The 121,896-nt window shown below is 40.6% G+C and overlaps 1 protein-coding gene across 10 annotated transcripts; it reads left to right on the plus strand.

The window, feature by feature from the left end:
• The first annotated feature begins 41,411 nt into the window (after window positions 1-41,411).
• On the plus strand, window positions 41,412-121,679 carry LOC135271965 (WASH complex subunit 2A-like). Of its 10 annotated transcripts, none has more exons than XM_064370089.1 (34): window positions 41,412-41,623; window positions 43,632-43,666; window positions 44,209-44,289; window positions 49,305-49,393; window positions 52,568-52,603; window positions 55,028-55,079; window positions 56,175-56,294; window positions 60,425-60,579; window positions 64,656-64,815; window positions 67,444-67,596; window positions 75,942-76,070; window positions 76,198-76,278; window positions 78,352-78,480; window positions 78,608-78,688; window positions 80,763-80,891; window positions 81,019-81,099; window positions 83,174-83,302; window positions 83,430-83,510; window positions 85,584-85,712; window positions 85,840-85,920; window positions 87,994-88,122; window positions 88,250-88,330; window positions 88,935-89,057; window positions 91,651-92,331; window positions 93,195-93,372; window positions 94,930-95,004; window positions 97,003-97,037; window positions 103,062-103,150; window positions 107,014-107,049; window positions 109,473-109,524; window positions 110,623-110,742; window positions 114,889-115,043; window positions 119,157-119,316; window positions 120,687-121,129. In XM_064370089.1, the coding sequence occupies exons 8-34, from the start codon at window positions 60,494-60,496 to the stop codon at window positions 120,795-120,797; spliced, it is 3,474 nt and encodes a 1,157-aa protein (XP_064226159.1). In that variant the 5' UTR covers window positions 41,412-41,623; window positions 43,632-43,666; window positions 44,209-44,289; window positions 49,305-49,393; window positions 52,568-52,603; window positions 55,028-55,079; window positions 56,175-56,294; window positions 60,425-60,493; the 3' UTR covers window positions 120,798-121,129. The 10 variants fall into 10 exon arrangements, with proteins under 10 accessions (XP_064226159.1, XP_064226161.1, XP_064226158.1 ...); XM_064370091.1 differs by having other exon boundaries at window positions 43,635-43,666; XM_064370088.1 differs by lacking the exon at window positions 44,209-44,289 and having other exon boundaries at window positions 41,413-41,623.
• Window positions 121,680-121,896: the final 217 nt, after the last annotated feature.

Genomic DNA, 121,896 nt, shown 5'->3' on the forward strand with positions numbered 1-121,896 from the left:
AGAAAGAAAGAAAAAAGAAAACCAGATTAGCATTTGGGGTGCCCCTTCCCCTCAGTCTTAGCAAGATCCTGTTTTGAAGCGGAAGGCAGGTGCGTGGTTCAGTCATGCCCAATGCTCAGACCACTCCTCACTTTTCACACCCTGGAGAAGGAGCTGTCAGGTTTGACCACGGTCAGGCAGCAAATGTAGTCCAGGGGACGGCTAGAGGTGAGGTCGTCCGCAAAACTGGCGTCACTGCGTGGGCCAAGCAAAAACCCGAGTCAGGAAGCAGCCAAGCAAGGTCAGTGGAGGGGGCGGGGCGGGGCCAGAGGTGGGCTGAGGCCGGATCATGCGGTGGGGGCAGGCGTCGTAGCTCCGTGAGGCTCGTGCCCGCGCACGGTCCCTCGGCGGGGCGGGGTTGCGCGCGCGCGTTTCACGGACCCTGGAGGGCGGAGTCCAGGCGGGCGCCGGCAGAGGAAGGGGACGCGGCGGCTTTGGAGTCTGGCGCTCCCTCGGGCCGCGGACGCGATGCTGGTTGCTGAGGCTCTTCCGTCCTCGGGCCCGCAGGTCGCTGGGCGGCCTGCTGCCGGGCCGCGGAAGAGGAGGCAGCGCGACCTCTACACGGTGAGAGTGGGGCTCAGGGGGCAGCCCGGGACTAGGCGCGCAGTCCGGGGCGGGGCAGGTGGTGACGCCCTCCTGTCCTCCAGCCTCCAGGGTGAGCCTCTCTAGCTCCCCGCGGACGCGGGGCGGGCGTGGACCCGGGAGGCTGGAGGGCGCCCTCCCTGCGGCTATGACAGCGTGGGGCCTCCGGCCGCGGGCGCCGCCGCCTTTCAGGGGAAATCAGGGCGAGGCTGAGGGTTTCAGAGCCTAGTAATCCTTGTGAGAGTGGATGAGGAAAGTACCGGGGCGCCCCGAAGGAGTGGGATTTTTTTTTTTAAATTTCGGGGCTAAAAGACACACCCCAACACACATCCTGAGGTGAAACTTTGGCGGGGCACACCGTTGCCGCAGGTTCAGATCTTCTCTCTTCTCTTTACATGTATTTTCATGCATTTCATTTTTAACGCACCTACTTTCTTGCGAAAGTAAAAGGAGGAATGAAAGGACTCCTTTGTGGTGGCCCTTGGTGGCGAAGCTTAAGTTTTCATTTCAATAATTGCATATTCATCTGTGTGGGCTCCCCGGCCAATGAGGCTGGCTGCTCCCAGACTAGGCCTTAGCGGGGTGGAAATGACTGATGCAAGGACTCTGTGGTCTCAGGTTAGAGTGTTGGTTGCTCACTCCTATAGGCGAGAACTTGAGCTTTAAGCTTTTCAAAATGGCCATATGAAAGGCATTCCTTTTTTCCTGAGCGTTAAAATGTGACAGAGCCTATTAATTTGGCCAGTGTTTTTAGAGTATCCTCTTTTAGACTAGAGACTTTAGCTTGAGATGTGGTAACATAATCACTGTAGCTCTGCGTCATTTAATATGTTTCATAAGCACAAGCTGTTTAGTACTGAATAATTATTTTCTGAACCCAGGCATAGTTGTAGAAGAGCTCTTTAGTCTCTTGAAATTTTTTTTTGGTTTGTTAATAGTAGATCTTAGATAGGATTTGTCTTATTTGTGCCGTCAAAGAAAAGTTCAAATTTGCAGTTATTTTCTACTTGAAAACCTAAGATTCCCTTATTCTATTTTTTTTTTTTATTTTTTAAGATGGGGTTTCACCATGATGGCCAGGCTGGTCTTGAACTCCTGACCTCAGGTGATCCACCCACCTCGGCCTCCCAAAGTGCTAGGATTACAGGCGTGAGCCACCGCGCCCGGCCGAGATTCCCATATTCTAAATGATTTTGCACATATTTCAAAATAACTGAATTTATATTTTGTGAATATTTTACAAAAGCATTAGAAAGGGTTTTTTAAAATTAGTTTTGCTGTTGCTTTTTTTTTTTTCTTTTTTAATGTTATCTTTTGAATACATGTTGCTTTATTGTTGATCTTTATTTACTTTCTGATGAATTTAGGGGTTTATGAGACTGGCAGTAGATTGTCACCTGGACATTACCTTGGAAAATCTATTTGGGTACTCTGTATTGTAGCATTTTGAAGTTGATAGTCGGATTTGTGTATCATTTTGGTTTATGTTATTCTGCCCAGGGGATTTTCCCTAGGGAAGGTGGGAAAGAACGGAAAAATTCTTTGGAGAGAATTCCCATGGTGAACAAGTAGCATTTTGAGTCAAGGGAGTAGTGTACACTTCGGTAAGGAATCCTGAAAGAGCATCTTATGGTTACAGATCCTTAGGTGGTTTGGTGTGATTGGAAGGCAGGGTTTGTTGGTTAGTGGTGAGAGGGAGCAGCTGTAAAGGAATACCATAGACACAATTTGAAGGCTTGGGTAATTTTAGCTGCACTCGCTCACTAGCTGTGTGTCTATATATGATTTCCCTAAGTTTCAATTTCCTTAAATGTGCAAAATGAGAATAATAAAAATATCTACACTATAGGATTGTTGTGAGATTTAAATTAGGTAACACTGGTACCTGGCACGCAAGTACCTAATAAATATCAGCTGCCATGTTTAGGTATTTGAAATTTAGAGAATTACTGAAGGATTTTAAATTGAAGAGTGACATGATCAGACTCAGAATTTTAAATATTAACCTCAGGAAAATTGTGAAAAATTGATTGAAGGGGAAGAAATGGAAGGCAGAAAATTAAGTAGGCCTGTGCTAGCATACTGCCTAGTACAATTCTAGCTTAAGAAATGAGAGGAGAAGACAGGATGGGTTTGAGAACTATTGCAAATTATCACGTGCATTGTGTTTCATGGGTTGGGGAGATCTAAAGGGAAATAGGAGAATTGGCAGCAAGAATATGGACAGAATACCTAGCTGAGTAAGAAACACTGTGTTTTCCTTCTCCTAATACAGCTCATAAACATACTTTAAAAGCATTTGGTATTTTGACATTTGGTATTGGGACATTTTGAAGTGTTACCATATAATCATCTGGGATAAAGATACATACCTACTTACACAGTTTTGTTTTCGCAGTACTTTATGTACATTCTCATTGAATGGTATTCTCTTTGGCAAGTTCCGTTGTAGCATTGAACAACTGCCCTTTCCACAGTAAAATGATTAGACTTTAATTTGTTTATTCAGTTGAATGTTCTTGCCTTACATAGTTTTACTTAGTTTCTTTGATAATACAGAACAAAGTTCTATCTAGACTATGATGTGTTTTCTTGTTACTGAAGTGTTCCTTGTATTGACCAATTGTACTGTGGATTAAATATAATGTACTTTGGGCCGGGCGCGGTGGCTCAAGCCTGTAATCCCAGCACTTTGGGAGGCCGAGGCAGATGGATCACGAGGTCAAGAGATCGAGACCATCCTGGTCAACATGGTGAAACCCCGTCTCTACTAAAAATACAAAAAAAATTAGCTGGGCATGGTGGTGCGTGCCTGTAATCCCAGCTACTCAGGAGGCTGAGGCAGGAGAATTGCCTGAACCCAGGAGGTAGAGGTTGCGGTGAGCCAAGATCGCGCCATTGCACTCCAGCCTGGGTAACAAGAGCAAAACTTCGTCTCAAAAAAAAAAAAGTCATTGTTACCAGAGGCTTAAATAGCACAAACCTTTTTTTAACCTCTATCAACACCTTGTATACAAACATTTAATCTAGAGAGAGTATCTTCATCTCATTAGATAAAGGAGGCTCAGAAAAGGTAACAGTTTTGAGACCTTTGTCTTACTAGGACTTTTAAGGCAAACATGATTGACGTGCAAATGAACACGGTGTCCAGGAGATAGCAGCAGTGAACCACTTAGTGTCCAATAGTTTTTAGAGGCTAACAATCTTGAGTTTATTGTTTAATCACAAAATAGCTTTCTCTAAAAGAGTTCAGAATGTATCTGGATTGACTGTTAGTCCTTAAGATCCATGAGTTTCCTCCTCGTTCAGTAGGTTTATGTGTATGATATGGGAAACAACAAAAACATTCATTCTGTGCTTTGGAACAAGACGGTGTTTCTGATCTAAAGAGAAGACAAAGTCTGAGAAAGGACAGAGAATTGATGGCAAAAGTTGAGAACAGTGTGTTGAATTCTCCTGCAGTGATATTGGAGTTACCATTTTTGCTTTGAAGTTCTGTGAGTTTTTTGTTTTGTATAAATTTTAGGCTTATTTTGTTAGGTGTGTACCTGTTCAGAATTTTTCTTTTTTTTGGGTGAATTGGACTTTCCATCATTATTTAGTGATCTTCTCTATCTCTAATTATGTTTTTTGTTTTCAGACTTCTTTTTTCCCAAATATGAATATACCTTACCGGTTTTATTTATGTTTTTTCCCTTCTTTTACTATCAACCTTTTTGATACATAGCAGTTTATTTTAACATTTTCAATTTGTCTTTTTCTTTTGACTAGTGAGTTTAAGTTTTTAATTTTGCATTTATTGATATCCCTGGACTTTATTCTGTCATCTTATTATTTTTATTTAAATTGTCCTCCCCCCCCCTCCCCGTAAAGTAGTTTAAAATAGTATCTCTAACTTAACCCAAAGACCTTTAGCATATTCTTACTTTTCTTGGTCTCTTACAACACTGCTTCTTCCAGTCCAGGTCAAGATAAGGAGCTTTCACTAGAATGTGCATCAACTGTGTCGCTTTCTGACACAGTTTAGTTCCGTCCACTATTTATTTCTGCTGACATTGTTTTTATAGTAAGTCTTCCTTTTTGAAAGAAACAGTGCCTTCCTGTTCCTTTCAGTCATCCTCTTACTCTGCAAGGACTTTATATAAATGAAACCATAAACATGTACTAGTTTATGTCTGGCTTCTTTTCATTAATATTATGTATTTGTGAGTTGTAGTTTCTTTATTCTTATTGTATCATATTCCTTTGTGTGAAAATAACTACACCTTATCTTATTGTTCATGGGCATTTAGGTTGGTTCCAGTTTCTGGCTATTAGAGTATGCACTATTGTGAAGATTTTGATGTATGTTTTTACCGGTGAACATTTATTCATTTTTGTTGAGAAAATGTGTAGGAAAGAGATTCCTGGGTTATAGGCTATGCTGATGTATAAAGAGGCTGTGAGTTTTTCAAAGTGATTGTGCCTGTTTACACTCTTCATTGGCAGTAAATGAACATTCCAGAAATTTCACCTTCTTCTCTATACTTGGTGCTTTCTGCCTTTTTGCATTTTTGATATTCTGGAGTGGGTATAGTAGTATTGCATTGATATTTTGTCTTATATTTTTTGATAACTACTCACAGAGCAACTTCACATATGTTTATTGGGCCATGTGTCTTCTGTTGGGTTATTTGTATTTTTTCTTAATGATTTGTAAAAATTCTTGATGTTTTTGGATATAAATCTTTTATTTTGTGTCAATATGTAGATGTTTGTATGTATGTGTGTATTTACATATTATATATGTAGATTATGTTATCTACTGAGAGTTGCTTTAGAAATCTCCTAAGAGTGTTTATTGATGATATAACTTACCTATTTTGATATTGTCCAACTATATAGGTTTTCCTTTTATTGATACCAATTTTTTAAACTGTTTGTTTGAGTATTTCGTTACAAACGCAGTGAACAATTCAGTTGTATCTACATTCAGTTAGCAAATAAAAGTTGTTCAACTTGGTTGCTAATGGGAGCCACTCTACTAACTGAGACTTTGTATAGAACTCATAGGGTAAGATGGCTTCCAGTAATGAACCACCCTGTGCTTTTCTTAGGACTAAAAAGCTCAGGAAACTGGTGATGAATGAAAACCTTAGTCCCACTGGCACTGCATGAGGAGCCAGGAGAGCAGCAGCATCATAAACCACAGGGTGGGGCAGCCCAGGCAGCGGGGGAGGGGCGGAATCCAGGGTGGGGCATTGTGAGTTATGGGGCGGGGCATTCTGAGGCCAGTGGGCCAGTGGGCTTCAGTCTGTAGGTGACTGCAGAAGGAGGAGGAGCTCCTTTTGTACTGTCTTGAGGCAGTTGTTGTGTCTCCCAACGCTCGTTGGGTTGACAACCTATTAAATAAGTCGGCTGTTCTTCACTCTCCCAAGCAAGTCAACTCAAGGGAGGCGGCAGGGTGCGGGCCTTGGCCCGAGCCCCGGCTGGGGCTGGGGCTGGGGCTGGGGCTGAGCTGTGGGGTGGGCAGGCGAGCAGCGGCGATACCATCTCTGCCAAGTGCAGCATAACCTCGGCCTAGGGCAGCGGGAGTGCGTGGCCAACACTGTGAGCAGAGGCACAGGTGGCGGCAGACAGTCCAATGGGGTGCATACTGACCTGTTGCGTGTGCCCCAAGGTCAGCCCTGAGTTGGAACAGCATGAGGGGTCAGGGTGTCCCTCTCAATCTGAGGTCTGTGAGGCATCAGCTGAGGACACAATAGCAGCAGCGCCCATGGCTGCTGTTGAAGAGCCTGCTAAATTGATTGTTGAAGCTGATGAGGGCCTTCAGGTCCACCACATCCGTGACCAAGAGATGCCTGAAGGTAAGGAGGTGACGGTGCCATCTGCCCTGGCCACACCTCTGGCTGCTGCTGTCCCCAAAGTTCCCTGGGGGACATCCCAACCTCAGGCTCCTTTTTGCCTGTAACCAGCTTTCCCAGGGCTGGCCAGGAGCAAAGGCTGGCTCTGTCTTGCATTCCCATTCCCACTGCTTAGTCTTTCTCCACGGAGTCCAGTTAATTTCTTTTCTCCTCCCCTCCCAAACACCCAGTTCATTCTCATCTCATTCTCTCAGGCTGGCATAGGACCTTTTATTTATGGCTCGTCTTGTCTGTAGCTCTATTTATTATTCTGTGGGACTTTGTTGAAGCTTCTTTGGAATATTCTCTTCCCTTTTTCAATAAAAGATCGAGACCATCCTGGTCAACATGGTGAAACCCCATCTCTACTAATACAAAAAATTTAGCTGGGCATGGTGGCGCATGCCTGTAATCCCAGCTACTCAGGAGGCTGAGGCAGGAGAATTGCCTGAACCCAGGAGGCGGAGGCTGCGGTGAGCCGAGATCGCGCCATTGCACTCCAGCCTGGGTAACAAGAGCGAAACTCCGTCTCAATAAATAAATAAATAAATAAATAAATAGAATGTACTTTAATTTTGAGGTGTGGTTGAGACTCAGGCCTAAGATATTTTACTTTTTATTAATCATATTTTATAAAATTATAATAATAATTATTGAAGTAAACAAGATTTTGGGATTATGTATCAGGTTATAGGCAATTTCATTTGTTTATCAGCAACCCCTAGAAGTTATGTCTCCTTCACTACTGAATTAGAGTACGACTCTTGCTACATACTGCTATATCCAAGGGCAAAAATAGTAACATTTAGTAGAGCTGCAATCATAAGAAAGATTTTTCAATGTGATCTTCATTTCTTCACTCAGTAGCTGTTATTAAGTGTTTTTTTATGTATTAGATTAGTCTCTAGGAATTAAAAAAAAAAACTAAGTATTTCATGCTGCTTGTCTTCAGGGAGCTCTCAGTCTACTGGAGAAAATAGAACACAGGAAAACATGATTTTTTTTTTTTTTTTTTTTTTTTTTTTTTTTGAGACGGAGTCTCGCTCTTGTTACCCAGGCTGGAGTGCAATGGCGCGATCTCGGCTCACCGCAACCTCCGCCTCCTGGGTTCAGGCAATTCTCCTGCCTCAGCCTCCTGAGTAGCTGGGATTACAGGCACGCGCCACCGTGCCCAGCTAATTTTTTTGTATTAGTAGAGACGGGGTTTCACAATGTTGACCAGGATGGTCTCGATCTCTCGACCTCGTGATCCACCCGCCTCGGCCTCCCAAAGTGCTGGGATTACAGGCTTGAGCCACCGCGCCCGGCCGAAAACATGATTTTAAAAATAAAATAGTGTAATAATTGCTGTACCCAGGGATACCCAGCTAAACCATGGACATTTGTAGGAGGAACATCTAATCTGCAGATATCACATGATCATGCTAATTTGATAGATTTATTGCTGTATATTACATGAGAAGAGTAGATCTAGAACTGAAAGGAGTCCATAATCCAGCCGTCTGTTATAGGTAAGGACATAGTGCATTTCAGAGAGCACAGTTAAGGACATGCTCCTTCATGGGAGATGGCAGATTGCAAGAAACCTCTTACAGTCCTCAATTCTTATGCCATTTCTTTATAGAGTATGTTGTGTATGTTCCTTGTCTCCCTGATGGGGACACTACTCTGGGTAATGGATAAGACATGATAGAGTGGTTTGAGGAGGGAAATACTATGAGTTTAAAGGAATTCGAATTATTTGGCGTGAATAAGGTAAATCTGGGACTGTCTTAAAAAAGTTTTATATATTTTTTTTATTTTGTTAATTTATACTCAGAGAAATGTTGCAAGACCAAGAATAGTACAAAGAATATCTAAATACTCTTTATCCAGGTTTACTTGTTGTTAATATATTGTGCCATTTTCTTATTGTTTGCTCTCTTTCATATATATGTATATATGAATGTGTGTGTGTGTGTGTATATATTTACATGCATATCATGGCAACTTACTTCCTAACTACTTCAACATGTATTTCCTAAGCATAGGGATTTAAAAAAAATTGTACAGTATGAACCTCACTAAATTTTAACATTGACGCAATAATCTACCGTTTGTATTCCAGTTTTTTTTTTTTCAATTGGCCCAGTCACCTTTATAGTATTTCCCCTTCCACAGACTGCTTTTTAAAGAGCAAAGAATGAATCATGAGCAAGTTTTAGTAGAAACTTTCTATTAAGGGTAGAAAGACAATCATGGAGACTTAAAGTTGGATTCATGTTTTGATTCACATCCATGCCTCCCCTAAACTTTCTTATCTCAGAAAATGACAGTACAATCCCATTAGTTGTTCAAGCCAGAAATCTGAAGCTTATTTGAGTTCTCTTTTAACTTTATCCTTTGAGTTTAACCCATCACTGAGTCCTGTAGTGTCTGTCTCCCCTATATAGCTTGAAACCTTTCTGTTGGCTGGGTTGAAGTGGTTCATGACTGTAATTCCAGCACTTGGGGAGGCAGGAGGATCACTTGAGCTCAGGAGTTCAAGACCAGGCTGGGCAACACAGGGAGACCCCCTGTGTACAAAAATTGAAAAGTTAGCCAGGTGTAGTGGCATGTACCTGTGGTCCTAGCTCCTAGTGAGGCTGAGATGAGAGGATTGTTTGAGCCAAGGAGGTTGAGGCTGCAGTGAACTGTGATCACCCCACTGTACTCCAGTCTGGATGACAGAGAGAGACCTTGTTTCAACAAAAAGAAAGAAATTTGGTACACCTTTTTATCCATCGACTTCAACCAGCCTAGTCCATCATTGTTTCTCATCTGGACTCCTACCTAGTTTCCTACCTGATTTTCCTGCTTCTGCATTTTTTTCTTTCCTATTCATTCTCCATATAACAGCCAGAGTGATCTTTTAGAAATGTAAATCAGATTGTGTCACTCCCCAGCTTATGTATTAAGTGGCTTTCCACTGCTCCAGGGCACTCTCTGCATAGCTTAACTCTTCTTTAGTCCACAACTTTAAATATTCTCCCTCTGAGAGGCCTTCCTTGATGCTCAGTTTGTAATTTTTACTGTAGCATTTCACCATTTTCCTTTACAGCACTTGTGATTTGTAATTTTTTTTTTTTTATTGCATTTTAGGTTTTGGGGTACATGTGAAAAACATGCAAGATTGTTGCATAGGTGGCAGTGTGATTTGTAATTATTACTTTTTCTTTTTCTCTATTTCCTACACTAGGCTGTAAGTGGAAAAAGCATCGGGACCCTGTTTGTTTTGTGCACTTTTGTATACCTAGCACATCGCTAGGATTATAGCAGATGATTAATAAATATTTGAATATTTGAGTGAAAGGGGACCTAAGAAGTTGTCTAGTACTGCCTCCTACCTGTTGTAAGAGTCTGCACTATCTCTGGCAAGTGCTTATCTAGCTTATTTTTTTAATGCTTTCACATATGGACAGCTTAGTGTTTTTTATGTAGTTTACTTTCTTGAATAATTTTGATAGTTTGAAAAGTTTTCCTTATTTTGGGCTGAAAACTGCCCTTTTCTTATTTCTGTTCATTGATCTAGTTCTGCCCGTTTATCACAACTTAAACTATTTTGACTCTCTGTATAGTATCTTAAACTATTTGACAGCAGCAGTTAATGTATGCTCTTGGCTTTGTTAGGCTAAACCATTTATAAGTGCTTCAGTTTTTCATCATGTGATAATGTTTCTTTACTCTTACCTCCTCTGTATTCATTTTGCCAGGGTAGTTTTAAAAGTGGTACTTTGAAAGATAAAGATATTTATAATCTTTGGTCCAGTCATCTGTGGTTAAATGATTTATAGCACATTAATTCAATGTAATATATTGTAGCCCTTAAAATAACAAATATAACTGTAGAACTGTGGGATATATTTATAAAACAATGATATTTTAAAAGTAGTACATTAAAATGTATCTAGAGAGTTAATATAACTGACTGTGTTGTATAGATGAAACTTAGAAGGGTACATGAGTACCTTCTAAAGGTACATACCCAATACATATATCTGCCCTGTCAGTACAGTAACCAGTACCCAAATGTAGAAGGATACGTGAGAGAATAGTTGTATAGTTGTGTTAGGGTGATAGAATTATAGGGAGAATTTTTTTTTTCTTTGAGACAGAGTCTTACTCTGTTTCCCTGGCTGGAGTACAGTGGTGTGAGCTCAGATCACTGCTTCCCAGGTTCAAGCGATTCTTGTGCCTCAGTGTCCTGAGTAGCTGGGATTACAGGCATCTGCAACTATGCCTGGCTAATTTTTGTATTTTTGGTAGAGATGGGGTTTCACCCTATTGACGAGGCTGTTCTCGAACTCCTGGCCTCAAGTGAACCACCCGCCTGGGCCTCCCAAAGTCCCAAAGTGCTGGGATTACAGGTGTGAGCCACTGTGCCTGGCTCTTTTTCTGACACCGGGTCTCAGTATATTACCCAGCCTGGACTCGAACTCCTGGGCTTAAGTGATCCCCCTACTGCAGCCTCCCAAGTAGCTTGAACTATAGGCATGAGCCACCATGCCTGGCCCAGAAATGTTAAAATATAGAGTATTTTATACTTAGTTTAATAAGAAAGGAGAAAATTCTAGCTAGAATTAAGTGAGAGTTCACTGGTCTGCATTAAGACTATATTTCTTTAATGTAGTTTGCGAATGCTTGTTCCACATTTGGCTAGTGGCTACTATATTGACAGGGCAGATATATGTATTGGGTAAGGACAGATAGGGAACATTTCTTGTGGCACCATGTTCTATGGATAGTGCTGGAATAAGAGATTGTGTGGGATGGATCACTCATGAGAGCAAGATAGGCACAATGGTGACTTGTGTGCATCCAATCTTTTTGAGGCCTAATGTTGAAGGTAGAGGAGCCAAGGTGAGGTGTGGAAACAGGGCCACAAGACATAGTTCATTGCACTTGCCATTAGGTGGCGGTATCTCCTTAGGCCTGCTAGTTATTGGAGAAGCACCCTGGGAGTAGGAATAATGAGGATAGCAGTCCTCTAGGTGAGTGGGAGCTAGTGTGCAAGGTTTCTGTGTATGTAAAAGTTCATTGGTAGGGTCTTTATGTTTCAAAGAGTGCCTATACAGGAAAAAAATTCTCAGATATTTACATAAAAAATATTTTTGCCCATATGTATTTTTACTCTTGTAATGTTCAAGGGAATTTAAAGAGGCATATTTGAAAAAGATCTTTTTGTGGAACAGCGATTAGTCTTTAATAGTCGATTGTCAACTACTTCTGTTTTGCCCTAAAGAAGTTAACCAAGTGACTCTGTAGAGAGTGGTGTCTCTGTAACAGGGCAGCGGAGCTGCCTTGGGCTGGTTCAGTCCAACAAAGTCTTAGCTGCCATACTTGTCAAAGCTTCACCTGATGCTTTATGAAGTGCTCTAGTGCCAGTTCCTAACCTGGAAAGTCAGGGGCTCTTTGCTCACTTCTTGTGGGAAAGACGCCCACATTTCATAGTGTAGTGTAGTGTTTATCAAGCTTTTTCTGACTGTGACTCAATAGAAATGTATTTTACATGGTACACATGTATCCAGAGATAGAACTGAAACTGAGTGTCAAAAACAATCTCACTATATATGATGTTTTCTGATATTGTCTATTGTATTTTTATTGTTGGGGGAAGGATAACTTACCCATTATTAAGAGGGAAAAAACTGCTTTACGATATGCCAAATTAATTTTAAGAAAGCAACTGAATGTTTAAAAAGCCACAGAAGCTGTAACCATCTTAGGTTCTATGTTGGCTTTCCTGATATGAGATACTTATTAAAGCAAAAATATGTATATAAAATAAGTGAATTTTACTGTACTTGTCTTAGTCTATTAGGGCTGCTCTAACAAAATACCTTAGATTGGGCAACTTACAAACAACAGAAATTCTTTGCTCACATTTCTGGAGGCTGGGAAGTCCAAGGTATTAGCAGATTTGATGTCTGCTGAGGGCCTTCTTCCTTGTACATTGTGCCTTATATTAATAGCTGTGTTGTCACATGGTGGAAGGGGAAAATAAGCCTTTTGTAAGGGCACTGATCCCATTTATGAGGACTGGCTTTAGGAAGCTGAGTCAGTGTAATACTGGTTACTATTTTATAGTCTAATCTTTCACTGGCTGGCTTGTTTACAGAATTTGTGTTTGTTTCTTAACTTCCTTTTAATTATCAAGCTGACTGGCTTTCAGTTCAATATGTCTCCCTTTACTTAAGATTTCTTTCTCCACTTGCTTTTCAAAACTTCTCCCTGCACCACCCAGGTGTACTTCCGTTGGTTTTACGTCATTGTCTTGTTTAGAACATTGCTTTTCACTTTTCTCTGTAGATTTCTCAGCCACCTTTAGTTTCTTGAGGTGGTGAGAAGTATTTTCTTTGCTTAATGTTTAAGAGTCTTTTAATTCTTTGTTTGTGGTAGTTGTGTGATTTTCTTTCAGTGCTACATTTTCTTGGCATTAGCTATGTTTGTGCAAAAAGTTATTTTAAGATACAGTTCTTGTCTATCTTATAGTTCATTGTTAAAAAAATTTTTTTTTTACTGTGATATTCTTGTTAAAACTGCAATTTGTATATTTGTTTTCAGTTCTTCAGGAGGCTCTGGTGGCACCATGTTTCCCCCCTCTGTTTTTGCATGCTTGTGTTTGGTGACTAAATTTTTTTAGCTTATTAAAGTTAAATTGAGCATTTTCTTTAACTTTCTGCTTCTCCTTCCCCCCCCCACCTTTTTTCCTCATATTCGAAAAGCTTTCCTAAAGTATTATTTCTTAAGAAAATTGATTGTTCTTTTGATTTTTTCATTGAAACTAACTCTGCAGTTGCTTTGAGTAATTCTTAAATATTTTTTCTGTTCTGTGTAACTTTTGCACTTACAGAAGAAATAGGTTTTCTTTTTTCTTTTTTTTTTTTTTGAGACAGAGCTTCGCTCTTGTTACCCAGGCTGGAGTGCAATGGCGCAATCTCGGCTCACCGCAGCCTCCGCCTCCTGGGTTCAGGCAGTTCTCCTGCCTCAGCCTCCTGAGTAGCTGGGATTACAGGCACGCGCCACCATGCCCAGCTAATTTTTTTGTATTTTTAGTAGAGATGGGGTTTCACGATGTTGACCAGGATGGTCTCGATCTCTTGACTTCATGATCCACCCGCCTCGGCCTCCCAAAGTGCTGGGATTACAGGCGTGAGCCACCGCGCCCGGCTAGAAATAGGTTTTCTGATTTGTGCTCCATAAATACGTTCTTAAATATTTTACACTGTTAAATTTGATTATTCCCCCCCATCCACCCATTTCAAAACTAAATGCAACCATTACCTAAGCTTGTCCTATAGTTTGTCACCTCCAGTATCTCACTCACCTTGTCCAGCACTAGTCAAGGTACTGGGAAAGGAATGAGATAGTTCATTCTATTCTACTCTTTGTATTTACCAACAAAATCTGCTTGTCATAAACCAAGAAATTCATGTCGTGATCTGCAGTTTGGGAGACACAAATACATTGAGTGTTACCTTAAGAAAAATAATTGGAGAACAGCTCTATAGGTTAATGGTTAAATTTGAATCCTGGCCCCACACTTACTAGTTGTGTGACCCTGTTTCTTCATTTGTAAAATAAAGATTATGTTTACTTCATTAATTTGTGAGGATTAGATGAATTAACATATGTGAATTCCTTAGAATATTGCATAGTACATAGTAAGAGCTATAAAAGTGTTAGCTTCTGCTGCTATGCTATCGCCGCCACCAGCTTCTCCTACCGTATTAAGTGCCACTGAACCTGATCCCTTACTCTCTGTGTGAACTTGGACAAATTACTTAACTTTTCTAAAGCTATTTCTTCATCTGTGAAATGGGAATATACTTTTCTAGTAGTTGTTAGTTGTTAAGGTAAGAAGTTAAAATTTGATAATTCTGTTTTTTTTGTTTTTTTTTTTTTTTGGAGACAGAGTCTCTGTCACCCAGGCTGGATTGCAGTGATATAATCTTGGCTTGCTTCAACCTCCGCCTTTCAGATTCAATTGACTCTCGTGCCTCAGCCTCCCAAGTAGCTGGGATTACAGGCGTGCTCCCCTACATCTGGCTAATTTTGTATTTTTAGTAGTGACAGGGTTTTACCATGTTGGCCAGGGTGATATCGACCTCCTGACCTCAGGTGATTCACCTACCTTGGCCTCCCAAGTGCTGGGACTACAGGTGTGAGCCACTGCACTCAGCCTAAGATATGATAATTCTTATAAGTGAGTAACACAGTGCTACACATACACCTACTTGGTAAAAATGAGTTATCATTAAGGGCCCTTATAGTCATGTTCTCCTCTTTTGTTTTCAGCAGGGACAGTTAAGCCTTTCCACCCTCTGGTTGCATAGAAAGGACAATTTCATGCCTGAGTCATGGAGACCCTATGTAGCCTGTCTTCCACAGGTGTTCCTGCCTCTTGAGATAGTAGCCTGAGCCAGCCCCAGGACGTTATTGATTTGTATGTACTAACATCTGTTTTGTTTTTTGTTTTTTTTTTTTGAGACTCAGTTTCGCTCTTGTTACGCAGGCTGGAGTGCAATGGTGCGATCTCGGCTCACCGAAACCTCTGCCTCCTGGGTTCAAGCAATTCTCCTGCCTCAGCCTCCTGAGTAGCTGGGACTACAGGCGTGCGCCACCATGCCCAGCTAATTTTTGTATTTTTTAGTAGAGACGGGGTTTCACCTTGTTGACCAGGATGGTCTTGATCTCTTGACCTTGTGATCCACCCGCCTCGGCCTCCCAAAGTGCTAGGATTATAGGCATGAGCGACCGCGCCCGGCCCACTAACATCTGTTATGTACCAGGCTCTGTGCTAGACACTGAGTATTAAAAAAAAATGAGTCTTTAATTAGGCTATTGAGTGTATGTCATAGATATTTTCACTATGCTTATGTTTTTGAAATTACTGTATTGCTCAAGTTCTGTATGTTTTTGTTGGTTGAGTTTGCTCATAACATTTAGTAAGACCTAGTCCTTACTTCCTCCAACCCTATTCAGCTGCAGGCATGATTGCCACACCTTTCAGGTTTAGCCAATCCTGACTTAGGTAGGTGAGTGGGGCCTGCAATTATTATGGCTACCATAGGCACAATGTTCAGCATTCCCATCAAGCTGCCACCTTCTTCTGGACTCAGCTGTAAATCAGAATTTCTGCCTTGTTTTCACAGTTAGCATTTTCAGTCTCCTAATGGGACTGGAAGCCCACCTTTATCTCATCGTGGGATCTTGTTGCAAATATTGTCCACACTATTTTCTTACCTTCTTTTTGAGCTCTTTTCCTGCAGAAAAGAGGGTACAAAATGAAAACAAAACAAAAAAACCCAGGCCAGGCGTGGTGGCTCATGACTGTAATCCCAACCCTTTGGGAGGCTGAGGCAGGTGGATTCCTTGAACTCTGGAATTCAAGACCAGCTGGGACAACAGGGCGGAAACCGTTTCTTTACAAAACAAAATGCAAAAATTAGCCAGGTGTGGTGATAACACCTGTAATCCCAGCCTCTGGGGAGGCTGAGGCAGGAGAGTTGCTTGAGCCCAGGAGATCGAGGCTGCAGTGAGCTGCGTTTGCTGCAGTGAGCTGTGTTTGCACCACTTCACTCCTGCCTGGGTGCGTGACAGAGGGAGACCCTATCTCAAACGAAAAACAAAACAAAACAAAAAGAATAGGGTGTGTTTCCTGTTTATCTCTTTATTCTTGAACCTGCTGTAGTCAGGTTTCTGTACCTCATCTTGTCTTCTAAAACTGTTCTGTGCAGGTGAGCACATTTGTAAACTACCATGCCCAATTATTCTTTGTAGTTTTTAGTTTACTTGTATGTGGAATTTGACACTACTGCTTGTTATCTTCAAATTTTCTTTCGAATTACTTTTAAAATTCTCTTCTTTACTCTTGGATTATATGTTCTCTGCGCCAACCCCCCTCTTTTTTTCCCATCCATTTTTTAAGTGTTGGTGATACCAGTACAGTGCCCCTAGCCTTTCTCTCCCTGTTGTACATCTTTTCCAGGTGACCTCACTTGTTTTTGGTGGAAAATTTGATCATCATTCCAGTACTGACAATTCCCAAATCATCATCTCTCTTTCAGACTTTGCCTTTGCATTTCATACTCCTTTGAACAGTAAACACCCTTGCCTATGCTCTCTAGATGCACCTCAAAGTTAACTTGATGTGCTAAGTTTATGATCTTTTCCCCCAGACATAATGTTTCTCCTCAGTGAAAGGCAAATATTATGTCTGGGGGAAAAAGATAATGTCCAGTCAGATAAGCCTAGAATTTTGAGCTGTTTCCTCTCATCTCCACATCTAATCAATTATTCATCTGTTTATTTGCTAAATACTGTGCTATCATTTTGTGCCCATTATTGTGACAAAATTCTTTGGATTTAATATTGCTGATATCTTTTATATTTGTACCTTTTTGCTACAATGTTTGTTTTCTTTCTCACTTTGTAACCTCTTAAACCCATCTCCCCTTCTTAACGCATCTCCTCCATACTGAAATCAAAGTGATTTTCCAAAATTCAGGTAAGATTTTTTTTTTTATGGTTTTCTAGTTGCCCATAGTAAAATCCAAGCTTCTTAGTATGGCACATAAGCCACTCTGTAGGCTGTATTGTCGCCACTATTCTTTTTTCTTAGGCATTTCTGAAACTCTGTTCGCTACCATTGTTCAGCTAGTAACAGTTACCTGAATGTGTCATGCTGGTTCTATACTTTTTTTTTTTTTAATTTATTGTACTTTAAGTTCTGGGGTACATGTGCAGATCTTGCAGGATTGTTGCATAGGTACACACATGCCATAGTGGTTTGCTGTCTCCATCCCCCCATCACCTACGTCAGGCATTTCTCCCAATGTCATCCCTCCCTAACCTCCCCATTCCCCACTGTCCCTCCTCTAGCCCCCCACCCCTCAACAGACCCCAGTGTGTGACGTTCCCCTCCCTCTGCCCATGTGTTCTCGTTGTTCAGCACCCGCCTATGAGTGAGAACATGCGGTGTTTGGTTTTCTGTTCTTGTCAGTCTGCTGAGGATGGTGGTTTCCAGCTTCATCCATGTCCCTACAAAGGGCACGAACTCATCCTTTTTTATGGCTGCATAGTATTCCATGGTGCATATATGCCACATTTTCTTTGTCCAGTCTGTCATTGATGGGCATTTGGATTGGTTCTAGGTCTTTGCTATTGTAAACAGTGCAGCAGTGAACATACATGTGCATGTATCTTTATCATAGACTGATTTATAATCCTTTGGGTATATTCCCAGTAATGGGATTGCTGGGTCAAATAGATTTTCTATTTCTAGATCCTTGAGGAATCGCCACACTGTCTTCCACAATGGTTGAACTAATTTACACTCCAACCAACAGTGTAAAAGTGTTCCTATTTCTTCACATCCTCTCCAGGATCTGTCTCCAGATATTTTAATGATCACTATTGTAACTGGCATGATTTGCATTTCTCCAATAACCAGTGATGATGAGCATTTTTTCATATGTTTCTTGGCCTCATAAATGTCCTCTTTTAAAAAGTGTCTGTTCATATCTTTTGCCCACTTTTGAATGGGTTTTTTTTTTTCTTGTAAATGTGCTTTAGTTCTTTATAGATTCTGGATATTAGCCCTTTGTCTGATGGGTAGATTGCAAAATTTTTTTCTCATTCTGTTGGTTGCCGGTTCACTCTGATGATTGTTTATTTTGCTGTGCAGAAACTCTTAAGTTTAATTAGATCCCATTTGTCCATTTTGGCTTTTGTTGCCATTGGTTTTGGTGTTTTAGTCATGAAGTCCTTGCCTATGCCTATGCCTATGTCCTGAATGGTTTTGCCTAGGTTTTCTTTAAGGGTTTTTATGGTGTTAGGTCTTATGTTTAAGTCTTTAATCCATCTGGAGTTAATTATAGTGTAAGTTGTCAGAAAGGGGTCCAGTTTCACCTTTCTGCACGTGGCTAGCCAGTTTTCCCAACATCATTTATTAAACAGGGAATCCTTTCCCCATTGCTTGTTTTTGTGAGGTTTGTCAAAGATCAGATGGTTGTAGATGTGTGACGTTACTTCTGAGGCCTCTGTTCTGTTCCATTGGTCTATATCTCTCTGTTTTGATTACTGTAGCCTTGTAGTATAGTTTGAAGTCAGGTACTGTGATGCCTTCAGCTTTGTTCTTTTTGCTTAGGATTGTCTTGGCTATGTGGGCTCTCTTTTGGTTCCATATGAAGTTTAAAGTGGTTTCCTCCAGTTCTGTGAAGAAGGTCAATAGTAGCTTGATGGGGATAGTGTTGAATCTATAAATTATTTTGGGCAGTATAGCCATTTTCACGTTACTGATTCTTCGTAACCAGGAGCATGGGATGTTTTTCCGTTTGTGTCCTTTCTTATTTCCTTGAGCAGTTGTTTGTAGTTCTCCCTGAAGAGGTCCTTCACTTCCTTTGTTGTATTTGTAGGGATTTTATTCTCTTTGTAGCAATCGTGAATGGGAGTTCACTCATGATTTGGCTGTTAGTCTGTTATTGGTGTATAGGAATGCTTGTGATTTCTGCACATTGTTTTTTTTATCCTGAAACTTTGTTGAAGTTGCTTGTCAGCTTAAGAATATTTTGGGCTGGGACAGTGGGGTCTTCTAAATATACAATCTTGTCGTCTACAAATAGAGATAATTTGACTTCCTCTTTTCCTAATCGAATACCCTTTATTTCTTTTTCTTGCCTGATTGCTCTGGCTAGAACTTCCAATACTATATTGAATAGGAATGGTTAGAGACGGCATCCTTGTCTAGTGCCAGTTTTCAAAGGGAATGCTTCCAGTTTTTGCCCATTCAGTATGATATTGGCTGTGGATTTGTCATAAATAGCTTGTATTATTTTGAGATATGTTCCATTGATACCCAGTTTATTGAGAGTTTTTAGCATAAAGGGCTGTTGAATTTTGTTGAAGGCCTTCTCTGCATCTATTGAGATGATCATGTGGTTTTTGTCTTTGGTTCTGCTTATGTGATGGATTGCATTTATAGATTTGTGTGTGTTGAACCAGCCTTGCATCCCCGGATGAAGCCTACTTGATTGTGATGGATAAGCTTTTTGATGTGCTGTTGCAGTCAGTTTGCCAGTATTTTACTGAAGATTTTTGCATTGATGTTCATCATGGATATTGGCCTGAAGTTTTCTTTATTAGCTGTGTGTCTGCCAGGTTTTGGTATCAGGATGATGCTGGTCTCATAAAATTAGTTAGGGAGGATTCCCTCTTTTTGTTTTGTTTGGAATAGTTTCAGAGGGAACGGTACCAGCTCCTCTTTTGACGTCTGGTAGAATTTGGCTCTAAACTCGTCTGGACCTGGACATTTTTTGATTGGTAGGCTATTAATTAGTGCCTCAACTTCAGACCTTGTTATTGGTCTGTTCAGGGATTCAACTTCTTCCTGGTTTAGTCTTGGGAGGGTGCAAGTGGCCTTTATCCATTTCTTCCAGGTTTAGTGGTTTTGTGCATAGAGTTGTGTGTAGTAACCTCTGATGGTAGTTTGTATTTCTGTGGACTTGGTGGTGATATCCTCTTTATCGTTCTTTATTGCATATATTTGATTCTTCTTTCTTTTCATTTTCATTAGTCTGGCTAGCGGTCTGTTTTGTTGATTTTTTTCAAAAAAGCAGCTCCCGGATTGATTGGTTTTTTTTTTTTAAGGTTTTTTTTGTGTCTTTATCTCCTTCAGTTCTGCTCTTATCTTAGTTATTTCTTGTCTTCTGCTAGCTTTTGAATTTTTTTGATCTTGCTCCTCTAGCTCTTCCAATTTTGGTGATAGGGTGTCGATTTTAGATCTTTCCTCACTTCTCGTATGGGCATTTATTGCTATAAATTTCCCTCTAGACACTGCTTTAAATGTGTCCCAGAGATTCTGGTAAGTTGTGTCTTCATTCTGGTTGGTTTTAAAGAACATCTTTATTTCTGGCTTCATTTCATTGTTTATTCAGTCATTATTCATGAGCAAGTTGTTCAGTTTCCATGTAGTTGTGTGGTTTTGTGCGAGTTTCTTAATCCTGAGTTCTGATTTGATTGCACTGTGGTGTGAGAGACAATTTATTATGATTTCTGTTCTTTTGCATTTGCTGAGGAGTGATTTACTTCCAATTATGTGGTAAATTTTAGAGTAAGTGTGATGTGGTGCTGAGAAGCATGTATATTCTGTGGATTTGGGGTGGAGAGTTCTGCAGATATCTATTAGGTCTGCTTGGTCCAGATCTGAGTTCAAGTTATGTATGTCCTTGTTGATTTTCTCTCTCGTTGATCTGTCTGATATTGACAGTGGAATGTTAAAGTCTCCCACTATTATTGTGTGTGAGTCTAAGTCTCTTTGTTGGTCATTAAGAATTTGCTTTCTGTATCTAAGTGCTCCTGTATTGGGTGCATGTATATTTAGGATAGTTAGCTCTTCTTGTTGCATTGATTCTTTTACCATTATATAATGCCCTTCTTTGTGTCTTTTGATCTTGTTGGTTTAAAGTCTGTTTTATCAGAGACTAGGATTGCAACGCCTGCTTTTTTTTTTTTTTTTTTTGCTCTCCATTTGCTTGGTAAATCTTCTTCTTCATTTTGAGTCTATGTGTGTCTTTGCACATGAGATGGAGTGCCTTTATACAGCACACGAATGGGTCTTTACTCTTTATCCAGTTTGCCAGTCTGTGTCTTTTGATTGGGCCATTTAGGCCATTTACATTTAAAGTTAATATTGTTATATGTGAATTTGATCCTGCTAGTTTTGTTACTGGCTGGTTGTTTTGCCCGTTAGTTGACTTCATTGCGTCTTTGGTCTTTCCATTTGGTACATTTAGGCAGTGGCTGGTGCTGGCTGTTCCTTTCCATGTTTAGTGTTTCCTTCAGAAGCTCTTGTAAGGCAGGTCTGGTGGTGATGAAATCTCTCAGCAATTGCTTGTCCATAAAGGATTTTATTTCTCCTTCACTTATGAAGGTTAGTTTGGCTGGATATAAAATTCTGAGTTGAAAGTTCTTTTCTTTAAGGATATTAAATATTGGCCCCCATTCTCTTCTGGCCTGTAGGGTTTCTGCCAAGAGATCTGCTGTGAGTCTTACGGGCTTCCCTTTGTGGGTAACCCGACCTTTCTCTCTGGTGGCCGTTAGCATTTTTTCCTCCATTTCAACCCTGGTGAATCGTATGATTATGTGCCTTGGGGTTGCTCTTCTTGAGGAATATCTTCGTGGTGTTCTCTGTGTTTCCTGTATTTGAATGTTGGCCTGCCTTGCTAGGTTGGGGAAGTTCTCCTGGATAATATCCTAAAGAGTGTTTTCCAGCTTGGATTCATTCTCCCCGTCACATTCAGGTAGACTGTTCAAGCATAGATTAGGGTTTTTTTTCCCCGCATAATCCCATATTTCTTGGAGGCGTGGTTCATTTCTTTTCACTGTTTTTTCTCTAATCTTGCCTTCTTGTTTTATTTCCTTGAGTTGATCTTCGATCTCTGATATACTTTATTCTGCCTGATCGATTTGGCTACTGAAACTTGTATAAGCTTCATGAAGTTCTCATGCTTTGTTTTTTAGCTCCATCAGGTCTTTATGTTCTTCTCCAAGCTGGTTATTCTAGTTAGCATTTCGTCTAACCTTTTTTCAAGGTTTGTAGTTTCTTTGCTTTGGGTTAGAACATGTTCCTTTAGCTCAGAGAAGTTTGTTATCACCCACCTTCTGAAGCCTGCTTCTGTCAGTGCGTCAGACTCATTCTCTGTCCTGTTTTGTTCCCTTGCAGTTAGGTGTTGTGATCCTTTTGAGGAGGAGAGGTGTTCTGGTCTTTGATAATTGCATCCTTTTTGTGCTGGTTTCTTCCCATCTTTGTGGATTTATCTACCTTTGATCTTTGCAGTTAGTGATTTCAGATGAGGTCTCCAAGTGGACCTCCTTTCTGTTGATGTTGAAGCTCTTTCTTTGTGTTCTTTAGTTTTCCTTCTAACAGTCAGACCCCTCTGCTGTAGGACTGCTGAAGGTCCACTCCAGACCATGCTTGCCTGGGAATCACCCGTGGGGGCTGCAGAACAGCAAGGATTGCTACCCGATCTTTCTTCTGGTAGCTTCGTCCTAGAAGGGTAACCGCTAGGTGTCAGACAGAGGTCTCATGTATAAGGCATCTTTTTGGTTGTACAGGGGTCAGGGAGCCACTTGAGGAGTCAGTCTGTCCCTTGTCTACTTGCAGAGGCACTGCTGGGTTGTCACCGACTTAGTCCAGCTCCTGTGTAAGCTTCCTCTTGTTTACACAGGTAGGTTTAGACCCACCTCAGCAATGGAAGACACCCTTCTCCCCACTGAGCTCCATTGTCCTGGGTTGAGCTCAAACTGATGCGCTGGCTGCAAAACTCTCAAACAAGAGGGCTTCAGTTTGCTGGGTTTTGTTGGAGTGGAAACCACCCAGCTGTAACACCTGTCTCCCTGCCTTCAGCTCCCCCTCTTTCTGGGGAGTGGGTAGCTCTGTCCCAGAGGTACTCTCGGTGCTAGTCAAGATGTCCACCCAGATCTGTGCTGACAACCCACGGCAGTGTCTGGAGCTGCCGCTTAGATCTATGCTGTTAACTCGTGGTGCTTTTCAGACCTGTGGGGATCTCCTGGTCTGTGGGTTCCAGAGGCCATGGGAGAAGTGCGGTATCTGAACCGGAGTGCAGGGTAGGGGTAGGGGGGAAGTCCCCAATCCTCCGGTCAGTTGCACTTCCCTGGGGAAGCAGCACCCCACCCTGCCTCAGTTTGCCCTTCTTGGGCTACACCCACTGTCCAACCAGTCTCATTGAAATCAACCTGGTACCTCGGTTGGAAATGCAGAGATCACTTGCCCTCTACGTCTCTCTCTCTCTCTCTGGGAACTGCGCTGTGGAGCTGTTCCTATTCAGCCATCTTGGCGGAATCTGGGTTTTATACTTTTCTTTATGCTCTCAGGCTATATTGTTTTTCACGTTCAGTGTCTTTATTTCTATTTACTGTTTATCTTTTGAGGCTCAGCTCAAGCATTGCCTCCTCTACGAAACCATTTGTGTTATCCCTGAGATACAGACAGCTGGAATTACCGGGACCCACTACCACGCCCAGCTAATTTTTGCTTTTTTTAGTAGAAATGGGGTTTCACCATGTTTGCCAGGCTTGTCCGGAACTCCTGACCTCAAGTGGTCACCTGTCTCAGCTACCTAAAGTGCTGGGATTACAGGTGTGAGCCACCGTGCCCAGGCAGAGTTTACTTTTTTAAATGGAAATATATGAATGCTTTCGAACATAATGAGTAGAGAAAACAGCATAATTACCCCCTAGTGTTATTTACCACTCAGCTTTTAATAGTTTCAGTTTTAACTGTCATACTCCCTTTTTTGAGAGCTGTTTTGGTATTTAATGGAGTGTTTCAGATTTTCTTACTTTGTGATTCCATCATTTTTTCTGTACTTACTAGTTGTGGTTCTTCTATAAAGATTTTCTGTCAAATCTTTTGATTGCTTTGAAGTACAAGAAGAGCAGGATACATGCTTAATTCCTTTATTTGTAGAATAAGTTGTCAGCAGTAAGGCTCATTTTTACTATTTATAGTATTAGAAGCAGTTTGAAGTCTTTTAATTTTTTTTTTTTTTTAATTAAGACAGGGTTTCACCATGTTGGTCAGGCTGGTCTTGAACTCCTGACCTCAGGTGATCCGCCCGCCCTGGCCTCCGAAGTGCTTGGATTACAGGTGTGAGCCACCGCGCCCGGCCGTCTTTTAATTTTTTAAGGGAAACTTAAGAAAATGAGGTATAACTTACATACAATAAAATGCATACATCTTAAATGATGTACTCTTGGTGAATTTTACACCATCCAGATCAAGTTGCCAACTTCTCAGTCAACACCTTTTCAGTTAGCCACCTCCTGCAGAGTTAATCTCTATCCCAGGGATTTTCAACATATGAACTCCAGATTGGCAGAATCAACATCACCTGGACACTTGTTAAAAATACATTTTCCTAAGGCCTTACCTTAGATTCGTTGGTTCAGAAACTCTGGGAGTGGAGTTCAGAGATCTTGTTTTAATGAAGTCTTCCGGGTGATTCTGATACACACAGCACTGTGGAACCACTGCTCTATTCTAACACATATTATCTTAATTAGTTTAATCAGTTCATGACCTTACTCTCACATAAATGGATCATCTGAACATTTCTCACATTCCATTGTTTCCCCCAGATGTAGTGGATTTTTTTCATTTAGCCCTGGGTGAGAAGTCTTGCTGCTGCTTCCCCAGTAGTATAAGGCTTTTGCTTCAGAGGGCAGAAGGAGGCAGGAAAGTGAGAGGCTTTTTGTTTGTCCCAGTGCAGCCTTTGATCACCTCCTGCATGTGTGTGCCATTAAGAGGGGGCTTTCCCATATTTTTTCTCTTGAACCCTAGGTTGAGGCCCATGTGGAAGAGCTTGCTGTTGTGCTAGTCCACATTTGGCTTTTAAGCCAACATTAAAATGTTAGCTTATTACTTCTTGTTATGGTGGTCATTTCTGTCTCTTATGCTCGGCCAAAAGTGAAACTGTAAATGTCCCATCTTTCCTTGGAGGGGCTTGTCTCCCTTTGGAATTTGGTCAACTTGGTTGCCTTATAATAGCAGCTTTCTGATGGGCTTATGAAAGGTTATGATTTTGAAGATTATCTGGCTTTTCCAGGTTTTTAGGTAAGAGTGATATTTATTGCAGCTTTTTACATTGAAAATGGAAGTCTGACCTTCGTATAAATGCAACCACACCATTTTTACTTTCAAGTCTCTGGATTCTGTTTATAGGATCCTTCATATAAATGGAACCACACCATTTTACTCTTAAGTCTCTGGATCCTGTTAAAAGGAAAACATGGCAGGAGGACTCTAGAGTAAGAAAGGATCCTATTAGTTTTATCTGTATTGTTACATATAACAATAATTAGGTGTTCATTACCGTGTTGTATTCTATTATGTAAAAACTACCGCTTATATTTTTCTATGAAACTATAATTCTAATGCATATAGATCTTTATAAAATGTTTCATGTTTAGGTATTTACTGTTTATCATGTACTGAGCAAGCTTGAGGTTGAGTAATGTATTCTGGTGAATCAAACCCAGTATGTGCCATTAGTGAATTTATGGCCTAGTAGTCTTCCATCCATGTTAATGTTACTCCTGTTACTCTTCTCCGTGATGCTGAAGCTCCTATGGCCCTGTCCTTACTGCCCATTTAATTTAATTGAGGGAGCTTTGCTCAAGCAGATCTTATATAGACTAAAATGTTAAATGCTTACTTGTTGTGATTTGACCCAGTGTTTGTAAAATGTCTGTACTTAATTGTTATACCTGTCTACTATTTTAAAAGGCAATATATGGCTTAGTATTCATGTAGTTTGGCACATGTCATCTTTTCGTAACCCTCTGCACATTAATGACATTTGCACGCCCTACAGGTATTTGAGTTTGTGTTCCTGTACCAACTGGTAAAATTTGGAGGGACAAATTTTTGTGGTTTGGCCAGGGGAACTTCTGGTTTCTCTTTATTTCTTAGTATTTTTGTTTTTTAAATTTAAATTTCAGGAAGTAATATACATTGGATCTGTATAATAACCTTATTTAATGTTGTTAAACCACAAATTCCTTTTGAGCCTAACTTTTACAAGTTACTTTGAACTCCATTTAAGTGAGTGAAAATGAAGTTGTAGCTGGAGAACAGAAAGGTCAAATTGATATAAAAATGAGGCTTTGTGTTGAGCATGACATGTCCTCTTTAAAGCCTTGAAGAATCTGGAAGTAAGTGCACTGTTTAAACCTTTGCTTTGGCTAAAGTTGTCAATTTTGCTTATTTAGTTGCTATAATCAAGCCTTTGAATCAACTTATGCCACAGATGACAGCCAGGAAAAATGTGAAAGTGGATAGGAAAGAAGTAATTGAGTAACATAAGGTTTTTTTTGTTTTGTTTTGTTTTGTTTGAGACAGAGTTTTTGCTCTTGTTACCCAGGCTGGAGTGCAATGGCGCGATCTCGGCTCAACGCAACCTCCGCCTCCTGGGTTCAAGCAATTCTCCTGCCTCAGCCTCCTGAGTAGCTGAGATTACAGGCAGACACCACCATGCCCAGCTAATTTTTTGCATTTTTAGTAGAGACGGGGTTTCACCATGTTAACCAGGATGGTCTCGATCTCTTGACCTCGTGATCCACCCGCCTCGACCTCCCAAAGTGCTGGGATTACAGGCGTGAGCCACCGCACCCGGCGAGTAACATAAGGTTTAAAAAAAATCACTTTAAATTCTGACCTAGTTATCTGAATGTGAAAGCAGATTTCAGAAGTAACTGCTTATACATGTGTAGTCATCAGTATTGTTGTTCAGTTAATTGCTCTTGTACTTAATAGTGAATTTATATCTGTTTAAATCCCTAAAATGCAGGCAATTTATACTTTCTAAAAAATTATATAAAAAACTAAAAAAAGAAAAGTGAGTGGGTGGTTCCTCAGGTGATGAGGTAATGGATATGAGAGGAGTTTGAAAAGTAACGGCTCTTACTGTTCTGCAAAATGTCTGTAATTAATATCTAGGCCCTTTGCAGTCTTTATGCTTCTCCTCTGACACTAGCTGTTCAGTCCCTTCCTTCATTCTTGTCCCTTGCTGTCAGTAAGCTTCTCAGAATACAGGCATGCATTGCTTAATGGAGGGAATCTGTTCTGAGAAATGCCTCCTTAGGCCATTGTCGTTCTACGAACAGCATAGAGTATACTTACACAGACCCAGATGGTATAGCCTACTACACACCTAGGCTATATAATATACTCTCTTGCTCATAGGCTGCAGACCTATACAGTATGTTACTGTACTGAATACTACAGGCACTTGTAACACAATGGTACGGAATTGTTCATCTAAATGTAGAAAAGTTACAATAAAAATAGTATATAAAAGAGAAAAAAAATGGTATACTTGTATAGGGCACTTGAATGTAGTTTGCAGAACTGAAAGTTGCTCTGGGTGAGTCAGTGAGTGAGTGGTGAGTGAATGTGAAGGCCTAAGACATCATTGCACACTAGTGTAGACTTTATAAACACTGTACACACAGGATACACTAAATATGTAAAAAATAAAGTAATTGTATTACAGTATTACAATGGCTACCATGTCACTAGGTTACAGGAATTTTTCAGCTCCACTATAATCTCATGGGATCATTGTTGTAAATGTAGTCTGTCATTGACTGTAACATCATTATGTGGCTCATTGACTGTATTTCATTCCTTTGTCATGAAGGCAGTTTTCATTGGCCCTGGAATCAGGTAAACTTGAACCTGAATCCTCTTTGACAGTTTATGAATTTGTGACTTCAGACAAGTATATTAGGCTCTCTGAATCTTGGTTTTAGCTATTTAATATGGGATGAAATCTACCTTATAATGTTACGAAGATTAAACAATAAGGATGAAGTGGTAAGCATGGTACCTATCATGTAAGTGCTTAATAATATTTACTTCTGCTTTTCCCTTATCCAGTTGTAGATTCCTTTTAAAAGCAAGAAACCTGATTTACAGTTTTTAAAAAAGGCATTTATAAGTAGTTTTGAATTTTTTTTTTTTTTTTTTGAAATGGAGTCTTGCTCTTTTGTCCAGGGTGGAGTGCAGTGGTGTGATCTCGGCTCACTGCAACCTCTGCCTCCCATGTTCAAGCGATTCTTGTGCGTCAGCCTCCCAAGTAGCTGGGATTACAGGTGTGCACCACCATGCCTGGCTAATTTTTGTATTTTTAGTAGAGATGGGGTTTCACCATATTGGCCATGCTGGTCTCGAACTCCTGACCTCAGGTGATCTGCCTGCCTTGGCCTCCCAGAGTGTTGGGATTACAGGCGTGAGCCACCTTGCCTGGCCTGAAAAAAAATTTTAAAATACGAAATACCAATATTATAAATGTGCTATACTTTGAAAAAATTATTTTTATAGAAACTAAAAAGACTCAGACATTTCCAAGTACTGTACCAAATATTAGTCTTAGTTCACCATTAAATTAAAGCTCACACATGGTATTAAAGTGTCTTATAGAAGATTATGTCATTAGATGATGTAGGCAACATGTTTTTTCAAATTGTTAATGAATGCATTTTTTAGACACTTAACAGATTATGAATTAGGTAAAGTGCATGAAAGACAGCATGGCTACCAAAATAAGGCAGACTTACAATGTTTATTTTACTTCAAAAGTATAAGCAAATGTAAGGGAAAGTTTCAGGAACATTTGAAGACAGTAGGTAGCTCATCAAAGGAAGTGATAATATTCATAATGTAAACTTTATAGTGGAGCTGTCAGACTAGTTTATCTTAAGACCAAAGTTCAAGATGATTGATATCATTTGTGTTGAAATTGTTTGTACATTTGGAATTCAATAAGTATTCTTCATAGAGAATAGCACATTCAGGTTGTAACGTTATTCTTTTCCCCTACAAAGTGGTACAGCCACAAACACTAGTAACAGTATATCTGTTTTTTGGGCTCATCTTGTGCCTCTAAGTTATTAAGACTTAAGATGCTCTTGGGAGATAACATGTATTACCCTCATCTTAGACAGGAAAATAAGAGGTATAGAGAAGGGAAAGAATAGAATTTTCTTTCCATGGTCTACTTGTGACAGGCAGGGAAATGTTAAAGCCTTTCTGAGTCACACAGGCTCTTTAATCTTTAACATGTACTATTTATTGATTTGCAAAATGACTCTAATATGTAATGTCATTACCAGTTTTCTTATGTTTATACTGAAAGTGGTTATGGGTATGGGGGTATGTTTTATAGAAAAGACCATTATCAAAAATGAAGAAGACAGTTGTGTGGCATGGATATTGCCACTGTCCCTTGCTCTGCTCCTGGCAAACATTGCTGCTCGATCATGTGACATGTGACTACTTCAGAAGCTAGATTTGACCTCAGAATCCTTTTTGTTTTTTTTTTAATTTTAGTGTTAATTTTTTAAATATTATTATTATTATTATTATTTTTTTGAGATGAAGTCTTGCTCTGTTGCCCAGGCTGGAATGCAGTGGCACGATGAGGTCTTACTATGTTGCTCAGTCTGATCTTCAGCTCCTGAGGTCCAGCGATCCTCTCACCTCAGGTTCCCAAAGTGCTGGGATTACAGGCGTGAGCCACTGTGCCCGGCCTCAGAATCCTTTTCAACATATTGCTCAAGGGAGCTATTACCAGTCAATCACAGGTCCACAAAACAAAGTTCTTTTTTAGTCTTTCCTTACTTAAATTACTTACTTAAATAATGTGCATTAAGAGATTATGAATTTACTTAAAAGTTGAGGATCTATTAAGTTTGTAGTCCTGTAGCTGGCCTCAAAGTACCATATATAGGACTCAGTTTATGTTTTCAGCAGGTTTACTTTCCTGTGGGTCAAATAGACAGGCACATAATTAGAAGACAGACTCTGCTATATTATTGCTGGGAAGAGAATTAGAGAATGATGTAAGATTAATTTTAACTGACCTTGGTGGATGTGGTGATTTTGGACTTTGAGGATAGAATCTTTAAAGTGGTCTTTAGCAAAGGCATAGAAGATAGAAAGTGTAGGATGGATTTTGGGGAGTGACAAATAATGTATCTTGGCTTAAGTACAAAACAAAGATAAGGTAGAAGCAAATAGAGTAGCTTGCTCCCTGTACAATGGGTTTTGGGTTTTATTTTGTTGTTCCTAGTCTCACACATGGTTTTTAATCAATAGAATGATGTGATCCAGATCTGTGCTTTAAGAAGATAACTCTTGAGTTTGAACAGAAGTAAGATTGGAATCTTGGCATAAATGTAGGAATCCTTGGTAGTAGTATAGGAAAAAATGAGCATAAGAACTAAAATTCTGGAATGGAAATGGTGAATTTAGAATAAATTTTAAAGGTAAAATTAATGTGATTTCTATAGGGTTAAGTTATCCCTAGAGTCCCCAGCATTTCTTTGGGAGGATATCTAGTAATTTCCTTTGTATATTCCAAGTTAAAAAAATTTTTAAGGTGATTTTTTTTTGTCTCCTTGTATTCTGGAGAATTATTTCTTTATTCTTGGTATTTCATTAACTAGGATATATATTTCCATCTGTGATTTGATATATTTTTTCTTTCCTTGTATAGATTTTTTTTGCCTTTATTTTTGGGATATTTTCTATTATATCTTTCTGCCTTTTCTCTTCCATTTAATTAATTGTTCTACTTGAGGGATACTAATTATCTTTCTGTTCAGCCTTTGTCCTAGATTTTTTTTCTATTGACTTCTTTGTTGTTTTTCTCTTCAATATTTTTTTTACCTTTCTTTTTCTTTTCTTTTCTTTTCTTTCTTTCTTTCTTTTTTTTTTTTTTTTTGATACAGGGTCTCGCTCTGTCACCCAGGCTGCAGCGTAGCAGTGGTGTGATCACGGCTCACTGCAGCCTTGACCTTGTGGGCTCAATCTATCTTCCCACTTTAGCCTCCTGGGTAGCTGGAACAACAGGTGTGCGCCACCATGCCTGGCCAATTCTTGTATTCTTTTGTAGTGTTGAGGTTTTGCCAAGTTGTCCAGGCTGGTCTTGTACTCCTGAACTCAAGTGATCCACCATCTTGGCCTCCTCAATACTCCTGTTATCTTGAGATTTTTCTCTTTGCCATTTGTTTAAGTCTTTAGTTCTTTTCCTTGCTTCCCCCGCCACCCACCCAATTCATTATTATTCTTAATGCTTTCCTTAATGCCAAAACCTTTCTTTTTAATTTACTTGTTTTGTCTTTTCATCTTTGGACTTTTCTTCCATTAGATGCATGTTCTTATTAGGTTGCTCTGTGTTACAAGAAACTCTTTATGTGGTTGTATGGCCATTTCTCTTTGTCTTACTCAGGCTTAATTTGAGTACCTAGGTCAAGACTTTGCTTTTGCCCTTCTGTGGCCCTGCACTTTCCCATCTCCTTAGATTGTGTTAAATGTCGTATACCAGTCTCAGTTCATACTGCTGAGGGTATAGTATGTTTCTATGTGCTTCAGATCCTTCCTTCAACTCAGTATAGGGCCTTAGAAGTTGGCAGATCCTGGTGATGCCTCTGCCTAGGTTTTGAAGCCTCTGTGCTCAAGATATTTTCCTCAACTTCTCTAGGGCATGATGAATCAAATTTTTCTATCCAAACGAGGTATTTCTTAAAATTTTCAAGTTTTTTAGTTCACCTTTCTTTCTCACTGCTGCTTGCAGGCAGTAATCAAGCTAATGGTCATACTGTATCATACAGATTTTTTTCCTGTCTACTTCTTTTTAAAGTTTGTAGGTTCTTAGCTTAAATAGCTTTTTATATTATTATATGTAGCTGTTGGGTTTCTGGTAAAAAAAAAAAATCCACATACACATATGTCTATGCATTTATATCATATTAGTGGGTAACAGGACATTCTTTAGTCCTTTTTCACTCTACTATCTTTACTTGAACATTTGTGTGATTTTCTAAATATTTACTTTTGACATAATTAATAACACTTATATATTATAGGAATTCTACTTCTTAGGCCAGGGTTAAACAGCCATTAGATTGAATCGGCAACCAACAGAATGGGAAAATATTTTTGCAATCCACCCATCTGACAAAAGGCTAATAGCCAGAATCTACAAAGAACTAAAACAGATTTACAAGAAAAAAACAAGCCCATTCAAATGTGGGCGAAGGATATGAACAGACACTTTACAAAAGAAGACGTATATGAGGCCAACAAACATATGAAAAAATGCTCATCATCACTGGTCATTAGAGAAATGCAAATCTAAACTACATTGGGATACCATCTCATGCCAATTAGAATGGCGATCATTAAAAAATCTGGAGATAACAGATGCTGGAGAGGATGTGGAGAAATAGGAACACTATTACACTGTTGGTGGAAGTGTAAATTAGTTCAACTATTGTGGAAGACACTGTGGCAATTCCTCAAGGACCTAGAAATAGAAATTCCATTTGACCCAACAATCCCATTACTGGGTATATATCCAAAGGATTATAAATCGTTCTGTTATAAGGACACATGCACACGAATGTTCATTGTGGCACTGTTTACAATAGCAAAGACTTGGAACCAATCCAAATGCCCATCAATGATAGACTGGATAGGGAAAATGTGGCACATATGCACCATGGAATACTATGCAGTCATAAAAAACGATGAGTTTGTGTCCTTTGTAGGGACATGGATGAACCCGGAAACCATCATTCTCAGCAAACTGACACAAGAACAGAAAATCAAACACCACATGTTCTCACTCATAGGTGGATGTAGAACAATGAGAACACATGGACACAGGGAGAGGAGCATCACACACTGGGGTCAGTGGTGGGGGATATAGGGGAGGGACAGTGGTGGGTGGGGAGTTGGGGAGAGATAACATGGGGAGAAATGCCAGATATAGGTGATGGGGAGGAAGGCAGCAAACCACACTGCCATGTGTGTACCTATGCAACAGTCTTACATGATTTTTACATGTACCCCAAATCCTAAAATGCAATTAAAGAAAAAAAGAAAAAAGAAATTCTTTTAAGAAGTGAAATAGAAAAAAAAAAAAAATTGGCTGGTTGTGGTGGCTTACTCCTGTAATGTCAACACTCTGTGAAGCTGAGGTGGGTGGATCACCTGAGGTCAGGAGTTCAAGACCACCCTGGCCAACATGGTGAAACCCTGTCTTTACTCAAAAATATAAAACATTAGCAGGGCGTGGTGGTGGGCACCTGTAATCCCAGCTACTCAGGAGGCTGAGTCAGGAGAATCACTTGAACCCGCTAGATGGAGGTTGCAGTGAGCTGAGGTCACGCCACCGCACTCCAGCCTAGGCGACAGAGTGAGACTCCATCTCAACAACAATAACAACAAAATTTTAAAAATTTAGCTCAGTGCAGTGGCTCGTGCCTGCAATCCCAACACTTTGAGAAGCCAAAGTGGGAGGATTGCTTGAACCCAGGAATCCGAGACCAGCCTGGACAATATAATAAGGCCCCCACCTCTATAAAAAGTAAAAATAAATCCGCTGGCCGTGGTGGTATGCGTCTGTAGTCAGTCCTAGCTACTCAGAAGGCTGTGATAGGAAAATCACTTGAGTCCAGGAGTTTGAGACTGCAGTGATCTGTGATTGCACCACTATATTCTAGGTGGGTGAGAGAGCAAGACCATTCCTCTTAAAAAAAAAAAAAAAAATTAAAGACAATGTCATACGCTACATTAAAAACATCAGTGACTCTAAGGCATTTTAAAATTTCGATTTTTCCTTTGTGTTTTTACAGAATTCTTCTATAATTACAGTGAGCATATAGTGACCATATATTTTTGTTAATGTTAGGACAAACATTTTAATATTTCTACCTCATCTTTATAATCTTATCACGATAGGTCATACTTCATTAAAAAGTTACTCAAGTAGAGGACACTAGTGATTTCTAGTTTATGCTGTTTGTGCATCAAACCTTTTTGTTTTTGTACTTTTGTATTATATTTAAAATAAATACAAGTTGTGCGCGGTGGCTCACGCCTCTAATCCCAGCACTTTGGGAGGCCAAGGCGGGAGAATTGCTTGAGGTTAGGAGTGCAAGACAAGCCTAAATAATATAGTGAAACTCTGTCTCTACAAAAAAAATTTTTTTTTAAATTAGCTGGATGTGATACTGTGTGCCTTTAGTCCCAGCTACCCGGGAGATCGAGACCATCCTGGTCAACATGGTGAAACCCCGTCTCTACTAAAAATACAAAAAAAATTAGCTGGGCATGGTGGCGCGTGCCTGTAATCCCAGCTACTCAGGAGGCTGAGGCAGGAGAATTGCCTGAACCCAGGAGGTAGAGGTTGCGGTGAGCCGAGATCTCGCCATTGCACTCCAGCCTGGGTAACAAGAGCGAAACTTCGTCTCAAAAAAAAAAAAAAGTCATTGTTACCAGAGGCTTAAATAGCACAAACCTTTTTTTAACCTCTATCAACACCTTGTATACAAACATTTAATCTAGAGAGAGTATCTTCATCTCATTAGATAAAGGAGGCTCAGAAAAGGTAACAGTTTTGAGACCTTTGTCTTACTAGGACTTTTAAGGCAAACATGATTGACGTGCAAATGAACACGGTGTCCAGCAGATGGCAGCAGTGAACCAGTTAGTGTCCGATAGTTTTTAGAGGCTAACAATCTTGAGTTTATTGTTTAATCACAAAATAGCTTTCTCTAAAAGAGTTCAGAATGTATCTGGATTGACTGTTAGTCCTTAAGATCCATGAGTTTCCTCCTCGTTCAGTAGGTTTATGTGTATGATATGGGAAACAACAAAAACATTCATTCTGTGCTTTGGAACAAGACGGTGTTTCTGATCTAAGGAGAAGACAAAGTCTGAGAAAGGACAGAGAATTGATGGCAAAAGTTGAGAACAGTGTGTTGAATTCTCCTGCAGTGATATTGGAGTTACCATTTTTGCTTTGAAGTTCTGTGAGTTTTTTGTTTTGTATAAATTTTAGGCTTATTTCGTTAGGTGTGTACCTGTTCAGAATTTTTCTTTTTTTTGGGTGAATTGGACTTTCCATCATTATTTAGTGATCTTCTCTATCTCTAATTATGTTTTTTGTTTTCAGACTTCTTTTTTCCCAAATATGAATATACATTACCGGTTTTATTTATATTTTTTCCCTTCTTTTACTATCAACCTTTTTGATACATAGCAGTTTATTTTAACATTTTCAATTTGTCTTTTTCTTTTGACTAGTGAGTTTAAGTTTTTAATTTTGCATTTATTGATATCCCTGGACTTTATTCTGTCATCTTATTATTTTTATTTAAATTGTCCTCCCCCCCCCTCCCCGTAAAGTAGTTTAAAATAGTATCTCTAACTTAACCCAAAGACCTTTAGCATATTCTTACTTTTCTTGGTCTCTTACAACACTGCTTCTTCCAGTCCAGGTCAAGATAAGGAGCTTTCACTAGAATGTGCATCAACTGTGTCACTTTCTGACACAGTTTAGTTCCGTCCACTATTTATTTCTGCTGACATTGTTTTTATAGTAAGTCTTCCTTTTTGAAAGAAACAGTGCCTTCCTGTTCCTTTCAGTCATCCTCTTACTCTGCAAGGACTTTATATAAATGAAACCATAAACATGTACTAGTTTATGTCTGGCTTCTTTTCATTAATATTATGTATTTGTGAGTTGTAGTTTCTTTATTCTTATTGTATCATATTCCTTTGTGTGAAAATAACTACACCTTATCTTATTGTTCATGGGCATTTAGGTTGGTTCCAGTTTCTGGCTATTAGAGTATGCACTATTGTGAAGATTTTGATGTATGTTTTTACCGGTGAACATTTATTCATTTTTGTTGAGAAAATGTGTAGGAAAGAGATTCCTGGGTTATAGGCTATGCTGATGTATAAAGAGGCTGTGAGTTTTTCAAAGTGATTGTGCCTGTTTACACTCTTCATTGGCAGTAAATGAACATTCCAGAAATTTCACCTTCTTCTCTATACTTGGTGCTTTCTGCCTTTTTGCATTTTTGATATTCTGGAGTGGGTATAGTAGTATTGCATTGATATTTTGTCTTATATTTTTTGCTAACTACTCACAGAGCAACTTCACATATGTTTATTGGGCCATGTGTCTTCTGTTGGGTTATTTGTATTTTTTCTTAATGATTTGTAAAAATTCCTGATGTTTTTGGATATAAATCTTTTATTTTGTGTCAATATGTAGATGTTTGTATGTATGTGTGTATTTACATATTATATATGTAGATTATGTTATCTACTGAGAGTTGCTTTAGAAATCTCCTAAGAGTGTTTATTGATGATATAACTTACCTATTTTGATATTGTCCAACTATATAGGTTTTCCTTTTATTGATACCAATTTTTTAAACTGTTTGTGAAGCCTTTTCACACCTTAATATCATGAATATATGTTTCAGTGTTTTACTCTAAAAGTGTAAAAGCTAGGTGCTGCTGTTACAGAAATGAAATCAGACATCATCTCCTTTCCAATGACTCACGAAAGCAGCCGTTCCTGATTCAAAGGCCGGTTTCTTGACTCCGAGTGCTCACTTTTGCAGGCTTTACTTAATGTCGTGTAAATCCCCCTATTCTCCAGGTCTTCTTTCTTTCTAGTTCTCCTTAGTATACACAACCTGTCAAGGCAATCACTTCCACGCCCATGGCTTCAGTTGCTTTCTCTATTCTCTCAGGACAATAGAATTTTAAATTTAAAATGTTAGCTTTATTTTATGTAAGATCCCTCATTTGCTGTAACCATAGATTGAAAGTTACTCCATGAAAGTAATAAATGGAAAATGGTGATATTCTTAGCATGTAAATTGTAGGACCTTTTCCCAGTTACTCTGAATGGTTTGATTTAGTATGTATGTTATTTTTGAAAGCATAGGTAGGGATGTCACAAATGGTCTTAGCCTACAGAGATTATATTCAACTTTGACCAGAGAGTTCCATTTTAATGTGACACTGAGAGTAAAAAATGATCTTTTCCTCTTTACCTATTTCTCTTCCTACATTCTCTGCTAGGAGAAAGGTACACTTCTGTACCCAGTCTTCCCCAGCAGAGCCCGAGCAGCTCTGTTTTTCCCATCTCATGACCAAGTGCTTCCTATTCTGTCTCCCCAATAATCACAAAATTTTTCCTCCACTTTTGTCACTGCCACTGCCTTTAGCATCAGTCTTCCTTTAGATAGTCTCTTAATTGGTCTGTTGCTTCCTTCGGTCCTTCCTTATTATACAGACCACTACACACACATCTGACAGAGACTCCTCACCTTTGTATGGTTCTATGACTCGAATTTTCAGAATAAAATTAAAACCACCCCAGCGTCAAATTCGGGGTCAGATAGAGGTGGGCTTGTATCTCAGGTTCATACACTGTCCAGTAGTGTGATCTCGGAAAACTGAACTTCTTAAGCCTTGGTGTATCTGCCTACTCTCATTGAGATTTGAGACTGTTTAATACATACGGTGTCTGGCATGTAGAAGGGACTTCATCGGTGTTGAATGAAGAAGTGGCATTTTAAAATTCACATTAAAAAAAAGTTTTTTAAAAAAAATATGCCAATCTATAATGTCACTTCCCCTCCAAGCTTGACTTCTACCTGTACTTTCTGATATGGTTTGGTCATGTCCCCACCTGAGTCTCATCTTGAATTGTAATCCCCATAATCCCCACATGTTGAGGGAGAGACTCAGTGGGTGGTAATTGGATCATGGGGTCAGTTTCCTCCATGCTATTCTTGTGATAGTCAGTTCTCCTGAGATCTGATGGTTTTATATGTGTTTGACAGTTGCTCCTTTTTACACACTGTGGCCTGCTGCCATGTAAGAAGTGACGGCTTCCCCTTCTGCTATGATTGTAGGTTTCCTGAGGCCTCCACAGCCATGTGGAATGTGTCAATTAAACTTCTTTCCTTTATAAATTACCCAACCTCAGGTATTTCTTTATAGCAGTGTCAACATGAAACAATCCACTTTCTGATAATCACACTTGAGGAATTGGGGAATTCATACTACCTAGGGTTAAATAATGGCCCCAGCCTGAGAGTCATGTAACATTGGGGAGATAACTAACTTACCTTCTCCATCTCAATGTCTTCTCTAAAATCTGTGAGATTGTTTCTGAGGGCTAAATGAGCATAGCCCGCTTGGAACACTGTCAGGCACATAACTGCTTGCCAGATGTTGAGTATTCATCTTTATTGAGTTAGGACTGTGGTACCCCACTTTATGGCTCTTGATTTTGTATAACAAAATCATACTTAGAGCTTTGTTAGTAAAAGAAAATCTGAAAGTCCCTACGTGGAAGGAAGAAACGGGGGGGTGGGGGCGGGAAAAAAGGGAGTTGGTAAGTTTCAGCATTTCAGAAGGTTTCTATTTTATGGAGAAGGAGGTGGAGGCAGGATAGGTCCCAAGGTGTCATTCAAGACACACAGCCATAACTCTTTAGTGAGAGTAGAGCTAGGGCCCCAGGTATTGCTGTGATCAAGTTGCAGACAAAAACTACCACTCTTTGGAAGACAGGAGAGGAGTATTTCGTTATAGACGCAGTAAACAATTCAGTTGTATCTACATTCAGTTAGCAAATAAAAGTTGTTCAACTTGGTTGCTAATGGGAGCCACTCTACTAACTGAGACTTTGTATAGAACTCATAGGGTAAGATGGCTTCCAGTAATGAACCACCCTGTGCTTTTCTTAGGACTAAAAAGCTCAGGAAACTGGTGATGAATGAAAACCTTAGTCCCACTGGCACTGCATGAGGAGCCAGGAGAGCAGCAGCATCATAAACCACAGGGTGGGGCAGCCCAGGCAGCGGGGGAGGGGCAGAATCCAGGGTGGGGCATTGTGAGGTATGGGGCGGGGCATTCTGAGGCCAGTGGGCCAGTGGGCTTCAGTCTGTAGGTGACTGCAGAAGGAGGAGGAGCTCCTTTTGTACTGTCTTGAGGCAGTTGTTGTGTCTCCCAGTGCTCGTTGGGTTGACAACCTATTAAATAAGTCGGCTGTTCTTCACTCTCCCAAGCAAGTCAACTCAAGGGAGGCGGCAGGGTGCGGGCCTTGGCCCGAGCCCCGGCTGGGGCTGGGGCTGGGGCTGGGGCTGAGCTGTGGGGTGGGCAGGCGAGCAGGGAGTGCGTGGCCAACACTGTGAGCAGAGGCACAGGTGGCGGCAGACAGTCCAATGGGGTGCATACTCACCTGTTGCGTGTGCCCCAAGGCCAGCCCTGAGTTGGAACAGCATGAGGGGTCAGGGTGTCCCTCTCAATCTGAGGTCTGTGAGGCATCAGCTGAGGACACAATAGCAGCAGCGCCCATGGCTGCTGTTGAAGAGCCTGCTGAATTGATTGTTGAAGCTGATGAGGGCCTTCAGGTCCACCACATCCGTGACCAAGAGATGCCTGAAGGTAAGGAGGTGACGGTGCCATCTGCCCTGGCCACACCTCTGGCTGCTGCTGTCCCCAAAGTTCCCTGGGGGACATCCCAACCTCAGGCTCCTTTTTGCCTGTAACCAGCTTTCCCAGGGCTGGCCAGGAGCAAAGGCTGGCTCTGTCTTGCATTCCCATTCCCACTGCTTAGTCTTTCTCCACGGAGTCCAGTTAATTTCTTTTCTCCTCCCCTCCCAAACACCCAGTTCATTCTCATCTCATTCTCTCAGGCTGGCATAGGACCTTTTATTTATGGCTCGTCTTGTCTGTAGCTCTATTTATTATTCTGTGGGACTTTGTTGAAGCTTCTTTGGAATATTCTCTTCCCTTTTTCAGTAAAAACTCAAATATTCCAACTTGCCAGTATCCATCCCATTCTTTCCTTGTACCTATCCAGATGGTACCTAAGTGAAGGAACCAGCTAAATCTCAGGACAATTCATACTGAAATATTTGGGGATTTCTTATTTAAAATCAGAATGAAGGTTGCCATGGGAGAGATGATAGGGTATTCTCAATGGGTTGCTTTAAGTCACCTTAATAGGCACTGTTTCTTCTAACTGTAATTTGAACACAAAATGAAAGAAAATGGAAGGTGCTTAAAATAATTGTGAAAGGTATGAAATGTCATGGCCAGGGTTACAGAAAAATGGGTATTTTCCCCCCCAAAGTACTTTACCCATGAACCTCTGATTACTTTAAAATTCTTACTTTAACACAAAATGTGTCTCTATATTTATTCTGGTGACTTAACAGACTTTATTGACCTTGTTGTTCTAAAAGAGAGGTAGGGGATGGTTCGTGGTCAAAACTTTCAAAAGACATGAAATGTAAAGGTAGACTTTTAATGTGTAAGATAAAGATTGAAGGTTAAAATGCCATGGCTTCCCCTTTGTCCTTCCCTCTCCTGACAATAGCATATTGTTGAAAGATAAGAAACCAAAGCTTAAGAAGCTGGAAGCCATCATCCTCAGCAAACTAACACAGGAACAAAAAGCAAACACCACATGTTCTCTCTCATAAGTAGGAGTTGAACAATGAGATCACATGGACACAGGGAGGGGAACATCACACACTGGGGCCCTTCAGGGGCCAGGGGGTAAGGGGACAGAGAGCATTAGGACAAATACCTAATGCATGTGGGATTTAAAATCTCGATGATGCATTTATAGTTGCAGCAAACCACCATGGCACATGTGTAGGTATGTAACAGACCTGCACGTTCTGCACATGTTTCTCAGAACTTAAAGTTAAAAAACAAAAAAAACAAAAAAATTTTAGTTGGGCTCTTAGTTTTTTTCGGAGGTAGGATAATTAAGACTCATGATGAGTGTGACTTTGTAACTTGGAGTACTATACTCACTTTTCAAGATGTTTAAGAATTTAGAATAAACAGATATGTGAGTTGATTATATTTTTATACACAAAATATGTCAGTACTTGTGTAAACTTATACCCTGGTTGCTGGTGTAAGGAAAGCCTGTGAGTGATTTTACACACCAGTTCATAGACTGGTAGTGTTGGATGAGAGCCCAAAAAAGGCTCTTTATTGTCATTCTTTAGGATTACAACACAGTTTATGTATGTCTCATTTGTCCCTTTCCAATCCAAAGGCCTGTGTATGTTCTCCCTATATATTGCTAATGAAGAAATGAAGACTTAGAGATCTTACACGACTGTGGAAGATAGCTACTCAATGGAACTAAGGTTCTGTGTCCTCAGAGTGACATGGAAGTGACAGATATGCTAAATTTACTTTTTTTTAAATGTTTGAGCTCCAGAATAAATAATATATTTTGCCTATAAAAGAGACCTGTCTTTAAACTGTACTGCCGTCTTGTTTTTTCTATGTAGTTGATTTTACACAACTCAAAGGAAACATTTACCTCTTTATTTATTTATTTATTTAGGAGGGTCTCACTATGTTATTCACGCTGGCCTCAAATCCCTGACCTAGCCTTAAGGGATTTTCCCATCTCAGCCCTACAGACATGGGCCATTGTGCCTGGCTCCATCTTATGTCTACACATTCATTTCAGTGGATAAGAGTAAAGGTAGAGGTAGTGAAATGGCCTAAATACAGCAGTCGAAGAAATGAGTTGATAAACTGTTAAAAGTGATCACATCTTTTTTCTTTTCTCCCTCTATAGGTAGGGCTTTGGAGTCCACCCCTTCTGACAATCCAGAGACAAGCACAATATTCCTGAGAAAATCTCGAACAGATGGTGAGACACCATGTTTTTTCCACCAAGAAAAAGAGTGAAAACTCTTCTTATTTGATCAAATGTATTGTAGAAAGTATTTAGAAAAACTCATATTGGTTTAAATTTTTCAATTTTTCACATATTCACTTGTCTTGTCTTATTTTAACATGTGATATACTTTAATTGTTATTGTGTTAGTGAAAACATGTAAACTTTTTATTTGTACAGTTTACCATCTTTTGATCAACACAATTTGTCATGTGATGGAGGAGTTGTAGATTTATCTTTATTTAATAATTCTTTGTCCCTTTTCCCTTACTCCAGAGAGTACATTTTAAAGTTGACTGATAGAACTTAGGCTTCACCTTGGTTTCCATTTAAACAAATTAAAAAAAGAAAAATAGTTGTTCATCAACAAGGATTGAATCTGTGATTCTGGCCTCCTCTTCCACAGTCCTCCGACCACATGCATTTATCACATCCAAGTTTATGCTAATCAAAACTTCTATTAACCTTTTAATTTGATGTAATGTAAATTTAAACATGCCCTACTCCTGCTTATTTTCCTCAGTGTTACATTAAATCCTTGTTTGTTTGCTAAAAAGCCATACACAGCCAGGTTTTCCTGTTGATTGAAGCAGCAAGAATACAAGTCAGGATCTATAATCATATGTGAAGTGATGCAGCACAGTAAAATATGGGAATTTGTAACCTTTGTTTCTTGTAGTTTGAGTAGACTTTGCCTGTCTTGAGTCAGTTATTTCTGTCTAGAATTTGTGTTCCTTTATGCATTACTATAAAGAGATACCTAAGGCTGAGTCTTTTATAACAAAAAGAGGTTTAATTGGCTCATAGATCTTCAGGCTGTACAAGCATGGCTTCAGCATTTGCTTCTGGTAGGGGCCTCCGCAAGCTTACCATCATGATGGAAGGCAAAGGGGAAGCAGGTGGTTCCACACTGTGAGAGGGTGGGGCGGGGGTAGGGGGAAGGTGCCACGCTCTTTTAAACAACCAGAATGAGAATTTGCTTATTACCATGGGGATGGCACCAAGCCATTCATAAGGAATCCACCATGACCCAAATGCCTCCCACTAGGCCTTGTCTCCAACATTCAGGATCATGTTTTAACATGAGATTTGGAGGGGGAAATATCCAAACCATATCAGAATTGTTTTCCCAGTTCCTTCCAGGGCCATGGGCTTCTCACACGTAGAGAGCATGGAAGGAGTTAAAAAAAAAAAAAAAAAAGCCACTCTGTGTCCCTCACTGTTCAGTGATAGCAATGTTTGCCTGCAAGGCCCTTTTAACTTTAAAAGTGGAGGCAGTGTAGGAAACAAAGCATGGCCTAGGTCACTCTTGGAGCTTTTGTTATTCTGACCTTTTTTTAGGAAAAATAAAAAGACTTTTTGTGCTGCGGACACCATGTTCAATGAGGTTTATATACTCATTTTAAAATCTAAACTTAAAAAGGTTACTTTCCTGTTGTGTAAAGACTCTTTTTTTGGTTTGTTTTGTTTTTAGTGACATATTAGTAGGTGACCACTAAGTGTGGTTCGAAATGCTTACTGGGATTCTGGTGCATCTAGAGATAGGTGCCTGGCCAGGAAGTAGTTCTTAGAGCTGTTAGCTCTGAAATTCTGGTAAAAAAGTAAGCTATGTGTAAATGCAGAATGAGAAAATGCTAATGGATCATGGCTCATATATGCAACAGTTAAACTTTTTTATTAGCTAATTTTTTCATCTGGCCTCATTTTTTTGCCCTTTCCTTTTGTATACAAGGTTTCTTTCATTTGTATATAATAGAAACAAAAAGTAAAGTAGTCCAAAAAGTGAAACAAAGTTTTTATATTTTGCTTTATGAGATGTATCATGCCAGCTAATTTAAATATAAATTGTTGAAATAATTTTTTAAAATTGAATTTGTTCCCATTTTATTTAGGAGTAATCAGTAAGACGTTAACAACTAGTTTTATTTTATGGTATTTGTATTAGAAGTGACCAGTTTGTTTGTTCTTTTTTCTTTCTTAGTAGAAGAAATAAGAAAAGGCAACTATACAAACCATGTAAGTAAACAGTCAAAAAGTTAAAAAACTGATAGTTTGACATAAAAGTATGTCTCTCTTAATTACTTTAAATTATAATGAGGACCCTATGCTGATAGCATGGACTTCTTTTTGTGGCTTTTCTAAATCTGTTACATTTTCCTAAGTATCAAATGTATTCAGAAAAGTCTTGAGCTTAGTGTGTCCACCTTTTAAGAATGTCTGACATTGAAGTTAAATTTCAATAGTCTGATTGTGGTATAAAGATCTGCCTTAAATATTGAGTCATATTTTTAATTTAGCTAAGTTAATTGTCAGCACTGTCTTTTAGTTAATTGTAAGCACTGTGTATTGACTTTCTGCCATAGCAGGTGCAAGCATAGCTTCCTCACTACACCATGACCTTATTTTTCTCCCTCTGTTTCTTCCAATTGTAGCACACTTTTTCATTAAATCTAATATTTACATGATTATGACTATGCAAATATTATTCAGTGCTAAGTCATACGGTGTTTTCATTGTGCCTCTGCATTACATATTCCTTCATTTTTTCTCTGAAACAGTTCTGAAATCTGAGCACTTCTGCACTTCTTCTGGATCATGTCTTTCTTCCTAGCCTGTGTTACTTTACCCAGCCAAATGCAGTAAGTAGCCCCTGGCTGGTCTGTTTGCTTTCAAAACCATTATTTTTTGGCATGAAACTAATTTTCTGACTATTCGTTTGCCTGTTTTCTAACAGCCATTTCCCCCATCAAGTGTTGTAGCATCTATCATGTGCCTTTCCAACTATTTTCCATCTGCTAAAACGTATCTCTTCCATTTTTCTTTGTTGTGGGGGTGGGGTGACAACTTACTTTGGCCTTTTGTCATCCTAATTCAATATAGAGTGACTTTCCCTAGATATGCTCGATGTTTGCTTTTCTGATTCTTTCTGTGCTATCTCCTTAAAGTCTTTTGGGATCCTCCCATAACTGCTGTCTTGTGTGGGATCACCTGTGTCCTAGATTCTGTGTTTCCTTCTGTCCTGTTATCCTGGGTGGAGATGTTTAGAGATCTGCCCAGACTTAAAATCCCTCTTTTTTGATAGAGAGTAAACCTCTAGGTTGAATCTAAATTTTATGATTCTGAAGATATTCTACAATGTGCTCGCTTTACAATGTTGTTCTTACAGTGTTGCCATCATGTGATACATTGTTTGTAATTGGCTTTTATATATCTGTAGAAACTTTTTTAGGAGCTTCTGTCTCTCTGAGATTCTGAAACTTTGTAACAACAGCTTAGTGGGACTCTTTACATTTTATTGAGGCTACTAAGTCTGCAGACTATCTGTGCTTGATAATTTGTTTCACTTTCTCTGTTACTTTATTTCTGATAGTCTTGTTATTCATACACTAGGCTGCTTAGACCAGCATACCTGCATTGGTTTTTAATTTTTCCCCTTCTATTTTTCAGTTTCCCTTATTATTATAGATGGAGTTTTTTTCATGAATGCCCAAAGTCTTAGAAATATTTAAGTTAGTTAAGATTTATTTATTTTTAGCCTGGTCAACATAGCAAGACCTCATCTCTACAAAAAGGTGAAATAACAAATTAGCCAGGTATGGTGGCATGTGCCTTCAGTTTTGCCTACTCAGGAGGCTAAGGTAGAGGATTGCTCCAGCTCAGGAGATTCAGGCTGCAGTTAACTATCATTGCACCACTGCCCTCCAGCCTGGGCAACAAAGTGAGACCCTGACTCAGAAAAAGGAAAAATGTTATTCTTAAAAAACATATCTAAAATTTGTCCCGCCAAAAAGGAGAGAGAAAAACATAAACTTTAGTTTTCATTTTATTTTATGTTTACTGGCAAAAATGCTGTCGTTGATTTATTTACATATTTTTATTCTATAGGTTTTGGGGGGAACAGGTGGTTATATGAATAAATTCTTTAGTGGTGATTTGTGACATTTTGATGTACCCATCACTTGAGCAGCATCCACTGAAGCCAATTTGTAGTCTTTTATCCCTCATTCCACTGCCATTCTTTCCACTGTGTCCCCAGAGTCCATTGTATCATTCTTATGCCTTTGCATCTTCATAGCTTAGCTCCCAGGTATGAATGAAAACATACAATGTTTAGTTTCCCATTCCTGAGTTGCTTCACTTAGAATAATGTCTCCAATTCCATCCAGGTTGGTGGGAATGCCCCTAATTTATTCCTTATTATAGCTGAGTGGTGTTCTATGATATATACATATATATGTGTGTGTGTATATATATATACACACACATTATACATAGACATATGACAGTTTCTTTATCCACTCATTGATTGATGGGCATTTGGGCTGCTTCCATATTTTTATAATTGCAAATTGTATTGCTGCAAACATACATGTGCAAGTATTGTTTTTGTATAATGCCTTTTTTTCCTCTGGGTAGATATCCAGTAGCAGGATTGCGGGATTGCATGGTGTTTCTACTTTTAATTGTTTAAGGAATCTCCACACTGCTTTCCATCGTGGTTGTACTAGTTTCCATTGTTACCAGCAGTGTAGAGAAGTGTTTTCTTTTCACTGCATCCACACCAACATCTATTATTTTTGTATTTTTTGATTATGGCCATTCTTGCAGGAGTAAGGTAGTATGGCATTGTGGTTTTGATTTTCATTTTCCTGATCATTCATGATGTTGAGCATGTTTTCATATGTTGGTTGGCCATTGGTATATCTTCTTTTGAGAATTGTCTATTTATGTCCTTCGCCTACTTTTTGATGGGATTTTTTTTTCTCTTGTCCATTTGTTTGATTTTTTTGTAGATTCTGTGTATTAGTCCTTCATCAGATGTAGAGATTGTGAAGATTTTCTCCCATTCTGTGGTTGTCTGTTTGCTCTGCTGATTGTTCCTTTTCCTGTACAGAAGCTTTTTCGTTAAGTCTCACCTGCTTAATCTTTGTTTTTGTTGCATTTGCTGTTGGGTTCTTGGCTATGAAGTCTTTGCCTGAGCCAGTGTCTAGAAGGGTTTATCAAATGGTATCTTCTAGAATTTTTATGGTTTCTGGTTGTAGATTTATATCCTTGATCCATCTTGAGTTGATCTTTGTATAGGTGAGCGTTGAGGATCCAGTTTCATTTTCCTGCATGTAGCTTGCCAATTATTCCAGGCATTAAATCGTATATGGTTTAATTTCTTCACATTATGTTTTAGTTGGCTTTGCTGAAGATCAGTTGGCTGTAGGTATTTGGGTTTATTTCTGGGTTCTCTATTCTGTTCCATTGGTGTATTTGCCTATTTTTATACCAGTACCATGCTGTTTTGGTGACTGTGGCCTTATAGTATAGTTTGAAGTCAGGTAAAGTGATGGCTCTACATTTGTTGGCTTTGCTTAGTATTGTTTTGACTAAGTAGGGTCTTGGTTTGTTCCATATGAATTTTAGGGTTCTTTTTTTTTTTTTTAGTTCTGTGAAAAATGATAATGGCATATTGTTAGGAATTACATTGAATTTATAGATTGCTTTTGGCAGTGTGGTCATTTTTACAATATTTATTTAAGCCATTCATGAGTGTGGGATGTCTTTCTATTTTTTTGTGTTATCTATGTTTTATAGTTCCCATTGGTATATCAAAAAGATAATCCACCATGTTTAAGTAGGTTTCAGAACAAGGATACAGGGATGGTTTAACATATGGAAGTCAATAAATATGATATATCACAGAAAGAGAATTGAAAGCAAAAATCACATGATCATCTCAATAGACGAAGAAAAAGCATTTGACAAAATCCTTTTATGATTAAAACCCTCAGCAAAACTGACATACAAGGGACATACCTCAATGTAATAAAAGTCATTTATGACAGACCCACAGCCAACATAATACTGAATGGCGAAAAGTTGAAATCATTACCCCTGAAAACTGGAAGAAGGCAAGGATGCCCCAGTCTCACTACTTTTATTCAGCATAGTAGTGGAAGACCTAGCCAGAGTAATCACACAAGAGAAAGAAATAAAGGGCATCCAGATCAGTAAATAGGAAGTCAGACTGTCACTGTTTGCTGATAATATGAACGTATACCTAGAAAACCCTAAAGACTCCTCCAGAAAGCTCCTAGAACTGATAAATGAATTCAGCAAAGTTTCAAGATACAAAATTAATGTACACAGATCAGTAGGTCTGTTACACCCCAACAGCTACCAAGCTGAGAATCAAACTAAGAACCTCAACCCCTTTTACAATAGCTGAAAAATAAAGTAAAATACTTAAAAGTACACCTAACCAAGGAGGTGAAAGATCTCTACAAGGAAAACAATTTTAGTGTTTTTAATGGGTTAAAATGAGAGGCAGCAGGTACAATGGAAGAAGTCAGTGGGTGGGCACTGGTATCCAAGGGGCACTGGACCTTTGATGGTAAGGCTTTAGTTTTGACTTGTTAAATTACTAGGTATGATTATTTTCTAGTTTTTGTTATTATACCTTAAAACCACTAAGTAAGCCCTTCCATTTCTTGTTCAAGATCATAGCATTTCATACTCTGATTTATGCTGACTGAAGTTAGATGATTTGTTTCTATTTTGTGACACCTTAAATAATACCTATAAAGAGTGATCTGTTAGTAGTGTTTTTGTTTTAATTAAATGTAGTAAGATGTTTAGTCCAAATGATGACTCAGTTAGTTTGTCAAACACTTGTTGAAGTTTTTGATTTATTCAGAATTCTATGCTCAGCAGCTGGATGTAGGAACAGTTAGGGCCCGCTGTTACTTTTATGGAGAGGCATACTTTCTCATGAGAATACTTAGTCTCTTGTAACCAGTGGTGAATCTGACTCATTAGTGTACCAAAGAAACATGTTTTGGTGTGGCTGCTGGCAAACAGATCCAAGAGGGTAGATGTAGTCAAAGTTGCTGAAACAAGGAAAGAGAAAAGTGGTATTCTATGCAGAGAGTAGGGTATAGCAGGAAAATGCCTAGGGTGCAGCTCAAATGATTTATGGAATGAAATTAAGTTTTGAAATTAATGGCAAGTATTGTCGAAGAGTCTCATTTGAGTCATGTCATGGCTGTCTTATTTAAACTTGAAGGGAAAGTTAAATTTTTTAAGTTGTCATCTGTTTTCAGGGTGTGAGAGAATATTAAATTGTTACTAATTTTATCCTCCACGTAAGAAAACAGGACTAGAGAAAACTATGGCTTCCTCACTTGTTGGTGGTCTAGCAACACTGGCACACAGAGTCTCTGAATCTGAAACTTGTTTTGTCACCTGAAATAATACATTTAGGATTAGTAATTTAGTAAATGTATTAGTCTCTTATTCACTGCAATAAAATGTTCTTCTACGATATTATTTAATACATTTTACTGTAGTAAATAAATAATAGAAATAGAAATTCTCAGATCTTATTTTAAACTTTTCTCATTATTTATAAAGGGAATTCATAAAATCCTTGTTGGGTTTGATGACAGGTACCTTATTTAGGGCAGCATTTTATAACCTGTATCTCAAACATCATCTCTGGAAGTTAAGAGCCTCCAATGAGATCTCTATAGAGTGCACAAGATGCCACACTCAGGCAGTTCGCAGAGTGTAAGAAATATCCTAGTGCTTTGTCATTTGACATTTTAACCGATAAAAAAATACACCTTGATAAGTTTAACTTACACTTTCTTTCCTTCCCCTTCAGGTATCTACTGGGCTGTATAGTTCACGTTCGACAGTTTTCCTTGACGACAGCACAGCCAGTCAATGTCATCTTAAAACGACACTAAAGCTGTGAGTACAACCATAGTGTCAAGGGACAGATTCCTTTATTCTAAAATTAATTATTTCAGCCATTTGGTTGTCCTCTTCAGCAGTCATTTAAGAAAGTGAAGTCAACTATATATTGATATACAGATTCTAAATATTAAGTATCAATTTCTCTTTTAAAAAATCTTAGATGTCATGGTAGAAGGAAAAATCAGTTAGCAAATAAGCCATCCCAGAAAAGTATAGCTATTTTTTTGGTGCCTTTATGCCTTAAGACAATGTTGACTGCAATGAAAAGGACCCTTTATTGGATTTTTTGTGTGTGAAAAATTAGTTTTTCAATGCATTGCAATGTGTACTACTTTGGACATTAGTCTTGGAAGAAGGAGCAGCTTTTTTTCTTCTGGCATCACAGTGTATCAGCAAATGCAAAAGAATGAAAATCATAGCAGTCTCTCAGTCTGTTCTTTTGCATTTGCTGAGGAGTGTTTTACTTCCAATTATGTGGTCCATTTTAGAATAAGTCCTATGTGAAAAAATAGAAAAAAAGAAACTCAAAACCGTACAACTACACAGAAACTGAATTACCTGGTTCCTGAATGACTGCTTGGTAAATAACGAAATTAAGGCGGAAATAAGTAAGTTCTTTGAAACCAATGAAAACAAAGACATAATGTACCAGAATCTCTGAGACACAGCTAAAGCAGTGTTTAGAGGGAAAGTTGTAGCACTAAATGCCCAGATCAGAAAGTGGGAAAGATCTAAAATCGACACCCTTAGATTACCATTAAAACAACTAGAGATGCAAGAGCAAACAAATTCAAAAGCTAGCAGAAGGCAAGAAACAAATAAGATCGGAGCAGAACTGAAAGAGGTGGAGACACGAAAATCCTTCAAAAAATCAGTGAATCCAGGAACTAGTTTTTGGAAAAGATTAACAAAATAGACCACTAGCCAGACTGATAAAGGAGAAACAAGAGAAGAATCAAATAGACACACTAAAATATGCTAAAGGGGATGTCGCCCCTGATCCCACAGAAATGCAGACTATGATCAGAGAATACTATAAACACCTCTACGCAAATAAACTTGAAAATCTAGCAGAAATGGATAGATTTTTAGACACATACATTCTCCTAAAAATAAACCAGGAAAAAGTCGAATCCCTGAATAGACCAGTAACAAGTTCTGAAATTGAGGCAGTAATTAATAGTCACCAAAAAAGCCCAGGAACAGATGGATTCACAGCTGAAAAATAGGGATGGCTGTGAGGCTTCTTTATGTGAAGAAAAGCATCCCAGAAGATTCTGATTTTCACCCCAACTCCATTATTCCAAACTTTGCTGCACATTGAAATTACCTGGGAAACTTAACAACAACTTTGATGCCCAAAGTCATCCCCAATGCTAATTTAAATTAAAATGTTTTATGTAGAAAATGAGGCAGTTATTAAAGCTCCTCAGGTGACTTTAATGTGCAGCAAAGTCTGAGAGCCGCTGCTTAATTTGAGTTTAGGACAAGAAACTGCTCCTATTTGGTAGGACCCTGGGCAAGTCAGTTTTAAGGTTTGTTTTCCTGATCTGTAAAATGAGTATTGGATTAAATGTGATTACACAGTCCCATATTTCTTGGTCCTTTCCAGCCTATAACTTCAAATTCTGTGATTTTAAAATGATTTCAGAGATGAAAACTACTTGAAGGACTATAGACATATCCATCTTAAGTGCTAATGTTACAGGCGTTTTAAAAAGTGCTAATATTGTATAGGCCTATTACTAAAATTGAGATTTGCCTTCCCTCAGTGATTTTGAGCCTCATTCTAGATGCTGAGGGCAAATGAAAGCACATAACTTACATAAGAGAACCTCTTGCTTTCTGTAGAACCTCTTGTTTTCTGATACACAGCATCAGTGGGTAACTTAGGAATACAGTTACATATATCTGAAGAGCTGTATCTGTTCATAAGTATTTCAGTTAAACTAATTGAAGGTACCTGCCATTCATATTACACTGTGTCATGTTACGCTGCCTTGTTAGCACTGCTTATTTTAGGATCACTGTACTTATCATTGATTTCCTGTGTGCTAATATTTACTAATATATCTTTTAATAATTATGCAAAAGTGATTTCAAATAATTTTATTTGTTACAAATCACTTTCATTATATATTTTTAGGGAAATAATACAAATTGGGTGGGTAGGAGATAGTAAACTAAACTAAAATGCAGGGCCTAACATCTTTTTTTTCAAACAGAGTCTCACCCAGGCTGGATTGCAGTGTCATGATCTCAGCTCACTGCAACCTCCACCTCCTGGGTTCAAGCAATTCTCCTGCCTCAGCCTCCTGAGTAGCTGATATTACAGGCACCCACCACCATGCCCGGCTAATTTTTTTTTATTTTTAGTAGAGACAGTTTCACTTGTTGGCCAGGCTGGTCTCGAACTCGTGACCTCATGACCTGCCCACCTTGGCCTCGCAAAGTGCTAGGATTACAGGCATGAGCCACCTCACCCATCCTGGGCCTAACATCTTAAAAAAGAAACCACTACTGTATGGGTTAAATTTAAACATATGGGCATATAGACATAAATTGCACGAGGCTGAATGCGGTGGCTCACGCCTGTAATCCCAGCACTTTGGGACGCTGAGGCAGGTGGATCACTTGAGGCCAGTAGTTTGAGACCAACCTGACCATCATGGCAAAATCCCTTCCCTACTAAAAATACAAAAATTAGCTGGGCATAGTGGTGCAAACCTGTAGTTCCAGCTACTTGGGAGGCTGAGGCATGAGAATTGCCTGTACCCCGGAGGGGGAGGTTGTGGTGAGCCAAGATTGCGCCACTGCGCTCCAGTCTGGGCAACAGAGAAAGACTCTGAGTCAAAAAATAAATAAATACATAAAATAAAGTGCATGGGACAAAAGGTTTTGTAGGTAGAAGGGCATATAACAGGGAAATATGTTGTTATTTATATATTATAATCATCAACAGAAACATGTCTTCTAAGAGCATACTGCCTTGCATTTTGCTAAAAGCTAAGAAACGAAAGCAAGAAAGTGCCCTTATGGTACTGTTCTGAACTAGAAGATTTTAATTTCAGGGCCACTAGGAGAGTTTCCTCTGTACCCTTTTTAAAAAATGTCTTCAGGCCTAACAAATGATAACATCTATTGTTACGAATTTTTTTTCTTCCACAGTGTGACCTTAGCGATACATTATCATATCAAGCGAAGGTGAGCTTTTAAAAATCCTGTCTTGTTATTCTGGCTAATTACTTTGCAAGCTGTCAAGCTCAGCGTTAGGTCACAGCTCTAGATATCATAAGCTATATTGTGCCTACTAAAATATTGAAGCAAATTGTTTGTGTTTCTTTGACCCTTAAGCCTCTTTTGATTCTGAAATGACTGAGAGTCCTGAGTATGTTTTTATATTGATTATATTGGTATTCGCTGTGACAGAAATATAAAATTGAGATTTTTTTCAAAATCTGTTCTTAGTTTAGATTTCATAGCTTTACCACTGTTGATATCATGAGCTAGATAATGCTTTGTCCTGAGGACCGTCCTGTGCATTGCAGAAAGTTTAGTAGCATTGATGACCTTTACCAGTAGTAATCCATGACCCAGCTTGTGACAGCAAAAAATATTCCTGAGAACAATACTGTTAACATAAATCTTTTAATGAAGCAGTAACTCTTCTACAACAAAATCTTCAGTAAAAGTGTGTCATGTATTTATATTATTGAAAATCTCTACTGTTGGGCTTAACAGAAGATAGCTGGATTTTCTAGCTCACTTTTTTGCAAATTGCTTTAAAAAAGCAATAAGATAACCTAGTCTTATGCAAATATGTAGTTGGTAAAAGGTGTATTTTTAAAGCTTTCAGACAGCTGTGGGTATTCTTTAATACACAATCAAAACTTCACAAGTGCTAGTTTCTTAAATTACAGTGGCATTTTACACATTAATTTATTCCATCAGCACTCATCGATCTTTCTTAAACAGTAAATGGATCTTTCCACCCATACTTGCATTTATAATATTATGCATTAATTATTTGGAAAATACTGGTTTATGTTTTATTGTATCAAAAAATCACTTTTTTAGTTTAACCACCAATCTTATTTTAAAACATTTTAAAATATTGAGAGGCTGTCAATACTTTATATTATAGTAGAAGGAACAAGTTTTTCAAAGTCCTCAGGAAAGCTTAAATTTTATCACTGGGAACAAATACTTTCCTTGTGACATGAGTGACACATTTCCTCGTGAATGAGAGCACCCTCACTTCATTTATTTTTGAGAATGATAGTTGTACTTTTTTTTAGACCTAGTGTCACTCTGTCACTCGGCTGGAATGGATTGGCATGATCTCAGCTCAAGGAGTCCTCTCACCTCAGGCTCCTGAGTAGCTGGGACCACAGGTGTGTGGCACCACACCTGGCTATTTTTTGTGTGTGTGTGACTTTGGTAGAGACAGGGTTTTGCCATGTTGCCCAGGCTGGTCTTGAACTCCTGAAGGAGTTTAGCTGCAGTGCTAACCTCCCAAAGTGCTGGGATTTTACAGGCATGAGCCACTGCGCTGACCCAGTTGTACTTTCAAATAAAACTGATGTTCTATGAAAAAAGTGATTGTTCAGTTCACAATTAAATCTTTTTTTTTTTAACACAACCATACTGCAGCCAACAGAAGTGCTTCTTGTTAACTTTCCACTTATTCAGAATACTAAAGAGAAATGTCAAGATTTAATAACACCATTTTTACTGCTTCATTAAAGACATTCTTAAGTAATTCAGGCTATCTTTTTTAAATGTAAGGGACAGTAAAGAATAGAATGCCTACTGGTGTAATTTTGTACGACTGCCTTGATTTATGCTGAGAAACCAACAGTTTTGCCCAATTTTGCTTTTATACAATTATGGCAAGTGTCTATGAAAAAGCAGGCAATATCTTTACAATTTTAAAAAATGTTTTCATTTTTCTTTTATCAGCTTTCTCAGGTTGAATTAGTATGGTTATCAGAACAGTGTTGACCTCTTAGGCCTTCTGGAAAAGGGTTCTTGGGGATCCCCGGAGGTCCATGGAGCATATTTGGTGAACCACTGGTTTATCACACAGGCACAATGTATTAAGTTTTACGAAGTTTAAAGTTCATCAAAGACTGGATTCCTTTAAAATAAAAAGGAAGCTGAGTTTTTAATTCAAACTACTGAAAATAAATAAATACATCATGAGAGTGTACTAAAGAGAACTAAAGAGAAAGGAAGCTAGCAATCTGAATCACATTTACATTTATTAAAGTTCTAAGGAGTTTATTGCCACCACCACTGCTTTGTAAAATGTTCTCGTGTTTCAGTGTGTGGTTAGAAGAGTGAAAATATGTTTGGTTTATTGCCATTGCCTGTTAGGGAGGGTCCGTTCTTATAGGCAGTTCTGACTGGTTATCATATAAAAGACTTTCCAGTACAGGACATGATGTGCTGAGTAAGAAGAGGTCAGGAAAACCTCTGCAGGTCAGGATCCAGGAGATTAATTTGTAAAGACTGTTTGCTTTGGTGCAGTAAACACCAAAGCACATAGGAGGCATTCTTTTACAAAACAGATATTATACTAAGATACTAACAATTTTTGAAGTAACGCACATTCTTATTTTATAGAGATGCCGATAGATCTTTGGACATATTTGATGAAGCGTTACATCCATTTAAAGTAAGTGTCACCTTTTTTTTTTTTTTTTTTTTTTTGGGACGGAGTTTTGCTCTTGTCTAGGCTGGAGTGCAATGGTGCCATCTTGGCTTACTGCAGCCTCCGCCGCCCAGGTTCAAGCAATTCTCCTGCGTCAGACTCCCAAGTAGCTGGGATTACAGGTGCCGGCCACCATGCCTGGCTAATTTTGTATTTTGGGTACAGATGGGGTTTCACCATGTTGGACAGGGTGGTTTCAAATTCCTGACCTTGGCCTCCCAAAGTGCTGGGATTACAGGCATGAGCCACTGTGCCTGGCCCAGCAAGTGTCACTTTTGTTGAGGTTGTATTTTCATCAGAGACTTTTATCGGTTTCATGCCAAAGTCAAAGGCATCTTTCTTTAAGTCTCGATCCCCATTTCATGTTACATCTAGGCATCTTATTTCAAAAGTGTTATAAAAAGAACATGCTGGAATAAGATCTGATCTGCAGCTCTGTTTAATTAGTGGGCTAGTGTGAGTAAATATACTGTCCAAGTAACACAAAATCTATCTTTTGGAAAGATAATTGTCAATAGCATCAAGCAATATAAGAATATGTAAATACTTTTAACAGAAGCATTTTTATGAAGAGAGTTAAAAAAATTAAGTTTTAATCAATTTTACATGGTGTAAAAATTTAAAAATGCACTTCCTCAGGTACATAATAGCCACATGTGGCTAGTGATTATTGTATTTAACAGCACAGGCTTAGAGTCTCATGGTTACAGGCAACTGTTTTCTCAAAATTTTATTGCAGAGCAGAATGGCAGATGGTCAGTAAGACATTAAAACCTAAGAGTAGCTTACATTTGGATAGAATCGTGGGGGAAACAGCCAAAAAGAACAAACGTTTTCTGAGCTTAATAAGCTCATGCTATTTTTAAGTGAATGTTGGTGAGTATTAAATCATTACGGTATTTTAAGATCCTACTGCTCATATTATAAAAACTGAAAGACATCTCACCAGTCAAAATTATTGTAAGTGATACATGGGCACCAATGTGAACACTGCTGTCTTAAGAGCACTTCAGATTTTTTTTTCAATGGATACTTACATTGCATCCTTTCTTCTTTCAGCAAGAACAGCTTCCGGAGGACTACTTGAAGTATGATCCTGAATACAAAGTGATTTTCGGATTTGTTAGAGCTCTGTCTAAAGCTCTAAGGCTAACAGCTGAATTGGCAATCGTGAGTCTGGTAAGATATTTTCTTTTTATAAAGCATCGTTAGCAATTTGTCTTGTAAACAGGGTGGTATGGTCATGTTTTTAAATAACAGTAAGTTTCTGAAATTATCTCAGAATGTTAAGAGAAACTTACGAAAGCAAATATACACATTGAGTTGAATCATCGTTTTGGCTTAGAATGTCTCAATTGCTTTTCTAATTGCAGAACAATTGCTATTAAAGACAGCAGGACGGATTTCTGATTTCTCCCCCCACACTTCAGTGCACGCATGCATACACAGTGCACACACATCCAGGGCATGTGGAGGACTTGGAATGGGGAGTGGTAACAAAACCATCCAGTTGATGGGCAGGAATAGATGCCAGTATAGGTCTAAGCTGAGTCCCAGGCTATATCCCCAGGCAGTTCTGTTGCTTGCTGTGATTGCGAGCTGCTGCCCTAAATTCATTGTTCCTTGGATGATGAGTGTTAATCCACCCCTGCTGATCACCTGTGCCTGCTCATGAAGTTGCCCAGGAATGTGATTCCAGTAGCACTTGGACACAGGCTTTGCCAGTTGGTCTACCAAGTCATAGCTGTGTCATTACATTGACATCATCCCTACAGAATTTTTTTGATGAAACTTGTTTTAAATAATAAATTCTGTTCAAATTGTTAAAATTAGTCTTATTCCTCCCCACAGCAAACCTACGGAGTAAAGTCAACTTCATGGCCAGGAAGGAAAAAATACTTCGATCAGTACTTCTTTAGCATCTAGTTAGAGTCTAGGGGAGAAGGCTCCTGCTGTACACTTGAATCAAAGGCAATGGGCACTGGACCAAATACAGGCCTTCTAGAGGAGCTGCAAATCATTTGGAACTCTTGGCATGTGCTGGAGGGAAGCAGGAGTGGTGCTTCCAGATACAGGGAGATAGGTGATGTAGGAAGGAAAGCTGGATTGTAAAAGGGAGAGTTTTGTACATGGGATAAGCTCAGTGTGCCTTTGAGAGAGCAGAGTGGCAGAGTCTAGTCATCATTTGGATATACAGGGCTAGAGCATGAATCTGATGTAGAGCTACAGAATGAAGAGCAACAGTGGCTGTTTAAATACCAAGAAAGTGTGTAGAATGAAACTGGACAAGCCAGGCCTGGTGGTTTCATGCCTTTAGTCCTAGCTATTTGGGAGGCTAAGGTGAGGGAATTACTTTAGCCCAGCAGTTTAAGTCCAGCCTTGGCCAAAGGATGAGACCCTGTATTTTAAGAGAAGAAAAAGTAAGGCCAGGTACAGTATCTCATGCCTATAATCCCAGCATTTTGGGAGGCCAAGTTGAAAGAATTGCTCGACTGTGGGAGTTCAAGACCAGACTGGGCAGTAAAGTGAGACCCATTCCTACCAAAAAAAAAAAAAATCAAGAAATTAGCTGGACATGGTAGCACATGCCTGTGGCCTCAGGTCCATGGTAGGCTGAAGCAGGAAGATCACTTGAGCCCAGGAGGTGGAGGCTGCAGTGACCTGTATTTATGCCACTGTACTCCAGCCTGGGCAACAGAGTGAGACCCTGTCTCAAAAACAGATAAAGCGGACAGCAGATGGGTCAGTAAGGTCTGTTATGATTTAAGGGACAAGCCCCCAGAAGAATGGCTACTAGAGTGGGAGGAGGAAAAGCAGAAGAGGATAATAAAAGGAGAAAGAATTCAAGATAGGAGAGGCTGTGGTCACAGTGCTGAATGCTGCCAAGCGGTGACTTAATTCGTGAACACTCACTGGATGCTGACTCTGTGCTGCTCTTCTAAGTGCTGGGGTAGAGGAGAGGACAGGTGGAACACAGTTCTTGTTTTTATGAGCTTATGTTCTAGGTGGATTGAACTTAAGTATCTTTTTAGGTAGTATGAAACAGCAGAAAGAGAAAGCAGGATAAAGGGACACAGTGATTGGGGGCTATTTGAGGTAGAATGGTAAGAAGAGCCTCTCTAGAGAGCTGACTCCAACTAGATGTATGACGAGAAAGAGTGCTGACATTACAGGAAGCAGGATGACTGCCAAGACAGACAGAAACATGTTTCGTGTGTGTTTGAGGAACAAACAGCAAGGTGACCACCATGGTCAGAGTTAAGAATGAGGGAAACAGTAGAGATGAGGTACCACGGGCAGTGCCATAGCTCACGGGGCCTTTTGGCTTGCAGGCCATAGGAAGAAGTTAAGGTTTTGCTCCAGTTTGATGGGAAACTTGTAGATTTTAGGCAGGGGAGTGCCACGCTCTAAATGAAGAGGCTATGCTGGCTGCTTTGGGGACAGTAGGCCATAGCTGGGAGGCAGACTGGAGGCAGAGAAGAGCGTTAAGAAATCTCTAGGGTAGTACAGGTGAGCATTGACAGACTGTGGTTCACCATGAAACGAGGCAGACTACCAGTGAAGGTAGACGTAACAGGCATTGCACACGGATTGGAGCAGGGGAAGTGAAATGCAGGTGTTTGGCCCCAGCATCTAGGCAAATGGAAATGTATGAGGAGCTCCAGTTTGTCAGTGTGAAGGCACCAGAAATAAGAACCTATTGGCAAAACGAACCTTGGGAGAGTCATGTCAGGGCAGGCAGCGTAGGTGAAGGAGAGTTGGAAGATGAACTGGCATGAGGTTATGGTGTTGTGCGCACCAGTGAGAGGACATAGTTGGAGAGGAGTGAGGCGTGGAATGGGGACAAAGGAAACACCATTTGGGAGAAGTCTCTGGTAGAGAGGAAGAAAATCTTCAGAAAGAGGTGACTGTGGGAAGAGTATTCTGCAAAAGTGAGATGGGGTCAACTGCGCTGAGGGAAGAGTTGACATCAGTGGGAATAAAGAGTTTTTCTCAAACTCACCTAGAAGGGCTTGTGGCATGGATGAGTGTCAGCAGCTCAGCAGCTCAGCAGGAAAGGGGATGGGAAGTTGAAGCCTTGCCATGTTTCAGTGCTCTCTGAATCCTATGCAGTTGAACCCAGGGAGGGAGATTCATTCTTGAAATACTTGAGAGCGCAGTTTGGGAGAAAGGGAGCAGAATCTTTGAAACGTGTCATGTTCAATAGCCATTTGTTTTTGAAAACATACTTGAGTTTGGCAGCTCAGATCTGGCAGTGTTTTCCAATTGGATAACCTGCATACAAGAAATAAACTCACCTGTTTTTAAAAAATAAATAAATAAAGTTTCATCCATTTGTTAAGATGTAAAGAGTTCAAGTAGCTCACAGACATACTGTTCCGCAGAGCACCCTCTGAGGTAACAACACCTCACAGCTCACCTTTAATCTTTACTCAGCTGTTCACTTTGCCCAATTCTTTGTGGGACCGATGTTTGATAGATGTAAAGTAATTCATGAAATTGTCTCACAAACTGCTGGGCAGCAGGTTTAGAGGAATCCCAGGGATACTGAGATTGGCAGCTTTTTCCACTTTAAAACCAACAGACTTGTTTAAGTTGCACATGATGTAAGACATAATAAATTTGTATGAAGTGATCATGAAGATGTGAAAAATAGGGGCTGTGGGAAGGACTCTCCTTTGTACATGTGTGTTTCTTATCAAGTGAGCAATTGCATATGTGGAAAGTTTTACAACCCCACAGACTTGCGTCCGCCATGCTGCTCTGCACAGCAGCCACTGGGAGGCTCTCTTGACCAGCAGTTTTTCAAGCTAGTGCCCCAGAAGGGTGAGTTTTTGTGATAAGGAGGTTAATATTTGCTATCACATAGGTTTTACATATTCAAGTTTGACATACTTGTAAAATTCCCATCTGCCTACTAGCTAGATGTGAGATATTATATGTGATAGGCACTTGAGGATATATTGAACAACTTTATTCCACACTGAGCATGTGTGTGTGTGCTCTCTCTTATGAGTGTGAAGGTGACAACACTGCCTCTTTCTATGATGCCCTTGGCTGAGACGTACAGTCATTCTTGTGACCAAAATTGGGCTGTAAATTTCTATGGGCAGAGTAAGTAGCAGAAGTATCTGACCTATGATTGCGATATGGCCGCTTGCCTGGCCTGATCAAGTCTCTGTAGAACGTAAGAATAAAAGGCACTTACTTTCTGGTCAAGACCACAAGGAATCTGTCATTCATAAGAGTTCTTATCACAGCACTTAAACGGAGCTAAATCAAAGGCCAGTGTTTGCTATGTTTTGCAGATTTACATCGAAAGACTACTGAGTTACGTTTGTATCGACATTTGTCCAACCAACTGGAGGAGGATTGTCATGGGAGCCGTTCTTATTGCCGCCAAGGCTTGGAATGATGAAGCTGTGTGGAATGAGAACTTTGACAGTGTTGCAGTTGAAGAAATGTGAGTTTGTATGGTTTTTGTGAACTTTCTTTCCTTTCTTTCTTTCTTTTTTTTTTTTTTTTTAAGATGGAGTTTCATTGTTGTTGTCCAGGCTGTGGTGCAATGGCATGATCTCGGCTCACTGCAACCTCCGCCTCCCAGATTCAAGCGGTTCAACCTCCCGAGTAGCTGGGATTACAGGCATCCACCACCACATCCAGCTAATTTTTTGTATTTCTAGTAGAGACGGGGTCTCACCATGTTGGCCAGGCTGGTCTCAAACTCCTGGCCTCAGGTGATCCACCTGCCTTGCTTGGCCTCCCAACGTGCTGGGATTACAGGCATGAGCAACTGTGCCCAGCTGTCTTTGTGAACTTTCTAATCATTTCTCAATACTTTTTGGTCCCGTAAACTTAACACTTTAAGAACTATTTTTAAAGTTTACATTGTACTGATAATGGAAATGGGCATAAACATCACATTTTAGAACAACTGTTCATATTTTCATTGCTCATTGGTAGGTCTTGGTAAATTGTTATTGTAATAATCTGCTCATAAATTGAAAAATATTTTTCTGTGGATATTTTTGGCAAACATTTTACCAGTGTACTACCAGAAAATAATAGTACAGTAAATATCCTTATGGCTTTTTACAAGCTGTCTGCAAGTTCCAGTCTCTCTGTAAGGAGCACATGTCTGGCCTTTGAAATAATTGTTTGGCCATTGACAGGTCTGGGGCCTGTGGACTGGGGAAAATGTGTAGCTTCACCCTTTTGCTGGTGTTCTCCCTGCTTTTATCTGAAGATCTGTTTTATAGAAACCGTGAGATACAGAATAGCCACAGATCCCTGTGCCCCTGTCCGCTTCCTCTTCAGAGTGTCGCATCATTGGGCTGATGAGTTAGAAGTTCCAGTGTTCCCCTCAGGCAGTCTGAGAAACATTGCTGGAGCATCACCCAATGCTCGCCACACTCAGGAGGTTCCCAGGGCACTCGTGCAACCACAGCAGCATTTGCGGGGGTGGGGGGGGCAAGTTATCCATGAGAGTGCAAGAAATCTTGCTGAGTTATGGGGTTGGCACCAACATGACACTGAAAGAAGAGCTTCATGGGTCTTTCTTCCACTCTGGCCTCCTGAGTGCTGTAAAGGGAAGGGCCTTGGAGCTAGTTGGCAGGGTGAGCCAGGGAGGCATTTCCAGCAGAGGCTCTCACAGTGTCCACTAGACAGAGAGAATGGCTTTGTGGGTGACACTTAGAAAAATCTGAAAAAAACACCTCTTGATGACATTCAGCAGCATATGAAGATCAAGATTATGACAGGCACCGGCAAGAGGTTTTGGCTTTTTGGTTTTCTTTTTTTTCACATTTGCCTATTACTCCAGATAAGACTGTCATTCAGAATGTCTGCAGTCACAGAGGTGGAGCCTGATGGCTGAATAGAAATCTGTGCCAATTGTGCTCCCCATAGGAATAACAAATTTAGCAGCTGTCTAAATAAAAAAGCACCTTCATAAGAACTAGAAATCAGGTAAGTGATCGTAGTACTTGGGTTTAACTTCATATCACTGAAAGAGGCACTGAACAGTGTAGAAAAGACAGTCTTGTATTGCTGATGCCACCCTGTGAACCTGTGGCAAGGAGAGAGGCTACATGCTTGGGGCAGGGAGAGCACAGCAGCTGTGGGACTTTTCCTGAACTCAGTGCTCCCTTGTCATAGCAGAAAGCACAACAAGGCTGAACTCACCCAATGCCCACCCACCGAAAAAAAAAAACATTTAGACTAGCCCCAGCCATAGGGGAGTTGTTCATCCCAGTGGATGGAACTTGAGTTGTGAAAGCCTGGCTGCTGTGGGATAAAATACTCTGGGGTCCTTAATAAACCTGAAAGCCTGTCTAGGTCACAAGGACTGCAACTCTTAGGCAAGTTCAAGTGCCGTGCTGCGCTTGGAACCAGTGTGTCAGGAGGGGCATGTGACCCTGGGAGACAGCAGCTGGGGCAGCTAGGGAGTGTTTGCTCACCCCTCCTTCAACCCTTGACAGTGCAGCTCACAGCTCTGACAAAGACTTCTTTTGTCGGCTTGAGGGGAGGAAAGAGGACTTTGTCTTGCAACTCGGATACTAGCTCAGCCACAGTGGGAGAGGGCACTGGTCAGAGTCACGAAACCCCCATTTGAGGTCCCAGCTTTGGGATAGCATCTCTAGACAAACTCTGGGCCAGAAGGGAACCTGCTAGGACTCAGTAATGGCAGGATTCATCTCTTTCTGATGAAAGAGCCCTTGGGCCCTGAAGCATCATCAGTGATGACCAGGTAGTACATGCCATGGGCCTGGAGTGAGACAGAGATGTGCTGGGTCAGCTGCGGTGGCTCCAAGGAGAGACTCCCTCTGCTTGATAAATGCTGAGGGAAGAGTAAAGAGGAGTTTCCTTGAGCTTAGATACCAGCTCAGCTGCAGTCAGCGGAGCACCAGGTGAGCTGTAGGAGTCCACGATTCAGGCCTTGGCTCTTGGATGGCATCTCTGGACCTACCCTGGTCCAGAGGGGAGCCCACAGCCCTGAAGAATGAGTTCCAGGGAAGGCTGCACTCACAAGCTGATTAATACCTTGGGGTATTATTAAGTGAACATCCGTGGGGTATTATTAAGTGAACATCTGTGGTGACCTGGCACTAAGCTCCATGGGACTGCAATGCTGTGCGTGGGGACTGGCTACTCTGCCTAGGGAAAAAGGAAGGAAGAGCGGGAAGGGATTTGCCTGGTGGATTCAGTGCCAGCTCAGCCATGGTAGAACAGAACACCAGGTAGATGTCTAAGGTTTACGACTCCAGCCTAGGCTCCCAGGCAGCACCTTTGAACCCATCCAGGTGTTATACCCAAGTGAGTCAAGGAATGAGCCACACTCTGAGGTTGAATTATGAGTCCTTTCTTTTAGCCAGTGACCAAGAGGTGGCTAACACCCAAAATTCTCTCGGCCCTCAAGAAAGAGTTAAGGGGTTTCTTATACCCTAGTTTGAAAAGGGAGGGGGGAACCTAGCTGAAGCAATTTTTTCACAGAAGCAGAGTAAGCAAAAAAGTTAAAAGATAAACTGGTACATGAGAAATAAAACAGTACCAGGTGCGAGGGCTAGAGCTGTCATAAAAAGACATCCAATTTATACATATGGGGGCTCTGGGTACTCAACAGCAACTGCATTCCCAGGCTCTGCTGGAACTGCTTAACTCAGGCCCTTATCAGCAGATGCACTCCGGGATGTGCCCAGTGTCATCCTGCCCCAGCTACATACTGCATTTACTTACTTAATGAGGGGAATAAGTAAAATGAAGACACGAAGGTGGAGTCTGTCTGGCTCAAGAAGCTAACATGAAGCCTGAACAGCTCTCAGCTAAGAAAGAGAGAGTCGGTTTAAGCCAACGACAAGCAGGTTATCACATAGGGACCAGGGCAACTTACTGCACTTAAGGGAAGGACAGAAGCCTGGCTAGCTTCACTACCTGCTAATTGTAGAGCCCCGGGGCCTTGAGTGACATAAGTGGCAGCAGGTAGATGTTACAGTGGGCCTTGTGCAGTCACAATGCTGTGCTGACTTCAGACCTAGTGCCGTCTGGACAGACCTAGTGCTGTTCCAGAGGTCGTGGCCACAGGGGTGCTTGTATCGCTCCTCTCCCAGCTCCAGGCAGCCTAGCACAGAGAGACAGACTTCATTTGTGGGAAAGTAAGGGAAGAAGGGAGCCTGTCTGCTAATACAGAGAATTCCTCCAGGTCTTATCCGAGACCACCAACGTGGTACCTCCACAAGTCTGCAAAAACAATGACATTCTTCACAGAAATAGAAAATCAAGTGTATTAACACACTTTTTATATCCATGTTTTTTTCCAATACAAGTTTTTTCTATTTTCAAAGAGAGCTGGGAAAGTTGCATGCTTTCTTGTATTTCTTCGATCGAAAGCGTTCTGTCCAGTGTGAGTTCTTTCATGCGTTCTAATAAACTAGAGCACGGGATGGCTTTACCACATTTCTTACATGAGAATAATGTTTTTGAAGCTGGCCCGGTGAACTAACGTGGTCCTGTGTTGGTTTTGTTGTGTTTCTCCTTCCCCAGGAATGAGTTGGAAAGGCAGTTCTTGAAGCTAATTGATTATAATATCCAAGTTCCTGGCAGCATTTACAGCAAATACTACTTTGATCTTTGCACTTTGGCACAGGACCACGCGGATTTGCCTCTTCAGCTCCTTGACAGAGAAAGAACACGGAAGCCGGAGGTAAGACAATGAAGTTACTAAGTGGATTTGCAGTCAGCAGTGCCAACATCTGTGACTGCCGATTAAAAAAGGAAAAAAATGGAAAGTTTCAAAATTAACTGATTGGTTTTTCTTTGTAAATTATAAATAACCTATACTGGAGGGGTAAATGAGCATTAAATTTTGCAGGCTCTGGAGCTGTAAAACTTCTTTCAACCTGTGGTAATTTTGATTATTAAATAAAACGAGGTCAAGACACACAAGTTAAGTAGCTGAATAGTCTGCACATTTTTGATTATTTGTGAAACATAATCATCTTAGACAACAGTAAATAAAAGATTTTTTTTAGAGATATTTTAGTGTAAGTTAAGTGTGACTTAGTTATAATCCTATGTTGACCAAAAGATTAAACAAGAAGCAGGAGAACTTAAAGAAATGTAATATGAGTTTTGTTCTGAGCCAAGTTTGTGATCTGCTAGCCCAGGAATGAGATCTGCACAAACTAAGAACGTGTCCCAGAGTGGGCCACACGAGACACAGCATGTGTACATTTCTGTTACATAGAAAATGGAAGAAGGGGCAGTGAAACAAAGGTGACATCCTCAGCAGTTCTGATTGGTGCTCAGTGACACTGTATATAAGATAAAGTAAATATGTGGTTAACGTATTTTACTCATTAGCCTTTTACCCTAATGAGTACTTAGGGGGACTCAGGATCAGGAGAGGGATGGTTGATTCTGTGCTGCCTTTGTGTTTCATCCTATAGGCAGGTTGTAATCGGTACATGTCAGGGAGGTATTTGACAGGCTCTGGCCTTGCAGGTGAGGTTCAGCTTTCATTCATAGGCCCAGTTTCTGTTATCCATATGGCGAAGATGCAGCCATTTTAGACCATTACATTTTTTTTTCTTCATACTTTCCTTATTTTCTGATACCTATCAAGAAAGTAAATTTGGTCAGGCATGGTGGCTCACGCCTGTAATCCCAGGACTTTCTGAGGCTGAGGCAGATGGATCACCTGAGGTCAGGAATGTGAGATCAGACTGCTCAGCATAGTGATACTCCATCTCTACTAAAAATACAAAAATTAGCTGGTTGTGTTGATGCACGCCTGTAATCCCACCAACAGGGAGGCTGAGGCAGCAGAATTGCTTGAACCTGGGAGATGGAGGGTGCAATGAGCCGAGATTGTGCCACTGCACTCCAGCCTGTGGAACAGGGCGAGACTCCGTCTGAAAAAAAAAGAAAAACAAAATAAACTTCATGACAAGGATGAGGAGTTAGCTCGTTTTCAAGAAAATTAAAACTGGTATTTTGGGTAGCATTTTCTGTGGTTTAGGACCTTAGTTATATAAGAAGGAAGAATATGATTTGCCGTACTTGTCTCTTTTTGTCTCCCTTATCAACTAGTTGTATTGAATTTTTATGTAGTTTTCAGTGAGTGCAGCGTGTTCCACAAAAGCCTTTTCCTTTAATCACTTCCGTGTTGCCTCATCTCTTCTGAAATTCTTCATTAGCTTCCAGTTCAAATGGTTTTGCACTTGAATGATCTCTTCCTGACAATAACTGAAAATCCCCTTGCTCTGTTCATTCTTCCTTCATCACATTTTAAAATCATGATCAGCAATGCCCTTCCTTAGTTTCCCAAATCTGCCTTCCTAACTTGATTTAGGCATTACCTCAAAGCACACTTTCTCGTGTCATATGGTAAGATTTGTATCTATACTATACTATAGTAGAGCTTTAGTTTTTTTCTCAAGAACTTGTTGATAAGTCACTTGCCCCAAAGATGCCGTGAATTCCAGGTCAGTCATGAACCTCAGTTTCCTAGTCCCTCAAATTCCTGCCTCCCTGATAAGATGAGATGAGAAATGGGCTCAAGTGCTTGCAGACTTGTATTGAGCGCTCAGTTGGTGTAAAACGCTGAAACTGGCCACGGAAATACAGTGTGTAGTCCTTTCAGATGAACGGATAAACAGATGTGTGCTAGCAGTTAGTTAGGAAGAAATTCAAGGAAGGGTCAGGTGGAGAGATAAATACTATGCTTATTCAACAAAGCAACTGATGGGAACAGAAAGACCATGGGTGACATCTGAGCAGGGCTTGAAGGATGAGGAAGATTTGCCCCTACAGACATCGAGGGCAGTGTGGTATGGAAGTTTGAAAGTTTGCAGTGACTTTAAGGAATAGCAAGCACATGAGTAGAGGGAAGAATGGGGTGTCTGCTGAGTGTCATTTGCTTCAAGGAGTGCAGGTTTCGGGTGGGAGAGGACATGATCTAGGTGTTTTGTTTTATCAAGACAACACTGGATGATGTCTTCTAGTTGAAATATCACAGGAGTGAGACAGAGAGAGAGAGACTCATATTCATCTGATGGCAGAGATAACGATCTGAGTGAGGGAGGCGTAGGGGTTGACAGACACAAGTAGACCGATGCAGGTGATGCATGAAGTACCCTGTCCATAAGTCCCGGGTGGTGATATTTGTTGCTTCTCCCTTTTGGTGCCATCTTCACTATCCTGTCTTCTCTTCCACCACCACATTTAGCTGAAGCCCTAAGAGGATGGTTTGGGCTTGTTCTGAATATGGCCATGCTGGTCAGACACACTTTTTTATTGTTGTGGATGTTGTGTGCTCTTCTTTTGGTAGAAAAAAGAGATCGTCTCTGAGGCACCACCTTTGCTGTTTAGCAATGAAGAAGAGAAGGAGGCACCACTTGGAGGGAAGCCTGTGGAAAAGAAGGTTGAGAGTGCCAAGGAATCATCAGAATTTGGGAGAACTGATGTGGCCGAGTCTGAAAAGGTGGACCTTTTTCTCTCGTATACTTGAATACATTTGTCTCTCATGTGTTGTTTTAAACACACACAATCCCTTAAGTTTTTTGACCACAGAAAATAAATGGCACATTTGTAGACAGATTTGAAAACACAGACAAGGACATTTGAAAACACAGACACTGTGTCCCCACAGTGCAGGAAGCCTCTGCAGGGCCTTTCCTCCTGGTCCTTCTACAGGACACATGTACACTGCGGTGTGCCTACCACTGTCTCTGCAGTTACTGTCATGTCATGGCATCATTGCCTTTCTAACTTGTTCTCTTCTGTGCAGCGTTCCTGTTACCCTTGGTTCTCCTTTGGTCCCCAACTGTACTTGAATTTAAATGTCAGTTTTAGGCTGGGCACGGTGGCTCACGCCTGTAATCCCAGCACTATGGGAGGCTGAGGCAGGCAGATCATGAGGTCAGGATATTGAGACCATGCTGGCCATGGTGAAACCCCATCTGTACTGAAATACAAAAAATTAGCCAGGTGTGGTGGCGCACAGCTGTAGTCGCAGCTACTCAGGAGGCTGAGGCAGGAGAATCGCTTGAATCTCGGAGACGGAAGTTGCAGTGAGCCAAGATCATGCCAATGCACTCCGGCCTGGCAAAAGAGCAAGACTCTGTCTCAAAAAAAAAAAACAGTTTTAAGGAGATGCTAGTTAGCATCGTTTTACTTTTTTTTTTTTTTTGAGACGAAGTCTCACTCTGTCACTAGGCTGGAGTGCAGTGATGAGATCTAGGCTCACTGCAAACTCTACCTCCCGGGTTTGAGATTCTCCTGTCTCAGCCTGCTGAGTAGCTGGGACTACAGGTGTGCGCCACCATGACGGGCTAATTTTCATGTTTTTAGTAGAGATGGGGTTTCACCATGTTGGCCAGGATGGTCTTGATCTCTTGACCTTGTGATCCACCTACCTCCGCCTCCCAGAATGCTGGGATTGCAGGTGTGAGCCACCATGCCTGGCCCAGCATCCTTTTACTTTTAGATGGTGTTGGCAAGGAATTGCAGAGTAGAGTAAAATTTGTCCTCTTTCATGTCCTGGACAGTCTGCCATCTTTTGCAGGAAGCCTGTGGGTAATGCTGCTGTCCATGCTTGGCCATTCAGCCGTGTGGTTTCCTGCAGTCTCTATAGGCCTCCTCTCTTTCTCTAACTTTTCTTATATGCTGTGTGTCCATCTCCTTAGGTCTAATATCTCCCAGAGCCTGTGTGAAGAGCGTTGCATTTGCATTTCCTGCTGAGGCTCCTTGGAGCTACAGTGATACGAGCATTTTATTTGTACTTGTGTTCCTGCGTGACACTCACTTCCCAGTGGCTGTGTGAGGACCCCAGTCCTATTCCAATTGTGGTCCACACTTGACTGACTGGTTGCTGTGCTGCCTTCTCCCTCACTGAGTGTAAGCCCCTTGCAGATTGGGCCAGGTTTGTTTTGCTCACCATTTTATCTGTAGTACTTGGCATATTACCTTGCACATGGTACGCACTATGTTATAAATTATGTATTTCTTCCAAGGAGCATTTTTTGAATAGTTTGGGTACTCTGAAATCGGGATGTACCTCATAATCAATTGTTTCTTACCTGAAATGTGCTACTTGTTGAATGAATGAATGTTGCCTTTTAGAATTATTTTAGAGATTCTTCTTGAATTGAATATACAGTGTAAAGCCTTCTGCGATTCAAGGGTCTGATTTTGCCCTTTATATTTCCTCCTTGGAGCTTATGTATTAAATGCTAGGAATTCATGGTCCACTCTCAAAGATTGCCATTTGTGTTATCTTTGCCACTTAGAAGTTCTTCCTAGCTCATGAGCAACCGATGTGCATCAGGATTATAGCTGTCCTGTCACTTGGTAGGAGAGAGGGACCCATGGTCTTAAACTGCTTGGAAAAATGATCTTTGGCTATGGATGATTGTATAAAACTGTCTCTTGGAGCAGCCAGTCAAGAACTGACCTCAGTGTTTTGTTACTTGGGAGTAAATGTTATTCACTGTACCTTGAATCATGCAAATGTGGCGGTTACTGAATTAATGAGAAGCTTGGCAGGCTCCATGTAGGATTTGTATTTCCAAGTGTTACTTATTTTCTTTCCCTTTTTTTTTTTTTTTTTTTTTTTTTGAGACAGAGTTTTGCTCTTGTTACCCAGGCTGGAGTGCAATGGCGCGATCTCGGCTCACCGCAACCTCTGCCTCCTGGGTTCAGGCAATTCTCCTGCCTCAGCCTCCTGAGTAGCTGGGATTACAGGCACACGACACCGTGCCCAGCTAATTTTTTGTATTTTTAGTAGAGACGGGGTTTCACCATGTTGACCAGGATGGTCTTGATCTCTTGACCTCGTGATCCACCCGCCTCGGCCTCCCAAAGTGCTGGGATTACAGGCTTGAGCCACCGTGCCCGGCCTCCCTTATTATTTTTATTTTCAGGTAGGACTTTTGACTAGATCTGCTCAGGAAGCAGTCAAGCATTCTGATTTATTTTCTTCATCATCCCCATTGGACAAAGGAACCAAGGCTAGAACCAAAACTGTTCTTAGCTTGTTTGATGAGGAAGATGATAAAATGGAAAATCAAAACACTATCCAAGCTCCACAGAAAGAAGTAGGAAAGGTGAACGAAAGGCAGTAGTGGTTCAAATCTCTAGACAAGATAAAAGACTCTCATCTCATGGTGATCATTCTGTCATGTGAGTTACTAAAGGAATCTTATCCTTCAGTGCAGCATGTTAATGATTCTCTGTAATCATCTATATATTTGGGAATCTTAATCAAGAACTCTTACCTCAAGTAGCAATGTTAGGATAGGGGATTAGAATTTTACCCACCTCTTCTGGAATTTATAGACCTTGTTGTTCCTTCTAGCAAAGCTTTGTCCCTTGGCCAGTTATGGGATATAAGCAACAGGAAAAAGAAGTTAGGCTGAATCTGTACAGTTAAGTATTTCTAACATTCACTTTAAGAAATATGTGTTGTAGATGAACCTTTCATATTGATCGGATGTCAACAAACTCTTTCTGTAAAGGGTCTCATAATGACTATTTTAGCTTTTGTAGATCCTATGGGCTCTCTCATAACTGCCTACCTCTGCCATTGATAGCATGAAAGCAGCGCTAGGAAAGATGAAGACGGTTGGGCATGACTGTGTTCCAATAAATTTTATTAATAAAAATAGGTGATGGTCATTCTGTGAGATGAGTATGACCCTGATATTAAAACTAGGCAGAGACATTACCAGAAAACTACAGATACCCTTTATTAATGTAGATGCCGAAATCCTCAACAACATACTACTAAACCCAATCCAGCAAAAATCTAAAAAGGATTGCACACCATGAGAAGTGACATCTAAAAATCAATTAATGTTATATCAATACAATTGATATAATACACTGTATCAATAAAATACAGAATTAAAATGTACATGATCATCTCAACAGATGCAGAAAAAGCATTTAATAAAATCCAAACCTTTTCATGATAAAAAGCACTCAGTAAATTAGGCATACGAGGGAACTTAATGAACTTGATAAAGGGCATCTGTGAAATCGCACAGCTGATATCATACTTAATGATGAAAGAGTGCATGCTTTTCAATCCTAAGATCATGAATTACACAATGATGTCCACTCTTGGCAATTCTAATCAACCTCGTACTGGGGATTCTAAGCAGGGCACTTAGGTGAGAAAATGAAGAAAAGGCATTCAGATTGGAAAGAAGAAGTGAAGTAAAGCAATCTATCTGCAGATGGTATGATCTTTTATATAGAACATCTTAAGGAATCTACAAAAAGACTATTGGAACTAACTAAATTCATTAAGATTGCAGGATGTAAGATCAGTATGTGAAAATCAATTGTAGTTCTGTAAGCTAGTAATTAACAGTTAACTAGCTTATGAAAGTTACTAGTAGTACCATTTTTTTTCTTGAGACAGAGTTTCGCTCATGTCGCTCAGGCTGGAGTACAATGGCGCGATCTCAGCTGACTGCAACTTAGGCCTCCCAGGTTCAAGTGATTATCCTGCCTCAGCCTCCCAAGTAGCTGGGATTACAGGCACCCGCCACCATGCCTAGCTAATTTTTTTTTTTTTTTTTTTGAGACGGAGTTTTGCTCTTGTTACCCAGGCTGGAGTGCAATGGCGCAATCTTGGCTCACCGCAACCTCCACCTCCTGGGTTCAGGCAATTCTCCTGCCTCAGCCTCCTGAGTAGCTGGGATTACAGGCACATGCCACCATGCCCAGCTAATTTTTTATACTTTTAGTAGAGACAGGATTTCACCATGTTGGCTGGGCTGATCTCAAACACTTGACCTCAGCTCATCCGCCTGCCTTGGCTTCCCAAAGTGCTGAGATTACAGGTATGATCCACCATGCCCAGCCTGCTAGTAGTGACTTTCACAAGCAATTACTAGCTTATGAATGAAATTAAGAAATCTGTTTTTTTAAAACAGTGATATGAAGAATGGTATAGGTTAAATTTATACTTAGGAATAAATTTAACAAAAGTACAATAAAACCTACAAAAAAATGAAAGAAATTAAAGACCTAAATTAGATGGAAAGACATCTTGTGTTTAGGGACCAGAAGCCTTAATATTGGTAAGGTGGCAATACTTCCTTCCCAAATTGTTATGTAATGTAATCTCTATCAAAATTCCAGCTTGGTTTTTGCAGAAATGGACAAGCTGATCCTAAAATTTTTATGGAAGTGCAAGAGATCTATAGTCTTGAAAAGGAAGAACCAAGGTAGAAGACCCCCACTTCCTGATTTCAAAACTTAACTTTAAGACAGGGTGGTATTGGCATAAGGTTAAAATATATAGATCAGTGAGGTAGAAATTGAGAGTCTAGAAATAAACCCTCACAGTTACAGTCAGTTGCTTAAGGTGCCAAGATATTTCAATGGGAACAGAATAGTGTTTTCAGCAGATGTGCCAGGATGCTGATTATCTACATTCAAAAGAATGGAGTTGGACCATTAATAAATAAACTCAGATCCAATGTAAGATCCAAATATAAGACCTAAAACTATACAACTTTTAGAATCTAAAGAATATATGAGTAAATCATCATGACCTTGGATTAGGCAAAGCCTTCTTAGATAAGACACCAAAAGCACAAGTGACAAAAATAGCCAAATTGGACTTTATTAAAATGAAAAACATTGTGCTTCAAAGGGCACCATCTGGAAAATCAAATGACCACTCACAAAATGAGAGAAAAGATTTGCAAATCATGTATTTGATAAAGGACTTACATCCAGAATATGTAAAAGACTTATAAGTCAATAATAACAAGACAAGTAGCCCAGATGAAAGAAGGGATAGGCCAGGCATTATGGCTCATGCCTGTAACACCAGCACTTTGGGAGACCAAGGCAAGAGGACTGCTTTAGGCCAAGAGTTTGAGACCAGCCTGGGCAACATAGCAAGACCGTGTCTCTTAAGAAAAATTTATAAAATTAGCCAGGCATGGGGATATGCTCCTATAGTTGTGTCTGCTTGGGAAGTTGAGGTGGAAGAGTCCTTTGAGCCTAGGAGTTCAAGGCTATAGTGTGCTGTGATCATATCACTATACTTTAGGCTGAGTGATGGAATGAGACCCTGTTTTAAAAAAATAGGACAGAGGTCTGAATAGAGATTTTACCAAAGAGGATATACAAATGGCCTAAAAGCATATGAAAAAATGCTCAGCATCAGGGAAGTCAAAACCACAATGACATACCACTTCATAGCCAGGAAGAGGAATATAATAAACAAAAAAGGAAAATAATGAGTGTTGGTAAGGATGTGGAAAAATGGAAATCCTCATTCCTTGCTGCTGCAGATGTGGAATGGCACAACCACTTTGAAAACAGTTTGCTGTTCTTCAAATTCTTATAACATAGAGTTACCACATATCCAGGAATTTTATTCCTAGGTATATATCCAAGAGAAATAAAAACATATGTTCACACAAAACCTGAATATGATTGTTCCCAGCAGCATTATTCATGATAGCCAAAAGATAGAAACAATGTTGAAACATAATACAGTATTTCCATACAATGGAATATTATTTGGTAATAAAAAAGGCTAAGTACTGATGCATGCTGCAACATGGATGAACCTTGAAAACCTTCTAAGTGAAATAAGCCAGTCATGAAGGACCCACAGGTGTGATTCCATTTCTATGAAATGTCCGGATTACACATATCCATGAAGACAGAGTAGATTAGTCGGTGCTGGGGTCTGGGAGTGGCGGTGAGCAGGAATGGATAATTACTGCTAAAGGTTTGGGGTTTCTTTTAGGAATGATGAGAATGTTCTAACTTACATTGTGGTAGTGGTTGCATAAATCTGAATATACTAAAAAATCATTGAATTTTACATGGTAAATGGGTATATTTTCTGGTGTATGAATTTGATCTCAATGGCGATGTTAAACCAGGTTGACAGGTCATAGATTGCCAATCCGTTTTACAGATCAAACTGAAGAAATAGTCTGTTTCTTTCTACAAAAAGTGTTTTATGAATTTTTTTCTTATACTAATACTGTAACCCTATTTATAAATGAGAGCTGCACATAGTGAATATGATTAATTTGATATATTTTCTCCCAGTCTCTTACTGTATATGGTTTTGTAATGTTTTTCCATAGTTGTGAAACATTTAACCTTACTTACTGTGTTGAAGTCATTTTTGTTTGTTTTTTGAGACAGAGTGTTGCTCTGTTGCGAGGCGCCAGGCTGGAGTGCTGTGGCACAATCTCAGCTCACTGCAAACTCCGCCTCCCGGGTTCAAACAGTTCTCCTGCCTCAGCCTCCCAAGTAACTGGGACTACAGGCGCGTGCCACCATGCCCAGCTAATTTTTGTATTGGCCAGGATGGTCTCCATCTCTTGACCTCGTGATCTGCCCGCCTCGGCCTCCCAAATTGCTGGGATTACAGGCGTGAGCCACCACGCCCTGCCTAAACTCATTTTTATATATAACAATAATATTTAGTGTTAATGTGATTTATTTTGTCCGAAGTCAGTTTTCGGGTAGTTTTTTTTTTTTTATTCTTTTGAGATGGAGTCTTATTCTCTTGCTGGGGCTGGAGTGTAATAATATGATCTCGGCTCACTGGAGCCTCTGGATTCTCCTGCCTAAGCCTCCTGAGTATCTGGGACCACAGGTACATGCCACATGCCCAGCTAATTCTTGTATTTTTAGTAGAGATGGGGTTTCACCATGTTCACCAGGCTGGTCTTGAACTCCTGGCCTAGGGTGATCTGCCCACCTCAGCCTCCCAAAGTGCTGAGATTACAGGCATGAACCACCAAGCCTGGCCTTTTTGTTAAGTTTTAGTCTGTGGCTGTGATACTAAAGAAATAGGGATGAATTTTAGATTATCAGGTCTGGAGCATTATATTATCAGACCAATAATGTTGATTTTAAATGTTAGAGATCTAGTAAACAAAAAGGGACTCACTTGGAGTCTGAAAGTAGGACAGAAGTGATGGATAGGCATGGGAAGGCTTGTGGTCACACCATGCCAGGTCTTTGGCTTACAGTGCTTACAGGTGAGGGATACGTATTTGACCACTTATGTAGTCTGTGGTTGAGTCAGCTGCTGTCTCTTCTTCCCTTTGGGAATGAGATAGAGCGAACTCATTCAATTGTGTATTTTTTAATCTCCAAAATGTTTCTCATTATGGAACTAACGGATTGTTTTTCTTTCTTTTTTTTTTTTTTTTTTCTGAGACGGAGTCTTGCTCTGTCCCCAGGCTGGAGTGCAGTGGCGCAGTCTCAGCTCACTGCAACTTCCGCCTCCTGGGTTCAAGCGATTCTTCTGCCTCAGCCTCCCGAGTAGCTGGGACCACAGGCACGTGCCACCACGCCTGGCTAATTTTTGTATTTTAAGTAGAGATGCGGTCTCACCATGTTGGCCAGGATGGTCTCGATCTCTTGACCTCATTATCTGCCCACCTCAGCCTCCCAGAGTGCTGGGATTACAGTCATGAACCACCGTGCCCGGCCTGGATCGTTTTTCTAAGAAAAATTTTAGATACTATACAAGGTTTATATAATATATATAATCTGGAAAGATTATCGCTAAACCTTGTGTATACAAACATATATATATGACTTTGTATTTATAAATATATTTTCTGTTATTTTTGGTAGCTCCATAGTGTTCCATTTTGTTAGTGTTTCATTCCCTTACAGAGTGCTCTTTAGGCTGTGGCCAGCCTTCTGCTCACATAATACAGCTGTAGGGACATCTTTGTCGTGTCCATCTTTACATGTGTAACTTCCTTGAGATGAGCTCTTAGAAATCTAATCACACGTGACCTTCCCTCCTATTCCCAGGGCCATGATCCTGATGCCCGCCCCAAGAGCACAGGTGTCTTCCAGGATGGAGAGCTCCTTTTCAGCCACAAGCTCCAAAAGGACAATGACCCAGATGTTGACCTTTGTGCCGGCACTAAAACAACCAAGGTCAGTTCCAAAGGGTTCTCCACATTATGGCTTTGTTACTGTATTGGCTACTGTCTCAACTGCTCACCTAGTTCTCTTTGTAAATTGTTTTCTTTTGGATATTGAACCCGAGTCTTGTTTCTTCTAGTTGTTAGAGCCAAGTGTTGGGAGCCTGTTTGGGGACGATGATGATGATGATCTTTTCAGCTCTGCCAAGTCCCAGCCTTTGGTATCAGCCTTTCGTTCTCAGTACTGGGTTGTGTGGGAAAGATTATGGGAAAGGAAACTAATGTGCAGTGAGGTGATTAAGGAAAATCTTCAGAGAGTCGTGGTGCTTCCCAGTAAATGAATGGCAGATAACATGCCGAGGGGAGCGTGGGTGGAGGATGCAATGCTTAGTTTGTGCTGTTCCCTATCTTATGTTCCCTAAACTAACATTAAAACATTAACAGTCCAGTTTCTCTGACTGCACTACTGAGAGCTGCACATAGTGAATATGATTAATTTGATATATTTTCTCCCAGTCTCTTACTGTGTGTGGTTTAGTAATGTTTTTCCATGGTTGTGAAACATTTAACCTTACTTACTGTGTTGAAGTCATTTTTTTTTGTTTTTTGAGACAGAGTGTTGCTCTGTTGCCAGGCGCCAGGCTGGAGTGCTGTGGCACAATCTCAGCTCACTGCAACCTCCGCCTCCCGGGTTCGAGCAGTTCTCCTGCCTCAGCCTCCCGAGTAACTGGGACTACAGGCGCGCGCCACCATGCCCAGCTAATTTTTGTATTTTTAGTAGAGATGGGGTCTCACCATGTTGGCCAGGATGGTCTCCATCTCTTGACCTCGTGATCCGCCCGCCTCGGCCTCCCAAAGTGCTGGGATTACAGGCGTGAGCCACCGCGCCCTGCCTAAACTCATTTTTATATATAACAATAATATTTAGTGTTAATGTGATTTATTTTGTCCGCAGTCAGTTTTCGGGTAGTTTTTTTTTTATTCTTTTGAGATGGAGTCTCATTCTCTTGCCCAGGCTGGAGTGCAATAATGTGATCTCGGCTCACTGGAGCCTCTGTCTCCCAGGTTCTAGGGTTCTCCTGCCTCAGCCTCCTGAGTATCTGGGACCACAGGGGCACGCCACATGCCCAGCTAATTTTTGTATATTTAGTAGAGATGGGGTTTCACCATGTTCACCAGGCTGGTCTTGAACTCCTGGCCTAGGGTGATCTGCCCACCTCAGCCTCCCAAAGTGCTGAGATTACAGGCATGAACCACCAAGCCTGGCCTTTTTGTTAAGTTTTAGTCTGTGGCTGTGATACTAAAGAAATAGGGATGAATTTTAGATTATCAGGTCTGGAGCATTATATTATCAGACCAATAATGTTGATTTTAAATGTTAGAGATCTAGTAAACAAAAAGGGACTCACTTGGAGTCTGAAAGTAGGACAGAAGTGATGGATAGGCATGGGAAGGCTTGTGGTCACACCATGCCAGGTCTTTGGCTTACAGTGCTTACAGGTGAGGGATACGTATTTGACCACTTATGTAGTCTGTGGTTGAGTCAGCTGCTGTCTCTTCTTCCCTTTTGGGAATGAGATAGAGCGAACTCATTCAATTGTGTATTTTTTAATCTCCAAAATGTTTCTCATTATGGAACTAACGGATTGTTTTTCTTTCTTTCTTTCTTTCTTTTTTTTTTCTGAGACGGAGTCTTGCTCTGTCCCCAGGCTGGAGTGCAGTGGCGCAGTCTCAGCTCACTGCAACTTCCGCCTCCTGGGTTCAAGCGATTCTTCTGCCTCAGCCTCCCGAGTAGCTGGGACCACAGGCACGTGCCACCACGCCTGGCTAATTTTTGTATTTTAAGTAGAGATGCGGTCTCACCATGTTGGCCAGGATGGTCTCGATCTCTTGACCTCATTATCCGCCCACCTCGGCCTCCCAGAGTGCTGGGATTACAGTCATGAACCACCGTGCCCGGCCTGGATCGTTTTTCTAAGAAAAATTTTAGATACTATGCAAGGTTTATATAATATATATAATCCGGAAAGATTATCGCTAAACCTTGTGTATACAAACATATATATATGACTTTGTATTTATAAATATATTTTCTGTTTTTTTGATAGCTCCATAGTGTTCCATTTTGTTAGTGCTTCATTGCCTTCCAGAGTGCTCTTTAGGCTGTGGCCAGCCTTCTGCTCACATAATACAGCTGTAGGGACATCTTTGTCGTGTCCATCTTTACATGTGTAACTTCCTTGAGATGAGCTCTTAGAACTCTAATCACACGTGACCTTCCCTCCTATTCCCAGGGCCATGATCCTGATGCCCGCCCCAAGAGCACAGGTGTCTTCCAGGATGAAGAGCTCCTTTTCAGCCACAAGCTCCAAAAGGACAGTGACCCAGATGTTGACCTTTTTGCCGGCGCTAAAACAACCAAGGTCAGTTCCAAAGGGTTCTCCACATTATGGCTTTGTTACTGTATTGGCTACTGTCTCAACTGCTCACCTAGTTCTCTTTGTAAATTGTTTTCTTTTGGATATTGAACCCGAGTCTTGTTTCTTCTAGTTGTTAGAGCCAAGTGTTGGGAGCCTGTTTGGGGACGATGAAGATGATGATCTTTTCAGCTCTGCCAAGTCCCAGCCTTTGGTATCAGCCTTTCGTTCTCAGTACTGGGTTGTGTGGGAAAGATTATGGGAAAGGAAACTAATGTGCAGTGAGGTGATTAAGGAAAATCTTCAGAGAGTCGTGGTGCTTCCCAGTAAATGAATGGCAGATAACATGCCGAGGGGAGCGTGGGTGGAGGATGCAATGCTTAGTTTGTGCTGTTCCCTATCTTATGTTCCCTAAACTAACATTAAAACATTAACAGTCCAGTTTCTCTGACTGCACTACTGAGAGCTGCACATAGTGAATATGATTAATTTGATATATTTTCTCCCAGTCTCTTACTGTGTGTGGTTTAGTAATGTTTTTCCATGGTTGTGAAACATTTAACCTTACTTACTGTGTTGAAGTCATTTTTTTTTGTTTTTTGAGACAGAGTGTTGCTCTGTTGCCAGGCGCCAGGCTGGAGTGCTGTGGCACAATCTCAGCTCACTGCAACCTCCGCCTCCCGGGTTCGAGCAGTTCTCCTGCCTCAGCCTCCCGAGTAACTGGGACTACAGGCGCGCGCCACCATGCCCAGCTAATTTTTGTATTTTTAGTAGAGATGGGGTCTCACCATGTTGGCCAGGATGGTCTCCATCTCTTGACCTCGTGATCCGCCCGCCTCGGCCTCCCAAAGTGCTGGGATTACAGGCGTGAGCCACCGCGCCCTGCCTAAACTCATTTTTATATATAACAATAATATTTAGTGTTAATGTGATTTATTTTGTCCGCAGTCAGTTTTCGGGTAGTTTTTTTTTTTATTCTTTTGAGATGGAGTCTCATTCTCTTGCCCAGGCTGGAGTGCAATAATGTGATCTCGGCTCACTGGAGCCTCTGTCTCCCAGGTTCTAGGGTTCTCCTGCCTCAGCCTCCTGAGTATCTGGGACCACAGGGGCACGCCACATGCCCAGCTAATTTTTGTATATTTAGTAGAGATGGGGTTTCACCATGTTCACCAGGCTGGTCTTGAACTCCTGGCCTAGGGTGATCTGCCCACCTCAGCCTCCCAAAGTGCTGAGATTACAGGCATGAACCACCAAGCCTGGCCTTTTTGTTAAGTTTTAGTCTGTGGCTGTGATACTAAAGAAATAGGGATGAATTTTAGATTATCAGGTCTGGAGCATTATATTATCAGACCAATAATGTTGATTTTAAATGTTAGAGATCTAGTAAACAAAAAGGGACTCACTTGGAGTCTGAAAGTAGGACAGAAGTGATGGATAGGCATGGGAAGGCTTGTGGTCACACCATGCCAGGTCTTTGGCTTACAGTGCTTACAGGTGAGGGATACGTATTTGACCACTTATGTAGTCTGTGGTTGAGTCAGCTGCTGTCTCTTCTTCCCTTTTGGGAATGAGATAGAGCGAACTCATTCAATTGTGTATTTTTTAATCTCCAAAATGTTTCTCATTATGGAACTAACGGATTGTTTTTCTTTCTTTCTTTCTTTCTTTTTTTTTTCTGAGACGGAGTCTTGCTCTGTCCCCAGGCTGGAGTGCAGTGGCGCAGTCTCAGCTCACTGCAACTTCCGCCTCCTGGGTTCAAGCGATTCTTCTGCCTCAGCCTCCCGAGTAGCTGGGACCACAGGCACGTGCCACCACGCCTGGCTAATTTTTGTATTTTAAGTAGAGATGCGGTCTCACCATGTTGGCCAGGATGGTCTCGATCTCTTGACCTCATTATCCGCCCACCTCGGCCTCCCAGAGTGCTGGGATTACAGTCATGAACCACCGTGCCCGGCCTGGATCGTTTTTCTAAGAAAAATTTTAGATACTATGCAAGGTTTATATAATATATATAATCCGGAAAGATTATCGCTAAACCTTGTGTATACAAACATATATATATGACTTTGTATTTATAAATATATTTTCTGTTTTTTTGATAGCTCCATAGTGTTCCATTTTGTTAGTGCTTCATTGCCTTCCAGAGTGCTCTTTAGGCTGTGGCCAGCCTTCTGCTCACATAATACAGCTGTAGGGACATCTTTGTCGTGTCCATCTTTACATGTGTAACTTCCTTGAGATGAGCTCTTAGAACTCTAATCACACGTGACCTTCCCTCCTATTCCCAGGGCCATGATCCTGATGCCCGCCCCAAGAGCACAGGTGTCTTCCAGGATGAAGAGCTCCTTTTCAGCCACAAGCTCCAAAAGGACAGTGACCCAGATGTTGACCTTTTTGCCGGCGCTAAAACAACCAAGGTCAGTTCCAAAGGGTTCTCCACATTATGGCTTTGTTACTGTATTGGCTACTGTCTCAACTGCTCACCTAGTTCTCTTTGTAAATTGTTTTCTTTTGGATATTGAACCCGAGTCTTGTTTCTTCTAGTTGTTAGAGCCAAGTGTTGGGAGCCTGTTTGGGGACGATGAAGATGATGATCTTTTCAGCTCTGCCAAGTCCCAGCCTTTGGTATCAGCCTTTCGTTCTCAGTACTGGGTTGTGTGGGAAAGATTATGGGAAAGGAAACTAATGTGCAGTGAGGTGATTAAGGAAAATCTTCAGAGAGTCGTGGTGCTTCCCAGTAAATGAATGGCAGATAACATGCCGAGGGGAGCGTGGGTGGAGGATGCAATGCTTAGTTTGTGCTGTTCCCTATCTTATGTTCCCTAAACTAACATTAAAACATTAACAGTCCAGTTTCTCTGACTGCACTACTGAGAGCTGCACATAGTGAATATGATTAATTTGATATATTTTCTCCCAGTCTCTTACTGTGTGTGGTTTAGTAATGTTTTTCCATGGTTGTGAAACATTTAACCTTACTTACTGTGTTGAAGTCATTTTTTTTTGTTTTTTGAGACAGAGTGTTGCTCTGTTGCCAGGCGCCAGGCTGGAGTGCTGTGGCACAATCTCAGCTCACTGCAACCTCCGCCTCCCGGGTTCGAGCAGTTCTCCTGCCTCAGCCTCCCGAGTAACTGGGACTACAGGCGCGCGCCACCATGCCCAGCTAATTTTTGTATTTTTAGTAGAGATGGGGTCTCACCATGTTGGCCAGGATGGTCTCCATCTCTTGACCTCGTGATCCGCCCGCCTCGGCCTCCCAAAGTGCTGGGATTACAGGCGTGAGCCACCGCGCCCTGCCTAAACTCATTTTTATATATAACAATAATATTTAGTGTTAATGTGATTTATTTTGTCCGCAGTCAGTTTTCGGGTAGTTTTTTTTTTTATTCTTTTGAGATGGAGTCTCATTCTCTTGCCCAGGCTGGAGTGCAATAATGTGATCTCGGCTCACTGGAGCCTCTGTCTCCCAGGTTCTAGGGTTCTCCTGCCTCAGCCTCCTGAGTATCTGGGACCACAGGGGCACGCCACATGCCCAGCTAATTTTTGTATATTTAGTAGAGATGGGGTTTCACCATGTTCACCAGGCTGGTCTTGAACTCCTGGCCTAGGGTGATCTGCCCACCTCAGCCTCCCAAAGTGCTGAGATTACAGGCATGAACCACCAAGCCTGGCCTTTTTGTTAAGTTTTAGTCTGTGGCTGTGATACTAAAGAAATAGGGATGAATTTTAGATTATCAGGTCTGGAGCATTATATTATCAGACCAATAATGTTGATTTTAAATGTTAGAGATCTAGTAAACAAAAAGGGACTCACTTGGAGTCTGAAAGTAGGACAGAAGTGATGGATAGGCATGGGAAGGCTTGTGGTCACACCATGCCAGGTCTTTGGCTTACAGTGCTTACAGGTGAGGGATACGTATTTGACCACTTATGTAGTCTGTGGTTGAGTCAGCTGCTGTCTCTTCTTCCCTTTTGGGAATGAGATAGAGCGAACTCATTCAATTGTGTATTTTTTAATCTCCAAAATGTTTCTCATTATGGAACTAACGGATTGTTTTTCTTTCTTTCTTTCTTTCTTTTTTTTTTCTGAGACGGAGTCTTGCTCTGTCCCCAGGCTGGAGTGCAGTGGCGCAGTCTCAGCTCACTGCAACTTCCGCCTCCTGGGTTCAAGCGATTCTTCTGCCTCAGCCTCCCGAGTAGCTGGGACCACAGGCACGTGCCACCACGCCTGGCTAATTTTTGTATTTTAAGTAGAGATGCGGTCTCACCATGTTGGCCAGGATGGTCTCGATCTCTTGACCTCATTATCTGCCCACCTCGGCCTCCCAGAGTGCTGGGATTACAGTCATGAACCACCGTGCCCGGCCTGGATCGTTTTTCTAAGAAAAATTTTAGATACTATGCAAGGTTTATATAATATATATAATCCGGAAAGATTATCGCTAAACCTTGTGTATACAAACATATATATATGACTTTGTATTTATAAATATATTTTCTGTTTTTTTGATAGCTCCATAGTGTTCCATTTTGTTAGTGCTTCATTGCCTTCCAGAGTGCTCTTTAGGCTGTGGCCAGCCTTCTGCTCACATAATACAGCTGTAGGGACATCTTTGTCGTGTCCATCTTTACATGTGTAACTTCCTTGAGATGAGCTCTTAGAACTCTAATCACACGTGACCTTCCCTCCTATTCCCAGGGCCATGATCCTGATGCCCGCCCCAAGAGCACAGGTGTCTTCCAGGATGAAGAGCTCCTTTTCAGCCACAAGCTCCAAAAGGACAGTGACCCAGATGTTGACCTTTTTGCCGGCGCTAAAACAACCAAGGTCAGTTCCAAAGGGTTCTCCACATTATGGCTTTGTTACTGTATTGGCTACTGTCTCAACTGCTCACCTAGTTCTCTTTGTAAATTGTTTTCTTTTGGATATTGAACCCGAGTCTTGTTTCTTCTAGTTGTTAGAGCCAAGTGTTGGGAGCCTGTTTGGGGACGATGAAGATGATGATCTTTTCAGCTCTGCCAAGTCCCAGCCTTTGGTATCAGCCTTTCGTTCTCAGTACTGGGTTGTGTGGGAAAGATTATGGGAAAGGAAACTAATGTGCAGTGAGGTGATTAAGGAAAATCTTCAGAGAGTCGTGGTGCTTCCCAGTAAATGAATGGCAGATAACATGCCGAGGGGAGCGTGGGTGGAGGATGCAATGCTTAGTTTGTGCTGTTCCCTATCTTATGTTCCCTAAACTAACATTAAAACATTAACAGTCCAGTTTCTCTGACTGCACTACTGAGAGCTGCACATAGTGAATATGATTAATTTGATATATTTTCTCCCAGTCTCTTACTGTGTGTGGTTTAGTAATGTTTTTCCATGGTTGTGAAACATTTAACCTTACTTACTGTGTTGAAGTCATTTTTTTTTGTTTTTTGAGACAGAGTGTTGCTCTGTTGCCAGGCGCCAGGCTGGAGTGCTGTGGCACAATCTCAGCTCACTGCAACCTCCGCCTCCCGGGTTCGAGCAGTTCTCCTGCCTCAGCCTCCCGAGTAACTGGGACTACAGGCGCGCGCCACCATGCCCAGCTAATTTTTGTATTTTTAGTAGAGATGGGGTCTCACCATGTTGGCCAGGATGGTCTCCATCTCTTGACCTCGTGATCCGCCCGCCTCGGCCTCCCAAAGTGCTGGGATTACAGGCGTGAGCCACCGCGCCCTGCCTAAACTCATTTTTATATATAACAATAATATTTAGTGTTAATGTGATTTATTTTGTCCGCAGTCAGTTTTCGGGTAGTTTTTTTTTTATTCTTTTGAGATGGAGTCTCATTCTCTTGCCCAGGCTGGAGTGCAATAATGTGATCTCGGCTCACTGGAGCCTCTGTCTCCCAGGTTCTAGGGTTCTCCTGCCTCAGCCTCCTGAGTATCTGGGACCACAGGGGCACGCCACATGCCCAGCTAATTTTTGTATATTTAGTAGAGATGGGGTTTCACCATGTTCACCAGGCTGGTCTTGAACTCCTGGCCTAGGGTGATCTGCCCACCTCAGCCTCCCAAAGTGCTGAGATTACAGGCATGAACCACCAAGCCTGGCCTTTTTGTTAAGTTTTAGTCTGTGGCTGTGATACTAAAGAAATAGGGATGAATTTTAGATTATCAGGTCTGGAGCATTATATTATCAGACCAGTAATGTTGATTTTAAATGTTAGAGATCTAGTAAACAAAAAGGGACTCACTTGGAGTCTGAAAGTAGGACAGAAGTGATGGATAGGCATGGGAAGGCTTGTGGTCACACCATGCCAGGTCTTTGGCTTACAGTGCTTACAGGTGAGGGATACGTATTTGACCACTTATGTAGTCTGTGGTTGAGTCAGCTGCTGTCTCTTCTTCCCTTTTGGGAATGAGATAGAGCGAACTCATTCAATTGTGTATTTTTTAATCTCCAAAATGTTTCTCATTATGGAACTAACGGATTGTTTTTCTTTCTTTCTTTCTTTCTTTTTTTTTTCTGAGACGGAGTCTTGCTCTGTCCCCAGGCTGGAGTGCAGTGGCGCAGTCTCAGCTCACTGCAACTTCCGCCTCCTGGGTTCAAGCGATTCTTCTGCCTCAGCCTCCCGAGTAGCTGGGACCACAGGCACGTGCCACCACGCCTGGCTAATTTTTGTATTTTAAGTAGAGATGCGGTCTCACCATGTTGGCCAGGATGGTCTCGATCTCTTGACCTCATTATCCGCCCACCTCGGCCTCCCAGAGTGCTGGGATTACAGTCATGAACCACCGTGCCCGGCCTGGATCGTTTTTCTAAGAAAAATTTTAGATACTATGCAAGGTTTATATAATATATATAATCCGGAAAGATTATCGCTAAACCTTGTGTATACAAACATATATATATGACTTTGTATTTATAAATATATTTTCTGTTTTTTTGATAGCTCCATAGTGTTCCATTTTGTTAGTGCTTCATTGCCTTCCAGAGTGCTCTTTAGGCTGTGGCCAGCCTTCTGCTCACATAATACAGCTGTAGGGACATCTTTGTCGTGTCCATCTTTACATGTGTAACTTCCTTGAGATGAGCTCTTAGAACTCTAATCACACGTGACCTTCCCTCCTATTCCCAGGGCCATGATCCTGATGCCCGCCCCAAGAGCACAGGTGTCTTCCAGGATGAAGAGCTCCTTTTCAGCCACAAGCTCCAAAAGGACAGTGACCCAGATGTTGACCTTTTTGCCGGCGCTAAAACAACCAAGGTCAGTTCCAAAGGGTTCTCCACATTATGGCTTTGTTACTGTATTGGCTACTGTCTCAACTGCTCACCTAGTTCTCTTTGTAAATTGTTTTCTTTTGGATATTGAACCCGAGTCTTGTTTCTTCTAGTTGTTAGAGCCAAGTGTTGGGAGCCTGTTTGGGGACGATGAAGATGATGATCTTTTCAGCTCTGCCAAGTCCCAGCCTTTGGTATCAGCCTTTCGTTCTCAGTACTGGGTTGTGTGGGAAAGATTATGGGAAAGGAAACTAATGTGCAGTGAGGTGATTAAGGAAAATCTTCAGAGAGTCGTGGTGCTTCCCAGTAAATGAATGGCAGATAACATGCCGAGGGGAGCGTGGGTGGAGGATGCAATGCTTAGTTTGTGCTGTTCCCTATCTTATGTTCCCTAAACTAACATTAAAACATTAACAGTCCAGTTTCTCTGACTGCACTACTGAGAGCTGCACATAGTGAATATGATTAATTTGATATATTTTCTCCCAGTCTCTTACTGTGTGTGGTTTAGTAATGTTTTTCCATGGTTGTGAAACATTTAACCTTACTTACTGTGTTGAAGTCATTTTTTTTTGTTTTTTGAGACAGAGTGTTGCTCTGTTGCCAGGCGCCAGGCTGGAGTGCTGTGGCACAATCTCAGCTCACTGCAACCTCCGCCTCCCGGGTTCGAGCAGTTCTCCTGCCTCAGCCTCCCGAGTAACTGGGACTACAGGCGCGCGCCACCATGCCCAGCTAATTTTTGTATTTTTAGTAGAGATGGGGTCTCACCATGTTGGCCAGGATGGTCTCCATCTCTTGACCTCGTGATCCACCCGCCTCGGCCTCCCAAAGTGCTGGGATTACAGGCGTGAGCCACCGCGCCCTGCCTAAACTCATTTTTATATATAACAATAATATTTAGTGTTAATGTGATTTATTTTGTCCGCAGTCAGTTTTCGGGTAGTTTTTTTTTTATTCTTTTGAGATGGAGTCTCATTCTCTTGCCCAGGCTGGAGTGCAATAATGTGATCTCGGCTCACTGGAGCCTCTGTCTCCCAGGTTCTAGGGTTCTCCTGCCTCAGCCTCCTGAGTATCTGGGACCACAGGGGCACGCCACATGCCCAGCTAATTTTTGTATATTTAGTAGAGATGGGGTTTCACCATGTTCACCAGGCTGGTCTTGAACTCCTGGCCTAGGGTGATCTGCCCACCTCAGCCTCCCAAAGTGCTGAGATTACAGGCATGAACCACCAAGCCTGGCCTTTTTGTTAAGTTTTAGTCTGTGGCTGTGATACTAAAGAAATAGGGATGAATTTTAGATTATCAGGTCTGGAGCATTATATTATCAGACCAGTAATGTTGATTTTAAATGTTAGAGATCTAGTAAACAAAAAGGGACTCACTTGGAGTCTGAAAGTAGGACAGAAGTGATGGATAGGCATGGGAAGGCTTGTGGTCACACCATGCCAGGTCTTTGGCTTACAGTGCTTACAGGTGAGGGATACGTATTTGACCACTTATGTAGTCTGTGGTTGAGTCAGCTGCTGTCTCTTCTTCCCTTTTGGGAATGAGATAGAGCGAACTCATTCAATTGTGTATTTTTTAATCTCCAAAATGTTTCTCATTATGGAACTAACGGATTGTTTTTCTTTCTTTCTTTCTTTCTTTTTTTTTTCTGAGACGGAGTCTTGCTCTGTCCCCAGGCTGGAGTGCAGTGGCGCAGTCTCAGCTCACTGCAACTTCCGCCTCCTGGGTTCAAGCGATTCTTCTGCCTCAGCCTCCCGAGTAGCTGGGACCACAGGCACGTGCCACCACGCCTGGCTAATTTTTGTATTTTAAGTAGAGATGCGGTCTCACCATGTTGGCCAGGATGGTCTCGATCTCTTGACCTCATTATCCGCCCACCTCGGCCTCCCAGAGTGCTGGGATTACAGTCATGAACCACCGTGCCCGGCCTGGATCGTTTTTCTAAGAAAAATTTTAGATACTATGCAAGGTTTATATAATATATATAATCCGGAAAGATTATCGCTAAACCTTGTGTATACAAACATATATATATGACTTTGTATTTATAAATATATTTTCTGTTTTTTTGATAGCTCCATAGTGTTCCATTTTGTTAGTGCTTCATTGCCTTCCAGAGTGCTCTTTAGGCTGTGGCCAGCCTTCTGCTCACATAATACAGCTGTAGGGACATCTTTGTCGTGTCCATCTTTACATGTGTAACTTCCTTGAGATGAGCTCTTAGAACTCTAATCACACGTGACCTTCCCTCCTATTCCCAGGGCCATGATCCTGATGCCCGCCCCAAGAGCACAGGTGTCTTCCAGGATGAAGAGCTCCTTTTCAGCCACAAGCTCCAAAAGGACAGTGACCCAGATGTTGACCTTTTTGCCGGCGCTAAAACAACCAAGGTCAGTTCCAAAGGGTTCTCCACATTATGGCTTTGTTACTGTATTGGCTACTGTCTCAACTGCTCACCTAGTTCTCTTTATAAATTGTTTTCTTTTGGATATTGAACCCGAGTCTTGTTTCTTCTAGTTGTTAGAGCCAAGTGTTGGGAGCCTGTTTGGGGACGATGAAGATGATGATCTTTTCAGCTCTGCCAAGTCCCAGCCTTTGGTATCAGCCTTTCGTTCTCAGTACTGGGTTGTGTGGGAAAGATTATGGGAAAGGAAACTAATGTGCAGTGAGGTGATTAAGGAAAATCTTCAGAGAGTCGTGGTGCTTCCCAGTAAATGAATGGCAGATAACATGCCGAGGGGAGCGTGGGTGGAGGATGCAATGCTTAGTTTGTGCTGTTCCCTATCTTATGTTCCCTAAACTAACATTAAAACATTAACAGTCCAGTTTCTCTGACTGCACTACAGATTTGTTTGTTTAAATGGTTGACTGAAAGACCATTGCATACACTGTGGTGACTAAATATTTGTGCCTTTCAGGTGCAAAGCTTTGAGTCTGAGTTTTAGCCTCTGTATGTCATTTTCTCCCTCAACCCCAGTAGGTTTTTGTAAGAACTCTGTTTTCTTTTTATCATAGAGAGGATTCTTGTGACAGTCACAGTCTTCAGAATGCTGTTTCTGAAATGCTTCCTTTGAGTTGCTTCAGCCCTCATTTGAGAAAGTATTTTTAAAACTCAGAAGCCAGGATTGTTTTCTGCATTATGATTTTTCCTTAAAATTGCTAAGATATTTGATGGATATTTGGTATTTCTTTTCTTTTGAAGGTACAAGAGAAAAAGAGAGTAGTGAAAAAAGACCACTATGTTTTCTCTTTCGAAAACCAGAAACATCCTGAATCTAATCAAGGTAGCAAGGAGAAAGGCATATGGAAGCCGGAAACACCTCAGGTTAGAAATCCTCTTTAAGGATTTTCAGCTCTTGTTTGTATCCCAGTACAGTGAAATTCCATTATGCCGATCCACAGTTATTCAGATTTCTCTTCATTAAAGACGAAAGAGCAATCACTGCACTCCCTCTGCCCTGAGTCATCTCCCTTCTCCTCGCTCCAAACTCCAGAGTGTCGTGAATCTATACGTAACAGTGTTTTTTGATGCCATGCCAGATTTGATTCTAAAGTGGGGTTAAAGTAGGACGAAGAATATTCTTCCCACTAAAGCATCTATTTCTCCCTCTGTATTCCCTTGGAATGGAATCAGAATAGAATTAAATATAAATTACATCTGATTTCTTGGCTGCCGTCAGTGTTGCCTTTCCTGAGGTCATTGGCATTGGGCCCTACTCTGCAGCAGTCTTCTCAGAACGCTGTGCAGCTCCTCTAGGCTAGGACTGGAGAGCAAGTGCCAGTTGCATGGGCAGGTATCCCAGGGTATCTCACTGAAGCCTTAGTGTCCTGAGCTGTGAACATGAAGCTCTTGGACCAGCACATCACTACTGACCCTTCCTAGGGCTCAGATTCTTTTGCTTTTAGAACCAGTGCATTTGGCTATGGGTGAATTTCTGTGTGCTCCTTGAAATTTCTGTTGGATAACAAACATGGTAATTTTGCCTGCTGGTCAGTTTTGGGTGCTCTGATAAACTGTGACTCTTGGGAATCTTACTCATCTTGTCTTCTTTGACTCTATATCTGATCTGACAGCTTTCCACTTACATGACAGAGGAGGAGGCATATGTGAAGTAGTGTTAGTAAACGTCAGTCCCCAGGAGAGATTGGAATGCCTTTCCCATTAAACAGCTACAGAAAGTGACAGTTTTGCTCCATCACAGGTTTATTTACAGGCATAAGAGACACTTCTCTTTGTGTTTCCCCGATGGATTTTTAACGGATGTAATTTCACACAGGACTCTTCAGGTCTCGCTCCATTTAAAACCAAAGAACCATCCACTCGGATCGGAAAAATAAGAACACGTGTATGCCTCTTTCCAATTTGTCAATTACATACACAGCAGTCTGACTTTGACTCTACTTGAAAGAGCTGCCTCATCCTTCAGCTGCTCCCTGTTTCTTATCCACCACACCCCCCTGATCCTGCACTTGCTTTTCCATGGCATGCATTCAGTACATTTGCATTCTACTCAGTAGCCACAGCAAAGTCTGACCACTTTGGCTGGTGTCTGACACCTCCAGGTTTTCAACACTGCCACCTGGGGGTCTTCTAACCACAGAGCAGATCATGCCCCTCCTGCTGGCTCTTTCTCACTGCTCCAAGAAGAGCATTTGGGCTCCTGTGTTTGGTATGAAACCCCTTTACAATCGGTGCCAGCCCATGTGTGCAGCTTTCTCACTAGTAGCTGCACACTTCACAGCCTGACTCCAGGCACACCAGGTGCCACTCCGTGAACACACATGGTCTGTCCTGCTATTGCCTAAGGCTCCCGCTGCCTCTTCACCAGGAATGTTCCTCTCCATCCACAGCTGTGCATCCTCATCCCCACTTCTGTGTCACTGTGCCCTGCACTTCCCCCTCCCAGATCCCATGGCAGCGACACTGTTTCACGGGATCTCCTCAATGGACTGTGAACCCTTTGAAGTTTTCGTTTCATTTTAGTTGGTTTTCTTGTTTCTATCCCGTCTCCCTTCTCTAGAAATCCTTAGCTGATCTCCAAGTAAGTGACAGGACAGAATGACCTAGCCCTGGCAAACAGATTCATTTCACATGTTTCCAGATCTGTTTCCTTGTACAAAATAAAACATCCTTCCTTTTATTACATTTTTCATTGGCTTTTTTTTTTTGGTCAAGTTTCAATTGGCAAATAAAATTATGAAATTCCCCTGAAGTTGGCAAACATAATCATACTTTGCTCAAAGTGGATCGTAGCTTCTCAAAATTCTACTTGTTTGCGTATTTTGGAAAATGTCATAAACTATCGCTGCATCATTGCTACTAAGTGATTCATGTTTTGAGACTATATTAAAAGTTCTGATTTCTAAGCCATATTTCTTATGTGGAATATTTAACATTTGAATTTAATGGCTTGAAGAAAACAGCACCTTAGATTACCTGTTTTTATTGTCTTACATTTCTCCCTGTTCCTGGAGGCTGAATTTAGACTAGCCCCCCAACAAAAGTTAGCCCCAGAATTCCCCCTGATTCTTTCTTCTTTTTAAAGATACCCAGGTTTATATTGAGGGCAGAGTAGGCGCCAAGGGAGGGATTGTGAGACACAGAGCAGCAACATGCCTACTCTCCAGGTTTCCAGCAACTGATGAAGCTTTTTGTGTGAAACTGAACTGAAACTGCCCTGGAAAGATTAAAAAATGGAGAACGCTAAAGGATTAAGAATGACTTAGTCTTAGAGTACTAGGAGCTATTAAACTCATTCCTTGGGAATCATTAAGAAATAACCTCTTGTGTATTCTTAGATAGTATCTTGATTGAAGTAGGCCAGATAACCTTACAATATTTTGAGTCACTGATTCTTTGCCATGGTAGGTTTGAACACTGTATCACCAGATCAGTGTGTGTTTTTTTGCCATTGCAGGGCCGTGTCAAGACGAGAAGGAGGCGTAGACGGCGGAGGCGTAGACGGCAGAGGCGTAGACGTCGGAGGCGTAGACGGTGGAGGCGTAGACGGCGGACTCGTGCGGCTAGGCGGCTGGCTGCCCATGAGTCAAGCGAGGCTGAGGCCACGATTGTCCCCAGAGGACCCATTTCACAGTGGGCTGATGGTACCATTTCCCCAAATGGCCATCGGCCACAGCTCAGAGCAGCCAGTGGAGAAGACAGCACCGAGGAGGCCCTGGAAACTGCCAGTGCACCCTGGGAAGGTGGTCCTGTGCCTGGAGTGGACAGAAGCCCCTTTGCGAAGTCTCTGGGTCATTCCAGAGGGGAGGCTGACCTTTTTGTCTCCAGGAAAATCTTTTCCACGGGCACTGGATCTCAATCCATGGAGAGAACAAAGCCCAAGGCAAAGATAGCAGAGAATCCTGCCAACCCTCCAGGGGGAGGTAAAGAAAAGAGCCCCATGTTTCCTACTCTAAGGGAGGCCAGCAGTGATGATGTTCTCTTTCAGTCTGCTAAACCAAAACCAGCAAAGAAAACAAATCCCTTTCCTCTCCTGGAAGAGGAGGAGGATCTCTTTACAGATCAAAAAGTCAGGAAGAATGAGTCAAAATCCAATAGTCAGCAGGATGTCGTATCAACAACACAAGATATTTTTGAGGTAACGGGACTTAACATGTTTTTGTGTTGAGGTTAAGGAAGGTATCTGATTGGCTCATTTGAGCCATAGATTATGTTTAGCTTTTTGCGTGCATGTCCCATAGCTTAGTAATTATAATTAGGCTCTTTTATTGATAAGTTTAACATTGACTCAGAAGTGTGTTTTTGTTTTGTAAAGGGTATTTTGTAAAGGTTTTTGTCACGTAGGGGGTATTTCTCGGCTGACCATAATCATTGATACAGCTCTAGTTTTTGTAGTTTTGGTTTTTTTATAGAATTTTGTAATTAGCTTCTCAGGCATGCCACACAGTGACGTGCATACAGCAATACTGGTCCAGGTTGGGAATTTAACCTCTGGTTCTGGGCACATAGGCCTTGGCTGGAGCTGACAATTTAATGCAGGCAATAAGCCTTTCAGTGGCATTTGCTCAGCATATGTTTATTGAGCACCTGGGTACTTCAGGCAGAAGGTGAACTCAGAGAAGTGCTAGGCTCCTCAGAGCTCTCTGGGAAGATAATGAAATACAAATAATAGGGCAATGTATAATTAAGATGTTTTCAAGTAGTACTAAGTGCCATGAGGAAAATAACCCGGGGCAGAGTGGTGGGTAGGGGTAGGAGGTGCTCCTTTAGGCAGGACTGGTAGAGAAGGCGTCACTATGATGCCGGTGCTTGAGCTGGGGTGAGATGGGTGGGCCGGGCTGTGCAGAGATCTGGGGTAGTGCGTCCCAGGCAGAGGGGACAGTCTCAAGGCTGTTCCACAACATCCTGGCCATTTGCATTTCCACAGCTTGTTGAAGTGTTTAAAGTTTAAAAAGAAAAATTGATTTAACATTGTTTTGTTTACATTTTTGGCATAACAAGGATGATATATTTGCTACAGAAGCAATTGAACCCTGTCAAAAAACCAGAGAGAAGGAGAAAACATTGGAATCCAATTTATTTGATGATAACATTGATATCTTTGCTGCCTTAACTGTAAAACCAAAAGAAAAGTCCAAAAAGAAAGTGGAAGCCAAGTCTATATTTGATGATGACATGGGTAAGTTTGGTTACATCTTGACCTAGAGAATCCTTACCTTTCCATCACTTGGTATTTTTCCTGCTACCTTTTCTTGGACCTTTTCTGGAAAATGCACCCCTAGCAGGTTTCCTTCAGTGTAATCCTGAGTTAAGCTGTAGATTTATTTACCTTGTTGTTCTAAAAGAGAAGTAAGGGATGGTTCGTGGTCAAAACTTTCAAAAGACATGAAATGTAAAGGTAGACTTTTAATGTGTAAGATAAAGATTGAAGATTAAAATGCCAGACCTTGCCTGTGTAAGAATGTCTGTTGCCATGGCTTCCCCTTTGTCCTTCCCTCTCCTGACAATATCATATTGTTCAAAGATAAGAAACTAAAGCTTAAGAAGCTGGAAGCCATCATCCTCAGCAAACTAACACAGGAACAAAAAGCAAACACCGCATGTTCTCTCTCATAAGTAGGAGTTGAACAATGAGATCACATGGACACAGGGAGGGGAACATCACACATTGGGACCCTTCAGGGGCCAGGGGGTAAGGGGACAGAGAGCATTAGGACAAATACCTAATGCATGTGGGATTTAAAATCTCGATGATGTGTTTATAGGTGCAGCAAACCACCATGGCACATGTGTAGGTATGTAACAGACCTGCACATTCTGCACATGTTTCTCAGAACATAAAAAACAAAAAAACAAAAAAAATTTAGTTGGGCTCTTAATTTTTTTCGGAGGTAGGATAATTAAGACTCATGATGAGTGTGACTTTGTAACTTGGAGTACTATACTCAGTTTTCAAGATGTTTAAGAATTTAGAATAAACAGATATGTGAGTTGATTATATTTTTATACACAAAATATGTCAGTACTTGTGTAAACTTATACTCTGGTTGCTGGTGTAAGGAAAGCCTGTGAGTGATTTTACACACCAGTTCACAGACTGTTAGTGTTGGATGAGAGCCCAAAAAAGACTCTTTATTGTCGTTCTTTAGGATTACAACACAGTTTATGTATGTCTCATTTGTCCCTTTCCAATCCAAAGGCCTGTGTATGTTCTCCCTATATATTGCTAATGAAGAAATGAAGACTTAGAGATCTTACACGACTGTGGAAGATAGCTACTCAATGGAACTAAGGTTCTGTGTCCTCAGAGTGACATGGAAGTGACAGATATGCTAAATTTACTTTTTTTTAAATGTTTGAGCTCCAGAATAAATAATATATTTTGCCTATAAAAGAGACCTGTCTTTAAACTGTACTGCCATCTTGTTTTTTCTATGTAGTTGATTTTACACAACTCAAAGGAAACATTTACCTCTTTATTTATTTATTTATTTAGGAGGGTCTCACTATGTTACTCACGCTGGCCTCAAATCCCTGACCTAGGCCTAAGGGATTTTCCCATCTCAGCCCTACAGACATGGGCCATCGTGCCTGGCTCCATCTTATGTCTACACATTCATTTCAGTGGATAAGAGTAAAGGTAGAGGTAGTGAAATGGCCTAAATACAGCAGTCGAAGAAATGAGTTGATAAACTGTTAAAAGTGATCACATCTTTTTTTTTTTCTCCCTCTATAGGTAAGGATTTGGAGTCCAACCCTTCTGACAATCCAGAGACAAGCACAATATTCCTGAGAAAATCTCGAACAGATGGTGAGACACCATGTTTTTTCCACCAAGAAAAAGAGTGAAAACTCTTCTTATTTGGTCAAATGTATTGTAGAAAGTATTTAGAAAAACTCATATTGGTTTAATTTTTTCAATTTTTCACATATTCACTTGTCTTATTTTAACATGTGATATACTTTAATTGTTATTGTGTTAGTGAAAACATGTAAACTTTTTATTTGTACAGTTTACCATCTTTTGATCAACACAATTTGTCATGTGATGGAGGAGTTGTAGATTTATTTTTATTTAATAATTCTTTGTCCCTTTTCCCTTGCTCCAGAGAGTACATTTTAAAGTTGACTGATAGAACTTAGGCTTCACCTTGGTTTCCATTTAAACAAATTAAAAAAAGAAAAATAGTTGTTCATCAACAAGGATTGAATCTGTGATTCTGGCCTCCTCTTCCACAGTCCTCCGACCACATGCATTTATCACATCCAAGTTTATGCTAATCAAAACCTTTACTAACCTTTTGATTTGATGTAATGTAAATTTAAACATGCCCTACTCCTGCTTATTTTCCTCAGTGTTACATTAAATCCTTGTTTGTTTGCTAAAAAGCCATACACAGCCAGGTTTTCCTGTTGATTGAAGCAGCAAGAATACAAGTCAGGATCTATAATCATATGTGAAGTGATGCAGCACAGTAAAATATGGGAGTTTGTAACCTTTGTTTCTTGTAGTTTGAGTAGACTTTGCCTGTCTTGAGTCAGTTATTTCTGTCTAGAATTTGTGTTCCTTTATGCATTGCTATAAAGAGATACCGAAGGCTGAGTCTTTTATAACAAAAAGAGGTTTAATTGGCTCATAGATCTTCAGACTGTACAAGCATGGCTTCAGCATTTGCTTCTGGTAGGGGCCTCAGCAAGCTTACCATCATGATGGAAGGCAAAGGGGAAGCAGGTGGTTCCACGCTGTGAGAGGGTGGGGCGGGGGTAGGGGGAAGGTGCCACGCTCTTTTAAACAACCAGAATGAGAATTTGCTTATTACCATGGGGATGGCACCAAGCCATTCATAAGGAATCCACCGTGACCCAAATGCCTCCCACTAGGCCTTGTCTCCAACATTCAGGATCACGTTTTAACATGAGATTTGGAGGGGGATATACCAAACCATATCAGAATTGTTTTCCCAGTTCCTTCCAGAGCCATGGGCTTCTCACACATAGAGAGCATGGAAGGAGTTAAAAAAAAAAAAAGCCACTCTGTGTCCCTCACTGTTCAGTGATAGCAATGTTTGCCTGCAAGGCCCTTTTAACTTTAAAGGGGGAGGCAGTGTAGGAAACAAAGCATGGCCTAGGTCACTCTTGGAGCTTTTGTTATTCTGACCTTTTTTTAAGAAAAATAAAAGGACTTTTTGTGCTGCGGACACCATGTTTGATGTGGTTTATATACTCATTTTAAAATCTAAACTTAAAACGGTTACTTTCCTGTTGTGTAAAGACTCTTTTTTTGGTTTGTTTTGTTTTTAGTGACATATTAGTAGGTGACCACTAAGTGTGGTTCGAAATGCTTACTGGGATTCTGGTGCATCTAGAGATAGGTGCCTGGCCAGGAAGTAGTTCTTAGAGCTGTTAGCTCTGAAATTCTGGTAAAAAAGTAAGCTATGTGTAAATACAGAATGAGAAAATGCTAATGGATCATGGCTCATATATGCAACAGTTAAACTTTTTTATTAGCTAATTTTTTCATCTGGCCTCAATTTTTTTGCCCTTTCCTTTTGTATACAAGGTTTCTTTCATTTGTATATAATAGAAACAAAAAGTAAAGTAGTCCAAAAAGTGAAACAAAGTTTTTATATTTTGCTTTATGAGATGTATCATGCCAGCTAATTTAAATATAAATTGTTGAAATAATTTTTTAAAATTGAATTTGTTCCCATTTTATTTAGGAGTAATCAGTAAGACGTTAACGACTAGTTTTATTTTATGATATTTGTATTAGAAGTGACCAGTTTGTTTGTTCTTTTTTCTTTCTTAGTAGAAGAAATAAGAAAAGGCAACTATACAAACCATGTAAGTAAACAGTCAAAAAGTTAAAAAACTGATAGTTTGACATGAAAGTATGTCTCTCTTAATTACCTTAAATTATAATGAGGACCCCATGCTGATAGCATGGACTTCTTTTTGTGGCTTTTCTAAATCTGTTACATTTTCCTAAGTATCAAATGTATTCAGAAAAGTCTTGAGCTTAGTGTGTCCACCTTTTAAGAATGTCTGACATTGAAGTTAAATTTCAATAGTCTGATTGTGGTATAAAGATCTGCCTTAAATATTGAGTCATATTTTTAATTTAGCTAAGTTAATTGTCAGCACTGTCTTTTAGTTAATTGTAAGCACTGTGTATTGACTTTCTGCCATAGCAGGTGCAAGCATAGCTTCCTCACTACACCATGACCTTATTTTTCTCCCTCTGTTTCTTCCAATTGTAGCACACTTTTTCATTAAATCTAATATTTACATGATTATGACTATGCAAATATTATTCAGTGCTAAGTCATACGGTGTTTTCATTGTGCCTCTGCATTACATATTCCTTCATTTTTTCTCTGAAACAGTTCTGAAATCTGAGCACTTCTGCACTTCTTCTGGATCATGTCTTTCTTCCTAGCCTGTGTTACTTTACCCAGCCAAATGCAGTAAGTAGCCCCTGGCTGGTCTGTTTGCTTTCAAAACCATTATTTTTTGGCATGAAACTAATTTTCTGACTATTCGTTTGCCTGTTTTCTAACAGCCATTTCCCCCATCAAGTGTTGTAGCATCTATCATGTGCCTTTCCAACTATTTTCCATCTGCTAAAACATATCTCTTCCATTTTTCTTTGTTGTGGGGGTGGGGTGACAACTTACTTTGGCCTTTTGTCATCCTAATTCAATATAGAGTGACTTTCCCTAGATATGCTCGATGTTTGCTTTTCTGATTCTTTCTGTGCTATCTCCTTAAAGTCTTTTGGGATCCTCCCATAACTGCTGTCTTGTGTGGGATCACCTGTGTCCTAGATTCTGTGTTTCCTTCTGTCCTGTTATCCTGGGTGGAGATGTTTAGAGATCTGCCGAGACTTAAAATCCCTCTTTTTTGATAGAGAGTAAACCTCTAGGTTGAATCTAAATTTTATGATTCTGAAGATAGTCTACAATGTGCTCGCTTTACAATGTTGTTCTTACAATGTTGCCATTGTGTGATACATGGTTTGTAATTGGCTTTTATATATCTGTAGAAACTTTTTTAGGAGCTTCTGTCTTTCTGAGATTCTGAAACTTTGTAACAACAGCTTAGTGGGACTCTTTACATTTTATTGAGGCTACTATGTCTGCAGACTATCTGTGCTTGATAATTTGTTTTACTTTCTCTGTTACTTTATTTCTGATAGTCTTGTTATTCATACACTAGGCTGCTTAGACCAGTCTACCTGCATTGGTTTTTAATTTTTCCCCTTCTATTTTTCAGTTTCCCTTATTATTATAGATGGAGTTTTTTTCATGAATGCCCAAAGTCTTAGAAATATTTAAGTTAGTTAAGATTTATTTATTTTTAGCCTGGTCAACATAGCAAGACCTCATCTCTACAAAAAGGTGAAATAACAAATTAGCCAGGTATGGTGGCATGTGCCTTCAGTTTTGCCTACTCAGGAGGCTAAGGTAGAGGATTGCTCCAGCTCAGGAGATTCAGGCTGCAGTTAACTATCATTGCACCACTGCCCTCCAGCCTGGGCAACAAAGTGAGACCCTGACTCAGAAAAAGGAAAAACGTTATTCTTAAAAAACATATCTAAAATTTGTCCTGCCAAAAAGGAGAGAGAAAAACATAAACTTTAGTTTTCATTTTATTTTATGTTTGCTGGCAAAAATGCTGTCGTTGATTTATTTACATATTTTTATTCTATAGGTTTTGGGGGGAACAGGTGGTTATATGAGTAAATTCTTTAGTGGTGATTTGGGACATTTTGATGTACCCATCACTTGAGCAGCATCCACTGAAGCCAATTTGTAGTCTTTTATCCCTCATTCCACTGCCATTCTTTACACTGTGTCCCCAGAGTCCATTGTATCATTCTTATGCCTTTGCATCTTCATAGCTTAGCTCCCAGGTATGAATGAAAACATACAATGTTTAGTTTCCCATTCCTGAGTTGCTTCACTTAGAATAATGTCTCCAATTCCATCCAGGTTGCTGGGAATGCCCCTAATTTATTCCTTATTATGGATGAGTGGTGTTCTATGATATATACATATATATGTGTGTGTGTGTATATATATGTGTGTATATGTATATATATACACACATATATATACATAGACATATGACAGTTTCTTTATCCACTCATTGATTGATGGGCATTTGGGCTGCTTCCATATTTTTATAATTGCAAATTGTATTGCTGCAAACATACATGTGCAAGTATTGTTTTTGTATAATGCCTTTTTTTCCTCTGGGTAGATATCCAGTAGCAGGATTGAGGGATTGCATGGTGTTTCTACTTTTAATTGTTTAAGGAATCTCCACACTGCTTTCCATCGTGGTTGTACTAGTTTCCATTGTTACCAGCAGTGTAGAGAAGTGTTTTCTTTTCACTGCATCCACACCAACATCTATTATTTTTGTATTTTTGGCCTTTTTTGCAGGAGTAAGGTAGTATGGCATTGTGGTTTTGATTTTCATTTTCCTGATCATTCATGATGTTGAGCATGTTTTCATATGTTGGTTGGCCATTGGTATATCTTCTTTTGAGAATTGTCTATTTATGTCCTTCGCCTACTTTTTGATGGGATTTTTTTTTTCTCTTGTCCATTTGTTTGATTTTTTTGTAGATTCTGTGTATTAGTTCTTCATCAGATGTAGAGATTGTGAAGGTTTTCTCCCATTCTGTGGTTGTCTGTTTGCTCTGCTGATTGTTCCTTTTCCTGTACAGAAGCTTTTTCGTTAAGTCTCACCTGCTTAATCTTTGTTTTTGTTGCATTTGCTTTTGGGTTCTTGGCTATGAAGTCTTTGCCTAAGCCAGTGTCTAGAAGGGTTTATCAAATGGTATCTTCTAGAATTTTTATGTTTTATGGTTGTAGATTTATATCCTTGATCCATGTTGAGTTGATCTTTGTATAGGTGAGCGTTGAGGATCCAGTTTCATTTTCCTGCATGTAGCTTGCCAATTATTCCAGGCATTAAACCGTATATGGTTTAATTTCTTCACATTATGTTTTAGTTGGCTATAGGTATTTGGGTCTATTTCTGGGTTCTCTATTCTGTTCCATTGGTGTATTTGCCTATTTTTATACCAGTACCATGCTGTTTTGGTGACTGTGGCCTTCTAGTATAGTTTGAAGTCAGGTAAAGTGATGGCTCTAGATTTGTTGGCTTTGCTTAGTATTGTTTTGACTAAGTAGGGTCTTGGTTTGTTCCATATGAATTTTAGGATTATTATGATTTTTTTTTTTAGTTCTGTGAAGAATGATAATGGCATATTGTTAGGAATTACATTGAATTTGTAGATTGCTTTTGGCAGTGTGGTCATTTTTACAATATTTATTTAAGCCATTCATGAGTGTGGGATGTCTTTCTGTTCGTTTGTGTTATCCATGATTTCATTCAGCTATGTTTTATAGTTCCATTGGTATATCAAAAAGGCATTTCATACCAGGGATACAGGGATGGTTTAGCATATGGAAGTCAATAAGTGTGATATATCACAGAAACAGAATTGAAAGCAAAAATCACATAATCATCTCGATAGATGCAGAAAAAGCATTTGACAAAATCCTTTTATGATTAAAAGGCTTAAAAAGCGTTTGACAGCATGCTTTTATGATTAAAACCCTCAGCAAAACTGGCATACAAGGGGCATACCTCAATGTAATAAAAGTCATTTATGACAGACCCACAGCCAATATAATACTGAATGGCGAAAAGTTGAAATCATTACCCCTGAAAACTGGAAGAAGGCAAGGATGCCCCAGTCTCACTACTTTTATTCAGCATAGTAGTGGAAGAACTAGCCAGAGTAATCACACAAGAGAAAGAAATGAAGGGCATCCAGATCAGTCAATAGGAAGTCAGACTGTCACTGTTTGCTGATAATATGAACGTATACCTAGAAAACCCTAAAGACTCCTCCAGAAAGCTCCTAGAACTGATAAATGAATTCAGCAAAGTTTCAAGATACAAAATTAATGTACACAGATCAGTAGGTCTGTTACACCCCAACAGCTACCAAGCTGAGAATCAAACTAAGAACCTCAACCCCTTTTACAATAGCTGAAAAATAAAGTAAAATACTTAAAAGTACACCTAACCAAGGAGGTGAAAGATCTCTACAAGGAAAACAATTTTAGTGTTTTTAATGGGTTAAAATGAGAGGCAGCAGGTACAATGGAAGAAGTCAGTGGGTGGGCACTGGTATCCAAGGGGTACTGGACCTTTGATGGTAAGGCTTTAGTTTTGACTTGTTAAATTACTAGGTATGATTATTTTCTAGTTTTTGTTATTATACCTTAAAACCACTAAGTAAGCCCTTCCATTTCTTGTTCAAGATCATAGCATTTCATACTCTGATTTATGCTGACTGAAGTTAGATGATTTGTTTCTATTTTGTGACACCTTAAATAATACCTATAAAGAGTGATCTGTTAGTAGTGTTTTTGTTTTAATTAAATGTAGTAAGATGTTTAGTCCAAATGATGACTCAGTTAGTTTGTCAAACACTTGTTGAAGTTTTTGATTTATTCAGAATTCTATGCTCAGCAGCTGGATGTAGGAACAGTTAGGGCCCGCTGTTACTTTTATGGAGAGGCATACTTTCTCATGAGAATACTTAGTCTCTTGTAACCAGTGGTGAATCTGACTCATTAGTGTACCAAAGAAACATGTTTTGGTGTGGCTGCTGGCAAACAGATCCAAGAGGGTAGATGTAGTCAAAGTTGCTGAAACAAGGAAAGAGAAAAGTGGTATTCTATGCAGAGAGTAGGGTATAGCAGGAAAATGCCTAGGGTGCAGCTCAAATGATTTATAGAATGAAATTAAGTTTTGAAATTACTGGCAACTTTGTCGAAGAGTCTCATTTGAGTCATGTCATGGCTGTCTTATTTAAACTTGAAGGGAAATTTAAATTTTTGTTTTGTTTTGTTTTGTTTTGTTTTGAGACGGAGTTTCGCGCTTGATACCCAGGCTGGAGTGCAATGGCGCGATCTCGGCTCACCGCAACCTCCGCCTCCTGGGTTCAGGCAATTCTCCTGCCTCAGCCTCCTGAGTGGCTGGGATTACAGGCACGCGCCACCATGCCCAGCTAATTTTTTATATTAGTAGAGACGGGGTTTCACCATGTTGACCAGGATGGTCTCGATCTCTTGACCTCGTGATCCACCCGCCTCGGCCTCCCAAAGTGCTGGGATTACAGGCTTGAGCCACCGCGCCCAGCCAAAAGTTAAATTTTTTAAGTTGTCATCTGTTTTCAGGGTGTGAGAGAATGTTAAATTGTTACTAATTTTATCCTCCACATAAGAAAACAGGACTAGAGAAACCTATGGCTTCCTCACTTGTTGGTGGTCTAGCAACACTGGCACACAGAGTCTCTGAATCTGAAACTTGTTTTGTCACCTGAAATAATACATTTAGGATTAGTAATTTAATAAATGTATTAGTCTTGTATTCACTGCAATAAAATGTTCTTCTTCAATACTATTTAATACATTACATTTTACTGTAGTAAATAAATAATAGAAATAGGAATTCTCAGCTGTTTTATATCACTATAGAAAAAAATAAAATCTTACTTTAAACTTTTCTCATTATTTATAAAGGGAATTCATAAATTCCTTGTTGGCTTTGATGACAGGTACCTTATTTAGGGCAGCATTTTATAACCCGTATCTCAAACATCATCTCTGGAAGTTAAGAGCCTCCGATGAGTTCTCTATAGAGTGCACAAGATGCCACACTCAGGCAGTTCATAGAGTGTAAGAAATATCCTTGTGCTTTGTCATTTGACATTTTAACCGATAAGAAAATACACCTTGATAAGTTTAACTTACACTTTCTTTCCTTCCCCTTCAGGTATCTACTGGGCTGTATAGTTCACGTTCGACAGTTTTCCTTGACGACAGCACAGCCAGTGAACGTCATCTTAAAACGACACTAAAGCTGTGAGTACAACCATAGTGTCAAGGGACAGATTACTTTATTCTAAAATTAATTATTTCAGCCATTTGGTTGTCCTCTTCAGCAGTCATTTTAAGAAAGTGAAGTCAACTATATATTGATATACAGATTCTAAATATTAAGTATCAATTTCTCTTTTAAAAAATCTTAGATGTCATGGTAGAAGGAAAAATCAGTTAGCAGATAAGCAATCCCAGAAAAGTATAGCTATTTTTTTGGTGCCTTTATGCCTTAAGACAATGTTGACTGCAATGAAAAGGATACTTTATTGGATCCTTGACAGACAAGCAAATGCTGAGGGATTTTGTCATGGCTAGGCCTGCCTTACAAGAGTTACTGAAGGAAGCACTAAATATTGAAAGAAAAAATTGGTACCAGCTACTGCAAAAACATAGCAAAATACAAAGACAAATGACACTATGAAGAAACTGCATCAACTAATTTGCTAAATAACCAGCTAGCATCTTAATGACAGGATCATATTCACACAGAACAATATTAACCTGAAATGTAAATAGGCTAAATGCCCCAGTTAAAAGACACAGACTGACAAACTGGATAAAGAGTCAAGACCCATTGGTGTGCTGTATTCAGGAGACCCATCTCATGTGCAAAGACACATATAGGCTCAAAATAAAGGAATGAGGGAATCTTTACCTAGCAAATGGAAAGCAAAAAAAGCAGGGTTTGTAGTTCTCTCTGATAAAACTGACTTAAAAACAACAGAGATCAAAAAAGACAAGGGTATTACATAATGGTAAAGGGATCAGTGCAACAGGCAGTGCTAACTATCCTAAATATATATGCACCTAATACTGGAGCAACCAGATTCATAAAGCAAGTTGTTAGAGACCTACAAAGCTACTTAGACTCCCACACAATAATAGTGGGAGACTTTAACACCCCACTGTCAACATTAGATCAATGAGACAGAAAATTAACAAGGATATTCATGACTTGAACTACCTCTGGACCAAGCAGACCTAATAGACATCTACAGAACTCTCCACCCCAAGTCAACAGAACATACATTCTTTTCAGCACCACATAATTGGAAGTAAAACACTCCTCAGCAAATGCAAAAGAATGAAAATCGTAACAGTCTCTCAGTCTGTTTTTTGCATTTGGTGAGGAGTGTTTTACTTCCAATTATGTGGTCCATTTTAGAATAAGTGCTATGTGAAAAAATAGAAAAAAAGAAACTCAAAACCGTACAACTACACAGAAACTGAATTACCTGGTTCCTGAATGACTGCTTGGTAAATAACAAAATTAAGGCGGAAATAAGTAAGTTCTTTGAAACCAGTGAAAACAAAGACACAGTGTACCAGAATCTCTGAGACACAGCTAAAACAGTGTTTAGAGGGAAAGTTGTAGCACTAAATGCCCAGATCAGAAAGTGGGAAAGATCTAAAATCGACACCCTAAGATTACCATTAAAACAACTAGAGATGCAAGAGCAAACCAATTCAAAAGCTAGCAGAAGGCAAGAAACAACTAAGATCGGAGCAGAACTGAAGGAGGTGGAGACACGAAAATCCTTCAAAAAATCAGTGAATCCGGGAACTAGTTTTTGGAAAAGATTAACAAAATAGACCACTAGCCAGACTGATAAAGGAGAAACAAGAGAAGAATCCAATAGACACACTAAAATATGCTAAAGGGGATGTCGCCCCTGATCCCACAGAAATGCAGACTATGATCAGAGAATACTATAAACACCTCTACGCAAATAAACTTGAAAATCTAGCAGAAATGGATAGATTTTTAGACACATACATTCTCCTAAAAATAAACCAGGAAAAAGTCGAATCCCTGAATAGACCAGTAACAAGTTCTGAAATTGAGGCAGTAATTAATAGTCACCAAAAAAGCCCAGGAACAGATGGATTCACAGCTGAAAAATAGGGATGGCTGTGAGGCTTCTTTATGTGAAGAAAAGCATCCCAGAAGATTCTGATTTTCACCCCAACTCCATTATTCCAAACTTTGCTGCACATTGAAATTACCTGGGAAACTTAACAACAACTTTGATGCCCAAAGTCATCCCCAATGCTAATTTAAATTAAAATGTTTTATGTAGAAAATGAGGCAGTTATTAAAGCTCCTCAGGTGACTTTAATGTGCAGCAAAGTCTGAGAGCCGCTGCTTAATTTGAGTTTAGGACAAGAAACTGCTCCTATTTGGTAGGACCCTGGGCAAGTCAGTTTTAAGGTTTGTTTTCCTGATCTGTAAAATGAGTATTGGATTAAATGTGATTACACAGTCCCATATTTCTTGGTCCTTTCCAGCCTATAACTTCAAATTCTGTGATTTTAAAATGATTTCAGAGATGAAAACTACTTGAAGGACTATAGACATATGCATCTTAAGTGCTAATGTTACAGGCGTTTTAAAAAGTGCTAATATTGTATAGGCCTATTACTAAAATTGAGATTTGCCTTCCCTCAGTGATTTTGAGCCTCATTCTAGATGCTGAGGGCAAATGAAAGCACATAACTTACATAAGAGAACCTCTTGCTTTCTGTAGAACCTCTTGTTTTCTGATACACAGCATCAGTGGGTAACTTAGGAATACAGTTACATATATCTGAAGAGCTGTATCTGTTCATAAGTATTTCAGTTAAACTAATTGAAGGTACCTGCCATTCATATTACACTGTGTCATGTTACGCTGCCTTGTTAGCACTGCTTATTTTAGGATCACTGTACTTATCATTGATTTCCTGTGTGCTAATATTTACTAATATATCTTTTAATAATTATGCAAAAGTGATTTCAAATAATTTTATTTGTTACAAATCACTTTCATTATATATTTTTAGGGAAATAATACAAATTGGGTGGGTAGGAGATAGTAAACTAAACTAAAATGCAGGGCCTAACATCTTTTTTTCCAAACAGAGTCTCACCCAGGCTGGATTGCAGTGTCATGATCTCAGCTCACTGCAACCTCCACCTCCTGGGTTCAAGCAATTCTCCTGCCTCAGCCTCCTGAGTAGCTGATATTACAGGCACCCACCACCATGCCCGGCTAATTTTTTTTTATTTTTAGTAGAGACAGTTTCACTTGTTGGCCAGGCTGGTCTCGAACTCGTGACCTCATGACCTGCCCACCTTGGCCACGCAAAGTGCTAGGATTACAGGCATGAGCCACCTCACCCATCCCGGGCCTAACATCTTAAAAAAGAAACCACTACTGTATGGGTTAAATTTAAACATATGGGCATATAGACATAAATTGCACGAGGCTGAATGCGGTGGCTCACGCCTGTAATCCCAGCACTTTGGGACGCTGAGGCAGGTGGATCACTTGAGGCCAGTAGTTTGAGACCAACCTGACCATCATGGCAAAATCCCTTCCCTACTAAAAATACAAAAATTAGCTGGGCATAGTGGTGCAAACCTGTAGTTCCAGCTACTTGGGAGGCTGAGGCATGAGAATTGCCTGTACCCCGGAGGGGGAGGTTGTGGTGAGCCAAGATTGCGCCACTGCGCTCCAGTCTGGGCAACAGAGAAAGACTCTGAGTCAAAAAATAAATAAATACATAAAATAAAGTGCATGGGACAAAAGGTTTTGTAGGTAGAAGGGCATATAACAGGGAAATATGTTGTTATTTATATATTATAATCATCAACAGAAACATGTCTTCTAAGAGCATACTGCCTTGCATTTTGCTAAAAGCTAAGAAACGAAAGCAAGAAAGTGCCCTTATGGTACTGTTCTGAACTAGAAGATTTTAATTTCAGGGCCACTAGGAGAGTTTCCTCTGTACCCTTTTTAAAAAATGTCTTCAGGCCTAACAAATGATAACATCTATTGTTACGAATTTTTTTTCTTCCACAGTGTGACCTTAGCGATACATTATCATATCAAGCGAAGGTGAGCTTTTAAAAATCCTGTCTTGTTATTCTGGCTAATTACTTTGCAAGCTGTCAAGCTCAGCGTTAGGTCACAGCTCTAGATATCATAAGCTATATTGTGCCTACTAAAATATTGAAGCAAATTGTTTGTGTTTCTTTGACCCTTAAGCCTCTTTTGATTCTGAAATGACTGAGAGTCCTGAGTATGTTTTTATATTGATTATATTGGTATTCGCTGTGACAGAAATATAAAATTGAGATTTTTTTCAAAATCTGTTCTTAGTTTAGATTTCATAGCTTTACCACTGTTGATATCATGAGCTAGATAATGCTTTGTCCTGAGGACCGTCCTGTGCATTGCAGAAAGTTTAGTAGCATTGATGACCTTTACCAGTAGTAATCCATGACCCAGCTTGTGACAGCAAAAAATATTCCTGAGAACAATACTGTTAACATAAATCTTTTAATGAAGCAGTAACTCTTCTACAACAAAATCTTCAGTAAAAGTGTGTCATGTATTTATATTATTGAAAATCTCTACTGTTGGGCTTAACAGAAGATAGCTGGATTTTCTAGCTCACTTTTTTGCAAATTGCTTTAAAAAAGCAATAAGATAACCTAGTCTTATGCAAATATGTAGTTGGTAAAAGGTGTATTTTTAAAGCTTTCAGACAGCTGTGGGTATTCTTTAATACACAATCAAAACTTCACAAGTGCTAGTTTCTTAAATTACAGTGGCATTTTACACATTAATTTATTCCATCAGCACTCATCGATCTTTCTTAAACAGTAAATGGATCTTTCCACCCATACTTGCATTTATAATATTATGCATTAATTATTTGGAAAATACTGGTTTATGTTTTATTGTATCAAAAAATCACTTTTTTAGTTTAACCACCAATCTTATTTTAAAACATTTTAAAATATTGAGAGGCTGTCAATATTTTATATTATAGTAGAAGGAACAAGTTTTTCAAAGTCCTCAGGAAAGCTTAAATTTTATCACTGGGAACAAATACTTTCCTTGTGACATGAGTGACACATTTCCTCGTGAATGAGAGCACCCTCACTTCATTTATTTTTGAGAATGATAGTTGTACTTTTTTTTAGACCTAGTGTCACTCTGTCACTCGGCTGGAATGGATTGGCATGATCTCAGCTCAAGGAGTCCTCTCACCTCAGGCTCCTGAGTAGCTGGGACCACAGGTGTGTGGCACCACACCTGGCTATTTTTTGTGTGTGTGTGACTTTGGTAGAGACAGGGTTTTGCCATGTTGCCCAGGCTGGTCTTGATCTCCTGAAGGAGTTTAGCTGCAGTGCTAACCTCCCAAAGTGCTGGGATTTTTACAGGCATGAGCCACTGCGCTGACCCAGTTGTACTTTCAAATAAAACTGATGTTCTATGAAAAAAGTGATTGTTCAGTTCACAGTTAAATCTTTTTTTTTAACACAACCATACTGCAGTCAACAGAAGTGCTTCTTGTTAACTTTCCACTTATTCAGAATACTAAAGAGAAATGTCAAGATTTAATAACACCATTTTTACTGCTTCATTAAAGACATTCTTAAGTAATTCAGGCTATCTTTTTTAAATGTAAGGGACAGTAAAGAATAGAATGCCTACTGGTGTAATTTTGTACGACTGCCTTGATTTATGCTGAGAAACCAACAGTTTTGCCCAATTTTGCTTTTATACAATTATGGCAAGTGTCTATGAAAAAGCAGGCAATATCTTTACAATTTTAAAAAATGTTTTCATTTTTCTTTTATCAGCTTTCTCAGGTTGAATTAGTATGGTTATCAGAACAGTGTTGACCTCTTAGGCCTTCTGGAAAAGGGTTCTTGGGGATCCCCGGAGGTCCATGGAGCATATTTGGTGAACCACTGGTTTATCACACAGGCACAATGTATTAAGTTTTACGAAGTTTAAAGTTCATCAAAGACTGGATTCCTTTAAAATAAAAAGGAAGCTGAGTTTTTAATTCAAACTACTGAAAATAAATAAATACATCATGAGAGTGTACTAAAGAGAACTAAAGAGAAAGGAAGCTAGCAATCTGAATCACATTTACATTTATTAAAGTTCTAAGGAGTTTATTGCCACCACCACTGCTTTGTAAAATGTTCTCGTGTTTCAGTGTGTGGTTAGAAGAGTGAAAATATGTTTGGTTTATTGCCATTGCCTGTTAGGGAGGGTCCGTTCTTATAGGCAGTTCTGACTGGTTATCATATAAAAGACTTTCCAGTACAGGACATGATGTGCTGAGTAAGAAGAGGTCAGGAAAACCTCTGCAGGTCAGGATCCAGGAGATTAATTTGTAAAGACTGTTTGCTTTGGTGCAGTAAACACCAAAGCACATAGGAGGCATTCTTTTACAAAACAGATATTATACTAAGATACTAACAATTTTTGAAGTAACGCACATTCTTATTTTATAGAGATGCCGATAGATCTTTGGACATATTTGATGAAGCGTTACATCCATTTAAAGTAAGTGTCACCTTTTTTTTTTTTTTTTTTTTTTTGGGACGGAGTTTTGCTCTTGTCTAGGCTGGAGTGCAATGGTGCCATCTTGGCTTACTGCAGCCTCCGCCGCCCAGGTTCAAGCAATTCTCCTGCGTCAGACTCCCAAGTAGCTGGGATTACAGGTGCCGGCCACCATGCCTGGCTAATTTTGTATTTTGGGTACAGATGGGGTTTCACCATGTTGGACAGGGTGGTTTCAAATTCCTGACCTTGGCCTCCCAAAGTGCTGGGATTACAGGCATGAGCCACTGTGCCTGGCCCAGCAAGTGTCACTTTTGTTGAGGTTGTATTTTCATCAGAGACTTTTATCGGTTTCATGCCAAAGTCAAAGGCATCTTTCTTTAAGTCTCGATCCCCATTTCATGTTACATCTAGGCATCTTATTTCAAAAGTGTTATAAAAAGAACATGCTGGAATAAGATCTGATCTGCAGCTCTGTTTAATTAGTGGGCTAGTGTGAGTAAATATACTGTCCAAGTAACACAAAATCTATCTTTTGGAAAGATAATTGTCAATAGCATCAAGCAATATAAGAATATGTAAATACTTTTAACAGAAGCATTTTTATGAAGAGAGTTAAAAAAATTAAGTTTTAATCAATTTTACATGGTGTAAAAATTTAAAAATGCACTTCCTCAGGTACATAATAGCCACATGTGGCTAGTGATTATTGTATTTAACAGCATAGGCTTAGAGTCTCATGGTTACAGGAAACTATTTTCTCAAAGTTTTATTGCAGAGCAGAATGGCAGATGGTCAGTAAGACATTAAAGCCTAAGAGTAGCTTACATTTGGATAGAATTATGTGGGGGAAACAGCAAAAAAGAACAAACGTTTTCTGAGCTTAATAAGCTCATACTATTTTTAAGTGAATGTTGGTGAGTATTAAATCATTATGGTATTTTAAGATCCTACTGCTCATATTAAAAAAAACTGAAAGACATCTCACCAGTCAAAATTATTGTAAGTGATACATGGGCACCAATGTGAACACTGCTGTCTTAAGAGCACTTCAGATTTTTTTTTCAATGGATACTTACATTGCATCCTTTCTTCTTTCAGCAAGAACAGCTTCCGGAGGACTACTTGAAGTATGATCCTGAATACAGAGTGATTTTCGAATTTGTTAGAGCTCTGTTTAAAGCTCTAAGGCTAACAGCTGAATTGGCAATCGTGAGTCTGGTAAGATATTTTCTTTTTATAAAGCATCGTTAGCAATTTGTCTTGTAAACAGGGTGGTATGGTCATGTTTTTAAATAACAGTAAGTTTCTGAAATTATCTCAGAATGTTAAGAGAAACTTACGAAAGCAAATATACACATTGAGTTGAATCATCGTTTTGGCTTAGAATGTCTCAATTGCTTTTCTAATTGCAGAACAATTGCTACTAAAGACAGCAGGACGGATTTCTGATTTCTCCCCCCACACTTCAGTGCACGCATGCATACACAGTGCACACACATCCAGGGCATGTGGAGGACTTGGAATGGGGAGTGGTAACAAAACCATCCAGTTGATGGGCAGGAATAGATGCCAGTATAGGTCTAAGCTGAGTCCCAGGCTATATCCCCAGGCAGTTCTGTTGCTTGCTGTGATTGCGAGCTGCTGCCCTAAATTCATTGTTCCTTGGATGATGAGTGTTAATCCACCCCTGCTGATCACCTGTGCCTGCTCATGAAGTTGCCCAGGAATGTGGTTCCAGTAGCACTTGGACACAGGCTTTGCCAGTTGGTCTACCAAGTCATAGCTGTGTCATTACATTGACATCATCCCTACAGAATTTTTTTGATGAAACTATTATTTTAAATAATAAATTCTGTTCAAATTGTTAAAATTAGTCTTATTCCTCCCCACGGCAAACCTACAGAGTAAAGTCAACTTCATGGCCAGGAAGGAAAAAATACTTCGATCAGTACTTCTTTAGCATCTAGTTAGAGTCTAGGGGAGAAGGCTCCTGCTGTACACTTGAATCAAAGGCAATGGGCACTGGACCAAATACAGGCCTTCTAGAGGAGCTGCAAATCATTTGGAGCTCTTGGCATGTGCTGGAGGGAAGCAGGAGTGGTGCTTCCAGATACAGGGAGATAGGTGATGTAGGAAGGAAAGCTGGATTGTAAAAGGGAGAGTTTTGTACATGGGATAAGCTCAGTGTGCCTTTGAGAGAGCAGAGTGGCAGAGTCTAGTCATCATTTGGATATACAGGGCTAGAGCATGAATCTGATGTAGAGCTACAGAATGAAGAGCAACAGTGGCTGTTTAAATACCAAGAAAGTGTGTAGAATGAAACTGGACAAGCCAGGCCTGGTGGTTTCATGCCTTTAGTCCTAGCTATTTGGGAGGCTAAGGTGAGGGAATTACTTTAGCCTAGCAGTTTAAGTCCAGCCTTGGCCAAAGGATGAGACCCTGTATTTTAAGAGAAGAAAAAGTAAGGCCAGGTACAGTATCTCATGCCTATAATCCCAGCATTTTGGGAGGCCAAGTTGAAAGAATTGCTCGACTGTGGGAGTTCAAGACCAGACTGGGCAGTAAAGTGAGACCCGTTTCTACCAAAAAAAAAAAAAAAAATCAAGAAATTAGCTGGACATGGTAGCACATGCCTGTGGCCTCAGGTCCATGGTAGGCTGAAGCAGGAAGATCACTTGAGCCCAGGAGGTGGAGGCTGCAGTGACCTGTATTTATGCCACTGTACTCCAGCCTGGGCAACAGAGTGAGACCCTGCCTCAAAAACAGATAAAGCGGACAGCAAATGGGTCAGTAAGGTCTGTTATGATTTAAGGGACAAGCCCCCAGAAGAATGGCTGCTAGAGTGGAAGGAGGAAAAGCAGAAGAGGATAATAAAAGGAGAAAGAATTCAAGATAGGAGAGGCTGTGGTCACAGTGCTGAATGCTGCCAAGCAGTGACTTAATTCGTGAACACTCACTGGATGCTGACTCTGTGCTGCTCTTCTAAGTGCTGGGGTAGAGGAGAGGACAGGTGGAACACAGTTCTTGTTTTTATGAGCTTGTGTTCTAGGTGGATTGAAGTTAAGTATCTTTTTAGGTAGTATGAAACAAAGAGAAAGCAGGATAAAGGGACACAGAGTGATTGGGGGCTATTTGAGGTAGAATGGTAAGAAGAGCCTCTCTAGAGAGCTGACATTTGAACGGACCCAACTAAATGTATGACGAGAAAGAGTGCTGACATTACAGGAAGCAGGATGACTGCCAAGACAGACAGAAACATGTTTCATGTGTGTTTGAGGAACAAACAGCAAGGTGACCACCATGGTCAGAGTTAAGAATGAGGGAAACAGTAGAGATGAGGTACCACGTGCAGTGCCATAGCTCACAGGGCCTTTTGGCTTGCAGGCCATAGGAAGAAGTTAAGGTTTTGCTCCAGTTTGATGGGAAACTCGTGGTAGATCTTAGGCAGGGGAGTGCCATGCTCTAAATGAAGAGGCTATGCTGGCTGCTTTGGGGACAGTAGGCCATAGCTGGGAGGCAGACTGGAGGCAGAGAAGAGCGTTAAGAAATCTCTAGGGTAGTACAGGTGAGCATTGACAGACTGGTTCACCACAAAACCAGGCAGACTACCAGTGAAGGTAGACCTAACAGGCATTGCACACGGATTGGAGCAGGGGAAGTGAAATGCAGGTGTTTGGCCCCAGCATCTAGGCAAATGGAAATGTATGAGGAGCTCCAGTTTGTCAGTGTGAAGGCACCAGAAATAAGAACCTATTGGCAAAACGAACCTTGGGAGAGTCATGTCAGGGCAGGCAGCGTAGGTGAAGAAGGGTTGGAAGATGAACTGGCATGAGGTTATGGTGTTGTGCGTACCAGTGAGAGGACATAGTTGGAGAGCAGTGAGGAGTGGAATGGGGACAAAGGAAACACCATTTGGGAGAAGTCTCTGGTAGAGAGGAAGAAAATCTTCAGAAAGAGGTGACTGTTGGAACGGTATTCTGCAAAAGTGAGATGGGGTCAACTGCGCTGAGGGAAGAGTTGACATCAGTGGGAATAAAGAGTTTTTCTCAAACTCACCTAGAAGGGCTTGTGGCATGGATGAGTGTCAGCAGCTCAGCAGCTCAGCAGGAAAGGGGATGGGAAGTTGAAGCCTTGCCATGTTTCAGTGCTCTCTGATTCCTATGCAGTTGAACCCAGGGAAGGAGATTCATTCTTGAAATACTTGAGAGCGCAGTTTGGGAGAAAGGGAGCAGAATCTTTGAAACATGTCATGTTCAATAGCCATTTGTTTTTGAAAACATACTTGAGTTTGGCAGCTCAGATCTGGCAATGTTTTCCAATTGGATAACCTGCATACAAGAAATAAACTCACCTGTTTTTAAAAAATAAATAAATAAAGTTTCATCCATTTGTTAAGATGTAAAAAGTTCAAGTAGCTCACAGACATACTGTTCCGCAGAGCACCCTCTGAGGTAACAACACCTCACAGCTCACCTTTGATCTTTACTCAGCTGTTCACTTTGCCCAATTCTTTGTGGGACCGATGTTTGATAGATGTAAAGTAATTCATGAAATTATCTCACAAACTGCTGGGCAGCAGGTTTAGAGGAATCCCAGGGATACTGAGATTGGCAGCTTTTTCCACTTTAAAACCAACAGACTTGTTTAAGTTGCACATGATGTAAGACATAATAAATTTGTATGAAGTGATCATGAAGATGTGAAAAATAGGGGCTGTGGGAAGGACTCTCCTTTGTACATGTGTGTTTCTTATCAAGTGAGCAATTGCATATGTGGAAAGTTTTACAACCCCACAGACTTGCGTCCGCCATGCTGCTCTGCACAGCAGCCACTGGGAGGCTCTCTTGACCAGGAGTTTTTTAAGCTAGTGCCCCAGAAGGGTGAGTTTTTGTGATAAGGAGGTTAATATTTGCTATCACATAGGTTTTACATATTCAAGTTTGACATACTTGTAAAATTCCCATCTGCCTACTAGCTAGATGTGAGATATTATATGTGATAGGCACTTGAGGATTTATTGGACAGCTTTAATCCACACTGAGCATGTGTGTGTGTGTGCTCTCTCTTATGAGTGTGAAGGTGACAACACTGCCTCTTTCTATGATGCCCTTGGCTGAGACGTACAGTCATTCTTGTGACCAAAATTGGGCTGTAAATTTCTATGGGCAGAGTAAGTAGCAGAAGTATCTGACCTACGATTGCGATATGGCCGCTTGCCTGGCCTGATCAAGTCTCTGTAGAACGTAAGAATAAAAGGCACTTACTTTCTGGTCAAGACCACAAGGAATCTGTCATTCATAAGAGTTCTTATCACAGCACTTAAACGGAGCTAAATCAAAGGCCAGCGTTTGCTATGTTTTGCAGATTTACATAGAAAGACTACTGAGTTACGTTTGTATCGACATTTGTCCAACCAACTGGAGGAGGATTGTCATGGGAGCCGTTCTTATTGCCGCCAAGGCTTGGAATGATGAAGCTGTGTGGAATGAGAACTTTGACAGTGTTGCAGTTGAAGAAATGTGAGTTTGTATGGTTTTTGTGAACTTTCTTTCCTTTCTTTCTTTCTTTTTTTTTTTTTTTAAGGTGGAGTTTCGTTGTTGTCCAGGCTGTGGTGCAATGGCATGATCTCGGCTCACTGCAACCTCCGCCTCCCAGATTCAAGTGATTCTGCCTCCCAGATTCAAGCGGTTCAACCTCCCGCGTAGCTGGGATTACAGGCATCCACCACCACATCCAGCTAATTTTTTGTATTTCTAGTAGAGACGGGGTCTCACCATGTTGGCCAGGCTGGTCTCAAACTCCTGGCCTCAGGTGATCCACCTGCCTTGGCCTCCCAACGTGCTGGGATTACAGGCATGAGCAACTATGCCCAGCTGTCTTTGTGAACTTTCTAATCATTTCTCAATACTTTTTGGTCCCGTAAACTTAACACTTTAAGAACTATTTTTAAAGTTTACATTGTACTGATAATGGAAATGGGCATAAACATCACATTTTAGAACAACTGTTCATATTTTCATTGCTCATTGGTAGGTCTTGGTAAATTGTTATTGTAATAATCTGCTCATAAATTGAAAAATATTTTTCTGTGGATATTTTTGGCAAACATTTTACCAGTGTACTACCAGAAAATAATAGTACAGTAAATATCCTTATGGCTTTTTACAAGCTGTCTGCAAGTTCCAGTCTCTTAGTAAGGAGCACATGTCTGGCCTTTGAAATAATTGTTTGGCCATTGACAGGTCTGGGGCCTGTGGACTGGGGAAAATGTATAGCTTCACCCTGAGTCATACATTGTGTACTTGCTTTTGCTGGTGTTCTCCCTGCTTTTATCTGAAGATCTGTTTTATAGAAACCGTGAGATACAGAATAGCCACAGATCCCTGTGCCCCTGTCCGCTTCCTCTTCAGAGTGTCGCATCATTGGGCTGATGAGTTAGAAGTTCCAGTGTTCCCCTCAGGCAGTCTGAGAAACATTGCTGGAGCATCACCCAATGCTCGCCACACTCAGGAGGTTCCCAGGGCACTCGTGCAACCACAGCAGCATTTGCGGGGCGGAGGGGAGCAAGTTATCCATGCGAGTGCAAGAAATCTTGCTGAGTCATGGGGTTGGCACCAACATGACACTGAAAGAAGAGCTTCATGGGTCTTTCTTCCACTCTAGCCTCCTGAGTGCTGTAAAGAGAAGGGCCTTGGAGCTAGTTGGCAGGGTGAGCCAGGGAGGCATTTCCAGCAGAGGCTCTCACAGTGTCCACTAGACAGAGAGAATGGCTTTGTGGATGACACTTAGAAAAATCTGAAAAAAACACCTCTTGATGACATTCAGCAGCATATGAAGATCAAGATTATGACAGGCACCGGCAAGAGGTTTTGGCTTTTTGGTTTTCTTTTTTTTCACATTTGCCTATTACTCCAGATAAGACTGTCATTCAGAATGTCTGCAGTCACAGAGGTGGAGCCTGATGGCTGAATAGAAATCTGTGCCAATTGTGCTCCCCATAGGAATAACAAATTTAGCAACTGTCTAAATAAAAAAGCACCTTCATAAGAACTAGAAATCAGGTAAGTGATCGTAGTACTTGGGTTTAACTTCATATCACTGAAAGAGGCACTGAACAGTGTAGAAAAGACGGTCTTGAATTGCCGATGCCACCCTGTGAACCTGTGGCAAGGAGAGAGGCTACATGCTTGGGGCAGGGAGAGCACAGCAGCTGTGGGACTCATCCTGAACTCAGTGCTTCCTTGTCATAGCAGAAAGCACAACAAGGCTGAACTCACCCAATGCCCACCCACCGAAAAAAAAAAACATTTAGACTAGCCCCAGCCATAGGGGAGTTGTTCATCCCAGTGGATGGAACTTGAGTTGTGAAAGCCTGGCTGCTGTGGGATAAAATATTCTGGGGTCCTTAATAAACCTGAAAGCCTGTCTAGGTCACAAGGACTGCAACTCTTAGGCAAGTTCAAGTGCCGTGCTGCGCTTGGAACCAGTGTGTCAGGAGGGGCATGTGACCCTGGGAGACAGCAGCTGGGGCAGCTAGGGAGTGTTTGCTCACCCCTCCTTCAACCCTTGACAGTGCAGCTCACAGCTCTGACAAAGACTTCTTTCGTCGGCTTGAGGGGAGGAAAGAGGACTTTGTCTTGCAACTCGGATACTAGCTCAGCCACAGTGGGAGAGGGCACTGGTCAGAGTCACGAAACCCCCATTTGAGGTCCCAGCTTTGGGATAGCATCTCTAGACAAACTCTGGGCCAGAAGGGAACCTGCTAGGACTCAGTAATGGCAGGATTCATCTCTTTCTGATGAAAGAGCCCTTGGGCCCTGAAGCATCATCAGTGATGACCAGGTAGTACATGCCATGGGCCTGGAGTGAGACAGAGATGTGCTGGGTCAGCTGCGGTGGCTCCAAGGAGAGACTCCCTCTGCTTGATAAATGCTGAGGGAAGAGTAAAGAGGAGTTTCCTTGAGCTTAGATACCAGCTCAGCTGCAGTCAGAGGAGCACCAGGTGAGCTGTAGGAGTCCACGATTCAGGCCTTGGCTCTTGGATGGCATCTCTGGACCTACCCTGGTCCAGAGGGGAGCCCACAGCCCTGAAGAATGAGTTCCAGGGAAGGCTGCACTCACAAGCTGATTAATACCTTGGGGTATTATTAAGTGAACATCCGTGGGGTATTATTAAGTGAACATCTGTGGTGACCTGGCACTAAGCTCCATGGGACTGCAATGCTGTGCGTGGGGACTGGCTACTCTGCCTAGGGAAAAAGGAAGGAAGAGCGGGAAGGGATTTGCCTGGTGGATTCAGTGCCAGCTCAGCCATGGTAGAACAGAACACCAGGTAGATGTCTAAGGTTTACGACTCCAGCCTAGGCTCCCAGGCAGCACCTTTGAACCCATCCAGGTGTTATACCCAAGTGAGTCAAGGAATGAGCCACACTCTGAGGTTGAATTATGAGTCCTTTCTTTTAGCCAGTGACCAAGAGGTGGCTAACACCCAAAATTCTCTCGGCCCTCAAGAAAGAGTTAAGGGGTTTCTTATACCCTAGTTTGAAAAGGGAGGGGGGAACCTAGCTGAAGCAATTTTTTCACAGAAGCAGAGTAAGCAAAAAAGTTAAAAGATAAACTGGTACATGAGAAATAAAACAGTACCAGGTGCGAGGGCTAGAGCTGTCATAAAAAGACATCCAATTTATACATATGGGGGCTCTGGGTACTCAACAGCAACTGCATTCCCAGGCTCTGCTGGAACTGCTTAACTCAGGCCCTTATCAGCAGATGCACTCCGGGATGTGCCCAGTGTCATCCTGCCCCAGCTACATACTGCATTTACTTACTTAATGAGGGGAATAAGTAAAATGAAGACACGAAGGTGGAGTCTGTCTGGCTCAAGAAGCTAACATGAAGCCTGAACAGCTCTCAGCTAAGAAAGAGAGAGTCGGTTTAAGCCAACGACAAGCAGGTTATCACATAGGGACCAGGGCAACTTACTGCACTTAAGGGAAGGACAGAAGCCTGGCTAGCTTCACTACCTGCTAATTGTAGAGCCCCGGGGCCTTGAGTGACATAAGTGGCAGCAGGTAGATGTTACAGTGGGCCTTGTGCAGTCACAATGCTGTGCTGACTTCAGACCTAGTGCCGTCTGGACAGACCTAGTGCTGTTCCAGAGGTCGTGGCCACAGGGGTGCTTGTATCGCTCCTCTCCCAGCTCCAGGCAGCCTAGCACAGAGAGACAGACTTCATTTGTGGGAAAGTAAGGGAAGAAGGGAGCCTGTCTGCTAATACAGAGAATTCCTCCAGGTCTTATCCGAGACCACCAACGTGGTACCTCCACAAGTCTGCAAAAACAATGACATTCTTCACAGAAATAGAAAATCAAGTGTATTAACACACTTTTTATATCCATGTTTTTTTCCAATACAAGTTTTTTCTATTTTCAAAGAGAGCTGGGAAAGTTGCATGCTTTCTTGTATTTCTTCGATCGAAAGCGTTCTGTCCAGTGTGAGTTCTTTCATGCGTTCTAATAAACTAGAGCACGGGATGGCTTTACCACATTTCTTACATGAGAATAATGTTTTTGAAGCTGGCCCGGTGAACTAACGTGGTCCTGTGTTGGTTTTGTTGTGTTTCTCCTTCCCCAGGAATGAGTTGGAAAGGCAGTTCTTGAAGCTAATTGATTATAATATCCAAGTTCCTGGCAGCATTTACAGCAAATACTACTTTGATCTTTGCACTTTGGCACAGGACCACGCGGATTTGCCTCTTCAGCTCCTTGACAGAGAAAGAACACGGAAGCCGGAGGTAAGACTATGAAGTTACTAAGTGGATTTGCAGTCGGCAGTGCCAACATCTGTGACTAAGTCATATTAAGTTATGATTAGAAAAATGGGAAGCTTCAGCCCAGTGCAGTGGCTCATGCCTGTAATCCCAGCACTTTGGGAGGCTGAGGTGAGTGGATCACGTGAGGTCAGAAGTTCGAGGCTAGGCTGACCAACATGAAGAAATACTGTCTCTACTAAAAATACAAAATTAGCTGGGTGTGGTGATGCATGCCTGTAAGCCCAGTTACTCTGGAGGCTAAGGCAGGAGAATTGCTTGAACCCTAAAGGCGGAGGTTGCAGTGAGCCAAGATCATGCTACTGAACTCCGGCCTGAGCAACAGAGTGAGACTCCGCCTGAAAAAAATATATATGTTTTAATCAAGTTTAATTCATTCTCAATGGTTTGCTTTTGAACGTTTGCCCTTTCAGATAATCATACAGAAGTGATTTCTTGCCATTTTATTCCTAATGATGTCTATGATTAGACATCATTATATAATGGACTTACCACTCTTGACTATTTTTTATTACTCAATTTGCAAATTTATGTCATTTTCTACTGTGTATACTACAGTGCAGTCAGTCCCATGCGTGTGTTAGACAAACCATTAGTGCCTAAGCCGAGAGACCTGCACTTAGACTGCATGAGGTGTGTGTGTCTCAAGTATTGGCTGCAGGAAGTACATGGGATTTTACTGGAAATGATAACTTTTATAACTTTCATGGGACTAAGTAATATTTATGGTTTGTGACTTTTGGTAATTACACAGTAAAATTACAGCTGACAAGGTTGAACATTTAAAATAGGCATGCTCTGTAGTACCCTGGAAGTATTTTAAAATAATACTTTTTTACCATAATTAATGTGCAAGTGAAGTCGTGCCTTTTGATGCTTTAGTCATTAGACTTCATTGACATTCCAATCCAATCCAGCACATGCCTGCCTCATTAAAATTTGCTTTGAGTATATAATTACTACAAATTGGGTAGAATTTGAATAGATTAGTAAACTAACTTTTTGCAAAAGTTTGTGTTCATTACATTTAAGGAACAAGTGCACAGGTAACAGATGATACTGCTGTTAGAAGCCTGTCACAATACTGTGACATCTTTGGGAAGCTAATTTTTAAGTAACTTAATAAAACAAGCCCCCCTTTGCTCCAGCAATCTAATTCTAGCCCTGAGATTACCTTAGTGAGTTGACAGAAGTTGGCAGTGTCAACCTCAGCCTAAGTAGCTGTAACTGAACTACCTAAAGAAGTCTGCATGTGTGGCTTACTATCAGTGGTGACTGTTAAAAAGTTGGAACCCTTTTTAAAATTGTACCTCTTTTCTGTTTGACATTCTTAGGCTTTTTCAAGGATGGGAAAAGACGGAGACGTAGATAGTGCTGCCAAGAACAGGTCTTTGGGTGCTGATGATTTAACTAATCTTCAGTGCGCTAAAGCCGTCCTCTCCTAAAGGAAGAAATGAGGGGTAATGTAACATCTGAACCCCTCATCTAAAAAGACAGGAAAATACCACCTCTCCTGCTACAGAACTAGAAAACTTCATATTTTCAAAAGAAGAAACACCTCAATTCAAGTTAACTCAAGGACAACTAAGACCTTGTCAGGGCAACAACACACTCTTACACTCTTCTGTCTGTTTTAATGTAAACACAGTTACAGGTGCCACTCCAAAGTGATGGCTCCTTCTGCCTATGCACAGAGACTTCTTTAGTGTGTGGGCTGATAGCTGTGAATTATGTAAGGCTTTTAAAATAATAAAAGCTTTTTAAATGTTAAAGATAACTTTTCTGTTTCTTTCCTATTTTTTTCTCCCAATATTGCTGCACATGCATTTGGAATCAATGCAGTATTCCTATTAAAACATGGGACTCAGCTGGGCATCATGGCTCAAGCCTGTAATCCCAGCACTTTGGGAGGCTGAGATGGGCAGATCACGAGGTCAAGAGATGAAGACTATCCTGGCCAGCATGGTAAAACCCTGTCTCTACTAAAAATACAAAAATTAGCTGGGTGTGGTGGCAGGTGCCTGTAGTCCTAGCTACTCAGGAGGCTGAGGCAGGAGAATCGCTTAAATCAGGAAGACAGAGGTTGCAGTGATTCAAGATCATGCCACTTCATTCCAGCCTGGACAGAGGGAGACTTTCTCTGAAAAAAAAAAAAACGTGGGACTCTAACAACTCCCAAAGCCAGTAGGAGCAGATGCAGCATTGTCAGGGATTGAAGGGCTCTTCCTTCCTACTCTCACTTGATATGTCTTAAAGCATTTTTGTAAGTTGCCTTAACCATTCACAAGTTGGTTTAATTCATGCCATTAAACTTGGTTTAATATTTGTTTCTGTTTTTGCTTAAGCTCTTTTCAATTTTAAGATAATTTATTACACTTAAAATCACTCTCTGGCCATAATACTTAGTAACATAGTGCATTAGATGGCATCTTTGAATAGTTGATTATTGTGTCTGAGAGGAAAAACACATTAGAACATAAAATTAAATATGCCAAAGAGAAAGGATTTCCAGGAATACCGTAGAATTAGAACAAGGGTGTTGGA

This window comes from Aotus nancymaae, unplaced genomic scaffold (genome assembly GCF_030222135.1).
Source record: "Aotus nancymaae isolate 86718 unplaced genomic scaffold, 86718_ANA_hifiasm-v0.15.2.pri h1tg000099l, whole genome shotgun sequence".
In the NCBI taxonomy this organism is placed as follows: Eukaryota; Metazoa; Chordata; class Mammalia; order Primates; family Aotidae; genus Aotus; species Aotus nancymaae.

Coding starts and splice junctions, on each gene's coding strand:
- LOC135271965 (XM_064370085.1), top strand. Junction 83,303..83,429: donor CCGGCGCTAAAACAACCAAG/GTCAGTTCCAAA, acceptor TGTTTCTTCTAG/TTGTTAGAGCCAAGTGTTGG. Junction 119,317..120,686: donor AAAGAACACGGAAGCCGGAG/GTAAGACTATGA, acceptor TGACATTCTTAG/GCTTTTTCAAGGATGGGAAA.